The 140364-nt window shown below is 35.7% G+C and overlaps 2 protein-coding genes and 1 non-coding gene across 3 annotated transcripts in view; 1 reads left to right on the top strand and 2 right to left on the bottom strand.

Annotated features, from left to right (window-relative positions):
* Positions 1-7538: 7538 nt before the first annotated feature.
* On the bottom strand, positions 7539-120780 carry Ndc1 (Nuclear division cycle 1). Its single transcript, XM_090380447.1, has 16 exons — positions 120594-120780; positions 106479-106599; positions 99632-99730; positions 90327-90495; positions 86510-86630; positions 77940-78048; positions 68124-68172; positions 47085-47217; positions 38936-39028; positions 36786-36867; positions 32780-32902; positions 26262-26320; positions 22984-23098; positions 13177-13277; positions 11292-11452; positions 7539-7602 (listed from the first exon to the last, which is right to left on the bottom strand). The coding sequence occupies exons 1-16, from the start codon at positions 120624-120626 to the stop codon at positions 7539-7541; spliced, it is 1632 nt and encodes a 543-aa protein (XP_090236573.1). The 5' UTR covers positions 120627-120780.
* On the top strand, positions 62261-62332 carry TRNAE-UUC (transfer RNA glutamic acid (anticodon UUC)). The gene has a single exon. It is a non-coding gene; the product is annotated as a tRNA-Glu (tRNA).
* Positions 120781-135755: 14975 nt separating the features above from the next.
* omd (integrator complex subunit 5 omd) overlaps positions 135756-140364 on the bottom strand; it is a 14798-nt gene continuing 10189 nt past the window's right edge. The window contains exons 3-4 of the mRNA XM_090380448.1: positions 139021-140169; positions 135756-136289 (exon numbers count right to left, since the gene is read on the bottom strand). Coding sequence (XP_090236574.1) covers positions 135756-136289; positions 139021-140169 — 1683 coding nt within the window. The remainder of the gene's footprint in view (positions 136290-139020; positions 140170-140364) is intronic.

Here is a 140364-nt window from a genome sequence, read left to right on the forward strand (position 1 = left end):
ATTCCAGGACTAACTTGTCTTTTTTTGTTTGCAAAGTTTAAACTGGTTAGGAAAATGCTATGGTTTTATGACTTATAGTAGAACAAACACAATCTTTTTTTTTGATGATTCACCTTTATATTGCACTACTTTCAAATAAATGCCATTTATTTGAAAGGTTATTTTGCCATTTGTTTAAAAGACAAAGACAATACTATTACAGCTCGTTTCAAGGCATTTTGGTGCCTCACCAAGTAGCAGATACTTTCTAGTGATGGTCTACAGTCAAAAGTGAAAGCTGTTTTATATGAGTTGCAATGTAGTATACAAAGGAATACTACAAAAATTATAAAATAACTAATTGCATGGAAGCACATCTTGAACAACTTATTTTTGACTGTTTTGAATGTGTCACTGGTATATTTTCAAAACTGTCATATGGCATGAAACTTTGAAAATAGTATATAAATGGAGGAAGAACAGAATACATTAAAAATCAATTTTGAAATTTTAATTTTATACAAAGATAAGAAAACAGATTAATAAAACTGCTTATCTAGTCTTTCTATGTATCTGTCAACCAGTAGAATTTCAACTATCTATAATGTAAATAATAGTACTGACACTTAAGAGCAAACAGACTTCCATAACCATGAGAAACACTAATAAACAAATTAAATCACAGAACTATTCTGTTATTTGTTTAAAATGCCAAAACTTTCAATACTGCCTCATCAAATAGCAGGTAACTGTTATTAATAAATTTCTGATGGCTCATGATTTGGCATGCAGTATAAAGGTTAAAACTTTCAATATTTAATTTAGTAAAAGCTATATGGCCTATGAAATAAAACTGACATCTTGTCCTTCTACAGGTTTCTTACTTAACTTACTGGTGAGGTATCACTGTCTTCTATGAAACCAGGTATCACAGAAGTGTTTTGTATTTTAAAGCATGTTGATGTTCTGTTTGTTATAACTTGAATATTTAATATAGCAAAAGCTATATTAAATTGAGTTAATTATTCATTTAAAACATTTTATTCATCTCTTTTTTGCTGAAGTGGGCATTGCTCTGAAACTTCCATCTGCCAATAAATTAGACTTATGAATTTCTTGCTATTGAAACTTTTAAACAATAAAATTCCTTTACAGAATGGTCATGTTTTAGTTGGTTTCAAATGTACAACATGTGATCAAAGGTTTGGGTATTAAAATAAAATTTGGGAAATGATGAATATTACTGGTTATTTTGATGGATCTCTTCAAAGTAGTTTCTTAACACTGAACTATTAATGAATTAAGCATAGGTTTCAGTGCTTCTGCAACTTCTGAAAGTGCCAAAGGCTTCTTTTGAATTGCTAATAATTACTATGTCACCTGAACAATTTTCTTCAGCCATTGCACATTTCTCTTCCTTGCTTCTTTCAAAAAAAAAAAATTCTAACAGCTGTCTCTCCTCAGTTTGTGTTAGAAATGAATGTTCCAAATATGAATGTTTGTGTAATTTTATTTTGTATAAAAGCATATCTTTCTTTGGTGAAAAATGAGCATTATAATTTATAATTTTTTTTTTATATCTTGCCAGTTCCCAACTTTATATAATCCCACTTATATAAAATATCATGAAGTACTATGGAAAACAAACTATGTACAGTCAACTGAGACCAGTTCTGTATCTGTGTTTGCCTTTTGTCTTCCTTCTCCAAATGGCCCCCCCTTCATTACCATCTGTTATTACCAAACATCACTTTTGAGTCCTAAAAATAAGTGATGCGCAGTTACTAATACAAGTTCACTGAAAACGGAAAGTTAGTGGAATGAACTATAGTATGCTCAGTTACAAAGCATATACCATGCCAATAACATCAAAAACATTTCAACACATTGGTTTGATTTAGACTGAAAGTTTGTATTCAACAACAGTTTGCCAAGCCTTATTAAATAATTTGGAGAATTCAATGTGTAGTTGTAGTAGTAATGGAAACATGTGATGAAAAAAAGCAAGTGTATGAGCATCAGCCAAAAAAAAAAAAAAAAAAAATTCACACATCCATTCCCTCTAAAACTTTGTCCAGTTCCTACTTGAATTTATTTAAGCTATCAACTTCCACAATGGCTATTCTACATTTCCATCTATTCTACATGTCTTTCCTCAATTTGAATTTATGCTCCCTCAGGTTTATAATCTGAGCAAGAGGAAGAATCCCATTAGAATTCAGTGTGCTCAACCCATTCAAGGCCTTAATACACCTTGATCAGAATCATCTCGCAGGTGCCTAGTCTCCAGATGCTGCAATTTGCAGAACTTAAGCCTTTCTTGGTAAGAGGACCCCTTTGTTTCCCTCACCAATTTGTACATGCTCAAGCAACTCTACATCCTTCCTAAAATGAGGCCTCCAGACCTGTAACCAGTACTCAAGGCATGGCCTGACCATTGCCTTATACAAAGGGATAATCATCTTCTTTTCCCTACTAGAAAAATTCCTGTATATCATTGACAAGACCCCATAAACTGTTCTGGCAGTCTGTCTATATTGCTCGGAAAACTTCATATCTGACTGCACAATTACTCCCAGATCTTTTTCATTTTCTACCACCATGAGTGTAGTACCACACAGTTGGTACGTTACTCTGGGGTTACTTCTATTCTACCCATATGCTGTACTTTGCATTTGGACCTAGTCGTTTTTGCGCCAATAAAACCAAAATCACTTTGCATTTGTCAATGTTAAACTTCAGTTGCCACTTCTCAGCCATCTGTCCAAATTTTCTAGATTCTGTTGCAGTAGCACACTGTCATTAACAACCCTGCCAACCTATGTATCATCTGCAAACTTCAACATTAAGCCTGATTTAACTTTCATCAATATCATTGATAAATATACAAAACAACAGTGGGCCCAACACCAAACTCTGGGGAACTCCACTAATAACATTAGTGCATGAAGAGCAGCATCCATTGATTACCTCTGTCTTCTCCCACCCTTTTATCCATTGTAGCAACTTACCCTCAATACCATACTGCTCCAATTTGTACAGTAGGCTTCCATGCGAAACAGTATCAAAAGCAAAATTGAAGTATATGATATCAAAATTATATTTTGCATCCAGTTCCTTTGTAACCAAATCACAGTATCCAATCAAATTTGTCAGACAAGACTTTCCCTTAACAAACCCAAGCTGTGTCTAAATTATTACTGCAGTCTTGTCTAGATGCTCTCGCAATGCATCTTTGATCAGTGACTCCATTATTTTCCCCGGAACAGAAGTTCAACTAATTGGTCTAATTACTCATGTCAACCTTAGATCCCCCCTTTGTGAATTGGAGATACATTTGCACATCTCCAGTCAGTGGGGACTTCCCCTCAGTCCAAGGATGCTCTCATAATTATGGCTAAGGATTTGCTTACTTCCTTTGCCACCTCCTTTAATATAAATGGATAGATTCCATCTACCCCTGGTGCCTTTCTCATGTTTCACTTCAACAATTTCTCCTCCATTTTGCTCTCAGTTATTACAAAATCATTAAGCACCCTGTTACAGTTTGATAAACTTCTGGTATTTTCCTCCCTTAACTCCTCATGTGTGAATGTAGGTGCAAAATACTCATTCAGATTATCAGCTATCTGAGCAGGATCATCGATAGTCGAACCATCAATATGAAGTGGACCAATCGGATTCATCCTCTTCCTTCTAGAGTTTATATAAGTGAAGAAGTCCTTGCTGTTTTGCTTAGCATCCTTTGCCAAAGATTTGCTCGTAATCGTAATCTACCTTCACTTGCCTAACCTCCTTTGTGACTTGATTACAGACTAGCTTATACCTTCCATTGGCTTCTATGTCTCCTGGTAATTTATATGCATCCCATGCATTTTTCTTCTCTGTCACGAGTCTCATTAGTTCATCTGACATCCATTTAGGCCGAAACCTTGAACAATATTTCTTAGTAGGTATGAAAAGGCTAGTAGCTTCCACGATTAGTTTCTTGAATGCTTCCCCCACTTAGAATTTGCTGTTGGTAACAACGTCAGTTGATCCCACTGTATAGAATTTAAAAACTGTCTGAGACCAATGTAGTCACGTTCACGGAAGCAAAAACCCTTCCCTTTACTCCCAATGGTAATTATATCTTTAAGTAAATCCCACATCAATACACTGATCACTGCCATCTAGTGGTTCCTTTATCTGCAAGTTCTTTATACAAGAATAATCACTGCTGATAACCAGATCAAGAGTATTACCCTCTCTGGTTGCCTCTTGAACATGCTGCTGCAGAAAACAATCATCCAATAAATCCACAGAAGTCTTGCTATTGTGAGAGTGACCAATTCACTAGTTCCAATCAATATCTGGGAAGTTAAAATCCCTCATTATAACACAATCTGATTTTCTGGCCCATTCTATTTCTCTGTACGATTGTTCATTGTACTCAGTCATTAGGTCTATAACACACTCCTATTCTCATTTTTGCTTTCCCATTGGTTATGTCACACCAAACTGAGTCAGCATTGCACTGTCCGTCTATGTCCGCTGGATGAACTTCCTTAGATTTTATTTTTCTTAATTAACAGTATAACCCCTCTTTCCTTCTTATCTTGTCTCTCCTTTCTGTACACGCTGTACTCTCCAAATTCCAATTCTGCACTGCCTATATCTGTGTGACACCATGTCTCTGATATCCCAACAATATCTGCCTTTGATGTCTTGACCAGCACTTCAAATTCATCAAATTTATTTACCATACTTCTAGCATTGGTGTACATGCACCTATTCTTATTCTTAGTTACCTGAACACAGCCCAGGTATTTATTTGTTTCTTGATGACTCCCACTAGTCCCCGAACCTCCCTGCAGGCCACCGCTCATTCTAATAGAAGCAGTGCAAGAATTACTTTCACCTCTGCCTGCGGCTACTATTAACCTCCAACCCACCTAATGCTGCCTCAATAGCATCAGCAAACACTCTTGCACCTCTTCTATTTAAGTGTATCCCATCCCTGTGGAAGCAGTCTCTCCTGTTAACAAGCAAAGACCATGCTGAGAAAATCCTACTCCATGAGCCTCGCACATTCCCTCCTTTATTTATATAAATAAACATAGTTTATTTATGGCAGAACTGCAGACACCTTCAAATTGAACCCTAACTCACAACTTTTTTTCAGCATTAACCTGTACTTGTTAAGTAAATCTGCAGATCTCTTACATTAAGAGTAGGAGATCTGCAGATGTGTAAACAATATTAATCATCTTAACACATCTTGAATGGGTTGAGCACGCTGAATTCTGATGGGATCCTTCCACTTGTTCAGATTACGAACCTAAGGGGGCATAAATTAAGAAAAGACAGATGTAGAATAGATGTGCGGAAATTTGCCTTTAGCCAGCAAGTGGTTAATTGCTGGAACAAACTTCCATCTGTTGTTGTGGAAGTTGATAGGTTAAATAAATTTAAGGAGGAACTGGACAGGCATTTGGAGGGAATGGCGTTATTTTTATTTTTTTTTTTTTGGCTGATGCTGCATAAGCTCATACACTTGCTTTCTTGCATCACATGCTACTACTACATTACATTACATTACATTTTTATGATATACAATTTATGATTTACAAATTCTCTACAATGTGTAGAGAATTTGTCATAACAAAGGGGTACTACTTTCTAATACAATCCTATTATGCTGCAGAATAGCAGAAACTTCAGTTTTGGCTGAAACGTGCTTTGACTTCTTTGTGCAGTGTTTGAATTATTACGAATATATACCACTAGGTAGCAAATATGATTAACACTGATGCTTTTTTAACCAAATAACACAACAGATACGCATCATTAAATTGAGGATAGAATAACCAAGTCAGAGGTGAATGAATTAAGGTGACACAAGTGACTTCTCTTCTTATATAATGTAGCAATTGAAGTTTGAACTCTTATTACAAAATATTCAGAGTCAGGCAGGAAAAAAATATATTAACTTGTTGTTTTCTGCCTATTTTTGGGAGAGTACATACAATGCGCCATAATATTTGGAATGTTGAGAAAAAATATTCCAAAAATTCATTAATAATGGCTGAAAAGTAAAAGTCTGTAATTCATAGCTAAAAGCAAACACTTTTGGATTGAGTTGTAAATCAGAACAAACCTCAATTTTATGAAAAGTTTACTTCAACACAAACAAAGAACAAATAAAACTGTGCACAAAGTCTATAAAAAACAACCAAGAGTTACTGCAAATATCAGCACACTGATCTATTCAATCAGTGAGCTGATATCAAGTAGTTGTTAATTTCATGCTTTTACAGTACATGTTTATTAATCACTTACTAATGATCACTCATGTATTATAGTAGTAGTAGTGGCATGTGATGCAAGAAAGCAAGTTTATATGAGCAAATATGAGCTTATGCAGCATCAGCCAAAAAAAAAAATCACACCATCCCCTCCAAATGCCTGTCCAGTTCCTCCTTAAATTTATTTAACCTATCAACTTTCACAACGACAGATGGAAGTTTGTTCCAGCAATTAACCACCCGCTGGCTAAAGGCAAATTTCCGCACATCTATTCTACATCTGTCTTTTCTTAATTTGAATTTATGCCCCCTTAGGTTCGTAATCTGAACAAATGGAAGGATCCCATCAGAATTCAGCGTGCTCAACCTATTCAAGGCCTTTTCAATTCAACCAATTCAATCCATTATGGTACATTATTTCTAGTACCATTCGACAGTTATATGTATCAAAGGCAATGAATGTGTTAAAATAAAAATTAATACCATATAGTTTAGAAAGAGTAACTCTTCAAAAAAAAAAAAAAAAAAGCAGTATCATAATGTAGAAAGCAAGTCACTTTTTCTTAGTAAACATTATGAAAAGTTATCTTAGTATTTTTCTTTCCTTTTTCTACAGTACTTATCTTTGATTTTTCAAATTGTTTGCGGAATAGGTGTTTTTTTTCTCTTTATTCTTTAAATGTCAAAGATGCAATGTAACTTTTAATTACAGAAATTATTTTAGCATTTCATAAATCTATCTCTGACATTAGAATAGTTCTATATTGTGAGAAGGTGAAGGATGCCATTTTTTTTCATGGTCTTTTATACAATATTTTTATAAAGAACATTACTAGCCAAGAACATAAGCAGTATCTGTAAGGGAATTCACATATTTTTATATTTTGAGGTTAAATGTATGCAGGCGAGGGAAATCCAAAATAAACATTCTCATCTTAGCAATTATGGAACTCCATCATAATCACTTGGGATTTAATAGTGTTCTCCAAGAAATCTTGAAATGTCCAAGTTCATTGTTTACTGTGCAAAATCATTAATTCACACTTGCAAAATTAATCCATTTATGTGAGAAAATGAAATGTTTATTTATATAAATAAACAGCATTCATTTAAAATACTTTTATTGGTATACTGTACAAGAAAATGTTTACATAAGTTTGAACAAAATACTTCTCTATCTATACCAGTTTTACATATTTCTCTTGCTGCATATAAATTACTGAATATTTTAAAACAAACATATGTGTACATATCCCACCACAGGGTATTTCATCATTCTTGAAATTCCATATAATGCCTCAGATAGCGATGATGATCTTCTGACAAAGAGATGTCACTAGAAATGTGAAAAAAAAATAAAATAATAATAAAATCACTATATATTTATCTCATTATTTTATCCTTATATGAAAAATGTTTAATTAAAAATAATAAATCTCAATGTTTATTCTCTTAATGGCAAAAGAACAATATAGAACTTAGAAGGAATCTAATGGTCATACATTCACAATGTATGTATGACCATTAGATTTGTTAAAGTTCACAAAAGTATATTTCTACCTGTATTTATGTTATATTTATTTAACAAAATACTGATAAATAATATTTAATGAAATATTACTTTAACTTTGCCACTGTAAATCACAACAGTTAATACAAACCAGCAGCAAACTTGTGCAACCTATCCCAACATGCATGTCTGGCATTGCACTATCTTTAAGGTATACACATTTTTTGTTAATAGAGCAGTAACCTGACATTTTATTTGTGTAAACTTATTTATGCATTTGTTTCTTTATTAGTACCACAGTGTATTTTGAACTTTATTTTGCTCTTTAGTAGAAAAATTACTGCAGTGAAAAGCAGGTATGTAGCCCAATACATCACGTATGGATTTACTTATTATTACAGCAAGAGTGGAAGGGCTCCAATGTGTCACATGCATGGAAGTTCTCTCTACTGAAACCAAATAAATTGCAACATTATTTAAATACTAAACATCAAAAATTCAGGAAGAGTAATATGCATTTCTTTTCTTTTGATTTAATATGAAAACAGCTTCCATTTAGAAAAGAAGTTATGTAGAACAAAACATGTATGGATTTACTTATAATTACAGCAAGAGTGAAAGGGCTCCAATGTGTCACATGCATGGAAGGTCTTTCTAGTGAATAACTGAAACCAAATAAATTGCAACATTATTTAAATACTAAACATCAAAAATTCAGGAAGAGTGATATGCATTTCTTTTCCTTTGGTTTAATATGAAAACAGCTTCCATTTAGCACATTTTATATGTCAATTTTCAAAAAGCTGCTTTCATGGTGAGGACCCACTTTCCCAACTTAACCTAAGTAAATTCAACCGTGTTTGAAATTACTTGAACTTCATTCTTAAAAAAAAAAAAAAGTTGGTAACTGCAGATCTTTTTTAATATAATGACATGACAAAATGCAATTAGCTCCTGAAACTCAGAGCACACCACGTATCACAAGTTTCAATAAGTTGAAAGGAAACAAAAAGAAACATTAACATTATACTTCGATCTCCATAGGCTTTTGTTTTGTGTGAAATTCATATAAAGGAATGTTGTTTCAGAAAACAGAACCAGCCAGAATAAAACTAAGAAAAAAAGTTGATGAATTTGCAGTTGAATTGTGAATATACAGGTTAGTTGACTCCCATTTGGATTGGACTGCATTGTAAAAAAGAAAATTTCAAAATGCCAACATGGCAAAGGCATATACAAAAGAAACCAAAAATCTGTATAACAGTATACCTGTCAGCTTTCAGAATTTGGAAAACTTTTAATACAAATTCATCTTTAAGCTGGAACAAACTGGAAAGTTTATTCATATTAACAATGATAATAATAATCCACCTGATAACTTCAATTAACAAAACATATTCAACGGCAATCATTAAAAAAAATTTAAAATAAGTCAGTGATCTACGTCAAAACAGGTTAAGACAAAAAAATGAAAGTATTTGATAAAGTAAATGCTATACAACAAACTATTCCTGAATTAGACATTTTATTTTTAAAGACTTCCTTTAATGCTCTGAAATAAAAATTCATTAAATTACAGAATAATAAAACTGTATTATCAAAAATGTTCAAAACAAAAATAATAAGTTACCTAGTCTCATTATATACTCCTCAACAAAATTAACAGAACACATAGAAAAAGGTGTAACTCTTGCAGCTTGCAATCAAGCGAGACAAAATTTGGTATGGTAGCGTACCATAGAATAACAATGAAATGAGGAGACAGTGAGAAACTTCGGACAAGTATAAGGGACATTTATAGGGATTGTATAAGAATTACCAAAAAGGACACATTACAGAATGTCGATACAAGATGCTTGAAAATATGGTCACATGGCATCAGTACGGTGTATGATCCCCCTCCAGCGGCTAAACAGGCATGACAGCGGTGAAACCCATGTTTAGTCTCTAGAGCAAAGTTTCCGGCATCCCCCTCCCCCCATACTTCTCCTTCAACCCATGCACGGTACTAAGTACTATAGGTTTTGATACCTTTCGTGTTTGGGGTTTTCATAAAAAAAAAATATATATATAAGGGTGTCTATAAGATTCTTTGGCAACAAATCTCATTCTTTCACCAGCACAGACCTTAGCTCACCAAGTGACCAAGGAGTTGGCTGTCAGCGTGCAATGCAACACAAGGGGTTCCCACACATGTTCAATCAGATTTAAGCTTGGTGATTGATCATGCTGACCATGGCAATCATTGGATATCTTCAGTTTCAAGATATTCCTCCACCACTTGAGCTCTATACACAGTGGCACTGTTGTGCATGAAAAGAAAATATGGGCCAATCACACCCTTAAAAAGTTGTGCGTAGGGTTCAAGGATCTGTTCTCAGTGCTTCTGCACAGTTATGGTACCCCAATCAAAAATATGAAGGGGGGGGGGGGGGGGGGTGGCTGATGATCATTATTCTGCCCCACATGAGAACATCGCGTCCCTTTTAAGTGTCCCTTTCTCTAATGATGGAGGGATGGTTCCACATTCCTTGTTGTCTCCAGATGAAATAATGTCTAGAATCTATTTGTAGGCTAAAAAGGGACTCAGAGAACAGAACTCTACCCAATTTGTCAGGGCTCCAAGTCACATGTTCATGGAATCCGTTTCAACGAGCTCTGCGGTGGTTTGGGGTTAATGAGTAACTGGCTCCCTTGCGTAGAGTCCACTTGACTCGAGTCTTCTTAACAGTCTGGTTAAGAAGGTTAAGAAATGTTTTTGCCTGTGGCTGCATCAACCTCAAGAGACAGCTGATGACAGGATATCACACGGTTCCATCTTGTTGTTAGAGCCAGATAAGTGGTCTGTTCTGGTTGATGTAGCCCTTGGGCAACCTTGGCCAGCTCTTCTTGTAATGGTTCCTCTCTCCTGAAATTGCTTCCATAGTGCCGAGAAGACACTGCGTGACACATTAAGCCAACGTGCCACCTCCACCTGCGAGGTGGCAAGAAGCCCAGCTTGAAGTTGTCCAACAGCCTGCCATCTCAAAGAATCATCTAAATAAAGATGATCCATCCTGAGTACTGGAGATATGACTATCCTACTGAGCAAGCCAAAAAATGGGAATGAAGTGATGTGGTCGCAACCCGTGTTTTTTAAAGGCATGAATTAATTGCACAATGTGCGGCTCTGTAAGGTGGTAGGTCGATTTATATTGGATACTCAGAATTTGCATGCCAGGATGCCTATTATATAAAACATTCGCCTTCAGCAGCACTGTTCATAATAAAATATTAATGAAAAATATTTTGTTCTGTTAATTTTTTCAAGCAGTATTTTATGGAAGAAAGCCTCTCAACCTATGTAAAATTTAAAATTATGACACTAATAATTGAGTAAAAATTTAAACCTTTAAAATTTTAACTTAAAATTTTGCTCTTTTGCTATGTTTTTTTCCTTTACTAAATATATTAAATTTAAAAAAAAAAAATGTATGAAATTGCACATAAATTCTCACTTCTACAGTATTACTTACCAAATACGATCGTTAAAAGTACAAACAATATGATATAAACCACTATTTAAAGATGACCTAAGAGCTTGCCTTAACTGAAAATTTTTAAGCTGATGTTGGGTCATTATACCATCACGAACATTCTTTTTTAATAAAGCTACCTTTTGATATTTGTCAAAGGCCTATAAATATAAAAATTAAGGTTCAGCTTTTATAAATAAATTCACATTTTAATTATATATTACCAAACCTTAAAAAAAAAAAAAAAAAAAAAAAATACAGATTTGCAATGCCAATCATATGGTTCTCTAAATCCAGTGTTTCAAAATGGATAAAAATCATATAGCAATTATAAAATTTTGTTTCTGTCAGGTTTAAACTTAGGAACTACTGCCTTTACAAAATAGCCTCTAGTGGCTATTTATTACTGTCAGATTACAATTATTGATGTGTTAGGAAACTAAAAAAAAACAACAAAAAAACATGCAAATCAATATATGCCAGGCCACAATAATAAAAATGAAAAATCAAACTTACATGTTAATAAAAATTATATTTGCTAATTACACTGCACTTCTATTTTTGAAACAAACCATTTTAAATATTTCACAGATTATAATAGTTTCTTCAGTGCAAACTTGGAATGCTGGGTAAAATCAATCTTCAAGTTGATATTTCAGTTTTTAAACTTAACACAAGTCAATTTTTTATGGTCGGCCTATTTCAAAAAAGAAAGAATATAATTTCATTTAATGTGTACTTGTATGAATATTCAAGCACTATAAACCTAAGCAGCAACAGATTTTCATTTACTACTGATTAAAAAAGCATATGCAAATGTTGCTGCCATGGTCATGAAGTGGTAATTTAGGCATGTGGTAATTTGTAGTAATTTAGACATGAAACATTATGCCCTAAATTAACTGGGTTTACTTTGTACACATTTTGGCATCTCATCTTTGTAATTTAAATCATTACCAGATTCCAGGTGTTGCAATAATGGATGCTTTTCCATCAATCAATAAGGCAAGGAAAAAAAATGAAGAAAATATGGGAGGATCACATTGAAGTAGCACTGAGGCAACTTGTAGTAATAGCATAACAAACAGAGATCAAATGCACATTAAACAGATTTTTGTCATTTCCATAGCAAACTTTCATTTGCTGTGGAAATAGCAATTTACTATTCTATTGACTAATAAAAGCACACGAAGTGCTGTTATTACATAAACAGATTGAATCAAATGCTGATGGGACATATCATTGTGTTCTTATTTATTGAATGGATTATAACTAACAGAAAAAAATGGCTTTCAGTATCAGGAAACATGACGTGGAAGGTTTCTTGTAATGACCACGGAACAGTGTGTGCCTTGCATGTGCCATTCCATATTGTTAGTGCTTGATTAACCATTTTATTCTGATATTATATTGGATAACAAAAACAATATCTTTAGTAACACAGCAGTTCTTGTTATCAAAAATAATTACTTCCTGAATAGTTCATTTCCAATACACAATGCAGGAGAGTAAGTGAATGCTGTTTTCATTGCATTCTACAATAAACTTTACAAACTTGCCATTTCCTGAAAGAAAATTAAATATTATTTTCAGCAGTATATTTCATTTGTTAAAATGAAATATACTACTGGTTGTATTGGTAAATTAATCATATATTATTTGGTACAAGTGGTGTAAGATTGAAACCTAGACCAATGAGTAGTTTAGATTCTCAATTGTAAACTTTTTAAATACTTAAAAATAAGTTTAAACATAAATACAGAACATAACCAAGAACACGTTTAGTTTGAGTTTCCCTTTAATTATTAGGTTAACAATGTTTCAAGACTGACTCTCTCATTATATCAAAGTCTACTTGATAAACATAAAAATGCTTTGCACTTACCACTTGAAGATCAATAAGTGATGCAAGAATGTTTTTTAAAGATCTCTGCACAACACCATATCTGTCTTCATAATAGGACATTGATGCAAGGTAGGAGAGAGCTATAAAAAAAGTGTTTTTTTATAGTGAAACTATAAATTATTAATTATACATTATATAACGGTTATACATTCTACAATGCTTTACACATTTATGCATAACTGTTAAATCAATTTGGAATATTAAATGCAAATTATGTATTACTATTTTAAGTAAACATGTACCGATATTTAGTTAAAACATTAATTTTGTATTATTTCAACAATTAACAAATATATTTTAAAAAATACAGTTTAAACCAAAAAATGAAGGTTGCTTCCAGATGATATTTCAGATCATAGATTGCTCTGAAATGGATAAAAATAAAAATTAACTTTTTACATATATATATATATATACACACATGCACACAGATAGATATATGCAGTGGTGGACAAAAAAACTGCATCACCTTAAAAAAAAGTAACATTTGTAGTGAAACATACAAGATATTGTTTGATTACAGTAATTTTGTTTGTCGCAAAGCAAAGGTACTGCATCAGCTATTTCTATAAATAGCTATGTTGGAAGAGTATACACACCCATTAGCATCCTGTTTTGTGGAGGTGTAAGCATGGCTCCATATGTTCAGTTGACACCAAGAAAAAAAAGTGTAGCTGTTGCTCTGTCTCAGGTAGGGCTTTCTATGCATGCTCTCGCTGATAAAATAGACTGCCACCAGTCAACAGTAAATTTGGCCATAATTTGCCAAATAATATGGATTTCATTGCATATTTGCTCTACTTCCCCTTTTTTGTATTATAGTCAAATTTGCCTGCCTTTATCTGATGCCAGAGACCGTTACTTTTATTTTTCATTCTTATTTAATATTTTTTTTACAGGTCACTCCTTTTTAATCATCCTTATGATACAACCTGCATTTTTTTTCAGCTTTTGGCATTCTGTGTAACTTACACTTCCATCTTTACATTTAACTGTTATATTTCTTACTATATACATATATATACATCTGCATCCTTTGCTGCTGCTGCTGCTGCTGTTTTGAGTGTTTTGGTGCATTTATCATATTTTTATTTTTCCTCCTGATTTTAACTCACTGGTATTTTGTTTTATATTTTATATCAATTTAAGAATTAGCTATCTGCTGCTTTGCACGATGCTATTCTTTTAATTACAGCCACTTCTGTTTTATATTTTTAAATAGTCTTGTTTGTTACCCATCCTGCTATACCTCTACATACTTTTCAGTCTTAAATTTAGCATTCATTTTCTCATATTTTTGTTATCTTTTTCCTCTTGGCTTTTGTGAAACTTACACTTCGAGCTTCATATTTATACGTCTATATACATCTACATCCTTTGTTGCTCTTTGCATGCTCTGGTGCATTTCTTATATCCAACTTACTTTTATTTTTCCACTTTTTTTCCTGGTTTTTACTCACTGGTATTATATATACCCGATTATATATACTGGTATTATATATACATACCCGATATTCTTCCTGATGAGGAAGAACATGCATTGAAGAAAATGAAGAATCAGAAAGCCCCGGGGGAAGATGAAGTTACTGTAGAGTTGTTAAAATTGGGAGGAAGAGACATAACACAAAAACTGGCAAGACTCTTCACAAAGTGCATTAGAAAAGGTGTGATGCCTAAGCAGTGGAATAATGCAATCATAGTTTTGCTGCATAAGAAAGGAGATAAATCAGAAATTGGAAATTATAGACCAATTAGCTTGTTATCCCACATCTACAAGTTGTTCACAAGGGTCATTACTAACAGATTAGAAAGAATACTTGTTGAGAATCAACTGAAAGAGCAAGCTGGCTTTAGGACAGGATTCTCAACTATGGATCACCTTCACGTAATATCACAGCTAATGGAGAAAGCAAATGAATATAAAACACCATTATGCCTGGCATTTGTGGATTATGAAAAGGCATTTGACTCCATACAGCATAAGGCAATGTTTCGAGCACTGGAAAGACAAGGCATAGATACCCCACATTATGATTTTGAAGAAAATATATGAGCATGCTACCTCCTTTATTAGACTAGACAAAGACAGTAGGAAATTTAAAATCGAGAAAGGAGTTCGACAAGGAGACACAATATCTCCAAAGCTGTTTACTGCTGCCCTTGAGGAAGCTTTCAGAAGATTAGACTGGTCGCAGAAAGGAGTCGATGTGAACGGAGAGTACCTAAACCATTTACGATTTGCAGATGACATTGTGGTCAATGGACACTGCTCATCGTGGACTGATGTTATTAGTGGAGTCCCTCAGGGCTCAGTGTTGGGTCCATTATTGTTTTCTGTATTTATAAATGATATTGATGATGGTATATCGGGCTTAATGTCCAAGTTTGCAGACGATACAAAGGTTGGCAGGGTTGTCAAGGACACTACTGACACTATGCTGCTGCAACAGGATCTGGAAAGGTTGAGCAGATGGGCTGAGAGGTGGCAAATGAAGTTTAACATTGACAAATGTAAAGTACTACATATGGGAAACAGCAACCCCAGAGAAACGTATCAACTCTGTGGTACTACACTGACAGTGGTAGAGAATGAAAGGGACTTACTTGGGGGTGGTTGTGCAGGCAGATATGAAGTTCTCTGAGCAGTGCAGACGGGCTGCAAGAGTAGCTCATGGAGTATTGTCAATGATATACAGGAATTTTTCCAGCAGGGATAAGGAGGTGATTATTCCATTGTATAAGGCGATGGTCAGGCCACACCTAGAGTACTGTATACAGGTCTGGAGGCCTCATTTCAAGAAGGATGTAGAGCTGCTGGAACGAGTACAGAGAAGGGCAACAAGATTAGTGAATGGAACAAAGGGGTGCTCTTACGAAGAAAGGCTTAAGTTTTGCAAATTACAGTGTCTGGAGACTAGGCACCAGCGAGGTGATCTGATAGAGGTGTATAAAGCCTTGAATGGTTTAAGCATGCTCAATGCTGATGGGATTCTTCCTCTAGCTCAGAAAAATCACCTGAGAGGGCATAAATTCAAATTGAGGAAAGACAGATGTAGGATAGACGTGCGGAAATTTGCCTTTAGCCAGCGGGTGGTTGGTTGGTGGAACAGACTTCCATCCCTTGTGGTGGAGGTTGATAGCCTAAATAAGTTTAAGGCTCAGCTGGACAGGTATTTTGAACGAACAGAGGGGTGAAGTGGGGTTTGGAAGTGGGTTTTTTTTTTTTTTTTTTTGGCTGATGCTGCATAAGCTTGCTTTCTTGCATCAAATGCCTCTACTAATGCTAATGGTCATAAGCCACGATCCCGAAGAATTAGAGGAAAATCTTAATCAGTTATGCACAGTTAGTAAGGATTTTGGACTAAAGATGAATATGGCTAAAACAAAAGTAATGATGAACAAGTATGCCACAGAAAGGGAAATAATGATTGAAGGAGCAGTAATTGAAAAGGTGGAGTCATACTTATCTGGGGCAAGTTATTAGCTGTAATAATGATAAATGGCTGGAAGTCAAGAGAAGAATAAATTTTGGATGGATAGCATTTAGGAAATATAGTCACATACTGAAGAGCAATATCCCAGTTTGTCTGAAACGTAAAATAATGAACCAATGTATACTCCATACCATGACTTATGGAAGCGAAACTTGGGCACTCAACAAAAGAATGGAAGAGAAGCTGAGAACTACACAGCGAAGAATGGAACGAATTATATTGGGAATCAGACTGTTAGATAAGAAGAGAAACACATGGATTAGGCAGCAAACTCAAGTAAAGGACATTCTTATCAAAACTAAAGAACTAAAACGGTCTTGGGCAGGACACACAGCTTGAAGACATGATGACAGATGGACTAAGAAAATAACAGAATGGTACCCAAGAGGAGCTAGAAGAAAACCTGGAAGACAAAGGCAGAGATGGATAGATGAAATTCATGAGTTTGTGGGTAGTAAATGGATAGCCAGTGCTCAAAACAGAACGAACTGGAAAGTTGCTGGAGAGGCCTTCATCCTGCAGTGGATTGAAAATGGCTGATGATGATGATGAAAATACAAATAAAATAAAAAGTGGTACAGCTGTAATCAGATATCGGGGGGGGGGACATATTTAGATAAAGGTCGAATACAGGTAAGTCAAATGTGCAGAATCTGATGTCAGCTGAAACAAATATTGATACATGGTCAGGTATTTCATCAGGGGACTACACCTGACCATGTATCATGAACTGCGTTTCTATACTTGTGCATAGTAGTAGAAGAAAGGTGAAAGGCCAAAAAGCAACAAAAATGTAATTAGCACATTCTTATACAGTATAGACAAGGTAGTCCCAATGCAGTGTAGTCATTAAGGTAAAAATAAGGATCAAGTTAGAATAAAATATGGTTAAGTGTTTACAGAATGGAAAAAGCTGTTTTATATAAATATATGTAGAGTTTAGTTTTGTGGAAATTGGAATTCAATAATTTGAAACAAGCACATGGTATAGGGTGAGGTATTAAATTGAGGATAGGGAAGAGAAAAGAGTATTTAAATAAATAACACAAAAAACAGTGACAGAAGTAGGAACGTTTGTGTCACCCTTGTATACACTAATAGTTTTACGAATGGGAAGAAAGGTAGAAATAGATAGCAGAAAGATAAAAAGCAAAGAAATAGTTATTAAATCACACTAAGCTAGCTGGAGTTGTGAAGCCCAACCTTATAGTAAGGGCTCTTGTTTTGTAAGCATTAGTATAAAAGTGAGCTAATAGCAAATCCTTGTACTGCAAGGAAAAGGCAGGTGTAAAAATACGTAAGTTGAAACATGCCAAGAAACGAAACCGAAAGTATAATAACTCCAGGTATCGTTTCACTTTCTTATTATACTTTGGGTTTCGTTTTAGGTTTGTTTCTTGGCATGTTTCGACTTACATATTTTTACCCTGCCTTTTCCTTGCATTATAATCCCACAAGGGATGCATTATAATCCCACAAAATATATGAAGACTGGAATATATGCCAACACTGGAATAACAGCCAAGGATGGGAGTGCACCTTGCATCAATACCTTACAAAACTAACTTCTCTTTAATTAATTTTTTTGTAGTAATAAAAAATATACCTGCTGTCTTTCAGAGATTTTATACTTGATTGATTTCTTTAAGCGCATGGGTTATAACCAACAGCAAAAAGGATTTGGACATTGGGAAACATGACATGGGAGATTTCTTCTAACAATTTTGGAATGGTAGGAGCCTAGCCCTTGCATATACCATTCCACGTTGCCAGTATTAGCTTAACCATTTTCTTCTTCCTTTTTTATTTTATTTTATTTATTTTTCTGTTAAACAGTCATTCTCACAACAACTATATATCACATAAACCCTCTGCTATTTATACCACTGCAAGTCATACATTCCTTTAAGTTGATAAAGGGATACTCTACCTCAAAAGCTACTTATTATTTTATTTCAGTGCTTTTATTTATCGATGTTATCAGTTTTATCCTTACTTTATTTGTATTCTATTTAGTGTTTTATTCTTGTTTAACTATTATATTTCATTAAAATTTGTTCTTAATTCTCGTGTTTGTCAGCTGTTATAAGAAATCTTCCACAGGTTATAACCATGACAGGTGGTGCAATGTTATTTTAGCATAAATCTTATCCTCAAATATAAATAACATAATAAAGTATATTATAAAAAAAAGAATGGGACTATTTTGTACTTTTGCGTATATTTTTGGTCTTCCAGGGTTTAAGCTGCAGATTTAAAAGTATGGTCTTAACCCCTTCCAGGAACATTTTTTCCGGAAAAATTTGCCGTAACAGATCAACTTTTTTTTATTTTACAGATTAAAAGAATGCATCATGCAAATACTCATTGTATAGTTTTTTGTGTTTTTTATTAATTTCTTCGTAGAAAATACATGGGAGTAATTAACCCATTTGGGCTATCCCGAGTTATCTCGAATATGCCAAAAAGTGTGCAAATTATACAGATTTTTTTAATAAATTAGTGCTTGAGCTAAAAGAAAGGCACAAAAAAAGTATTCATTACTCATTATATAAAAAAATTTAAAAAATCAAGTGAAACGCACAAGTAGTAATCACGAACTAACTACATTCTGACACACGGCCGCCACAAGTGGACAGGCGAGGTAAGCGTCGCTTACGGGCGGCAGTTCAAGAGGGCGCTGAAATATTTTTCAATATTGTTTTTGTGAATTATTTTCGTGGGTTCAGTATTCTGCATTTAGGATGGGAAATTATATTTTGCTTATTGGCGGCACAGGAATGCACGCTACTGTTCTGACATTGCTGTACAATATAAGTAAAATGAAAGCCAGCCGTTTGCTACCAGGCATAAGAAAAACATAAGGCAACCAGAGAAAACTCGGGATTTACCTGCCTAATGCAAAATTAGCCAAATAAATGCCAGAGAAAATACGTTTCAGTCCTAAATTTGGAGGTACAGTCAGTCCTCGTATAGCACAATAGTTGTGTTCCTAGAAACCCTTGTGCAATGCAAAATCGTGCAATATAAACAACAGGCCCTATGGGAAAAATAGGGTTATGTGCCGACCACCCAAGATTGAACACACATTTGTAACCAAAACATTACCAAACACAATAAATAATCGTAATAAAATACGTAAGTATTTTATTACGACTATTACATAATAAGATATTGCTAATGCTTTTGCTTCTGTCGTAAGCAAACTTGTTTTTTGTTTGATTTTCTATCCAAACAGATGACAGCCTTTCCATCTCTTCCAATTCTTTGTGTCTTAATCTAATGGATTTTAATTACACTTTGAGTTGTTCCTGCTATAAAGTTGTTTTTATTTTCTCTGCATTCTTTGTAATTCTCGGTGTTGCCTCATTTAGGTCTGTAGTACGTGCAATATCACATGGTCTTTCATTTCGCTCAAAGCGTTTCACAATTTCATATTTTTTCCTCTATTGACAGAGGTGGACTGGCCATAAACCTTACCGGGGAAATGCCGGTGGGCTGGAGGCTGGTGTGATTTTGGCCATAAACCATAGTATGAGGCCACTACAAATTTTCCCGGGTAAGAATTTTTGACCCAGTCCGCCTCTGTTTATCGATATTGCTTTTCTTTTTCTCTCTGAATCTGCAATGTCTTCACCAGGACGGTTCCTTTTCACACCTTTTAAGTATTTTACTCATTTTTAGGGAATAAAGCACAATTACAAAACGAAGAGGCACGCTTGATATACATAAACAAAGCTGCGCATGTGTAGCAACTGAATAAACAACACCGTAAAGGAAGAGATACACTATTAATACCTCACATTTTACTAAAGCACATTTCTAGGGGTTACTACCATAAAACAATAAAAACAATTTCCAGTTGCGTTTCTGCTAGTGGAATCTGTTATAAACTCGATCTAATTGCATTTGTGATAATACCGATAGCTGGAATTGTGTGGGTTTTTACATTATTATGGTGAAATGTGTTTCCCCTTCACTGATATAAAACACAAATACATTTTCAGAATCTTCTCCTCATTCCTATCATGTTGCGTTCAGTTGGGGTGATTCCGCGTTTGACTGCCATTTCTTGAAAACACAAAGGCGAATCGTGCACAAGCGAATTCGGTTCGTGTTATATAAGATATCGCTCTCCTATTTATAAATCGTGTATGATCGAATTCGTGTAGTGTAAACACGTATTATACGAGGACTGACTGTATTAATTATTGTTTGCTTCGGGTATTACTGTATCCCGAGATATTTTGTGTAGTTCCAAATAACTTTTAAAACTAAAAACGAGATATCTCGGGATAATCCATGAAGCGGTTAATGCTCATGACAGAACAAATTTCGTGTGTCTCAGAGAATTATCTTGTTCTCTGTAACAGTACAGTGGTTTTCATCATGTGTCACTTGTCTAGAGAGGTGTTCATTAGAATTTTCTCAGAGAATGGAGGAATTTCTAAAAGCAGGTAGGAGTAGGCATCTCCCTTTCAGAGTCATTCTGGGTTTTTCAGCCACCAAATTGGTCAATAAACAAACACAACTGGTCACTAAACAAACACCATATAATTAGGAGACAAAATACCAGTTACAGTATCCTGAACAATTACCTCATTCATAATAAATAAATGAATTAACCTTGATATTGTGGTACTTTTTAAGAAATAGCACTTCCAAAGGGAGGATCTGCAATTTATTCAAATAAGATGGGCTTTCTATTTATAATCCATGAAACTATTGTGCCATTGTAGGTAAGCATTTGCTTGTCAGTTTTTATGGCATCATAAAAAGTACATATAATTTTCTATACACAGTATTATATTTTACTATAAACTTTGGCTCAACCATTAGGTCAGAGGAGTTTACATTAATTATTTTGACAATGAATACAATCAATAACTGGATACTTGACTAAATATCGTGTAGTGTACTTTGCTATGATATACTCAATAAAACACTTTATAATATGATGAAATACTTTTTAAAATATTCCTCACTATGACACTAATTTGACTTTCATGGTATAATTATTGTAGATTTTGAACTATTTCAAACTACAGTATTTAATAAAACTGAGTGAGGGCTTTATCTCCTCAGATAATAAAGATTTACATATATATTTTGTAAATTTAGTTTTAAGTTTTTAGTCATAACAATAGTTAAAGCTAAATTCACTAAAATTAGTATGACTCAAGGAGGCACAACACAAGGATGAACTGTTGTAGGCGGTTATCATGAGAGTCAAAGTTACATTGACACTGCTTACACTGACTGCGGAATGCATTTAGAGCTGTTTCTATAGAATATTATAGTGCGATTGATTACCCTTTTGTGTGTTAGGTGAAAAGAGCAGAGGAAATGAAGGGAAAATCTGTTGTTTTGATCGACAAGATTGAGAGCCTGAGAAAATGAGTCAATACCCTGAAGAAAATTAAATCATGGGACTCATCAGAAATTCAGGGTTCTCACAAAACCCCAATGCACTTGGTCGCAGGGATAGTTCACCAAGGACAGAAGACTTTAGTTCCGCAGAGAGTTGTAATTCTTGGTGATTTAAGTGTCAGAAAAACATTCTGCAACAAGTACATGTGGAATAGGACCAGGGAATTGCTGTCAAGGGCAAAAGTTATTGATACTGTTGAGTTTTTTAATGACACAAAAGGTGACACTGTTGTACGTGAAAGTACTAAAGATATTAAACATAAATAAACTGAAGTTTACTTCACAGTTCTTGGTTAAAAAAAGTTTATTAAATTGAAGTATACACAAAAAAAAAATCCAATTTTAGTGACACCACACCCATCTGATCCATCTTCATGGATCTTGCTCTCTGTGGACTAAGAACTAAAGAAAACTTTTACCTGCATTCTAAAAAAACTAGCGAATAACAAAAATATTTAGTTCTTAACATTTCATTAGATTATAAATTATAAAGGACAATCACTATATGTACTTTGCAGTTCCATGGTTGAACAACCATTGGATGCAAACTGTACGTAGTGATAATATAATATTCCATTTGGAAAAGTGAGTAGACAACCTACTCATTTTTGAAACATTAATGTGAGGTGATAGTATTCTTTAGTTTGAATCTTGAAGCTGGATTTTTGCATTTACTTTTGATGTAATGCAACTATTTGGTAAAAATATTTAACAGTGTTCCAAGTTCGGTTCATTGTCATCTTATGTGGCAGTTGATTTGATGGGTAATTGAACTTAACAAGACTTAACTGCAATAATTATAAAATTCAAAACTGATTTAGTTACTGAGCACACTTAAAGTAAATTGAGGAAAGAGTCCTACCTACAACTGCCCATATAACTGGTTGGCATATACTGAAAAGATCTGCTGCCCTGGCATCAGGAATCTCATCCAAAAAGTAACATACAATGGGTTTTTTCCTCAAATAATCAAAAATCTATAATGAAGAAATTAAAACTAAATCAAAATGCAAAAACTCCTAGAGTATTTTTATATAGTTTACTAAAAAAATATTAACAAATTTCTGTACGAACTGAAGTAGTAGTAGTAGTAGTGGCACATGATGCAAGAAAGCAAGTGTAGGAGCTTATGCAACATCAGCCAAAAAAAAAAAAAAAATCACACCATTCCCTCCAAATGCCTGTCCAGTTCCTCCTTAAATTTATTTAACCTATCAACTTCCACAACGACAGATGGAAGTTTGTTCCAGCAATTAACCACCCGCTGGCTAAAGCAAATTTCCGCACATCTATTCTACATCTGTCCTTTCTTAATTTGAACTTATGTCCCCGTAGGTTGGTAATCTGAACAAGTGGAAGGATCCCATCAGAATTCAGCGTGCTCAACCCATTCAAGGCCTTATAGACCTCAATCAGATCACCGCGCAGGTGCCTAGTCTCCAGCCACTGCAATTTGCAGAACTTAAGCCTCTCTTGGTAAGAGAATCCCTTCATTCCCCTCACCAATCGTGTTGCTCTTCTCTGTACACACTCAAGCAAATCTACATCCTTCCTAAAATGAGGCCTCCAGACCTGTACGCAGTACTCAAGGCGTGGCCTGACCATTGCCTTATACAGAGGGACAATCACCTCCTTTTCCCTGCTAGCAAAATTCCTATATATCATTGACAAAACCCCATGACCCACCCTAGCAGCCTGTCTGCACTGCTCAGAAAACTTCATATCTGACTGCACAATTACTCCCAGGTCTTTTTCATTTTCTACCACCTTAAGTGTAGTACCACACAGTTGGTACGTTTCTCTGGGGTTACTTCTACCCATATGCAGTACTTTGCATTTGTCAAGGTTGAACTTCAGTTGCCACTTCTTAGCCCATCTGCCCAAATTATCTAGATCTGTTGCAGTAGCACACTGCCATTACTGTCATTAACAACCCTGCCAACCTTTGTGTCATCTGCAAACTTCGACATTAAGCTTGATATACCTTCATCAATATCATTGATAAATACACAAAACAGTTTGAACAGAGTATTTATGTTATCCGGAATTCCTGAAAATGACTAACACATTGGAGAAACAAACTGACGGCCAAGTTTTTTTAAAGTATTAAGTCTCACTCACTCACACACAAACCAAATTGTTTTGATCTTACTTTAAAACCTCAAAGTACAAGTCTTATGTGCATCTCCTTTTCATGTTTTACAAGCACAGAAAATGTATAATTTATTTATTTTCTTATAAATATGTTGTGATGTAAATCTCCATAGTTTCACACATCCAATTTGCTGACAACAGTCTTTCAAAATTGCTCTTTCATGGCCTTTTAAATAATATTTATTAAATTCTAGTAACTTACGTTAGCTCTGTTAAACAGACAGCAAATAATTACTGTCCTTTTAAATGTTTATAAAATTACTGCTCTTAAAAATGCTTACTTTGCATTATGCAAAATAATGCAATTTTAAAAGGGCAGTAATCATAAATATTATTAAAAACAAACGTTTACTAAATATACAGCATCTCTTGGACTGTTGGTCAATATTTGCCTGTTCTCAGCCTTGTCTTTTTCAATTTCAGGCATTTTGTGCATAGTGGGAACAACAAGGTTGTTGAAGCAGCTGCTGGCATTGCATTTCAGGTTTCATCCAATGCTGAATAACCATGTGTAAATGAAAGATACAGCATATTCTTGTTAATTGGATAATGGATTAATTGAAATGTAATGTATTTCGAAGTGACTACCATTCTCTGACTGTTTTATATGCATATATATGAATTTTATATGAATGCTGTTTTATATGCATATAATATGGGTAACTTAAAATACATCTGCAACGAAATTTAAAGTGTCAATTAGGTCTCATGACTTGTGAATGACTTGTCTAATTCAAAAAGACTTCTGAAACCAACTACAGTCGCACATCTTTATAAAGAAATTGAAATTTTGGTATCATTATTCACTTCCCCAAGAATTGTGTGCAGATTCACAAGAATTCACATACGTCTAACCAGTGCTATGAATGTACAATATAATCCACTTGCTCACACCACTGAAACCAAAATACACTGATCACTAACAATGCAAAATATGTGATTCCCCCAACCTATATGCTGTACATCTTCCTCTAAGCCACTGCAACATATATATGTTCAATGAGAGAGAGAGAGAGAGAGAGAGAGAAAAAGAGAGACAGACAGAGAGAGAATGAATGTGCTTCAGAGAAAAAATAATTTTGCATTGAGGATTAAATAAAATTTTGTATATTGAGGTATGCAGTTACTCACATGTAATAACAAAGCTTGCCAGTTTAGTTTTTGCTGCCATAATGCAGCTCAATGTATACAAGCTGTACATACCTTCTGGGGGGGGGGGGGAAGAAAAAGAAAGAGAGAGAGAGAGAGAGAGAGAGAGAGAGAGAGAGAGAGAGAGAGAGAGAGAAAATACTTTAATTTGGGATATTATTTACAATTTAATATTTTTAACCCATGGGAAATAAAAAATGATGTTCCTCTCTTTTAGCATTGTCATTTACACAAAGTTCTTCATAACTTAACATGGACTGCTTTTCAAATTATAGTTATGTAAGCTGGTGACCAGTTTGACATAAGCAAACAGCCAAGACTGAAAAGAAAGAGAGAGAGAGAAAATGCCCAGCTTGTGGGTACAGATGGAAAATGTATATTTGATTACAGTTGTGATATTTTACCTTGTTTGTATAATGTATTGTATAATCATGTTTTTTCACTGAATTACTTTTCTTGTCTGAGCCTTAACCTGATCTTGATATTTGGAGGACAAGTATCTTTCAAGTTCTGTACAATAACTTTTAACCTTCTAGAACAACTAAAAATGACAAGGAGTAGAGTAGTAAAGGAATACCAAAAACAGATGACAACTGAAAATAATAATATGCTGGTGCCATATGGTATACACCAAATTTATACTTCCTCAGATGACTAATAGTCACAATAGCCTTAAAAAAATTCAAAATATATAAATTTAACAAAGAAAATCATAAATGTGTCCAGCCATTATCTGAACAAAAACTTAAATCAACATATTACAGTTTGTGGCAATGAAAAATAATCTTAAAGAAATCAATATATGTAATTAAAAAAAAAAAAAAGTGAGGTAATTACTTTTTTAAATGGCACTAGTAATATGTGGACTCCCTCTTCCTCTAAACCTTCTACTTCGCCTACAAAAGAAAGTACATATGAATATTCATAAACTAAATTGGAAATGAAAATGCTTCATACACACATAAAGAGTATAAAAAAACTACTGAGTAATGGATGGGGGGGGGGGGGATATAAAGGCTGCAGATTAGGCATTATTCCAAGCAAGTAGTTCAGCATTAAAATAATAAACAATAAATAAAACCTAGTAACCATAAAATTATAATTAAAAAAATAATTAATTTTAATTAATAGTAATTAAAATATGTGCACATGTTTTAAGTATTAAATAACTGTTGTGTTCTCTTTTGAATTTCAGAACAGAAATAATATATACAGGTCGACCATCACTAATCCAGTTCCGCCGCTAATTCGGACATAATTTCCGCGAACGTAATCTCAAATTTCCCGGGTCAGTGCACCGACCTGCTGCTACTGTTTTGGTGGCGTTGGTTGCAGCATTAGCTGTTGGTGCGAACTCATAAACATTGGCAAGCCATTCCCACTTGTTTTTCTGCATTTATTATTATAACCTGCTCACATTTAGCCCCAGCCATGGTTCCAATGTATAAAGGAAGTGCCTCTCGTGGTGTAAAGCGCAAACACCGTACATAACAGATAAAGTTGAACTTCTGAAAAAACTCGACAGCGGTGTGTCTGTGAGAAGTTTAACTCTGCTTAATTGTAAATTCCAGCAATTTCTCTCAGTTCCTCTTATCTTAGTAAGAAAATTATTATTATTAATAATAATAATTTTCTTTTAGCCATTCCTTTTTAGATTTTTTTTTTTTTTTTACAACACACATACAAACTTGTGGAAAAACACAACACAATATGATGGATAATACAGCACGCTAACGAACTTGTTTTCACAAAATCTCTAACAATACTGACAAACTTACTGCGATGTTTGAGAGTTTATTTTATCGTAATTAGTTTTATTTCAGCGCTCGCCGTGCAATAAACTATTCACAAACGACCTTCATATGTATGCCGTAAGAGCATCACATGTATGTGGCTGACACGGCTTCACAAGAAGTAAAGTAACTACATATGTGGCCACATATACGCGACATAAAAAAAGACTTTTTTTTTATATTTTAAACGAAAAAACGAAACGCTGACATTGCAATATTTATTTTAGAATTACTAATCGAATTATTTCCTAAATATTTTTGGCCCCTGGGGAATTTTTTTCTTAAACTAACTTGGCAGTCAACGTGTTAAAGGTAGAAGGAGGTGGTTAGCTGTTGGGTAAAATGTATGTGCTAAAATAACCACCGGTGATCCAGCAAACTCACTAATCCGGCACCCCATAGGTCCCAACGCTGCCAGATTAGTGATGGTCGACCTGTATTATGATTTATAATTTTCATGTTGGAATCCAATAAATATTCAGCAAGGATTATTTCCAGTTTGTTCCCTATTAACATAGTTTTTCAAAAAAAAAAAAAAAAAAAAAAAAAAGTGAAAGTTTTCAAAAACAAATATTTACATACATGCCAGTGCAAAAGCACCACTTGAGGTAGCAAAAGAGCAAAGTAAATATGGTATAAATCTATTAAATATCTAACATATAGGTGAAGTCCACGTGTTGCACTGGAGATGTATATTACAAATGCCCATCTGGATAATGATATGCATTACATATCATTAAAAATGTCAATATACTTTTGCTCTGGGAGCTAGTGCTGGTATTTTATTTTATTATTATTTTTTTTTAATGGCATTAGTTTTTCTTTCTTTCTTTCTCCCTCTCTCTCTCTCTCTCTCTCTCTCTTTTTTTTTTTTTTATGTAAGACAAGGCAAACCAAATGGAAATTTTTTTCCAATAATCAATTACTCGGGGTTCTGAGCTGGATATCATCATCCTTCTCTTTCTTGGTAATTCCTCTCTCTCTCATGGTAACTCAGGAAATTTTTTTTTGACTGTTGCAGCATAAGCCTCAGGCTTCCTTGTATCTTATGGCTAATAATAATAATACTCTTTGGCTGAAAGACCTTACTTTCAATCAAAGTAACTGATTGCTGGAATAAATTGGTGTTGTAAAAGTGGATAGTTTTAATAAATTTTAGGAAGAAATGCACAAATTATTACAGGAGATAAACAACTGATGTGGGTAGCTTTTTTTCTTTTCTTTTCTTTTTTTTTTTTTTTTTTTTTTGGCTGATTCTGTACAAGCTTGCTTCCTTGCATTATTTGCCACCACTACTATAGTACTAATTCAAGGCAATGCTTTGCAATACAAGATGTTAGATGCATTTGTGCCATATTTAGTTTTGCTATACTGCTATGTACAAAATGCTTTTGTGTATATAGGTTATTATGTAACTTCCATAGCTTGAAGCTTAACTCTAAATTAAGAAAAGCATTTAGTGCACTCACATGTGTGTAAATCCAAATTCATCTAATTCAAAATCATACATGTGCGATCAAATAATGAATTCATTCATTGCCACATTAAGTTTCAAAATTCACCTGTTTTGGTTCCTATTTTTTTTTTTTTTTTTTTTTTAGAATTCAGAATAACTATTTTATATTTTGGTATTAGAGGTTCATATCTAAGCAGTACATATCACCACTATGTTCTAACACAGACTTCATTACAGAGAGCTTATTCATCATATACAGGGTGTTTCAGTTAAACGTTTCAGAACTTCTAAGAGGGGTAGGGTACATCCTGACAACTCGAAATCATATAGCAATGTGGGGTCGGAAATGCTTTCCTGAAGCGGTGTTGTACACAGAAGCACCATAAAGAAAAGAGACCGTAAGTGAGAAATCGTTTTAATAATACATGAAAAGAAGCAAAAGGTACATGGATTAAAGTAAGTGTTCGAAGTTTCTTCAACCTCGTATTGCTTTCGCACAGTGGTACCTTGGAAAATGTGCTACAAATCCCCTTTTTCCTGCTGAAGTGTTGTTTTCCGATAAGGCATCCTTCACAAGGGAAGGAATTTTCAACACGCATAACGACCATATCTGGGCGGTCGAGAACCCGCATGCAATACGACGTCGTGCAGCACAGATTCGATTTTCGGTCAATGTATGGGCCGGTATTATGGGAGATCACCTCATCGGACCTTACCTGTTACCGTGTCGTCTAACCGGACCTATCTACTTGAGCTTTCTGCAGCAAGTATTGCCACAACTTTTGAGAGATGAACAGATTTCTGCATCGACGCAACAGACAATGTGGTTCCAACACGATGGAGCCCCTGCCCATTATAGCGGAGATGTTCGTAACTACCTGGATGTCACATTTGGTCAACAGTGGATCGGACGTGGTGGTCCCGTGCGTTGGCCTGCTCGGTCACCCGACCTATCATGTCTTGATTTTTATTTCTGGGGTCATATGAAATCGCTAGTTTATGACACCCCTGTTGACAATGCTGAGGAGCTGGTTGCAAGAATCGCAGTAGCTGCCGAAGAAATTCGAAATTCGCCTGGAGTATTCCAGAATGTTCGGATGTCCATGCGTCGGAGATGTGAGGCGTGCATTGTAGCCCGTGGAAGAAACTTCGAACACTTACTTTAATCCATGTACCTTTTGCTTCTTTTCATGTATTATTAAAACGATTTCTCACTTACGGTCTCTTTTCTTTATGGTGCTTCTGTGTACAACACCGCTTCAGGAAAGCATTTCCGACCCCACATTGCTATATGATTTCGAGTTGTCAGGATGTACCCTACCCCTCTTAGAAGTTCTGAAACGTTTAACTGAAACACCCTGTATACTTATATCATTGGGGTGGGGGTTTCCATGATCACTTCTATGCTTGCATGGTTTATTTAAAAAATATTTTATGCTATTTATAAAAGATTGCCACTGCAAAATCTTTCAATTTCAATTTTTGAAAATTCATGGACTGCTTTTCAAATTATAGTTATGTAAGCTGGTGACCAGTTTGACTTAATCAAACTGGCCGAGATTGAAGAGAGACAGATAGAAAATGCCCAGTGTGGGGGGGGGGGTACAGATAACTTTATGCAGGTATTTTCATAGAGAATAATATATAAAGAAAACACTAAGTAGTCTGTGTGTGTGTTTAGTAAAAATTTTGTTTATTTCATGGCTAACCTAGTAATACAATATATTCCTCAAAAACATATAACACTAAATTTGATTCTAGCTATACTTCTGGATCTGCCAAATCCTATCCCCAGTCCAGCTGGAGATATTACAATGTTTTACAGCCATAAAAGATCCACAAGGGACTAATTTTCAATCTTTCAAGTGGATATCATAATGTTATAAGTGCTGTAGTCCTTTACAGCTAAATTTTCACATTATTATCAGTCTCCTTGGAGACTGAGTTCTTTTTTTTTTTTTTTTTTTTTTTTTTAGTAGTTGTTGGCGCATCGGCTTCTGTGGCCATAATGCACCTCCCAAGGTTTTTGCAGTACTTTGATCCAAGCCAGAGGCGGGATTCGAACCCACGACCTTTGGGTTGCCAGTTACCCACCTGGCTAGCCCGGTCGGCAACTGAGTTCTAAATATATAAACTACAGTGGATTCCGGTTATTTGGGCCACCGGTTAATCGGGGCAGCCGTTTATTTGGGGCAAATCTTAAAAAACAAAAACCAATCGAGAAAATAGCCAGGGTTTACTTCGCTTAATTGGGACAAAATGCCGTTTAATCGGGGCAGGAGACCTCAGCACTGGAGATTACCCTACGATTGTCTCCGACCGTACCACGTAGTTCGGTCGGATTTTTGGAGGTCACAACCATAAAACAATAAAAACAATTAGCAGTCACCTGTTTATTGGGCTTTTCTGTTAGTGCAATCTGTCATAAACGGACAGTAAACTCGATCTTATTGAATTTGCGATAATACCGGCAGCTGGAATTCTGTGGGTTATTATGGTAAAATGTGTTTACACTTCCATGGAATCTTCAATCATATAAAAAAAATAATTTTCAGAATCTTCTCTTCATTCCTATTTTTAAAGCTTCCTAATTTGTTACTCCGTTCTCACTTGCGCGTGTTCTGTTACTTGCAATTTGTGTATGCCCTCTTCTTTGTTATTGATTGCTTATCTTTTTACTGTTTTAAATTTCAGCCCCCACCAACAAATGTCAGTGAACAGAAATGTCAACTAGTTTAGTTAGTATGTACATATTACAGTACGTATTAATTATTCCGATTATCACGTATATTCTTCCGATTTTCACGTATCATTTAATTTTTTAATTGGTAAAGTAATAAAGGGTAAATGTGTGCTTAATATATCTTTACTTTTATAGCCTGTGGATAATATTCCTCCTATTTTCGCTAATTAGAATCGCTGTTTAATAGAATTAAAATTCAATTCACAAACGTGATCATAATGACCGGCGCTTACTGCACATCGTATAGTGAATGGTACTTTACTATTTTGAGTTCGTCGTAACGTGATTTGATTGTACAGTGAACTAATTGTAAAGGGGGGGGGGGTAAATTGTATTTTTAACTATTTACGTGAAACTTCGGATAATTGGGGCAGCTGCTTAATCGGGCCAAAATGCACTAGTCCCGATGTGTCCCAAATAACTGGAATCGACTGTATATAGACAATAATTGCAAATACTGGCCCACAGTTTACAGAAGTTATAGCCTAGCAGGCAGTCCATGTGGCTTAATTTTCTCATGCAATATTATGATCTTGGACATTTGGGAACAGTAGGTATTGTATTACCACAATTATATTCTATATTGTATTTGTTGTATTGTATTACCACAAGGTAACAAAATTAAGGTAACAGGATGATGAACAAGACACCACAAGGATGCAGGGAATTTACTGACAGGTACAAAGTGATCACTGTTCCATTACTGGAGACCCCATTTCAGGAGGGATATGTATTCTGACAGACAGGCAAAGAAAAACAGGTTAGTTATAGGCATAAAGGAAGGGGGGAAAGGGATTTCAGTTTTGTGAGTTGCAAAACCTCAAGAGCAGATGTCTGCATGGCAATGTGATGAAATATTTAAGGTTGTGAGTAAACTAAATAATAAGGATATTTTTCTTCTGATTCTAGGTGTCGTAGATTAGAGGATATAAGAAAATTTTCTTTCCGCCAAGGAGCTATTAAATGATGGAACAACCCACCACCTAATTTTGTAAAACTGGAGCCACTATAAATTAAAGAAAGGTTGGATAGATACCTGGATGGGAAAAAAAAAAAAAAAAAAACTCAGACGATTTATCCAACTTCTTTTTTTTAAAGGCTAATAAGCCCATCTTCCTTGCATTACTTTTCCTTTATTAATACTAATAGTAAGAAAATTATTTTATGAATTTTTAAAGGATAAGAGAAAATAATGATTTCTATTATATTATACTCATTCAGCTCAGAGAATGATCATTAGACCATTCTCTGAGCTGAATCTCAACTCTATACCCTATCACATTACAAATAGCAGTTCTGAAGTGAAATATTTCTGAATAATTAATAATAAACAATAAGATTATGTTCATAATATATGTCTTACCATTTCTCTGTAATCTTTGCATATTCATAACAGCAGCATAAACATCATTCAATTTTGAGGTGAAGGTGTTCAGCAAAGACAAACAATGTGTACAAATTTCATCCCAGTTGTATGGGTGACCACCTAGAGTTAAACAGATAATTATAAAAGTACTCACAAGTTTCAGATTCATTAATTATATTTGAGATGTACTGCTGTCTTTCAAATTATCAAAAAAAGTATAAAAATCAAATTTCTAGTGAGATACTTTTATTAAGACTATAGAATTTTCACAGTTCTTTCATTTAAAATGTACAGGATATTTTAGTTTCATTGAAGCACAGTGCAGACAAAAAAACTGCATCACTTGTGAATTTTGCAAATAATGTGTTTTGTGTGGCATTGTGGGTTGCAGAAATGTTCGAAATGCATTTGTTAAATGGGATATATATCTCTGTGAATGAAATCCAATAAAAAGACTCCACCTGATATACTAATTGCCATAAATATCTTCCCAAAGAATAAAATGCGTAATTAATGGAAATATGAGAAATCATGCAAATGGCAATCATGACAACCAAACATTATTGCATATACATATACAAACTGAAATGACAAGTTAACGCAATAGTATTATGTACTGTAAATCAGCAAAATAAGTCCTTGATATTTTGTTGTTCCTCCTCGAGCTGCAATTACAGCCTTGCAATGATCTGACACAGAGTTAATCAACTTCTGGATATATGGTTGCCCAATTTCGTGGTACCACACCCTTACAGTGCAGCTGAATCTTATTTGTTGGCTTCTTCTGAGCAATTTTAGACATTATGTACCAGCAATTTTCAATAGGGTTCAAATCCGCACTGTTGCCTGGCCAGTCTAACACTGTAATGCCAGCATTTCTGAGGTATGACTGCACCTTAAGGGAGAAAAACATTGTTGTAAACATTGGTTTTAAGACTTGTGAGACAAGAAGACAAACTCATCATTAAATCTAAACAGCATAAAACTTACCAATTTTGCTGTATGGCAAGGTGCTGAGTCCCACTGAAAATGCAGTTTTAAACATCTGTGTGGTGATCCCTAATAACAGGTTTCAGACACTCCTTCAAGATAGCAGTGTGGGTTTCTGCATTCACCATTCCATTAATAAACTTGATTCGCCCACCCCTTTGTTTGTTATGCATCCCCAGGCCATCTGACTAGCAGGGAACTTTACAGTCGGTGTTATGCAATCAGGATGGTATGCCTCTGATTTTCGCCTTCTGACATATCGCTTCCCATCTGAGCCATGCAAGTTGAATTTCGATTAGTCAGAAAAGATGGTGTCCCGTTGCTCTTTTGTCCGCAGAGTTGGGAGAAATCCGAGGTGCCGTTTGACACGAACATGCTCTTTTGTCCATGAAACGCATTTTAACCCAAGCAAGTTGCTTCTTCCTCATTTGTTGGGTCAACAAAGGCTTTTGGGCCGAAAGGTATGCAGACCACATTCCGAAAGCAGTCTTTGGATAGTTCATGCACTTGTTTCAACACCAGAGGCCATCTCAAAGTTCAGTTTTAGATCAGGAGCACTAGCATGGTGATTATGAAGGCATAGTCATTTCAAATATAGATCTTAGGAAGGCGTAGTCACGGCCTGATCCAGGTTTTCTCTTCACATCACCGGTTTCATGCTTTAATTTCATCACCCGGGATACTTTCGATTGGTGACAGCCTATTTTATCAGCAATAGCGCACATAGAACGCCCTTCCTGGGACAGAACAACAGCCACACTTTTTTTTCTTGGTGTCAACTGAACATATGGAGCCATACTTACATCTCTACAAAACAGGATACTAATGAGCGTGTATAGCCTTTCAACACCATATTTATAAAAACGGCTGATGCAGTACCTTGCAATTACTGTCTGATGCAATACAAGCATTATCTGATGCAATACCTTTGCTTTGTGACAAACAAAATTACTGTAATCAAACAATATCTTGTATGTTTCACTACAAATGTTTACTTTTTTTAAGGTGATGCAGTTTATTTGTCTGCCACCGTAGATGCTTGAATGATTAATGTATTCATTTAGCCAACATGAGAAAAATAACAATTGCTATCTTTCTCACATTGACTGAAAGGACACGCACGCACGCACGCGCGCGCGCGCACACACACACACATTAGAATTGTCCAGTTGAAACACGGAGGTATATGATAAGATTTTTAATCTCTTTCATTTTAACTTGGTCTGGCAAAAAAAAAAAAAAAAAAGGGAGAACTCTCCTGAAGCAGCTTCCATGGTTAATTTCTGTGCACAAAAAACAGATTTAATTCCACACAACCAAAGTAAAGTTTTGCAAGCATAATCAAAGGCACATTTTTCAGCTTTACCCTTCACTCACAGCTGTTTTAAAGTAATGGCAAACTGCTTACCAGTCCACATGACCATGCTACATAACTATTTATCTGCACTAGCACAAACTGCTCGTGCAGATAAAGTTTACTGAATAAGCTATAGTGTGAAAAGAGAGGAATGTCATCCATTTTTTGAATGGATTACAAGTACTAAACAGCAAATAATATTCCAAAGTATGGATACTCTCTCTTTAGTAGGTATATACAAATGTAAATAATAAAAAGCAGCACTTGTTTTAATGCATCATGCTGCATGTCCGTTATAGCATGCAAAAATGAAAGAAATCTTTGTTATTACATGTGAGAAAGGCTGCATATAACTTGTTGTGAATTCCTAAATTAAAAAGAATAGTTATTATTTTTATCCTACAATGCAAAGGTGTTTTTTTCTCTGAAGCACATTCACTGCCTGCCTCTCTCTCTCTCTCTGTGTCTCTCTCTCATATTAAACACATACATATGATGACTTAAAGAAAGATGTATAGCACCTGCAACATAAATAAATGAATTTTCTGTTTATACTCCAGGATAACTAAACAGTCAGAGGAGTTCAACAAGTAGAGAGTGAATACAAGAAATGGCACCTTTGCACCTGACCACAACAGCCTGTCAGAGTATTTTGGTTTCAGTAGTTTGAACGAAATGGATTACAGGTGCACTCATAGTGTGAGTTATGGGTACCATATGCAATTCTGGAGAAAGTGAATAGAGATGTGAAATTAAAGGGGCATATATTGTATAATGATGCTATATTGCATATAGTAGTAAATTTTTGTTATAGTTGCATTCAATTTTGTTTTTCAAAATTCCAAATTCAGGCTTTGAATTTCAGCGCAGATATTCTGAATTATCCATACTAAAATTTGTATAACATTCCATTTCATTAATTAGAGAATGGTAGACTTTGTAATACTTCATATTCCAAATAATCTGATACTGAATTAATAAGAATACAATGTATGTGAAATTTTTTGATTGACTATTAAACACTTTCACTGCTGGCTTTGTCAAACCTTTATGACTGGGATTGAAAATTACAGGTTTGAGTTAATCTGGATTGGGGAGAACAGAGACATTTTTGGGATTCTAACATGTTCTTGTGATCAATTACTCTGAGAAAACCATAAAATCACTCCAAAAACTATATTCATAATTCATATTCTATATACCAAGAAAAAATTTGTCTATATTTAGGAGTTAGATTTCAGATTTTTAATCATTGATTAACACATGCACGATTGTTATTTTGGAGGGGCACCTGCCAGGTTAAATATTGTGTCTCTGTTTGTCTATTTCTCAAAGTAAAAGTTTTTTTTTTTTTTTAAAGCTTTATAAAAGTGACAGTGATAGGAGAATATTGCTAATAATTGTTTTATGTTATGATGAAAAACAAGGTTTTCAATTTTAATAATTCATTATCATCATAGGAATTACTGGAAATAATGGCACTAACGAGTTCACAAATGACAAATCTTATATATTAAATAAAAAATACAAAGGCATTTCAATTTATAATGAGCTAATGAAGCAAATTAAATTTCAAAACATTTTATAAAATGTATTTACAGGTGCATAAAAAAACCCAAAAATTTATAATAAAAAAAAATGTATAAATGTTCTGACCTGGATAGCTGATGCTGTATATTAGTAATCTTCTGAATTTAGAATGTTGGCTCAGCAATTTCAAATCCAAGTAACCTAAATGCTAAAATCAATTTTTACAAAAGGAATCAAAACTGTAACCGAAGTTAACAAGTTAAGTTGAGCACACTTGTAAAAGAAATTCCTTTCAAATATTTAATACATAATTCTAAACTCTAAAACATTTTAACTTAGCAGTGGGCAGCTGAGAGCAATTCCATCATGGCCATGGTAATATTTCATATTATACCTGTCATTCCAAATCACTTATAGCTCATTTTGATAATTTTAACTTCTAATCCTTAAAATGATCAAAATGAATTTTAAGTGATTTGGAATGACTTTTTTCCCCTCTCCCATCATAATGGGGGGGGGGGAAGTAGCTCTAAGTAAACATAAACTAGCTACTGCTGCTTCAACTAAATACTTTTAAGTTTTATTTGTTTCATTAAAATCCCACACAGAAAGATACGGCATAAGTGCAATGCCTTAAAGAAGCTTTGTGGTGGTAGAAAATAATTAAAAGGAAAACAAAGCAGACGAGAAATAGTTAAACTTTTGAGGAACTGATTGCTATAGTATGCAAGATCTTTATAAGTATATGATAATAAGCCATTATAGTAAGTCAGCTAATGGAATGGCATAAATTTCATAAGGGTTATTCATAACCTACCTTGAGAAGAAGAGGGAATAAGCAATAGCCATCATTATAGGGGTATTCTTGAATTCAGGGAAGGTTCCCTATAGATTGGATATGTGCAAAGGTCTCCCCTATTCGCAGGGAGGGGGGGAATCATAGGGTAAAGCGAGTAATTACAGATGTGTAAGCTTAACTTCTGTTCCAGAGAAAAATAATGGAGTCAATGGACAAAGATGTAGTGTAGGATCATCTTGAGAGGAAAGCAGTTATACAGCAATCACTGCACGGATTTGCTAAGTGGAAGCCTTGTCTGACCAATCTGATTAGCTATTATGATGCATGAAAGCCTGCTCTAAAACTGAACAGTGTAGCATTAGGGGAAAGTTACTGTTACTGTGGATAAAGGAATGACTGAGTGGCAGAAGACAAAGAGTAGTTATTAATGGGCACTGCTCTTCTTTGACTTATCAGTGGAGTTCCTCCATGGTTTAGTGCTGTCACTCTTAATATTTTCAATATTTATTAATGATACTGATGAAGGCATATCAGGTTTAATGTCAGAGTGTGCTGTGATTCAAAGGTTGGTAGGGTGGTTAATAACAAGAAGCTACTGTAAAAAGACCTAGAGAAATTAAGCAGATGGGCTGAGAAGTGAGGTTTAACACTGATAAATGTAAGGTATTGCTCCAAATAATATACCAATTTGGTGGTACCACATTCAAAGTGGTGGAGAATGAAAGAAACTTGGGGTAATTGTATAGTCCAACATGACATTATCTGAGAAGCACAGATAGGATGTTAGAACAGTTCATGGAGTTCTGTCAATGTGCCTAGGAATACCGTACTCGATCTTTACTGCAATGCTAGGCACATTGACTACTTTGATCATAATGTGCTAGTTTGTACAGTACTAGACATGATCTTTATTGTGCACTGTCTGTAAAAATGTGTGCTCGTGGGCAAATATGCATGTTGTGTTGGCTAAAAACCTGGAATAACTCAATGGGGCAGGAGAGAGAATTCACTCTACCCAAGATTGCTTAGTCATTATAGCTCTAACCGAAAAGAGACCCTTACAATTATGGCAAGATTCAAAATGAAATATTTCCAAAACAAGTGGTAAACCAGTTATACTGTTATCCTTAGATTTACAAAAGAATATAGAGGAAAATTCCATAAACTTTTTATCACGTTTCTTATGTGATAATTAAAGAGAAAACAAAAGATCAAGAATATTAGGAGAGAGTCATTTATTTAATTTGAATATATTTGAGAACAATATCTGATACATCTAGAAACACAGCCAAAGTGCTGTCAACAGACAGCAATGAATGAAAATATTAAGTCTTCAGTGTTTCATGTTCTGTAATCATACCATCCAAAGTACATTTAATTAAATTGGTGACTTCCCAATGGGTTACATTTTAGATAAAAGGAGTCGTTTCTTTAATTTTATTATTAGGAGTCATTAGGAAACACAAAAACTAAGTACCTGAAGAAGTGGCCAATTTCCAGAAGATAATGCAAAAGGCAAGGTATAGTCTTTTTTTTCTTTCATTGGTTCTTCAAGTGGAAAAACAAAACTCTGAAATAAAGGCAAATAATCGGCATGAAAATTCTGATAAATATAGACATTAATGTAATATTTTCATAATAGTCACCATAACACATTTAATTAAACCTTACACAAAAATTTTATTCAAAATATACCAGTATCTAGATGTTTGTTTGTTTGTTATTTGGTTTTTAGGAGCATTAGCAAATAAGGCCATATTGCTCCGTGGATATGTGGTGGTCATTCCGTGACCTTTCCGCATCCTCCATATTTGGTGGTCATGGGCTCGAACCCTGGTCTAATAAAGAAGCATGTGCTACGCACTGCTGCTCCTGCCTACCTGGCTACAGAGGCACCGTATCTAGATGTGCAAAAGAAAAGTGAATAATCAATTTTACATTATAAAACCATTTTTATAATGTAAACACTGTCAAAACTATATTTTAAAACAATCATTTTAATGGTATAGGTGACTCCCGCTTAATGCTGATAATTCGTTCCAGAAAAACAGAGCGCTAAGTGAATCAGCGCTAAGCGAGTGCCATATTCCCGTAATGTAACATGTATTTGTGAGTCTATACCACCCCGACTCACAAATAATAAGTGGTATTGAAAAGATGCTAAATGTCGGTCAAAATATTTAATATTAAAAATCTGTACATATAAAATATTTTTGGTTACATACATATATAATTATGTGGTAAGTAACTACATTACGTATCAAAATTAAACTTAAAATCATGAATCTATTAATCCGATGGCCCTGGGCTGTCGAGTTTTCATATCTTTGGTCGATTTTGGGTTGTACTTTGTCTCTCTTCCTAGTAAACTAAAAGGGATTTTACTTTAAATTCCCTGCAGCGTTACCACTCAACAATAAAGTCAACCGATCCTTCGCCACTTCGAAGCCTGGCATGTTTTTTTCTTCTTTCGATATGATGAAACTTCTTTTAGGCATTCGCCTCCAAAAAAAGTCCTATTTCGTTTACGTTAAAAACTTGTTAAGAAGTATAACACCTCTCTTCGATAATTTTAAGTTCTCTTTTGAAAGTTTCAGCTCCTTCTTGATCTGCACTTCTCCCAGAATTTTAAATCTATCAAGCCAGCCCCTACTAGCTTTAAATGGTTCCACGTTTTTTTTTTTTTTTTTTTTTTAAGGTGAGCTTTCTTCAGATCATCATATAGGCTAATCACTTTTTATTTAATAATATTTAACTTAACAAAATTGTGCATTGGATATTATCTTCAATAAAATTATTTAGAAGTCTCTCCATTTCAATTATAATAGCTGGCCTAGCCATAACCAATTTAGTTGAATGTAGTGAAACAGCTGTCTTTCCCACTGCTAAAATTAATTCTTTTTTTTTTATAATTGTTCTTACAGTTGAATCTGCCAGTCCTAAATGATTGCACACATCCACTTGTCGTTGAATGGAATCGATTCGCTTCAAAACGTATAATTTTATTTTCAAATTCAGTCTTTTTCTTACCTTAGTAGACTTCATACTGCATCCAGATGTTGCTTTTTAATTCTTATCTGCCATTATTCATCTTCAAAAATGTAACTGTGTTGCATTAATTATTATACAATGTTCGAGTAAACTGTCCATTACCTAACACTGTACTGAGTGATGACTAGCCTTCGGATAAATGCATATAATGCAAATATTACAAGCAATATACTTGATCATTTTTTAAAATGTTGATTTCGGAACTACGTAACAAACTACCATACTGCAATTAAATTAGTGTGGAAGAAAATTTCACTGAGTGTGGGAAGAAGAACTTTGTTTGATTGCACTAAAGGAATATATTTTACATTACAATGTCCTAGTATGAACTCGACCCGCTTGCCCCAATGTTGCACAGCTGTCCCACAAACACAAAAAACAAAAATATTTTGTGAAATCCCCCTGCAAACCAACAAGCATTGACATCATGTGACGTGGAGGCTTCCGAGGAATCCTCAACTTGATCGCTATTATCGTCCCTACTACTGTTATCCCAAGTTTTGGGTGGCACTGGTATTGGCAAATCGTCACTGTGTGGATTGGGCTAAATTGCAGAAGGTATATTTGGATATATTATAGCGTATTTACTTTTTTTAGACATACAAGATATATTTGTCATACAGAAGTAGTAATCATTAATGCGGTTAGATGGTTCTTGCCAAACGACAGGAGTGCAAAAAGTAATGCTTTGAGTTTGCCATGTAACCACTTCCTAAGGTTTGTCTTGGTCATCAATTTTACATCCGAAATAAAAAGAATATGAAGGTTTTGTAATGCCATAGATATTTTTCCTTTGTGTCTTTGGGGTAAACCGTCCACAAACATAACAAAACTTGTCTGGATGATTGATACACTTCGTATGTGTCTGCTTATTCATTGTAGCACTAAATGAATTTGTGAAAATGTAAATTCAGTTTTGAACACTACAATATAAAAACAACACAAATTAAATTTTTATCATTACACAGTAACAGATATGGCAACTTACTAGTTCTACTCGTGTGAAAATACTGAAAGGAAAAGTATCTGTGAATCAGCAGGTAGAGACAGAAATTATTTTACTGCTACCGCAAGGGTTGCAGGCTGCACCATCCTACTCTCGAGAGGCTGTTTGTGTTTGGAGGATAGATTTATAACCCTGAGAACATGTCATGATCAGTTAATACAGTAAGCGCCGGTTATAGAACTGGTTATTAGAATCAGCCGCTTTGTAGAATCAAATTTCGAAAAACTGATTGAAATCAATAAAATGCACTACACTTTCATCATTTATTAGAATCACATTTTCAGTTATAAGAATCAATTTTCTAAAGCACATTTCTGGAGGTCACAACCATAAAACAATAAAAACAATTTGCAGTTTCCGATTTATTGGGCTTTTCTGTTAATGCAATTCTATTAGTTCAAAAAACAGATAGTAAACTCGATCTTATTACATTTGTGATAATACCGATAACTAGAATTCTGTGTTTTCACATTATTACGGTGAAATGTTTCCCCTTCACTGAAATCTGCTCTTCATTTCTATATTAAACTTTGTCTCACTTGTGTGTGCCATGTGCTTTGTTATCGATTGATGCTTATCTTTTTTAGTGTTTTAAATGTTATATTTTATAGAAAATTGTATAGAAACACATGATAAATTAAACTTAGGCAATACGTCTCAAAAGGAAGCATCAGTAAAATTAGTAGTGTCTCAGTCATCTTTATTAAATTACTAAAATCACATCGCACATTAAACTTAATGTTATTAATGAAACCAGAAAAGGGAAGTGAACTACTAAACAGTAGTGAAACTGTTCAGTTGGTTCAAACAGGCCAGCTCATTTAATGCACCAATCAATTGTAGTATTCTTCTTCAAAAAGCTAATGATTTTGCTGAAAAACTACATGTAGAGTTTAAGGCAATGGACAGATGGCTGACAAGATGGAAGGAGAGGCATGATATTGTTTACAAAAAACTTCACAGAGAAAAACAGGATTCCGATGGTTCTGCAGCTGACTCGTGGTTGAAAACCCTCTTGGCAAACTGTGTTAAGCACTTAAAAAATCCTGAAGACATTTTTAATACAGATGAAACAGGATTGTACTACAGGGCTACCCCAGACCACTGCATGATTTTTAAAAAATCCTCTGCATCTGCAGGAAAGAAGATAAAGGATAGGATTACAGTTCTTTTAACATGCAAATATGATCAGAACAATCAAGATGAAGCCATTACTTACAGGCAAGAGTAAATTGCCTAGATGTTTTAAAGGAGTAAAACAGCTGCCTGTTGAATATGCCAATAATGCCAACACTTGGATGACAGCTTCTTTATTTGAAGATTATCTTCGTAAATGGGATATGCAATTGGATAAGAAAAACAAAAAAAATTGCATTAGTTTTGGACAACTGCCAGCTCATCCAAAGTTAACTTTCAAAAACATTGAATTAATTTTTCTACCTTCGAATACCACACCACTGATTCAACCTCTAGGACCAGGGAATAATAAAAACCTTTTAAGACTTTTTATAGATCGGATGAGGTGAAGAATCATCCAGTCTATAGATGAAGGTTTGGGAACATCCAATATCGCAACGCAGATAACTGTTCTAGATGCACTTCATATGACAATGAGTGCCTGAAATGAAGTTTCCGAAACCTGCATTAGCAACTGTTTCAAAAAATGTGGATTAATTATTCATGATGGTCAACTAAGTCATAATACTAATCATACTGCAAAGCCTTAAGACATGGGTGAACAGGATTGGGTGGACATAGGTAATCTACAAGTTACTACAGCTTTAACAAATAAAGAAATTGCCCAGTCTGCTACTGATTTCACCAAGGAGGAGAATGAAAATGAAGATGAACCTGAATGAATTCCAGTTACAAAATGGCAAACTCATGAAGCTATAGCCATTCTGAGGAGAGCGTTGAAAGAAACCGGTGCAAGTGATCATGAATATAGACTTATACAATATTGAAAAATCTATAAATAGGCTTTCTAGTGATAATTTAAAGCAATCTAAAATAAGTGACTATTTTAAATTATACATATAACAAAGTGTTATGTTTAATTAATATGTATATTAATTAAGCCATGTATATAAGTATAAATTCATTTTATTTTGCTAACCTGTGGATAATATTCTTCTGATTTTCATGTATCATTTAATTGGTAATAAAACGTAAATCTGTGCTTTCTATCTTTATTTTTATAGCCTCTGGATAATATTTGCCGATTTTTGCTTATTAGAATCAAAATTCAATTTGCAAACATGATCACTATAACTGGCGGGCATTTACTGTGCTTGGAAAACTTTAGCACAGCCTACAAAAATCCTCACCAAAAATGCTAAGTGATTAATTGTAAATTGTTGCATCAGAATTTGAACCTAAGAACCATAGGTAGAAGTCTGATTATGTTTATCACAAGAAAACAGAGGGCAGAATCAACTGCTAAAATTAAGAGAATTAACTTATACAGTAGACTCTCGATTTTCCAGGATAGATGGTAAAAAACAAATCCCGGATAATCAATTTCCCGGTTAATCCAAAAATACAGAAGTCCCCGACATACATAAGAGATACGTTCCAGGACTTCTTACGCAATATATTATTAGTTAGTAATGACTAATAATATATTGCTACTAATTATTATTGATAAATCTGAATTCGGCACGATACTTGTTTATGTTTGACCATTTTCATACACCCTTATTATTTTAATTTTCTGATCCAAATTGATCGCTTTCCTTTTGTTGGTAGATTTACTTGTAGTGCTGTCACTTCTCTTAGTCGGCACCACGATAATGGTAAAAATGAAATTTTCTGTAAAGAACTTCACAGGGTTAAGACGAAAACTCACTATTATCACCCCACATGAGCTCACATTTTACTAAAGCACACTTCTGGAGGTCACTAACATAAAACAATAAAAACAATTTACACTTTCCCGGTTACTGGGCTTTTCTGTTAGTGCATCTAATTATAAACATGTAGTAAACTCGATCTTATTACATTTTTGATAATACCAATAGCTGGAATTCTGTGGGTTTTATGTTATTATAGTAAAATATGCCTCCTTCACTGAAATCTTCACTCATAAAAAAACATAAATAAATTTTAAAAATTTCTTCTCTTTCCTATTTTTTTTCCTTGTTACTCTGTATCTCACTTGTGGAATTTGTGAATGCCGTGATCATCGTTATTGATTCCTTATTATTATTATTTTTTTGTTTGTTTTAAATTTTACAATCCTGAAAAAAAAAAAAAAAAAAAAAAAGGGGTGGGAAAAAAGTTACGTAAGTCTGAGGTTGTGTAAGTCAGGGACTTACTGATCGAAAAATGTTTAGCAACTTAGGTAAAAAGTATGACAATACATAAAAAACGAAAAACTTACCACGCACTGCTCGCGTGTCCAATATGATGCTTCCCTTTACTTTTTACGATGTCGATTTTAAATCTAATAGCTTCCCTTTATTTTTTACAATGTCACATATGGTTTGGTCACCAACATTATAATGGTTCTTTAGAGATTCAATGGATGCACCATTTTCAAACTTTTGAATAATTTCAAGGTTTGTTTAACTGAAAGCACAACTCTTTTGTGTTTACCCATCATTTTCGCGATTTATAAACAAAAAAATATTTACTATAAAAAAAATTTTCGACTCCCTGACATAAATAACGAAACAAAATTTGTCTTTTTGCTGTGCAACGGAACACAAGAATCAACGTGATGCACTAAAACAAACTAAACATTTCTTCTCTCTCTCTTTTTTTTTTTTTTTTTCTTTTGAGAGGCGGGTGTGAAGACAGCGGGGGTTTCAAGATAATAGGTACATTATCTCTCAATGACGACTTATAATGCCGCTTCTTGTCACGTATTTACGACTTGCAAAACTTCTGTTTATAGCTATTCTAGTTATTACTTGAATTTTATGATTTCTGGTTGATTTTTTTAAATTTTGAGTCTTGAACTGTCCTGGTTAATCCGATCCCAGTAAATCAAGAGTCTGCTGTATCTGTTAAAATAAATCAGTATGTCATACATTACTGGCTAGATTATGCGAAACTGGTATATTTTGGTAAAACATAACTCCCTCTATATTTAATAACTGTGATGCGATGTGAAACTATCATGGTGACTTTCGAAATCTACACATAAAAATTGGCTAAAAACAGCATTTAAGTTCTTGGAGGTAAAAATCATGTTGGCTAGTGTTATTGTATGACTTAACAACAATAATTAACCAGACTTATTTATTAGGTTTTATCAATTCACTTCCCTTTCAAAAACTCATGCTGTATTTCTTTTATGATCTCCCTTCTTATTAAAGTAGTTGTCTTGCATTGTGTCCTGAACCACTACATGACCTTGCACACAAAAGAAGGCCAATTCAATGGTTCAGTCTAATAACGTAATGCTACAAAAGTGAAATCACTGCATTTTGACATTTTGTTTTCTTTGTTTCAAAGTTGTGTTGTTTCTGACAATACCAGGAGTAGACAAATGCAAATTCCCATATGGAGACTTCCAGAAATAATATGTATTAATGAATAAACATCAATATATAACAGTTCCATTTTATTTTTCTTTTCGGGGGGGAGGAGCTATATTAAACTGAGGGGAGCAAGTTGTTACACACTATTTTGCTTCAAATTACGTTATTTGAAAATTGAAAAGGAATTGAATAAAAGCACAAATATTAATGTTGCTTGCCATGTTTCTGATACTTAAATGAAATACTGCATGCCAAGTTCCCATGTCAACAAAACTTTCCATCTTGTAATAAAACAATGACAACAGAATTCTGAACACGTGACAGAAACTTTTAGAAATGAAACGGATTGGAAAAATTTTCAATACAAATCTACATTTCACTTGGAATTTCCTGGAATAGTATTATTAAATATTTCTTCCAAATTAATAATAAGAAATTAATGTTTGATATGAAGCAATGCTTGACATCAAGGAAATTTAATTCTACACTGAAAATACTGTCTATCAAGAAGTTTTATAAACTGTGTTTCTTTTATTGATTAATAATAATTACTCATATCTTTAATTTATCAAATTAAATATTTTAAAATTTTCATTTTTTTGAAAGATATTTGAGAATGTGTGCTGGTAAATGTACTATACTTGTAAATTTAGTATTATTAAATGAATTAAAACAAAATAAAACACATGCCATATGCAAGGCAGTACTTTAAATCTTACTCAGTGGCAAACTGGGTTAAATAAACTTGTTAATTATAATATTTCATTCATATATAAATCTTTCATTTTCTTTCCCTTGAAATAGAAAATTTCGAGCACTAAAAAAAAATTTTCAATACAGATAAAAGCATAGAAATTTTTAAAGCTCAGATTTACATTCAGCATATTCAAATTTAATAGATTTTTTTTTTCTTTTTTACTTTCCTCTTTAAAGGAAGGTAAAAAACAAACTTTTGTTTTGCTGATCAGTTATTAATCACTAATGAAGAAGAAAAAATTATCATCTTTAACATTAATATAATTTTGTGTTATAAAAGAATGCTTGCTAAAATTATATAAATTACATTTATCTACACAACTCACCTCAGTCATGCATATTTCAAAAATAGAAAGAAACAAGTTCCATGTAAAATTTAACACAGTTCCAGTACTCATGGTTAATAAGAAAAGTTGTATGCTGCAGATATTCCAACTGTTTATCAGTGTTGACTCGGCCCTGAATATATATATAAAAAAAAAGTCTACATGTGTATATATACATATATATATTATTATTAAACATTTTATAGTTTCAGACTCAAACACAGGGTCTATTCTCCAATTCTTGCTTTTAAGCCTAATTCAGCATCACAGACTAAGCTGGCCTTTACCAGTCTAATCTACTTTTTTTAGTAGCACATCTAGGCCCAACTTGGATTGATAATGCTTAAAAGATTCACGAATGTTGTTCAGAAGAACAGCAGTTCACAGCAAAAATATATAAATTGCACACTTGCTACAAAATGCAGTTCTGAACAGTGATATCTGTAATATCATTTATACATAATTTTAAATGCTAACTGAAAACACCTGCAAATTTCAAACATGACATTAAAATTATGTGAACCAAGTCTCCAACAAAGGAAATAATAATTTAATAACTGATTTATGAATAGATAGATAATATCAAAAATGCAATAACAATAAGATACAAATAGTTTCATATCCAAATTTCCTGGAAACAATAGTACACACTGATTTGAAAAGCTCAGAGAATAGCCTTGATGTATTAATTTGGATAAGCTTTAATTTTGTATAGGTTGCTGATATTTATATGATGCATTAAAATCAAGGGCCACATTATACTTTCTTTTTGTATTATTAGCATAGGCATATAATGCAAGATAACAAGCTTATACAGAATCAGGCAAAAATAAAAATCTTCCCATTTCACCCTACCATTCACTCCAAAAGTTTGTCCACTTCTTCCTTGAATTTATTTAAGCTATCAACTTCCACAATGACAGATGGAAGTTTGTTCCAGCAGTCAACTACCTGCTGACTAAAGGCAAATTTCCGCACAACTATTCGCCAACTGTCGTTCCTCAATTTCAGTTTATGGCCCCCTTAGGTTTGTAATCTGAGCAAGAGGAAGGATCCCATCAGCATTGAGCCTGCTCAATCCATTCAAGACCTTATACATCTAAATCAGATCACCTTGCAGGTGCCGAGTCACCAGATGTTGCAATTTGCAGAACTTAAGATTTTCTTCATAAGAGCACCCCTTTGTTCCCCTCACCAGTCTTGTTGCGATTCTTTCTACTCGTTCTAAGCAACTCTACATCCTTCCTAAAATGAGGCCTCCAGACAAGTATGTAGCACTCAAGGTGTGGCCTGACCATTGCCTTATACAAGGGGATAATCCCCTCCTTATCCCTACTAGCAAAATTTCTATATATCATTGACATTGACAAGACTCTGTGCAGCCTGTTTGCACTGCTCAGAAAACTTCATATCTGACTGCACAATTACCCCTAGGTCTTTTTCATTCTCCACTACCCCCGAGTATGGTACTGCACAGTTGGTATGTTACCCTGGGGTTATCCTGCTACCCATATGCAGCACTTTGCATTTGTCAATTTTAAACTTCAGTTGTCACTTCTCAGCCCATCTGCCCAACTTTTTCAAATCCTGTTGCAGCAGCATACTGTTATATACCCAGCCAATCTCTGTATCATCTATATTAAAAGGCTCAAGCTAATGGGAGTGCTGTGGCTCAGGGAAGAACTGAGGGGGGGCAGTTGCCCTCTGAATCACAGCCTTTTAAAATGCACTGCTTGTTTGATGTTTGTGGAGCAATCAGGTACGGGATATGATATTGCCAAAGGGAATGTCTTTGTGTGTGGGCGATGTAAGGAGTGTGAGGAAATCGGGCGACAACTCAGCATTGTTATGGGCCTATATGAGAGCTTGAAGGACAGGGTGGATGCCCTCGAAGGATCTAAATTGAGGGGCCCATCAAGCCCTCAGCTGCCCATATCAACGCCAGAGTTTGCACTAGATCATCACGCAAAACAGCAGCAACCCCCAAGGCAGAATATGCTGGTCCCACAAGAACTAGTAGTTGTTGGTGACTCTATTGTCAGGGAAACAGGGAACAATGTGTAAAAAGGATAGGTGGAACAGGACCAGGGTATGTCTGCCAGGGGCAAAGGTTGATGCGATGTAGAGCAGATATCATCTTTTAAGGGCACAAAAGGTGATATTGTTGTACACGTTGGCAGTAATGATATTAAGAGTAGGAGACCGGCGGAATTACTTAACAAGTACAGGTCACTGCTGAATAAAAGCCATGAATTAGGGTTGAATTTGAAAGTGTCTGCAATTCTGCATAGACACGATAGAAGGGAGTATATGATGAGAGCCTTGTCAATCAATTTGGCTTGGAAAGATTGTGCAAGACTCAAGGGGTAAATTTTTTTCCAGCCTGGTCGTTGTGCTTGTTAACAGGAGAGACTGCTTCTACAGGGATGGGATACACTTAAATAGAAAAGGTGCAATAATATTTGCTGATGCTATCAAGACAGTGTTAGGTGGATTGGAAAACTGCTAGCTTGGGGGACTACACAGACTAATAGATTAACAGTAGCCACTGGCAGAGGTGAAAGTGATTCTTGTGCTGCTTCTATTGGAATGAGCAGCAGAATGGAAAACAAGATGAAGGGTATTTCAGAGACTGCTGGGAGTCATTGCGGTACAAGTAAACACATGGGTTGTGTTAGGGTAGCTAAGAATAGGAACAGGTGCATATCTACTTGTGTATGCACCAATGCTAGGAGCTTAGTAAATAAATTTGATGAATTTGAGGTGCGGGTCAAAACATCAAAGGCAGATATTGTTGGGATATCAGAGAGGTGGTGTCACACAGATATAAGGAATGCAGAACTGGAATTTGGGGAGTACAATGTGTACAGGAAGGATAGACAGGATAGGAAGGGAGCAGGGTTATGCTATTAGTTAAGAAACACAAAATCCAAGGAAGTGCAGCCAGCCGACATTACTGGAAAATGCAGTGTCGAGTCAATTTGGTGTGACATAACTACTGGGAGATCAAAATTGAGAGTAGGAGTGTGTTATAAGCCTAATGACTCTGATGAGTATAATAAAAAACTGTACAGGGAAATAGAGTAGGCCAGTAAATCAGAGAGTCTTGTAATGGGGGATTTTAATTTCCCGGATATTGACTGGAATTTGTGGGTTGGTCACTCACACACTAGCAAAGCTTTTGTGGATAATCGTTTTCTACATCAGCATGTTCGGCAGGCAACTAGAGGGAGTAATACTCTTGATTTGATTATCAGTAGTGATTCTTCATGCATTAAGAATCTGCAGATAAAGGAATCACTGGGTGGCAGCGATCATAGTGTGCTGAAGTGGGATTTACTCAAAAAGGTAACTACCATCAGAGGTAAAGGGAAGGGTTTTTGCTTTCGTAAAGGCGACTACGTTGGTCTGAAACAGTATTTAAATTCCATATGGTGGGATCAACTGATGAAGTTACCAACAGCAAATTCAAAATGGAAGGTATTCAAAGAATTAATCTTGGGAGCTACTAATCTTTACATATTAACTAAGAAACATTGTTCACGGTTTAGTCCTAAATGGATGTCAGATGAACTAATGAGACATGTGGCAGAGAAAAAAAATGCATGTGATACATATGAATTAATGGGTGACATGGAAGTCTATGATAGATATAAGCTGGACTGTAACCAAGTCACAAAGAAGATTAGGCAGGCAAAGCCAGATTATGAGATATCTTTGGCAAAGGATGCAAAGAAAAACAGCAAAGAGTTCTTTACCTACGTAAACTGTAGAAGGAAAGGGATAAATCAGATTGGTACACTGGATATTGATGGCTCAACTGTTGATGATCCTGCTCAGGTGGCTAACAGACTAAATGAGTATTTGCATCTACATTTACACATGAGGAGTTATTCAGGGAGCGGAATGCCAGAGGTGAATTAAACTCTGATAGTGAGCTAGATGATTTTGTAATACCTGAGAGGAAAGTGGAGGAGAAATCATTGAAGATAAACATAAAAAAGGCACCCGTGGTGGATGAGATCTATCCAGTTATATTAAGGGAGGAAGCATAGGAAGTAAGCAAACCCTTAGCCATAATTATGAGAGCTTCCTTGGACTCAGAGGAGGTACTCTTGGACTGGAGATGTGCAAATGTAACCCCAATTCACAAAGGAGAATCAAAGGGTGACACAAGTAATTATAGACCTGTTAATTTAACTTCTGTTCCAGGGAAATTAATTGAGGCACTGGTTAAAGCAGCACTGCAGGATCTTTTAGACAGGACTTTAGTTATAGCTCGGACACAGCATGGTTTTGTTAGGGGGAAGTCTTGTCTGACCAATTTGATTGGATACTATGATGTGGTCATACAGGAACTGGATGCAGGGAATAACTTTGATATATATTTGAATCTTAGAAAGGCTTTTAATACTGTTGCATAAATTGGAGCAGTGTGGCATTAGATGCAAATTGCGTCTATGGATAAAGGGATGGTTGAGTGGGAGAAGACAGAGAGTGGTAATCAATGGACACTGCTCTTTGAGGACTAATATTATTAGTGAAGTCCCTCGGGGTTCAGTGTTGGGTCCACTGTTGTTTTCTGTATTTATAAATGATACTGATGATGGTATATCAGGCTTAATGTAAAAGTTTGCAGACGATACGAAGGTTGGCAGGGTTGTTAAGGACACTAATGACAGTACGCTGTTGCAACAGGATCTAGAAAAGTTGAGCAGATGGGCTGAGAGGTGGCAAATGAAGTTTAACATTGACAAATGTAACGCACTACATATGGGAAGCAGTAACCCCAGAGTAATGTATCAACTCTGTGGTACTACACTGACAGTGGTAGAGAATGAAAAGGACCTGGGGGTAATTGTGCAGGCAGATATGCAGTTTTCGGAGCAGTGCAGACAATCTGCAAGAGTAGCTCATGGTGTCTAGTCAATGATATACAGGAATGAATTTTTCTAGCAGGGATAAGGAGGTGATTATCCCCTTGTATAAGGCAATGGTCAGGCCACACCTTGAATACTGTATGCAGGTCTGGAGGTCTCATTTTAAGAAGGATGTAGAGCTGTTGGAATGAGTACAGAGAAAGGCAACAAGATTAGTGAATGGGATGAAGGGTTGCTCTTACAAAGAAAGGCTTAAGTTTTGCAGATTAGTGTCTGGAGACTAGGCACCTGCGAGGTGATCTGATTGAGGTGTATAAAGCCTTGAAAGGTTTGAGCATGCTCAATGCTGATGGGATTCTTCCTCTTGCTCAGAATAATCACCTGAGAGGGCATAAATTCAAATTGAGAAAGGACAGTTGTAGGATAGATCTGCAGAAGTTTGCCTATAGCCAGCGGGTGGTTGATTGGTGGAACAGACATTCATCTTTTGTTGTGGAAGTTGATAGCCTAAATAAATTTAAGGCTGAGCTGGACAGGTATTTGGAACGAACAGAGGGTTGAAATGGGAGCGGTTTTTTTTTTTGTTTTTGGCTGATGCTGCATAAGCTTGCTTTCCTGCATCACATGCCTCTACTGATGCTAATCTGCAAACTTTGACATTAAGCTTGATATACTTTTATCAATATCATTGAAAAATATACAAAACAACAACGGGTGGAATACCGAACTTTGGGGGACACCACATTGGTCCATAAAGAGCAGTGTCCATTGATAACCAATCTCTGTCTTCTCCTACCTAACCATTCTTTTATCCATTGTAGCAACTTGCCCATAATGATATAATGCTCCAATTTGTACAGTACTCTTCCATATGTATTTCAGGAAAGTATTCCTTGGATTTCAGGAAAGTATCAAAAGCTTTCCTGAAATCCAAGTACAGTGGATTCCAATTATTTGGGCCACCGGTTAATTGGGGCAGCCGTTTATTTGGGGCAAATCTTAAAAAACAGAAACCAATCGAGAAAATAGCCAGGGTTCACTTCGCTTAATTGGGACAGCATGCCGTTTAATCAGGGCGGGAGACTGCAGCACTGGAGATTACCCTACGATTGTCTCCGACCGTACCACATGGTTTGGTCAAAATTCTGGAGGTCACAACCATAAAACAATAAAAACAATTAGCAGTCACCTGTTTATTGGGCTTTTCTGTTAGTTGAAATCTATCATAAACGGACAGTAAACTTGATCTTACTGAATTTGCGATAATACCGACAGCTGGAATTCTGTGGGTTATTATGGTGAAATGTGTTTACACTTCCATGAAATCTTCAATCATATAAAAAAAATTAATTTTTAGATCTTCTCTTCATTCCTATTTTTAAAGCTTTGTAACTCGTTACTCCAGTCTCACTTGCGCGTATTGTGTTACTTGCAATTTGTGTGTGCCGTGTTCTTTGTTATTGATTGCTTATCCTTTTACTGTTTTAAAAGGATTTTAACCCCCACCCACAAATGTCAGTGAACAGAAATGTCACCTAGTTCGTATGTACATATTACAGTATGCATTAATTATTCCGATTTTCACGTATCATTTATTTTTTTAATTGGTAAGGTAATAAAGGGTAAATTTGTGCTTAATATATCTTTACTTTTATAGCCTGTGGATAATATTCCTCCTATTTTCTCTAATTAGAATCACTGTTTAATAGAATTAAAATTCAATTCACAAACGTGATCACAATGACCGGCACTTACTACACATCGTATAGTGAACGGTTCTTAACTATGGTGAGTTCGTCGTAACGTGATTTGATTGTAACATGAACTAATTGTAAAGGTGGGGGTGCATTGTATTTTTGACTATTTACGTGAGACTTCGGATAATTGGGGCAGCCGCTTAATCGGGCCATAATGCACTAGTCCTGATGTGTCCCAAATAACCGGAATGGACTGCATATATCAAAATTGTTTTTTGCATCTAGTTCCTTTGTGACCACATCATAGTATCCAATCAATTTGGTCAGACAAAACTTCCCCTTAACAAACCTATGCTGTCTGAATTATTGCTGCAGTCTTGTCTAGATGATCCTGCAATGCTTCTTTAACCAGTCGACTCCATTATTTTCCCTGGAAAAGAAGTCAAACTAACAGATCTGTAATTACTTATGTCACCTTTTGATCCCCCTTTGCGAATTGGAGATACATTTGCAAATCTCCAGTCCATGGAGACTTCCCCACGAGTCCAAGGATGCTCTCATAATTATGGCTTAGGGTTTGCTTATTTTCTTTGCTGCCGCCTCTAATATAACTGAATAGATCCCATCCACCCTAGGTACCTCTTTTATGTTTAACTTCAACAATTTCTCCTCCACATTGCTCTCAGTTATTACAAAATCATTTCATTACCTGTTAAGAGTTTGATACACACCTAGCCTTCTACTTGAATAACTCCTCATGTGTGAATGTAGAAACAAAATACTCATTTAGTTTGGCAGCTATCTGAGAATGATCATCTACAGTGAAACCATTGATATCAAGTGGTTCAATCTGATTCATCCCCTTCCTTTTAGAGGTTATATAAGTAAAGAAGTCTTTGCTGTTTTTCTTTCCATTTTTTCCCAAAGATTTCTCATAATCTGCTTTCCTTTGTGACCTGATTACAGACTAGCCTATACTAGGCTTCTGTATTGCCTGATAACTTATATGCATCCCATGCATTTTTCTTCTCTGCCATGAGTCTCATTAGTTCATCTGACATCCATTTGGGCCTAGAAACAGTATATCTTAGTTGGAACAAAAGCCTAGTAGCTTCCAAGATTACTTCCTTGAATGCGTGCCATTTAGAATTTGCTGTTGCTAACATCATCAGTTGGTCCCACTGTATAGAATTTAAAAAATCTCCGTGACCAATGAAAGCAAAACCTCTCCCTTTACCCCTGATAGTAGTTACATCTCTAAGTAAATTCCATATCTGTACACTGTGATCATTGCCACCTAGTCTTTCCTTTATCAGCAAATTCTTAATGCATGAATAATCACTGCTGACAATCAGATCGAGAGTGTTACTCCCTCTGGTTGCCTCTCTAATGTGGTGTTATAGAAAACAATCATCCAGTAAATTCACAAAAGCCTTGCTAGTGTGCGGGTGACTAACCCACACATTGCAGTCAATATCTGAGAATTTAATTTACTAGCCTACTCTATTTCTCTGTACTCTTTTCAATGACTCTGATGAGTACAATGAACAATTGTACTCATCAGAGTCATTAGGCCTATAACAAACTCCTACCCTCATTTTTGCTTTACCAATGCTTATGTCATACCAAATTGACTCAACATTGTACTGTCCATCTATGTCAACTGGATGCACTTCCTTAGATTTTATGTGTTTCTTAACTAACATATGCGACTACGCATGCATATGTTATGACTACACATGTATATTTTCATAGGCTGATATACATCTTAAAAACCCGGAATAACTCACTTGGAGTGGGGGTGAACACCGTCTGCCTAAGATCAGCTATAGGCCTGACTGAAAAGGCCTTTAAGAATTCTTCGAGTCTCCAATAGGATTAAAACTAAGACCTCTTGAACCAAATGTCACAATTATTACAATTACACTGTCATAAAGCAGTGTTTCCTAACCTTTTTGGTCTACTATTATATTTGAAACAGAAGCACATGGAAAAATATATCAATAACTATTTTTTAAATACAATAATATGCAGCTCTAATTAACATATGTAGTATACAGTAGGTTGCTATAGATGTATCTGTATTTCTCATCACAGTTAATATGATTGTTATGTGGACCACAGGTTGGGAAATGCTATCATAGGAAATTTGAGAAGTATCTATCAACCAACAGGTGCCCCCTTGTGTAATGGTATCACAGTACTTACTTAACGAGTACAAGTCAATGTTGAAAAAAAGTTGCGAGTTTGGGTTAAATTTGAAGGTGTCTCCAATTCTGCCAAGACATGATCGGGGAAGTATATGATGAGAGCCTTGTCAATCAATTCAGCCCTGGAGAGATTGTGCAGGGCTCGTGGGGTAGAATTTTTCTCAGTGAGGTCTGTGCTTGTTAACAGGAGAGACTGTTTCTACAGGGATGGGATACATTTAAATAAAAAGAGTGCAAGAATATTTGCTGATGCTATACAGGCAGTGTTAAGTGGGTCGGAAAACTGCTAGCTTGGGTGATTCATAGACTAATAGATTAACAGTAGCCATGGGCAGAGGTCAAAGTGATCCTTGCACATCTATTGGAATCAGCAGCAGCCCAGAAAGCAAGGTATTGGGGTTTTCAAGGACTGCTGGGAGTCTTCATGGAACAAGTAAATACATGGGTTGTGTTAGGGTAACTAAGAGTAAGAACAAGTGCATGTATGCTTGCTGTATGTACACCAATGCTAGCTAGAGGTGTAGTAAATAAATTTGATGAATTTGAAATGCTGGTGAAGATATCAAATGTTGGGATATCAGAGACATGGTGTCACACAGAGATGAGGAATGCAGAATTGGAATTTGGGCAGTACAATGTGTACAGAAAGGATAGACAGGATAGAAGTGGAGGAGGGGTGCTGCTGTTAGTTAAGAAACACATAAAATCTAAGTAAATGCATCCAGTTGGCATGGGTGGACAGTGCAGTGTTGAATCAGTTTGGTGTGACATAAGTACTGGGAAAACCAATTTGAGAGTAGGAGTGTGTTATAGGCCTAATGACTGTAATGAGCACAACGAACAACTGTACAGAGAAATAGAATTGGCCAGTAAATCAGATTGTCTTATAGCTAAGTCACACACTAGCAAGACTTTTGTGGATTTATTGGATGATTGTTTTCTAGAGCAGCACACTTGAGAGGCAACCAGAGGGAGTAATAATACTCTTGACCTGATTATCAGCAGTGATTCTTCATGCATTATGAATCTGCAGATAAAGGAATCACTAGGTGGCAGTGATCGCAGTGTACTCTTATGAGATTTACTTAAAGATGTAACTACCATCAAGGTTAAAGGGAAGAGTTTTTGATTTCGTAAAGGTGACTACAGTGGCCTCTGAGATTTTTTTATTCAATGGGACCGACTGATATTACCATCAGCAAATTCCAAATGGGAAGCATTCAAGGAATTAATCTTGGAAGCTACCAGGCTTTTCATACCAACTAAGCAGTGGTGTCCGACCTACAGGGCGCCTCTGTACCCAGGTGGGAAGGAGCAGCAGTGCGTAGCACACGCTTCTTGATTAGACCGGGGTTCGAGCCCATCACAACCAAATATGGAGGATGCGGAAAAGTCAGGGAATGACCACCGCATATCCTGGAGCAATATGGCCTTAGTTGCTAATGCTCCTAAAAACCAAATAACAAAAAAAAAAAAAAAAAAAACCGACCTACAGCCCGCGGGCGAGATAAGTCCTGCGAATAATTTTTATATGGCCCAAGCAGCCATGAAAAATGGCTATTTTGTTCAGATCAACATGCTTGCAAGCAAATATTTTCACTCATGAAATCAAATAAATATTTAAAAAGAAACAGAATAGCAGATGAGCATCTTCATTCCATATTGAGAATTTCAAAATTTCAAACAAACTTTGAACAATTATCTAAAAATATCCCACCTCAATCATCTCATTAAATGTTAAGTTTTGTTCAGTAAATGTTATTATGTATTGTACTCACTTAAAAAAATTTTGAATATTTTCAATTTTAGGTGTATCATATTTATTTATTCACCTTAATATTGGAAGTTAGCGAACCTTTTCTGGTTGTAAATTTTCTAAAGTGAGCATTTAAAAGCAAAAGTAAGGTATTTTTTTAAAAAACAAAAGTAAGTCATATTTTTATAATTTTTTATAAAATCTAAAAAAATAAATCACAGAAATAAATTTTTTGCATATAAAAGTGTTGGGAATTTTCATTTTATATATAGCCTGGAAAAAAAAATTGTGTGTGTGCCGAGCACGCATAGCGGAAGTTAAGCGAAACTTCTTCAGAATCTTTTGAAATGTTTATTATTTCAATGTTACAGTGGTTTAATATTTTACAACTTTATTACAAAGTTTTTACAGATCTCTCCTTTGTACTCAATCGAGGTGGTTTCCGTGGTCGCATATACGTGCTCTATACACCTTACAATGCTCACTATTAGTTTTCAGCATGTTGAATTATAAATTCTTTCCTGTCGAAATGTTTTATTAAATACGGTGGAGAATGGCGAAAGAAATATTTTGGTTTTTAAATTTTTAAAATCAGACTGCTAGAAACTGAGATATAGCGATTTAAAACATAAACACGACAAGCTGCGAGTTACACTGCGGCTGCGCTGTAGGGGTACTGATTGTGTCATGCATCGCTAATATATACAGTCCCACATCGCTCGTGCCTGGTGCAATGTGTGCACCAGGTACAATGACAGGGGGTAATGAATCATTTCGTGTTGCATTTTGTGGCAATTTTTGTCAATCCACAGATGCACTTAACTCCCATGTGAAAACTTGCTAAAAAACTAAGCCGATAAGGAATACATGACCCTCTACTTTCCTGGTTGTTAAGTTATATTTCGAATAGAAAACAAAGGGTTATCATCGGACAGGAAATTTCAAGGGAATTTATTCCATCTAAATGAGTGTCACGAGTATCATCTCTTGGGCCTCTTTTATTCACCATCTTTGTCAATGACCTACCGCAATTTGCAGAGGAAGGTAGTATTAAGATTTTAATGTTTGATGATGATGTGAAACTTTACTCATGGATCAACAGTCAAGGGATGCAGATAACCTTCAAGGTGTTCTCAACTCTTTTACTAATTGGGTTGCTTTAAACAGTTTGGAGGTTAATTACAGGAAATGTAGCTCAATTTCATTTGCTGGCTCGAGGAAAACTATGATTTTAGTAAATCACACTAAGTAAAGTACAGGTTTACTAAAATCATATTATGATTTTAGTATGATTTTAGATCATACTATGATTTTCAGATCATATTCATAATCTGCCACATTCAGATCATGAACAAATATGATCTGAATATGGCAACTATGGACAAGAAAAAAGTTTCACAGAACTATCTGTAGCAGGTTGGCTGGTTGAGGGATGTGTACAAGGTGGAAGTTTTAATTGTTTGCTTGTTTGTTATTTGGTTTTTAGGAGCATTAGCAACTAAGGCCATATTGCTCCGGGATATGGGGTGGTCATTCCCTGACCTTTCCCCATCCTCCGTATTTGGTGGGCACGGGCTCGAACCCCAGTCTAATCAAGAAGTGTGTGCTACGCACCTTCCTGCCCACCTGGCCACGGAGGCGCCTATTTTAATTGTGTGTGTGTGTGTTGATGTCTTCCTGCTACTGCCTGCTTTCTGAGATTCTCTTCAGGATACTGGACTAATGATGTAATGAATTCCTTTGATTTCCTTGAATTGGACTTTCCCATCTGAATAAAACTATCATTGCAACTGTGTGTTATTGTTTTATTTATTTATTTGTATCTACAATCTCTGTATCTTCACGTATTTTACTCTTCTGTTATATACTTTGACTAGGCACTTGCCTGTTGTGTATATTTTATGTTAATAATAAATAAACAAACTGACTGGGGCACCTAAAAAAGTTTCACTTCAAAAATGGTAACATGGAAATGGAAACTGTCCTTTAAATGTAACAAAATATGGAAAATGTAAGACACTAATTTTTCTCGAATCACTCAGTGCAGCCCGCAAAACAAATCTAAATTTGAATATGGCCCCTGTACAGGAAAAGGTTGGAAACCATTAAACAAAGAAATACTGTTCGAGGTTTAGGCCTAAATTGATATCAGATGAACTAATGAGACTCCTGGCAGAGAAGAATAATGCATGGGATGAATATAAATTATTAGGAGACACAGATGCCTATAGTAGATATAAGATAGTCTAATCAAGTCACAGAGCACATCAAGCAAGCAAGGATGGATTACGAGAAATCTTTGGCAAAGGTTGCAGAGAAAAACGGAAAAAACTTCTTTATTTATGTAAACTCTAGAAAGAAGGTGATGAATCTGATTGGTCCACTTGACATCAATGGTTCAATTGTTGATGAACCTGCTGAGGTAGCTGACAAACTGAATGAGTATTTTGCATCTACATTCACACAACAGGAAGTCTGTAGGGAAGTGGAGGCCAGAAGCTTATCAAACTCTGGCAGGGAGCTAAATGATTTTGTAATAAGTGAGAGCAAAGTGGAGGAGAAATTTCAGAAAATGAACATAAGCAATGTACCTAGGGTGGATGGTATCTATCCAGTTATATTAAAGGAAGCAGCAAAGGAAGTAAGCAAACCCTTAGCCATAATTATGAAAGCTTCCTTGGACTCAGGGGAGATCCCCATGGACTGGAGATGTACAATTGTGTCCTCAATTCAGAAAGGGGGATCAAAGAGTGACAAGTAATTACAGACCTGTTAGTTTAACTTCTGTTCTGGAAAATAATGGAATCACTGGTTAAAGAAGCAATGCAGGATCATCTAGATAAGACTGCAGATATAGTTCAGACACAGGATGGGCTTGTAAAGGGGAAGTCTTGTCTGACCAATTTGATTGGATACTATGATGTGGTCACAAAGGAACTGTATGCAAAAAATAATTTTGATATCATATACTTGGATTTTTGGAAATCTTTTGATACTGTTGCACATGGAAGACTACTGTACAAATTAGGGGAAAGTTGCTACAATGGATAAAAGGATGGTTGAGTGGGAGTAGACAGACAGTGATAATCAATGGACATTGCTCTTCGTGGACTAATGTTATTAGTTGAGTCCTCCAGGGTTTGGTGTTGGGCCCATTTTTGTTTTCTGTATTTTTTTTTTTTTTTTTTATGTAAACCCCAAACACGAGAGGTATTAGAACCTATAGTACTTAGTACCGTGCTTGGGTTGGAGGTTGAAAAGACGAAAGGTGATATTTGTTGACATTGGACTTGAACTTCTGTAGACTGTAATTTTCAGGAAATACATATGAAGGAAGGTTGTTCCAGAAAACGGCAGTTGAATGAATAAACAAAGAAAATGAAAAGTTGGTTCTGTGAGTTTGAAGTTGGACAGTAAATGGATGTTGGCTGGTGGCAGCACGTGTTCAGACTGTTTTGAAAGAGAGAATGGGAATTATAGAAGCCAATTCAGAAGAACAGTGTCCGTGGAAGTATCTGTAGAAGAGGCATGCAGCAGAAACAATACTTCTATGAGACAGCGAGTGGAGAGACTCTGTTAGAGATGAGTCATTAATTAACCTAACTGCCCTCTTCTGAATGGAATCAAGAAGCCTGAGAGAGGTTTTGGGGGCACCACCCCAGATGTGGGAACAATATTCCATGGCAGGGCGGATTTGCGATTTATACAGAGTGAGCAGCTGTTTGGAAGAAAAGTAACGCCGAGAGCGAAAGAGAAAACCAAGTTTTTTAGATGCAGAGGAAGCAATATTTGTAATGTGCTTGTGCCAAGAGCGATTAGAAGTCAGGGTAATCCCCAAAAGAGATATATAATTTTGCCTAGAAATAGGAGTGTCACTAAAGATAAGCATAGGAGCAGAAGAATCCTTTTTGCGAGATATAAGACAAGACTGAGTTTTAGAAGGGTTGAAATCAACTAAGTTGTCTTTGCCCCACTGGAGAATTACCTGAAGATCGGCATTTAAGGAATTAGTAGCAGATTTTCGAGAAGTTGAAGCTGATTGAGCAAGGCAAGGTTTCTCAAAATGGAAAGTAGAATGCATTAGCATTAGTAGAGGCATTTGATGCAAGAAAGCAAGCTTATGCAGCATCAGCCAAAAAAAAAAAAAAAAAAACCACTTCCACTTCACCCCTCTGTTCGTTCAAAATACCTGTCCAGCTGAGCCTTAAACTTATTTAGGCTATCAACTTCCACTACAAGGGTTGGAAGTCTGTTCCACCAACCAACCACCCGCTGGCTAAAGGCAAATTTCCGCACGTCTATCCTACATTTGTCTTTCCTCAATTTGAATTTATGCCCTCTCAGGTGATTATTCTGAGCTAGAGGAAGAATCCCATCAGCATTGTGCATGCTCAAACCATTCAATGTGCTATCATCAGCAAAATTATGGATAGGATTTCCACTCAATGGAAGAAGGTCATTAATATACAAGAGGAAAAGAGTGGGGGAAAGAACTGAACCTTGGGGGACACCAGCATTACTGGAGAAGTTAGAAGACAGAGAGCCATCTACCATCACCCTCAGTGAGCGATCAGAGAGAAAACTGGATAATCAATTACTAAAAATCACTAGACAACATGGGAAATTACTAATTTCCCATGTTGTCTAGTGGTTAGGATACCTGGCTTTCACCCAGGAGGCCCGGGTTCGATTCCCGGCATGGGAATTATATATTTTCAGGGAAATAGAGTGGGCCAGTAAATCAGAGAGTCTTACAATGGGAGATTTTAATTTCCTAGATATTGACTGGAATTTGGGGGCTGGTCACTCACACACTAGCAAGGCTTTTGTGGATTTATTGGATGATTGTTTTCTACATCAGCATGTTCGGGAGGCAACTAGAGGGAGGAATACTCTTGATTTGATTATCAGCAGTGATTCTTCATGCATTAATAATCTGCAGATAAATGAACCACTAGGTGGCAGTGATCACAGTTTGCTGAAGTGGGATTTACTCAGAGGTAACTACCTTTAGGGGTAAAGGGAAGGGTTATTGCTTTCGTAAAGGCAACTACGATGGACTGAGACAGTATTTAAATTCTATACAGTGGGACCAACTGATGATGTTACCAATAGCAAATGCAAAATGGGAAGCATTCAAAGAACTTATCTTGGAAGCTACTAGGCTTTACATACCAACGAAGAAATATTGATCAAGGTTTAGGCCTAAATGGATGTCAGATGAACTAATGAGGCATATGGCAGAGAAGAAACATGCATGGGATACATACAAATTAACACATGACACAGAAGCCTATGATAGATACAAGTTGATCTGTAACCAAGTTACCGAGGAGGTTAGGCAGGCGAAGGCAGATTACGAGAAATCTTTGGCAAGGGATGCAAAGAAAAACAGCAAAGAGTTCTTTACTTATGTAAACTCTAGAAGGAAGGGGTTGAATCAGATTGGTCCACTTGATATCGATGGGTCAACTGTTGATGATCCTGCTCAGGTAGCTAACAAACTAAATTAATATTTTGCAGCGACATTCACACATGAGGAGTTATTTAGCGAGGGGAAAGCCAGAGGTGTATTCAACTCTAGCAGTAAGCTAGAGAATCTTGTAATAACTGAGAGTAAAGTGGAGGAGAAATTGTTGAAGATAAACACAAGAAAGGCACCTGGGGTGGATGGGATCTATCCAGTTATATTAAAGGAGGCAGGAAAGAAAGTAAGCAAACCCTTAGCCATAATTACGAGAGCTTCCTTGGACTCAGGGGAGGTACCCATAGACTGGAGATGTGCAAATGTGACCCCAATTCACAAAGGAGGATCAAAGGCTGACACAAGTAATTATAGACCTGTGAGCTTAACTTCTGTTCCAGGAAAATTAATGGAGGTACTTGTTAAAGAAGCACTGCAGGATCATCTAGACAAGACTTCAGTTATAGCTCGGACACAGCATGGTTTTGTTAAGGGGAAGTCTTGCCTGACCAATTTGATTGGATACTATGATGCAGTCACAAAAGAACTGGATGCAGGGAATAACTTTGATATTATATACTTGGATCTTAGAAAGGCTTTTGATACTGTTGCACATGGAAGACTGCTGCACAAATTGGAGCAGTGTGGCATTGGAGGCAAATTGGTGCTATGGATAAAGGGGTGGTTGAGAGGGAGAAGACAGAGAGTGGTAATCAATGGACACTGCTCATCATGGACTAATGTTATTAGTGGAGTCCCTCAGGGTTGGGTCCATTATTGTTGTCTGTATTTATAAATAATATTGATGATGGTATATCAAGCTTAATGTCCAAGTTTGCAGACGATACAAAGGTAGGCAGGGTTGTCAAGGACACTACTGACACTATGCTGCTGCAACAGGATCTGGAAAAGTTGAGCAGATGGGCTGAGAGGTGGCAAATGAAGTTTAACATTGACAAATGTAAAGTACTACACATGGGAAACAGCAACCCCAGAGCAACGTATCAACTCTGTGGTACTACACTGACAGTGGTAGAGAATGAAAGGGATCTGGGGGTGGTTGTGCAGGCAGATATGAAATTCTCTGAGCAGTGCAGACGGGCTGCAAGAGTAGCTCATGGTGTATTGTCAATGATATATAGGAATTTTTCTAGCAGGGATAAGGAGGTGATTATTCCCTTGTATAAGACAATCGTTAGGCCACACCTAGAGTACTGTATACAGGTGTGGAGGCCTCATTTCAAGAAGGATGTAGAGCTGCTGGAACAAGTACAGAGAAGGGCAACAAGATTAGTGAATGGAACAAAGGGGTGCTCTTATGAAGAAAGGCTTAAGTTTTGCAAATTACAGTGTCTGGAGACTAGGCACCAGCGAGGTGATCTGATAGATGTGTATAAAGCCTTGAATGGTTTGAGCATGCTCAATGCTGATGGGATTCTTCCTCTCGCTCAGAATAATCACCTGAGAGGGCATAAATTCAAATTGAGGAAAGACAGATGTGCAGAAATTTGACTTTAGCCAGCGGGTGGTTGGTTGGTGGAACAGACTTCCATCCCTTGTCGTGGAAGTTGATAGGCTAAATAAGTTTAAGGCTCAGCTGGACAGGTATTTTGAACGAACAGAAGGGTGAAGTGGAAGTGGTTTTTTTTTTTTTTTTTTTTTGGCTGATGTGGCATAAGCTTGCTTTCTTGCATCAAATGCCTCTACTAATGCTAATGCTAAAAACAGTTGCCAAACAATAAGATGGAAGCTTGTTCAGAAGACCTTTATGCCAAACACGATCGAAAGCCTTTGAGATGTCAAGAGCAACTACTTGTGTTTCACTGAACCATTCCATTGAATTAGTCCAAAAATGGGTAACATAAGCCAGAATATCACCAGTGGATTGACACTGACGGAATCCATACTGGCGATCGTTGATCAGACTGAAGGTTTCTAGGTAGTTTAAGAGTTGGCGGTTAATTGATTTCTCCATTACTTTAGAAAGAGTGAAGTAATTGCAATGGGACGATAATTAGATGGGAGGGATTTGTCACCCTTTTTAGGAACTGGCCGGATATGAGCAAATTTCCAAGCAGAAGGAAAAACACCTTTGGAATAAGAAAGTGAAAAAAAAGCGGCAAAGAATAGGAGTAAGTTCAGGAGCACAGGTTTTGAGAACAAGTGGAGAAATATCATCGGGACCTGGAGCTTTCTTAGCATCAAGATTCATCAAAATCCTTCTAACATCCTTTCGACGGAAGACCACAGAGGCATTGAATGGAGTGTGTTGGGAACGGTGGGAGGTGTTTTACCAAGATCATTAATACATGAGTTGGGAAAAAATGGGATGCTAGCAGGTCAGCTTTATCCTTGGCTGAAGTGACAACAGAACCATCTGGTTTGGACAGAGGTGGGAGCAGAGATGAGCAAAGGTTGTGGCCGGCAAGAAGCAAGTTTTCTACTCTTAGCCTGTTCAAACTCTAGTTTGGACTGATTAATAACTGCTTTACAATTGTTGCAAGCTTTGGTGTAGGCAGAAAATGAAACTGAAGAATTGGAAACAAGCCAATTACGATATGCGACATTCTTCTCTTGAACAGGCTTAGCACATTTATTGGGAAACCAAGGTTTAGATAAAGGACGAGATTTTAAAGTGGAGTGTGGGATAAAGGATTCCATTCCTGCAAGAATAATTTCACTGACAAAATCTGAGCAAACGTTGACATCAGAAGTTTTAAAACAGTAATCCGACCAAGGAAAAGAAGAAAATAAATCTCGCAGGTCATCCCATTTTGCATTCTTGTAATGCCAAACAACAGGAGGTTGGGAATAGCCATGAGATAAAGGCTCCATTGGAGAAGAGACAATCACCAAGTTGTGATCTGAAGTGCCTAAAGGAACTCACACTTCGAACGTGTACTTAGAAGGGTTGTTTGTGAGAAAATGATCAAGCGTGTTGGCTGTATGATTAGGATTGTCCGGTATTCTTGTAGGTAAATGAACAATCTGTGCAAGGTCATTAGTAATTGCAAAAGCCTCAGCAACTCGACTAGCTGGGTCGGTGTGACTAGAAAACAGAAGCCAGCTGGAGTTGTGAACATTAAAATCACTAAGGAAAATTAACTCACTGTTAGGAAAGTTGGACTGGAGAAAGTCAAGTTGAAAAGAGAGGAAGTCAAAGAGCACCAAGTGATTAGTGGAGTTGGGAGAACGGTAGAGACAACAGATGAATTTGACACAATGAGGTAGAGAGATTTTTGGCCAGAGAAGATCAAAGAGAGGAGATTCCAAATTGCCAAGTCTCTGACAGGGAATATCAGAATGAACATATGCACAAGTACCACCTTTGAGGCGAAAGGAATCACAAAGCGAATAATTTGGGCATTTGAGATGAGCAGTAGTTGAATCAACCGATAACTGAGATTCTGTCAGAAAAAGTACATGGGGTCTGGCAGACTGAAGTGGAAATGGACATCGTTGAGATTAGAATTAAGACCACATATATTTGTGAAATAAATTAGGAAGTGCTTTTATCAAAGCACTTTATCAAAGGAATTTATCAATGATATTGATGAAGGTATATCAGGGTTAATGTCTAAGTTTTCAGACGATATGAAGGTTGGCAGGGTTGTTAATGACAGTAATGATAATACACTAGTGTAAGAGGATCTGGAAACGTTGAGCAGATGGGCTGAGAGATGGTAACCGAAGTTGAACATTGACAAATGTAAAGTACTGCATATGGGTAGCAGTAACCTCAGAGTAATGTAACAACTGGGTGGTACTATACTCAGTGCAGTGGAGAATGAGAAGAATCTGGGGTAACTGTGCAGTCAGGTATGAAGTTTTCTGAGCAGTGCGGACAGACTGCAAGAGTAGCTCATGGTGTCTTGTCAGTGATATACAGGAATATTGCTAGCAGGGATAAGGAGATGATTGTCCCCTTGTATAAGGCAATGGTCAGGCCACACCTTGGGTATTGCATACGGGTCTGGAGGCCTCATTTTAGGAAGGATGTAAAGCTGCTGGAAGGAGTACAGGAAAGGGCAGCGAGATTGGTGAGGGGAACAAAGGGTTGCTGTTACCAAGAAAGGCTTAAGTTCTGAAAATTGCAATATCTGGAGACTAGGCACCTTCAAGGTGATCGAGGTGTACAAAGCCTTGAATGGTTTGAGCAATCTCAATACTGATGGGATTCTTCCTCTTGTTCAGATTACTCACCTGAGGGGACATAAATTCAAAGTGGGGAAAGAAAATTGTATAAGAGATGTGCAAAAATGTGCCTTTAGTCAGTGGGTGGTTGATAGTTGGAACAAACTTCCATCTGTTGTAGTGGAGGCCAAAACTTAAATAAGTTCAAGACAGAACTAGGCAAACATTTGGAGTGAATGGATGGGTGAAATGGGAAGATTTTTTTTTTTTTTTTTTGGTTGATGCTATATAAGCTTGCTTTCTTGCATCATATGCCTCTACTAATGCTAACGCTACTAATAACTTCCGAAGTTATGTGAACCACAGGTTGGGAAATGCTGTCATAGGGAATTTGGGAAGTAACTATCAACCAACATGTGCACCCTTGTGTAATGGTATCACAGTATTAATAGCAGGTATTCCCCCCAGGTACTTTTGAAAGCTATGTCAACTGAAAATACCAAAACAGAGAAATACAAACTTTGCACTATCAAGTATCAGCATTTGAAAAGCTATCTAGAATGGGGGTTCATGGTAATATGGTGCCAATACCAAGGGACACTGCTCCTGCATATTCTGTTATCTTCAGGTGGTATGGAAATTATCCCCTTGGACTTACAAATATTCCCTAATTTTGTTTCCTGGCACCTTTAACTTTGATTCACTATATGTCTGCTTTCATGTAGATAAACTTAATTCTAGAAAGCCACTATTATATGATTTTATTTTGGCCTTTTTTTTTTTTTTTTTTTTTTTTTTACACCATGGTTAAGTTTGTGTTATATATTTCAAAAAAATTAAAACAGTAATGCAGTAACCATTAAACATCTATGTATTTAATATAATTTAAATTCAATACCTCACATTTAAATCAAAGATATCACAAGTCCACTGCCTTGAATGTCTACCTATAAAACAGGAGGAAATAATTAATGTACCAGCAACAAAATACTGTAGTAGCAAAATTTAAGCACATTTGTCAATTTATTATCTGAAAAATGGAAGTGCAGAAAAGCTGTAATTGCAATTTACTACATTTTAAAAATATAGCTTAGAAAATAAAAATTTATTCAATTAATATAAAACTTTTATATTAATTGAATAAGCTTTTATTATTTGAACTGTGAAGCATTTGGCACTGAAAGTATTCTCACTGAAGATGTGAGAGTATCATAATTTATCTCAAGTGATACACTACAAATAAGTAACACTTCTCTAACAAGAAGTACATTACTTATTTGTAATGTAGAAACCCCCTCCTAACAGCTGTTTCAGTGCTTATTGGAGGTGACTCCACATTACATTACACTTTGCTTTAGAGAAGTATAACTTAACTTCCCTTAATAGTGGGGCACTGAAGTAACTCATTGTGACAGCCATATATAAGATTTCAATGATGATATATACAGTGTATATATATACATCAATAAATTGTCTTAATTACAAGCTTTTGTTTGTTCTCATCAATCTTTTTAACACTTTTGCTGCTGGCTTTTCCAAAGACCTGAATTGAAAATCTTCAAAAAATATGGGATTGAGTTAATCTGAATTGGGTAGGGTAGAGATATTTTTGGGCTTTCTGCTCACAATGAGTCACTGGTGAAGGTTGCTTGACAAAAATATCTGGTTTTGATTCCATCAAATCAGAAGAAAATGGTTCTTAAAGTCAGGTGGTTTTCCATCCAAGTGGGTTAAAAACATGTGATGATGCACATGTATGTCATGAAATGACATAATTTTGGCTCATTCATTAATGAGCCAAAAAACTGTATGCAAATATTATCTCTTTATTTTGTGTGCTATTTATAGATATAGGTATGAGGCTTATGATCTAAGTGCTTGTTTATGTTATATAATCTGGTATAATTGGATTAGAATTGACATGCTTTCCAGGCTGTGGTCCTGGATTAATATATATGGATGCAAATTCACAGTGAGAGACTGAGCCCTTATACTTCCACAAAAAAGTCCTTGAGACTGTCACAGACATTCTCTCAGGTATGCCAAGCTAGGGCTTGCTATTTGGGAGTCTAAAATGCTGCTAGAACTGATAATCAGGTGAGAGTTGAGTCAAGTGGACTGAATTTTGACAAAGTCTGGTCATTCTACGACAACAAAATCCTCTGCTTGCACCTTCATAATGGTGAAACTGTTAGTAACCATGGGTATAACCGCCAGTGCAAGTTCTAAAATACAGCACCTAATATATTGGAGGTGACCACCCAGGTGTAAGCCAACATAAGCAGGGACCGAAGTGTGGCATCCAACACCACACAAAGCAATACCACCCCTTCGTGTTACCAGGCAATACTAGTTGGGAGGTGACTCACATCAACCAGTGCAATACCACCACTTTGCTTACTGGAGATGAAGTGGTAAAAAGCATGTTTAGTCTTCAGGGCAAAGCTCTGGAGATCTCTACCATCATACAGTAAGAATGATGTCTTTTGAGGTTACGATAGGCATCGTAGCAAGATCCAACCTTCCTTACATTTCGAGGGTACAGCTCTAAAACAGTGTTCACAGGCTGGCCTCTAGATAGTCCACCAGACCAAACCTATTGGTAACTCTCTAAGAGGCATCAAAATCAGCTAGACTTCCTCATTCACTTCACAAATATACAGTCTCAGTTCCAATCTTAATGATGTTCATTTCCACTTACAGCTCTGCCAATCCCCACTTATTTTTTGACAGAATCCCAATTATCAGTTGATTCAACCACTGCTCATACCAGTTGTCCTAGTTATTTGCTGTCTAATTCCTTTAACATCAAATATGATACCTGTGCATATGTTCAATCTGATATTCCTTAGTCAGAGACTTAGTAATTTGGAATCTCCTCTTCTCCATTATCTCTGGCTTAAAATCTCTCTTCTCCTTTCTGTCAAATTCATCTGTTGCTTCTATCATTCTCCCAACTCCACTTGGAACTCCTTGACTTCATCTAGTCCAACTTTCCTAACAGTGAAGTAATTTTCCTTGGTGATTTTAATGTTCACAACCCCAGCTGGCTTCTATTTTCTAGTCACACAGAGCCAGTTGGTTGAAATGATGAGGCTTTTGCATTTACTAATGACCTTGCATAGACTGTTCATTTACCTACCAGAATATCACACAGCCAATGCTATCTTTTCTCACAGACAACCCTTCCAAATAACTGGTCAAATTGTGATCTGAGGTGCCCAGAGGACCACTCTTTCTCTTGTGGCCATTCTCAACCTCTTCTTGTTTGGCATTACTAGAATGCAAAATGGGATGACTGTTTTAAACCTTCTGATGTCGATGTATGATCAGATTGTGTCAGTGAAATTATTCTTGTAGGGATGAAATCCTTTATTCCACACTTACCTTAAAATCTTGTCTTTTATCTAAACTTTGGTTTTCCAATAAATGTGCTAAGGCTGTTTCAATCCTTCTAAAACTCAGTCCTCAGATTTCTAGACAAGGTCACATGTCTATTAAGGATTACCCTATCTCTCCTGACATAAGCAAATCACAAATATTGTTTCCTCTGCATCCAAACAACTAGGTTTTCTCTCTTGTTCTTGGCATTACTTTTCTTCTGAACAGCCATTTACTCTGTACAAAACTCAAATCTACCCTACCATGGAATATTGTTTCCTCATCTCGGGCAGTGCCTCCATAACCCAGGCTTCTAGACTCCATTCAAAAGAAGGCAGTTAGGTTAATTAATGATCCATTTCTTACAAAGTCCCTCCACTCTCTGTCTTATAGACATTCTGTTTCTTTTGCATGCCTTTACTATAGATACTTCCATGGGCACTGTTCTTCTGAATTGACTTCTATAATTCCCCTTCTCTCTTCAAAAAATCAGTGCAAACAGATGCTGCAACCAGTCAAAATCCATTTACTGTCCAAATTCAAATTCAAACCAACTTTTCTTCTTCCTCATTTATCCCTTCAACTTCCATTTTCTGGAACAACCTCCCTTTACACACATTTCCTGAAAATTACAATCTACCGAAATTCAAGTCTAATGTCAACATGTCTTTCTATCATCTTTTCAACCCATGCACAGTACTAAATACTGTAGGTTCTAATTCCTTTCATTAATTAATGAAAGGTATTAGAACCTATAAGGTTTTCTTAAAAAAAATTAAAATAAAAAGTCACAACAAAAGCATAAACTCCTCTGGCCACCAAGGGGCTGTATCAGAGTATAGGATGATATGTTTAGAGCTAACTGTGGGCCTTGAGTAATGTTTGCAGAGAGCATTGTGCAAATAGGAAGATTAAACCCACACAATACCACAAAAAATTTATACACAGCCCACTGTTAGCTGTTGTGCTGATAAACTGGCTGCAAGAATAACCAGTTAATTCTTCCAGCCTCGGCAATTCAAAGTACAAATTTATTTTTACTTTGGACAGTGAAGGAAAGCCAGAAATTTATTTATGACCACATAGAACACATGTGTTCTATGAGATAATCCAGAAGAACCTGGATATAAAAATTAGTGACCTGAGAGTGTAGATAAAATTTATATTTTTAACACGTTCACTGCTTCCTCACACTGAATTGATCAACCTTCACTGGAGGATGATTAAATCAGTCATAGTGAGAAGAAAGCCCAAATGTCTCTGCCATTCTCAATCCAGACTGACTCAATTCTGTGTTTTTAAAGTAGGCAGCAAAAGTGTTCACAGAGAAAAGAACTGAAACAATCATTTCAAAATGTTGCTTTTTTAACCAAATTATAAAAGTATAAATGATATAAATTTCATTTATATCATTTATTAAACAAATACCTTAGTCATGCATACTTCAAATTGTATACATTGTTCTATGTATCTACCTTGTTTATCAATACAATTTTGCCACTGTTCTTTACAACTCACATATGCAGTGTGGTAAAAGGATAGACACCACTGTTGAAGTCAGTCTTTTTCAGCTCCCCATGACTCAATGTGTTTTCCACAAAATATCTCTTCATATACCCAAACAGAAAAAAAAAATAAGATGGAGCCAAATCCAAGTTATATGCAGGATGATGCAAAATTCTCCACCCTTGGTCTGCAATTTTTATCTGAGTCATATGAGTTGTGTGTGGCCAGGTATTATCATGGCACAATGCAATTTGGTGTCCTGTTAGGGCCTTCTTTTTTTTGTTTTATAGCCTTATTAAAGCTTGTCAAGTGTTTGGCAATATTTTTCGTTATTTATAGCCTGACCTCTTAAAAAAAAAAAAAAAAAAAAACACGTGTGTACCCTGTACACACAAAAGATGTTTTATGTGTAAACATCTTTGATGAAAATTGGAACTGTTTTAAAATCTAACAGCTAGAACCGAAATCATGAACAATGTAATGTTTTATGCTCACACCCGCTACTTACTCTACCGAATCAATGTTAGTGACATTAATGTCGTACTTCAGTCCGAAATATTTAGTATGAACGATGCAATGTTTTATGCACACGACCACTGTTTACTCTACCAAATCAACATTTGGAAGAGGTTAGGCCAATAGCCTAATTACCCATCTGTTGAATAGTATGATTGCAACAATACAAGTATTTGTATTGTTAACAATCTGCATTTTCATTACATTCCATTGTTAGGTGCCTAGATGTTTTTGCATCAATAATTTTCTGAGTAGTGAAAGGGACTGAATGTTACACTGTTATAACTTTTGTGTGCGGTGATACCATCTCACGCTTGAGAATGTCATTGAGTACGTGAATAAGACGAACTGAGGGATCAGCAATTTGCAGCAACAGATCATTACAATCATGAACGAGCACCCACTGTTGAAATCACGATAAAACTATCCATCAACATGCTCAACAGAGTTGAAATCACAAGTCAAGAAGCCAACTGGTACCTGCTAGGTCAGCCCATGTTGGGGAGCTCAGTTGTGGTAGTTTACATTCCCACTGTTTGGCTGATCGAGTGAAAGAGATTGAGGAAGTCCAATGAAGAGAACCTTCCAGAGGATTCGTGTGACATATGGAAAGAGAATTGGTTTTACAAATACGAGAAGAGACCATACCACTCGGATCATATTACTCTGTCATAATTTGTCACAAATTACACATGCAGCGATAATGAGATCTGGAAGAAACAATAGTATCCACGCATAATATGCTATTGAAACTATGACTTGGCTCAGGATCTCAATGAGTACAAGATGGTAACTCTGCACATTCCATTTCGCAATGAAGAAACAGAGATACTGTTAGGGATGACATATGTCTAGATCTACAACGACAATAAGGGTTCATACTAAAACAGCGTAAATTGTATGAATCGGACTTGGACATTTGCAAAACGATTTAAATATATAAGATGTGGCAAAACAACATCGGTGATCCTGACGAAGTATGCGGTAATGACCTGCATAACGTTGTAACGCGACTGCGAGAAGAAGACCCCTTTCAAAACTTTTACAATCATCCAAAGAGATAGATGAATGAGGATCTAAAGCTCGCCACGCTCAACCAACTTGGCGCAATTGCAAAGAAATGTGAAAGCTTGATGACCAACAAGGACTTCTGCAACTTAATGAGAACGGCCAATGACAAGCAAACGATTCTACTCGTGCACGTAATTTGGAGTCTGTTATCTCCCAATTACAAACCAATTCAAATATTCTTGACCGGCCCAGCTGGTTGCGAAAAAAAAATTTATGATTTGCCTCTTGATGGAAATATACAACCACTTCAGTAACACAGACAGGTACTGTAATGCCTACATTACACGTGCTTCAACTGGTAAGGCTGCCGTTGCTATTTAAGTACGTCAAAGCACTAATAATCGACGAGGTCAGTATGATCGGTGTTGAGCTGTTATCGCAAATGGATGCAAGGTTAAAACAGATAACTGGAAATGTCGAAAAGAGCTTTGGTGGACAGGACATGTTCCTAATCGGGGACTTACATCAGCTACCTCCAGTTTGAGCGACCCTGGTCTATAAACATATAACACAGCATATCGCCGGCCCCACTCTCTGGCGCAGCCTCATTTTACTACGAAAAAATATTGGGTTCTGGTTATATGTAATATGACAGTATCTTAAATAACTAAATGCACAATGCATAATACATTAAGAGTTTAATATCTATATAATATCGGTGTGTAGATACACCATAGACAACTCTTAAGAAACTACAAAGTAGTTGTTGTAGGCACCATTTGCTCTTTCTCATATTGTGCTCTGCCTTCACGACGAGTTGCCATGATATTGCACTACCTCGAATAAGTAACGCTTCACTAATAAAGAAGACTATTGTTACTTATTCTCAGTGAGTACCACCACCCAGACATGTTTCAAGGCTATTGGACTATCATCAGTGGGTGGGCAGGTACCCTGGTATTGCAGACATGACAACCCAGTTGTGAAGATAATCACACAATATGAGAGATGCCAAAAGGTGTATATGACAATATTTAAAATAACTAAATGCACAAGGTACAAGAAATAGTCTTCTCTATTAGTGAAGCATTACTTATTCAATGTAGTGCAATATCATGGCAACTTATCATGAAGGCATAGCACAATATGAGAAAGAGCAAATGATGCCTACAACAACTACTTTGTAGTTTCTTAAGAGTTGTCTATGGTGTATCTACACACCGATATTATATAGATATTAAACTTTTAATGTATTATGCCTTGGTACTCTTAATGTATTATGCCTTGAAACATGTCTGGGTGGTGGTACTCACTGAGAATAAGTAACAATAGTCTTCTCTAGTAGTGAAGCGTTACTTATTCGAGGTAGTGCAATATCATGGCAACTCATCGTGAAGGCAGAGCACAATATGAGAAAGAGCAAATGATACCTACAAAAACTACTTTGTAGTTTCTTAAGAGTTGTCTATGGTGTATCTACACACCGATATTATATAGTAATATGACAGGTACTGATAAAAAAAGAAATTAGTTAAAAGAAAGTCAAAATCTCATACTGATTTCAAGGTACATCACTAACCAATAAAATACACGAGCAAAAGAAATGTGTGGATGATTAACAAAATATTTTTGGAATTTTTAATTAATACAATAAGGGGCTGATTTCAAAAAAAGAGAAAAATTGCTTTGCTTTTGTATAATTTCACAGCTTATACAAAAGTATGCACAAGCAACATAAATTTCATTTTTTTTCTCTGCAAATACATCTATCATTCAACCCTTAGATTAAGGAATAACAAAAACATTAAAAAACTCTTGACAGAAAAGGTATACAGAGAATGATCATATGCATAATTGGAAGGAAATAAAAGCAGTAGAAAAACTGTTAAAACATGATCAATCATGCTGTTTTGGAGCAGCTAACAATTAATAACTGTTCCAAAACAGCATGATTTATCCAGATTGACCAAAATTATGAGACAGAAATGGAAGAGAAAGATTTTGTAGAAACTGATGAATTAAACAGGTGTAATTTAATAGATAAAGATAATGGAGTATCTTCTATTTTAACAAAATATGATATTGTAGTTGATATTTAAAAAAAACACAAATAATGATGAAAATGAGGAAGAAGACTGAAAGTAACACTGCTGCCAGCACCATCTTCAAAAGAAGTTCGGCTTTGGCTATTTTAAGAAACTAGTTGTACCTGGCATAACATAAGCCATTCTTTCTGATTATGGCATAAATAGTTTAATCTAGATCCTTCAGTCTTCACCATTCTTGTTTAGCAGTGATATAATTCTACAGCAGTCACCTGTATGATATATGCATATGTCTCTATTTGCAGGTGGTTTATCATCTTCTTTAACAAATATTGCAGCAACTTCCATTTTGGATGTAGGTGCATTATATCGTCTCACATCTAAGTCCGGGTCTTCTATAAATGCCATGCGCAGATTCATTGTTGGATTGGACTGGGTTATTTAATGCATTTGTTTGCTACAACAAGTTAACCTATTTGCTGAGTCATATAATATGACTCAGCAAATGGGTTAACTTGTTGCAGCATCTTGTCCAATTGTTGCGTTACTTTGGCCATACACCCTTGGTTTGATTGTTTTTCAAGCCGCTTTGGTGTTGCTTCAGCAGAATCGAAAATATAAAGTTGTCCATATCCTGGCTTATTTGCCTCGTTTGGATATAGTGGTGAGACCAAATGGTAAATCTAGGTGTGTATTCTAAAACAGTATGGCCTATTTCCAGGCAGTGATTTAATCTCTGCACCCATTGATGCGAACACCATTGCTGAGTTGTACTCTCGTATATGTTCTCTGTAGTTATTTGCTTCACGTGTATCCCCTGTAAGCAGCTCTCGTAATAGGTTTCTCAGACAGTGGGTCAAGTGAAACCTTTCCATCATGACAGCATTTAGTGTATTTATTCAATGTGTTTAGCTCATGTCCTCAATATCTTGCATTGCAATGCTCACAGTTGTAACACATATTTCCTATGTCATGCTCTTCCGCTTAATTACAGCTTGTTGATTATTTGAATCTGGTACTTCTATTTGATTAGTCCTACGGCGCTTTGCTCATCTTCTCATTTCCAATCTTGCTTCTCTTCAATGTTTTCTGTCTGTCTTCGTAGTCATAGAGTCTCATTTCAGTCTCTTAGTTTATTACATCTCTCCTCTAATGTTTCATTAGCATTTCTTCTACATTTTCTCAAAGTTCTTACACATTGTTCAGCCATAATTTTTACACTTCTTAAAACTTAGAACAGTTTATTAAAATTGAAGACAGATAAAATAAACATACATCGATAGCTTTCAGGCATAGGTTGCCTTTCTTCAGTCGAAAAACATTAGTACAAAAATTAATAAAGAATGCCTGGTATGGTGGTCGTGCGAGGCGAACTGCATGAACGGGTGATGGCAACAATTCAAAATTGGAAAATATATAGACAGCTAGTTAAGAGATGCATGGCCAAAAGAGTTCAGTGATTTAATTTATATAAGGTAGAAAATGATACAATTTCTCATCTTAAAGAAAACATGATTCAACTGTAAACTGCTTAATTAAACAATTTTTTTTATTTTAAATGTTACATGCTATATTATAATTATCCACTTTATATACCAACATACTATATACACTTTTTTTATTATTTTATTATATGTACTTGTATCAAGTATATTCAAGTTAATTTGTTTTATGTTCATTTGTAATATTTATAATTACTGTAAATAAAAAAATATGTTTTTTTTAACTTTATTCTTCCTGATAATTGAATCAAATTTTGATTTCTGTATACGATTCTAAAAAAGTGGAACCAACTTATCTATTAGAATCATGCATGGGGTGAATTCTAGCCACCAGCATGGTTTTTAATCTACATTAAATTTTTTTAAGTGAAGTATAAGAGTAAAAATTCTGTGTTGCTCAACAAAATAGGTCACATTCCTGATTGTGTGTTATCTATGTTTAGAATTTTGGTTTTCGTTTTGACTTCTTTCTCACACTCACACAGAGTGTCAGGAAAAATTTTTTATGGAAACTTTACTAAAGATATTATTTGTTTTTGTTATCCAAAACAGCGAAAGAATAAAGAACAGAATTATAAAGTACACCATTTTAAACTATACACCTTTTTTTTTTTTTTTTTTTTCAAAACTATTAAGTTGGATGCAATACAACAGAATCGCCACTTGCATGAATTTTTTGGGAGGCCTCTATTAGAGGGCTAACAAAAATCAAGAAACTTAGAAAATGTCAAGTGAACTAAAAAAAATACTTACCAAATATAAGAAATAAGATATAGAACCATTTAACATTATTCCACACTTCAGACAGAGAGTGATATATCACATTATGTATTTGTGATTTTAATGTAAAGACCTTTGCTTGCTGTAAGTAAATATATATTTAAATTACAAAATAATCACAATTATTTTAACTGGAAACTAATACTAAACAAAATATAAAGTAAAAAAATTAACAGTTATTATTTTAAAAAATTGACTTTTTGTATAATATTATTATAAAGTTTCTCCAGAAGCTCATAACTGTATAGAAGGTGATGTATGGTCCATAACCTATTGGCCACACTTTCAGGATCAATTCAGAACCTGAAAACAATGATAACAATTCACACAAACATGTGTCATGGAGCTATGGCTGTTTAAATTTTAAAAATTAGTTGTGGAGTTTTTAATGGTAAAAAGTAAGAATAAGCAAACATGTATCTACTATTAATAAACATTTTACTAGCTATGTGTCTGCTTATTCTTATTTATTATTTTTTACCACCAAAATTCCATAACCAATTTTTAAAATTCAAAGAGACATGATCTGTAACTATACAGAATCAGACATGCAAACTTTTTTCAGTTTTCAGGTCCTGAATCAATTCTGAAAATATGGTACACATGTTATTAAACATAAAACGTTTACCTGTATATTATATATAATTTGTACACATCCTTCGATGTATACAACAAATTGTGTGTGTGTGTGTGTGTGTGTGTGTGTGTGTGTGTGTGTGTGTGTGTGTGTGTGTGTGTGTGTGTGTGTGTGTGTGTGTGTGTGTGTGTGTGTACATATTTTTTGTACGTATATTTGTTTGAGAATGTGTATGTACATGCACATTCTCAAATTAAACATACACATCATGGCTCTCTACAGCTTAATCTTATATTATAACTCAGATCAAGGAATATGTATACCTTGTGAAACCATTGGTTTATTCCCCATTAAATCAGGTTCTGACATATGTAAATAAATATCTTCAAAAGTATAACTGAATTTATTAATCCTAAAATGAGAAACTTTTTAAAGATGATTTTAATATTTTCTTTAGGCTTTATCTATTCAAGACAGAACAGTCAAAATAGCAGAATCACAGGAAGAACTTGACACTCTAGACAATTATAATGATAAACCAACATAACAATATGCATCAAGCACAGCTACTAAAGAACATAGACCCTCAACAAGCATCGATTCTGCAAACAAAAGAATTGCCAAATATCCAGGAACTTTCAATAATCACTTGCAAGACGTTAGCATTAGCAAAGGCACATGATGCAAGAAAGCAAGCTTATATAGCATCAGCCAAAAAAAAAAAAAAAAAAAACACACACACACCCTTCTCATTTCACCCATCCACTCGCTCCAAATGTTTGTCTAGTTCTGCCTTGAATCTGTTTAAGCTATCAACTTCTACAACAATAGATGGAAGTTTGGTCCAGCAATCAACCACCTGCTAGCTAAAGGCAAACTTCCGCACAGCTATCCTACAACTGTCTTTCCTCAATTTGAATTTATGCCCTCTCAGGTGATTATTCTGAGCAAGAGGAAGAATCCCATCAGCATTGAGCATGCTCAAACCATTCAAGCTTTATACACCTCAATCAGATCACCTTGCAGGTGCCTAGTCTCCAGACACTATAATTTGCAAAACTTAAGCCTTTCTTCGTAAGAGCAACCCTTTGTTCCATTCACTAATCTTGTTGCCCTTCTCTGCACTCGCTCCAGCAGCTCTGGACATAACTCTCACACAGATTAACCTTAGTCAAGTTCAATTCCTTTTCTACTTTTATCTGACCAATGACTTTGATAATCATCTTACAAGAACTCATTTGAAGAATAGCAAAACATTAACAAAATAAAGTTTACATATCTTTTCTCTTAATTTTTCATTCTTTCATATGAAAGTATGTGTATAAATGGTATAGATCAATATTTTATTGAGTAGTATTTAACTTTACAGAATTTTGAGGAGAGCTCATGGGGATTTTTTCAAACGATTTAGAGGAATTTTGTCAGCGGGGATAAGGAGGTGATTATCCTTTTGTATAAGGCAATGGTTAGGCCACACCCTGAGTACTGCATACAGGTCTGGAAGCTTCATTTTAGGAAAGGTAGTGAAGTGAGATGTTGGAACTGGTGCAGAGAAGAGAAATGAAATTAGTGAGGGGAACAAAAGGGTGCTCTTACCAAGAAAGGATTCAATTTTGCAAATTGCAGCATCTGGAAACTAGGCACCTGCAAGATCTGACTGAGGTGTTTAAAGCCTTCAGTCAGCAGGCAGTTGACTGCTAAACTTCCATCTGATGAATAAATTCAAGGAAGAACTAGACAAACTGTTAAAAGGGAATGGATTGGTGATATGAGAAGGGTTTTTTTTTTTTTTTTTTTGCTGATGCTGTATAAGTTTGCTTTCTTGCATCATTAGCTGAATGATGCAAATTACTTCAAATATTTGCATTATTCATCGAAGGAAATTACACTACAGATCCTCATCAAAAACAAAATGTTAATGTTGCACTAAATAATTAAATATCAAAATTTGGTCAAACAATGTGTTTTACAAAGATCACAGTTGTTCTGTTCTACTTCATAGTTAACATTCATCTCCTTTTCTACATTGTGATGTTCCATTATATCACCAAGTGAATGACGGTGTTGCCAAATTGTCCATTCATACTTCTGATCAGCACACTGCAACAAATATAATATCCTGTGCTGCAGCTTCAATATATGGTACATTGTTAGCCTATGTGACATATATAAAAAGAAATAATTGCTGAATTTCCATTGGTTCAATTTTAGTGGAATTTGGGACGGCGACAAATCTTTCTAGAAGAGCAAAATATAAAATTTCATAAAAATCCATCCACTGAGAGTTTAGTTATGATGTGTGAATGAACAGACAAGGAAATAATTGCCAGATCTGTATTGGTCTAATTTGAATGAAATTTGAGGTGGCTTTACAAGTTTATCTAACAGAGCTAAATAAAAATTTCATCAAAATCCATCCAATGAGAGTTCAGTTTATACATGCAGATGGACAGACAAAGAATAGCAATCTCTAGATTTCTATTGGTTCAATTTTAATTAAATTTGGAATGGCCTGACAAAATTTTTCTAAACAAGCCAAAATTAAAATTTTATGAAAATCTATTCATTAGGAGCCAAGTTATTACATACATATGGACATAGTGAAGACAATAGGTGCTTTATGCATACATGCTAGCATGCCTAAAAATGGCATATAAGTAAAATTTTCTTAAAAATTTCATTTTTTAAAAACAAAAAACTGCATGTATTAACAAGGATAATAAAAAAAAGTATACTACAAAGCATTTCAGGATTGCGAAGAAGTTAACTGACATACAAGTTAGTGTAAATACATAATTTCTGTTCGCAGCCAACTACTAAGTAGTTAAGAATTGGCATCATTTTGGTATATCTCATATTGTGAATACCTTCACGAGTTACCATGATACTGCACTACCTCGAATAAGTAACACTTCACCAATGGAGAAGACTATTGTTACTTAATCTCAGTGGATACCACCACCGTGTACTGATTTTACAGTTAACAGATTTATGTCAAATGATGTATGTCAGTTAACAACCTTCAGTTAACTTGTCACTTGTCAGTTAACTTCTTCACAACCTGAGGCATTTAGCCCTAAAATGCTTTGTAATCGAAATTACCTGCACACCTTCAGACATCGCTCATGCTTATACTTCATAACTGGGTTGTCATTAATGTAACACCAGGGTACCTGCCCACCCACCAATGAGAAGCCAACAAGCTTTGAAATGGTGCTGTCTGGGTGGTGGTATCCACCAAGATTAAGTAACAATAGTCTTCTCTGTTGGTGAAGTGTTACTTATTCGAGGTAGTGCAATATCATGGTAACTCATTGTGAAGGCATTCACAATATGAGATATACCAAAATTAGGCCAATTCTTAACTACTTAATAGTTTAGTTGGCTGTGTACAGAAGTGATGTATTTACACTAACTCGTACATCAAAAAAAAAAGTATACAGTTGGACCTCTCTTTAACGAACTTCCATATAGCAAATTTTTCTATATAGTGAACTTTTTTGATTTCCCCTTGGTCATTACATTGAAAATAGTTTCTGTATAACAAAGAAAATATCCATATAACGAACTAATTTTCAGAGACCTGGGTATGCATTTTTCGCACCTCTGGCCTTTAGGCAATAAAGCTGACGCTGTAGAAAGCACGAATTAAGAGCTAAAAGGATTAAGAATTAATCACTTGAGCTTTTAATAGCTCAAGGGTTTAATTCTTAAGAGCATTCCAAAATTTAGTGTTGCCCATAAAGCATTTATAGCCCAGTGGTCAGGAGCGAGAGTGCATAGCACGCATTCCTTGAGTGGACCGGGGTTCAAGCCCGTGACTACTAAATACGATAAATATTTGTATTGACGATTTATTGTAAACTCTACTGACTTGGTTGTCGTGCCGGAGTATAAACAGAAAATTTATTTTATTTTATTTACTGTACCGAGAAGTCGCACTGGGAAACTGCTCTCTATATGTCCACAGCCGTTGGCAAATATTAAGGCATATTCCAGACATGGACATTAGCTCTAGTCAACCTGTTTTCTATTGGAACCACCCTATTAGAGAATTAGGAAAGAATGATTTTCCTTTATCCCGGAAATTCATCTGTTGTTTTGCAGAAATGAGTCATCCATACTTTCACAAAATTTCACCTGTCGCTGTATGGTAGATACAAGTGGTCTGTAAATCAGTTTTGTTTGCTGCTGTGCGGGTAACTTTACAATGTCTAAGAGGAAATTCTTGAATGTAGTGGAAAAAGTGGAAGTGCTTAATAGTGTAGATTGGGGTGTTAAAAAAAAAGAAATAGCTTTAAAATTTGGTATCCCTGCCACCAGTGTGTTAGCCATTTTGAAAAACCGTATTTCGATTCTCAAACTGTTTGAGGAAAAGGGACCCAGTCGGAAGCGTGCGAAATTATGCCTGTATGAAGCAGTTTTTAAGTGGGTGAAGTTGATTTGAGACCAAAACATGCCGATATCAGAGCCATTAATAAAAGAAAAGGCTACGGAGTATGCATCTTTTCTGGGGCATAAAACTTTCCAAGCCAGTTCTGGTTTTGGCTGGACAAATTTAAAAAGTGCCATGGCTTACTCAAAAAAGTTATTTCTGGTGAAAGTGGGGTTATAATTGAAGAAGACTGAACCCACTGGAAAGAAAGTTTTGAAAAAATTATGGAGGACTACGAGCCCAAAGACATATTCAACGTTGATGAAACAGGTCTATTTTTTAAATGTTTGCCAAACAGCACACTGACTTTTAAAGGTGACAAATGTGTAGGTGGTAAAAATAGTAAGGAAAGAATTACAGTCTTGATTGGTGTAAATATGGCTTGTAATGAAAAACTGAAGCTTTTGGTAATAGGCAAAAGTAAACAACCCCGATGTTTCAAAGGAGTAAAGTCGTTAGAGTTGGACTACAACTACAACAAAAAAGCTTGGATGACAAGTGAACTTTTTGAAAAGTGGTTTTAAATTTCGATAGAAAGATGACAAAAGAAAATAGAAAAATCACTTTGATCGTTGACAACTGCCCTGCCCACCTTCACTCGGTAATTTTGAAACTTACAAGTGTGAAGCTTGTTTTCTTCCCTCCGAATACTTCGTCTAAACTGCAGTCAATGGACCAAGGCATTATCAAGAATTTGAAAATACCCTACCAAAGGCGCATACTGAAAAAAATTATACTGAGAATAGAAACCAACCAACCCATAGATTTGCAGATATGAATATCAGAGTTAGCGAAAGTGTGGAGTCAAGATGTGACAGAAACAACAATTGAAATTGTTTCGCAAAAGTGGGTTTTGCTAAAACGCCAATTAACAGCGATGAGAGGGATGAACTGCTACAAGACATTGAGCAATCTTGGGATGAACTCCAAGCAAGAGGTTTGATCAGTGCAGAAATTGTTCTTGAATTTTTAGGAGTTGATAATGATGTCATAGTAGCTGAATATCCAAGTGACTCCAACATTTTGGAGAGTATTCAAAGAACTAGTGACAATATCGACAATGAGTTGGATGAAAATGAGGGCAATAAATGCAATATTAAACCTTCCAAACATGAAATCTTGGCAGCATTTGAAACTTTGCGTGCCAGAAAATATATTTGAGTGCTTAAACAAATGCGAACATTTTTATGAACGATGTACAGTAAAATCCAGTGTACAACAAAAAATAACCAAATATTTTACATGATTCTTAAAAGTGTACTAATATATTGGGCACATCATTTAATTAGTCATTTCTTAATACGTGTGCATTAATAAATTAATTCTTTTAAAATGTTAGAAAATGTATTTATTCTCAATTATTTCTGATTTATTTTCCATATTTCTGAGTTGAATTACAGTATTTTTCATTGTTGAAAAGGTCATATTTCTTTATAACGAAATTTCTGTATAATGAATTTTTTCAAGTGAACGATTGATTTCGTTATGTGAAGTCCGACTGTATTTAATAGTTGACAAGAAAATCTGTCAGGTGGGCTACAGGAAAAGTTACAATTTTAATGCTACTACTGAATAAAAATTTAGCTAGACTTCTCGACAACAATATTACATAAAAATATCAAAGAGCAAGATAATAAAATATATCACAATCGTGCATGGAGTATTCTTACAGGAATGCTTTTATTTTGATATAGCATCCTATTTCAAATTATAATCATAACACATTTAGAACATATATGTTTACATTCCAAAACAAACCAAATTTACAAAACATGCAGGGGAAGTCCTAGGATATTTTGTTGGGGTGATTCTATTCTTAAGCAACTTGTTAATACAGTAGTTAATGAGGAATGAGGGCTTGATTGTTGGTTGGAGGGAGGGAGGGTCCTTAACAAACTGATTATTTTGGTTACAGTGCAATGCACTGGTTCATACAATACTAGGTGTAATCATTTATTATTTTGATAGTATGTAACAGAGCTATAATGCTCAATACATTCTATGTTGATATCAATATTTGTAGAAGAATAAGAGAAATTTACCTCAATATGATATGTAGAACACTTCCGTATGATACTCTCCAGAAATTAAAACGAATAAAAGATTAACACAAAATGATTACAGTAAAAAAAATCAATTGAATTTTGTGTTAATCTTTTATTCATTTTAATTTCTGGAGAGTATCATAGTCTATGTATCATACTGAGGTAAATTTTTTTCTCTTATTTTTCTACAAATCATTTATTATATATGTACAAACAAGTGCATGCTTACTGACCAATCTATATATTGCATGGACTGAAAAATCTAGAATAACTTTAACTTAGAAGGATGGCTGCTTCCTTCACCTGAGGTTTGCTAATTACAGTTCCAACCGAAGGTCGGCCTTTAATTGACTGACTAGCGAAATAATGATCAACTGAAGTTATTCTATAAAGATACTAGAGATAGTGTAAATAAATATTTATACGTCTGGCTTTCACCTTATTTCTTCATAGTCCAATATCATTAGTATGCCAAGATTGATACTCCTGCAGTGAATCTTGAAGTTTCTTTGAAAAAGTTTGTTAGATTACCTAAGAATCAAAATGTTAAGAATAATAATATTAAAATTACTTCTTTACATTGTTGTGAACTCAAACCTTGTATTATCCCAGTTATATTTGTTTCAAATGGTATCCTGTACAGTATAACTGTTTTATGCAATTACATGTTAATATCACTGTTCTTTTGCTCATTTTCAGATTCCAAACTTTGATGTGGTATTCTAGTCTACTTTTACTTAATTTTAGCAGCCTCCTAACCTCTTGTGTGTGTGGGTGGGTGGGCAGGGGGAATGAAATGGTGGAATACCATATCATTGCATATACACAAGGTGGGAGAGCTTGATTTGACCACAATCATTCAGGAATGTGGAAAACATTGAGGTAGTAACACGGATTTCTTCTGCTACATCTTTTCAAACTGATTTTTCCCCTCCACATAAATTTGTTACATTTCTTCATTCCTTCTTTAGCCATATTTACAACATATGGGGTCCACTCAACACAGCATTCCAGGTAATGAGTTTCAGACAAAACTGAATGAAATCAAGAAACTACTGTTTCTTCATTCCTGCACTAAAACATTCAAAATTTTCAGTTTTTCTTTGTAAACCAATAGATTTTATGGATAGGTGGAAAAAATAATTCATTGCACTAAATTTTTCATGAAACCATTTTAATTCAAATAAGACTAACACAGCACTAAAAATATGGGATTTTCTCAGGACCTGAAAATATTTTTGTTACAAGGAAATTTTCATTAAACCAGTATTTGATATAATAGGATTTTAGTGATTATTTCTCAATATCACTGTCTATTATGTAAACTGTTGGCATTTTGATTGCCAGTGTTTAGTTCAAAACTCCCAATGCGCAGCTGTGGCAGAATTAAAATGCTATGAAATTAAGTATTTTCTAGTAAAACTACTGTAATTCCAAAATTTTCTCTTTTATTTCTGAAATATTTATAACTTACAAGAGCACACACCTGAATAACTGGAAAATGAATGCAATATTTCTTTGTTCGGAAATAGCTGATACTGAAGACTGCTCCAACAAATATTCCATGCAGGGTGATGAATAAGTTCTTTTCGTTTATATAAGGAACACTGTTAAGAAAATGAATTTCATTAATAGTATTCCTAGTAACAGATCATACTTTTTGTTGTAGTTATCATCTGAGAACAAATTATGAAAAAAAAAAAAAAAAAAAAAAAAGAGCTAATTATCAATACAAATAAGTAAACTAGACACATTTATTCAAAGTGAAGAACCTTTGATCTTACAGGTAAATATACATAAAAAGTAATCGAAATGATGGCACTTCCAAGCCTGATAGAAAGAAACTTATTTTCATTAGTTACAAAATAAGTTTCTCTCTACAAGGTTTGGTAGCATTATTTGTTTCTTAAACTAGACATTATTTTCAATGACAGAAAACTATTTTTGATTTATTGCTAGAATGTTTGGGAGACAAACAAGTTAGGTAGCATAGGTTCAAATGTCATACAATTTCCCATAGGGGCTAAAAACTTATATACTGTAGTCAAGAAGTGTAATGTGATGTAATGATCCCATCCCTGCCCATCATATGAGCAGCACCATGTGATGTATCCTTGACTCTAGTTACAGGATGTGCAGTAATTCTGCTGCTGCTGTTGAAAGCATTTTCACATTCTCTTGTTATAGTATATCTGTAACAAGGTACTTGGAGCTTTGATGCAGAGTCCAGTAATTCTATCCTGTTAGGAAGCATTAAATGACCTCTGTTTTGTGATCTTCAGCAATAAATGTATCAAAACCGAGGGGTTGGCTCAAGTAGATTCTGTATAGTTTTAAATGATCAAGAAAACCTTCCCCACCAATTTCTGGATCCCTGGAAGGTCAAAGCAATCTCTGACCTTTGGAAATTTGTGCAAAAGTCTGATTTTTGAAGAATCACAAATAGAGAGGGTGGGGAGGAGGAACACCTGTCTCATGTTACTCTTTTTCAGAAACTGTCACATAAGCAGGCTGGCTTGAGCTGAGTTGTGATGGAGTAACAAATCTGCAATATGCCACTTTACTGATATTTTTGCAGTAGAACATACTTTTAGAAATGCTGATTAACAGTCTGGCTCAGTGAAGCAGATTCTCCCTGCACAAACCAATAAATGTCAAGAAGCCATGATTCAACAGCTCTTGATATTTCAGTGGACTTACTCGTGTCAAGCCTGAATGCACAACAATTTCTGACTAAAAACATTATGGCTGCTCTCTTTCTCCATGTTCTTCAGATTTAGATTCATGTGATTTCTGTTCTCTAAACTAAAATTTACACTCAAAGGGCAGAAATTAAGTCACATTTTGGAGAGAAAAAAACAGCAAGATATACCAAAGGTGATCAAAAAACAGGGGCACCAGAAATGTCCCCATCAGTGAATAACTCATTGTATCAGTGGAATTACTTTAGAGATGACAGTACTGGAATACTAGGTAAGTGACATTTTTTAAAAAATACAATCCAGGAACTTTCTGATCACTATATATTGAACATTTGCAGTTGAGATGAGAAAAAAAAAATATATATCCAATACACTGGTGTTCAAAGAAAGTGCATCACCTAGGAATTTCACATTTCTAACCCTTTTTCGCGATGGTATGTTACATTAATGATCCATAAACAAAAGATATTTATTAATAGTTAAGGTAAAACTAAGAAATATGTGACAGGTGCTCTCAATATTCCAAAATGAGCATTAGCAACCTTTATACAACAGTTTTGGTAAACACGACAATTATGGCTTAAATGTTAACAGAAGCCCTCAGTTTGCTTCAGTGTATCATTTTAAATGGAAAACAAGATGAAAAGTTCACCAAGTGCAAACTAATATTTAGTTTAACTGCCTCTGGCCCTGATGACAGCAGCACACCGTCGAGGCATTGACAAGATCAATTTCTGAAGATAATTAACTGATAGTTTGTGGTTCCAAACAAGAATTATGGCTTCCTGAAGTTCGCAAAGGTCTTTGGTTTCTTTCTGGCAACTGAAAATTCCACAAGATGCCAACAGTTCTCTATAGAATTCAGGTCCAGGCTGTTTCCTGGCCAGCTAAGAGTTGTAATGGACCGTTCTTCCAACCTGTAACAAATGTAAACACATTACTGTCGAACCTCTAATGCAGAAATGAAGCTAAAGTAACTACAGAAGTGCCTACTTATACTTTTTGCCCGATGACAAGGAGCAGAGTCGTCCTGAAAGGTTGAAATGGTCTCTAATGGTTGGCAGCAAATTGCCTTCCAATATAGCCAGGTATCCATTGGCATTTACGGAACCTTTTATAAACTGCAGGATACAAAATGCACCCCCATATCATTTGGCTAGTAGGGAATTTCACTGTAGACACTATACAGTCTGTATGGTATTCACCACGTCTACAGCGAATCGTTTGTCTCCCATCAGAGCCATGCAAGTTGAATTTCTTCTCATTCGAGAAAATAACTGACTTCCACTGCTCGAGGGTCCATTTGACATGTTCCTTGCACCAAATTAATCGGGCCTTTTTAATTTTTTGTCCATTTTTGAAGAGGCATCTTCTGACTGTTACTGCACTTGCTGCCACTCCTGTATGTTCTTCCCATTCTCTTTTCAGCTCAGACGAAGAAGCTTAACAATTTTTAAGGCATAAGTGCTTCAAAACGCGGTCCTGTTTTGGTGTAGAGACACATTTGCGTCTGGTTCCTTTTTTCCTATCAGCAGAACCAGTATTCTTGAGTTTGGAAAGAAATCTACTCACTGTCAACTGATTACAAGACACTCTATAAGCAATATGACGGGAAGAACATCCTTCCTCACGTAAAGGAACAATAGCACTCTTTCTTCATGGCGTCAACTGCACATAACTCACCATCCTGACACAAGCAAGGAATGACTGCAACTCTTTCAGAGCATGTTTATATAGCTGAAAGTAACAGCTGATGCAATATTACATCATCACATATGCGTGTCAATCTTATCTGATGCAATCTGTAAGAAATATTGCCATATACTTACGTTATTTGAACAACAATTACAATTTTAAGGGGTGATGCACTTTCTTTGAACACCAGTGTATAGACATGCACTTGGTAAAAAGACACTGTGCACATAAATCTGCAGATTTATGTGCACAGATTTATACCGCACTTCAGCTTTATACATAATTATAAAGCTTCAGTGCAATACCAAGTAACAAAGGTATTGAACCACTTTTCAACAATTGATGTTTCTTTTATAATAAACATTAAGGCCATTGCATTTCTGGACAATTTTAAATCCTGCTAGGCACAAATAAATAAAAGAGGATGAAGTCCATTACTGTAAACAGAGTATTCACATGAAGGAAATCCTTAGAAATGGGCAATTTTTCTAGAAAATCCACTCATGTGGAATGAACTTGGTCTTGACCTATTCAATATTAAAAAAAAAAAAAAAAAAACATTGTATATAAAATTTAAGAGAACTATTCACTTTTAAGTATAGTGGAACAGATTTCTGAGTATTTCTTTGAACACTCAAAAATAGGATTTACTAAATTTTTAAAATTTAATATGCTTTATAGTACAATATTTGGAGAAAATGGATTTTTAATATTTCTACCTCTTTCAAAATTGTTTCTATTTAATTTTTTTTATGCTAACCAAACTAAATATAATAGAAATGATTATTCTGAAGAAGGCTTCGTCCTTGATTACTTTTAATTAAAACTTTTACAACCAACAGGGTATTATTAGTTTCAACAGTAAATCATTAAAGATACCACCATTAACTTCAATTCTGCACTCACCAGCTGTCACATGACTGGTACAAATATGCTGCATCTCCTCCAATGAGACCTAACAAGGAGTAAACTGTAACGCCTCCTGCTAGTGAATGGATTATCAAGTGAGTAATTATCTGGGGACGGATGGACCTTTTTATTATCTTTAACCTGGTTATATGAACCTTTACTCTGACTATAAAAAATAATTAAAAAATTACTCTGATATAGTCATTAAAGGGCAAAATTTAATGCAGATATGAAATACACAAAATTTAATTTCATTCATTTGACTTCATTTCAAAACTTTACAAAAATTTGAAAGTATACATTTTCAGGCCAAGGGTCACAGAATAGAATACTAAAACTTTTTTAATAGCTGGTGAAATCTCACACAAATTTTAATTCATCACGTTTTAATTTTATCAAATTTTAATTCATCATATACAATGCTAACATGGTAAAAAACAGTTTACCAAATTTATTGTGAATATACTCTAGTTTATTTTTAACATACAGAGTAAGCCATGTGTCAATTTAATAAGAAATAATTTGCATAATTTAAATCTTGAAACTAATTTCACCACAATTAATTTATTAATATTATATTTACATAATGTTATTTATGACATTTAAATGAACTGTTCAAACTAATTTCAGTAATGTACTTAGTAAATTTCATCTCTACTCGGTAGGCTAACATATAGCTCACTCCGAACCTATAGATTCTGGAAAAAGAATGAGAATCTGAGAAGTATCCACCAGAATTACCTTCACTTCACAGCTCAGAAACAGTCAACAGGGGACAGTGAACAAACTTGTTCTTTGCCCCATGCCTGCAAAGATGCCTGGAGCCAGCAAATAACACTCAACAGAACAAACACACCACTCCACACCCACACTTACTACTGCCGGCATTGGCACATGCCTCATACAGATGCTACAGCAGCTAATTCATGCCATAAAACAAACACATTTTGTACCATTCCTTAACACAGGCCCACAGTTTAAGCCATGAAAACTGCCTACAGATATAAGTGTACAGAGAGATTAAATTTTACTCAAAAGCACTGCTGTATGTAGAACAAGAATAACAGCCATTATAACAATAAATATCAGAATGGTTAAATATATGTATTTCAGAAACAGATCACTTCATGACTATCAACCACAGCAACAGCACATGCTCCTATGATCAATTCCCCACAACCAATTCTGCTTTAACCCTTTCAGAAGTGACGTGCCGAAATAAAAATATAGTCGGAACAGGCGATCCGCCTGTTCCAATCTCAAAGAGGTCTGCCCATCTTTTCTTCGGTCTTCCTCTGTCTCTATATGTTTAAGCTAATTTAGGAAATTATTATCTTCCATTCTTTCTACATGTTCTTTCCATCTTTGTCTATATTTCTATAATTTTTTCATTAATTGAGTAAATCTTTAATTCCTTTCTAATATTTATGTTTGGTATTTTATCTAATTTTATACATCCTTTAAACATATCTTAAAAATTTCATTTCTGCAGCTTGTATTCTATTAATGTCTTTTTGTTTCGGTATCCATGTTTCAGAACTGTAAAGAAGTGTTGGTGTTACCCTTACTTTGTAAAATTTCAATTGTGTTTCTTTCCTTGTTTTCTTAGTCAGAGTTCTTTTTATTGTTCCATATATATTTTGAAATTTCACCAATTTCTGGTTCATACCTTCTTCAACATCATATGTTATATCACATCCTAGATATTTAAAATGTTTTACTTGTTCTAATATTTTATTGTCTATAACTATTTTTGTTCTCACCATATTTTTTTCCCTTAAAAGCCATTGTTCTAGTTTTCATTGTCAATATTTTAACTTTATATTCTTCTGTTATTTGGTTTAATTTAAATACTGCTCTTTGTAAATTATCTTCACTATCTTGAATAATTACTTGATCATCTGCAAATAACAGTGTATCAATCCTATTCTTTGTATTTAAATATATCCCTATATTAATTTCCTCTTTCCATTTACATATCATATCCTCGATCGTTGGTGACAAACTACATCCCTGTCTAACTCCTTGGTTTATTATACTTTCTTCTGTTAATTTATTACCTAAATTAATATTTACGTAATAAATTAACAGAAGAAAGTATAATAAATTCCATTTCATTTTTGTAATATGTTTTGGGTATCCTTTATTACTCAATATGTCCCATAGTTTTCGTCTGTTTACTCGATCAAATGCTTTTTCATAATCTATAAATGCTAAATGCTTTTCTAAATTAAACTCTTTTCATTTTTCTATTATTTGTTTTAATACAAATATATTATCTGTACATGATCTTCCTTTTCTGAATCCCACCTGTTCTTCTATTAATATTTCATCACAGATAATTTTAATTCTATTATTTGTTATTTTGCTATACATTTTATATACTATATTTAATATGCTAATCCCTCTATAATTCTTTGTATCATTTCTATTTCCTTTTTTAAATATTGAAATAATTTTTGCTATCTTCCATTCCTCAGGTATTTTATATTGTTCTCAACATTTATTAAATAAATTTAGTATCCTCTTTAAAAAACTTCCTCCATACTTGATCAGTTCTGCATTTATGCCATTCATTTCCACTGCTTTCCTATTTTTTGTAGTTTTCAATGCCTTTTCCAATTCTTCCTTCATTATCGGATCTATGTCACTAACTGGGTCTAACTGTATCTCTTCTGTTTGATATGTTGGGTCTTTCCACAATTCTTCATAATGTTTTTTTCATTGTTCTTCCTTTATTATATTTATTCTTGAAGTGTCTTTCTCTGTGCTATTCAAGTGTTTCATCATTTTATATGCCAAATTTTGTCTTCCATGAACATTATGTTCTATTGTACTTATAAATCTATCCCATGACTTTAGCCTTCCTTATTATATCTTTAGTTTTATTACGTTCTTGTTTGTTTGTTATTTGGCTTTTAGGAGCATTAGCAACTAAGGCCATATTGCTCCGGGGATATGCGGCGGTCATTCCCTGACCTTTCCGCATCATCCGTATTTGGTGGTCACGGGCTCGAACCCCGGTCTAATCAAGAAGTGTGTGCTACGCACTGCTGCTCTTGCCCACCTGGCTAAGGAGACGCCTCATTCTTGTTTATATATTTCTTCATTCTCCCTTGTCTTGTTTGTCTTGTACTGCTTTAGTTATTTCTTCATTCCATATCTTTACCCCCCCCCTCTTCTTATAGTTTTTCCTGAATTGTCCTAGTGTCTCTTTTGCTATCTTTTGAATTATATTTCGTATATTATTCCACTCTTCTTCTATTTGTTCTCTCTCCGTTTTACTTATTTCGTCTTTAAGCCTTTTTTCATATAAATTTTGTATACTTTCTTCTTAAAGTAGATATACTCTGTAACTTAACTCCTCCTTCCTCTGTTTAATAGCTTTTCTCTTCTTCCATTTAGCCCATAACTCTATTTTTGAAGCCACTAAAAAATGATCTGAATTAATATCATATCCTCTAAACACCTTAGTATCTCAACATTGTTTTGCTAATTTTTGATTTATTATTACATAGAACAAGCACTCAAGAGCACTGCTGTAGGTAGCACAAGAATAACAGCCATTATAACATTAAATATCAGAATGGTTAAATATATGTATTTCAGAAACAGATCACTTCATGACTATCAACTACAGCAACAGCACATGCTCCTATGAGCAATTCCCCACAACCAATTCTGCTTTAACTCTTTCAGGAGTGATGTGCCGAAATAAAAATATAGTTAAAAAATAAACTCATTATCACTTTTTTTTTTAGAAACAATATCCCTTGCATTTATATGTGTATCACTTAATTTCATTCATATCTTCTAGATATTATTCCAAAGAATTTCTTAAATTTGGCTTTTGTAAGCAAAACTAGACAACAACAATAGCCAACTGGTGGTACATCCGCCTCCAATTTTCAAAGCTATTTTCATGCTACCATATTAAAACTGTCTATCAGTTGGAAACAGATAAGAGATGGCAGCACATAAAATTCAAGGCATTTCATATGAAAACAGACATATTATCTGAAATGTACTTGAAATGACCTTGGAAAAAACATGGCTCTATGGCCACCATAACTGAGTGGTCAAATGCGAGGATACAGTAGTATGCACTTTTGAGTTAATCGTGGTTTAAGCCCACATGACTTTCAAATATGGTGCCTTCCTTACATTCTCTTTGTGTTGTAAAATCCAGTGAAACCTATTGGCTATCCTGGAATATAAACACTTATTTTTTATTTACTCATGAAAAGGTTAACCACCTCATTTCAGTGTTTGTTTTCGTAATACCAAAACAAACACTGAATCACATAAGCTAATACCTATTTTGACACCGCATGCCATCCTCTAGACTAGCATATGAACAAGAACCATTCCAATTTCTGCCAACTTTGATGGTACCTATACTAGATCATATAGTCCTAGACCAGAAACCACTGATATTACAGCAGCTGCCTGGAGATTATTAGGATAACCATCTATCAGCCTTACCAAGAAAGGCTTAAGTTCTGCAAGTTGCAGCATCTCGAGAGTAGGCACTTGCGAAGTGATCTGATTGAGGTTTATAAGGCCTTGAATGGCTTGAGCAAGCTGAATGCTGATGGGATTCTTCCTCTTGCTCAGATTAAGAATGAGGGGACACAGATATAAATTGAGGAAAGACAGTTGTAGAATAGATGTGCGAAACTTTGCTTTTAGCCAGCGGGTAGTTAATTGGTGGAACAGACTTCCATCTTTTGTTGTGGAAGTTGATAGCCTAAATAAATTTAAGGCTGAGCTGGACAGGCATTTGAAACAAATGGAGTGGTGAAATGGGAAGGGTTTTTTTTTTTTTTTTTTTTTTTGGATGATGCTGCATAAGATTGCATCATATGCCTCTACTAATGCTAATCAGTAACTTTCCAATCAGTCCAGACTAGAGAATGTACCACCTTTCCTCTACAATCAGAGAAGTTCCCTCCAAAATCTCAGCAATCCAAGAAGAGCAGAAACTTTCTGGAAACTTTAGTCATCTCCCATAACCAGCTTTCTTAGCCACTGCAGTGTTTAGTACAAGTCCACAATCCCTTATTCAAAACCCTTGGAGTGAGATCAGTTTTGGAATTTAGATTTCAGAACAGTAGTACAGTACATGTACCAAATATTATCATAACACCCTAGCAGGGTCTGTGGCAGCACTACATAAGCAAACATATTTTTGCAGCAATACTTATGAATATTCACAATAAATAAAGACTATAAACAGTATCACAGTTCATTTGTGTGGTAATAATTTGGTAAATGAAACAGTGGGATAAATATAGATGTAAATATTCTAGTACAGTTTATCCATACTAGAATATTTTTAATTAATTATTTAATTTATTAATCTTATTAATTTTCATTGTTAATCAATTGTATTCAAAAGGAAATCATGCCCAAGACTAGAGCAACAAAGCAATGGGCACAAAGTAACAGGAGTGCTGTAGCTTGGGGGAAAACAAAAGGGGGCGATTCTCCAATGCACCACAGCCTAAAAAAATGTGCAACTTGCAAAATGTTTGCGGATCTTTTTGGAACAGGATATGATCTAGCCAAGGAGGATGTCTTTGTATGCGCAAGGTGCAGAGAGAGTATCAAGAAATTATTGAGCACCAGATAAGAATTTGAAGGGTTGGGCAGATGCCCACGAAGGAATTAAAATGGGGGACCCATCAAGCTCTCAGCTGCCCAACTCACCTCCAGAGCTCACTCTTGTGCATTAGGCAAATCTTCAAGACAATGCACTGTTCAACAGGAGATAGTTACTGTCAGGGAGATGGGTAATATATTGTGAAAAAAAAGGATAGGTGGAACAGGATCAGGGTATATCTGCCAGGGGAAAAAGTTGATGACATTGTAGAGCAGATATCTTTTAAGAGCACAACAGGTGATATGTTGTACACGTTGGCATTAATAACATTGAGTAGGAGATCTGCAGATTTACTTAACAAGTACAAGTCAATGTTGAAAAAAAGTCGCAAGTCAGGGTTAAATTTGAAGGTGTCTGCAATTCTGCCCAGACATGATAGGAGGGAGTATATGATGAGAGCCTTGTCAATCGATTCAGCCCTGAAGAGACTGTGCAAGGCTCATGGGGTAGAATTTTTTAAGTGTGGTCCGTGCTTGTTAACAGGAGAGACTGCTTCTACATGGATGGGATTCACTGTGTTACGGTAACTAATAGTAAGAACAGGTGCATGTATACTTGCAAGTACACCAATGTTAGGAGTATAGTAAATCAATTTGATGAATCTGAAGTGCTGGTCAAGACATCAAAGGTAGATATTGTTGGGATATCAGAGACGTGGTGTTACAGATATAAACAGTGCAGAATTTGAATTTGGAGAGTACAATGTGTACAGAAAAGATAAGACAGGATCGGGAGGGAGGCAGGGTTATGCTCTTAGTTAAAAAAAACAAAATCTAAAGAAGTGCATCCAGTTGATACATTAGCATTAGTAGAGGCATATGATGCAAGAAAGCAAGCTTATGCAGCATCAGCCAAAAAAAAAAAAACACTCCCATTTCATTCCTCCGTTCATCAGAAACACCTGTCCAGCTGAGCCTTAAATATATTTATGCTATCAACTTCCACAACAAGGGATGGAAGTCTGTTCCATCAACCAACTACCCGTTGGCTAAAGGCACATTTCCACACATCTATCCTACATCTATCTTTCCTCAATTTGAATTTATGCCCTCTCAGGTGATTATTCTGAGCAAGAGGAAGAATCCATTCAAGGCTATATACACCTCTATCAAATCACCTCGCCGGTGCCAAGTCTCCAGACACTGAAATTTGCAAAACTTAAGCCTTTCTTCATAAGAGCAACCCTTTGTTCCATTCACTAATCTTGTTGCCCTACTCTGTACTCGTTCCAGCAGCTCTACATCCTTCTTGAAATAAGGCCTCCAAACCTATATACAGTACTCAAGGTATGGCCTAACCATTGCCTTATACAAGGGAATAATCACCTCCTTATCCCTGCTAGAAAAATTCCTGTATATCATTGACAAGACACCATGAGCTACTCTTGCAGCCCGTCTGCACTGCTCAGAGAACTTCATATCTGCCTGCACAATTACCCCCCGGTTCTTTTCATTCTCTACCACTGACAGTGGTACTACACTGATGATCTGAAGCAATAGCTGGAATTCACAGAATTCCAGCTATTGCTATTATCGCAAATGCAATAAGATCGAGTTTACTACTCATTTATAATTAGATGCACTAACAGAAAAGCCCAATAAACCAGAAAGTGCAAAATGTTTTTATTGTTTAATGGCAGTGACCTCCAGAAATGTGCTTTAGTAAAATGTGAGCTCGCGTAGGGTGATAATAGTGAGTTTTTGGATCAACTATGTGAAGTTATTTTCAGAAAATTTAATTTTGACTGTCATCATGGTGTCGAACAAGAGAATAAGTGAGAGCACTATTAGTAAATCTATCAAGAAAAGGAAAGCAATAAAGTTGGATCAGAAAAGTAAAATAATAAGGATGTATGAAAATGGCCAAACATTAACAAGTATCATGCAGAATTCAGATGTCAGTGGCAACGGTGAACACAATAAAGGAGAAAGACAGAATACAAGAAGCGGCAAAGTGATCGGCACCAATGAGGTCAACTATAATAACCAAGGCTACGAAATACAAATCAGTTTTTTACAGTACAATAATGCGTGTTTTCTTTTCTTATGTGCCACTCCCGCTACTTCACCACTGTCTCCAGATAAAGTTTTTAATTGAACTAATTAAAAATATAACTATTTTCCTTCATTCTTCTGAGAATATTATGTGGTTTTTGTAATTTTAGCATATCAGGGATATAGTAGCAATATTTTTTTAGTCATTCCCGAGTTATGTAAAACTCGACTTACGTAAGAAGCCGGGAACGTATCTCTTACGTATGTTGGGAACTTAACTGTATTTTTGGATTGACCAAGAAATCGATTATCCATCTAACCCGGAAAACTGAGAGTCTACTGTGTGTGTGTGTGTGTGTGTGTATATATATATATATATATATATATATATATATTCAAGTGGTTTGTTAGCTATTATTTTATATTAATTCTAATTGTAATTGTTCGCACATACTTGCCTATCTTGCGCAGGCTGCAAAGACAAAGCAGTAAGTAAATATTTTATTGTATTGACATTTCTAAGTGTAGGTAGTTTCCACCCGCAGTCCACGTCTGGCAATAAAACTAGCTTTATAGCCAGACCTGGACTGCAGGTGAAAACTACCCACACTAAGAAATGTCAATACAATAAAAAAGAAATACATATATATAGAGGGGTCTGCAAACACGTTTTGATTTTTGAAGGGGTCTGCAAACTTGTTTTGATTTTTTAAAGGGGTCCGTAAATCTCAGCAGTTTGGGAACTGCTGAACTATATTAATTTCACATGGTATAAGAGTGGTATTAGTAATAATCTTAAAGAATAACTTTTTTTTTTTATATTCGTGATCTGCCATATGAAATAATTTTAATATGTATTAATCCTATTTATGGATAATCTGTGACTTCTGACTGAAGTCACAGATTATCCATGCATTATTATTGTGCATTTTTCTACATAAGGAATTTCCTCTATTATAAATGAATTTAGATCAGGTATTATTTATTGAAAGAATAAAATGTTAAGCCACTTCTGTATTTGTTACTTTTAAGATTTCAAAGAATAGCTTCAAGAAAGAAGACACTGCTAATCCTTTAATCCCTTAATTACCCAAGATACAGTTCCAAAACGTGGTCCTATGATAATCCCTAAGACTACAACCAGGTCCTCATACTGGCTCTGACATATAACTGGCTGCAGGAAACCTTGTCCTTATTTTTAGAGTAACCATAGGGTAACATTCGTTGTTGTTAAATTTGTTGGTGCATCAGCAGCTTAGGCTATAATGCACTGGGTAACATTCATTCAGCTTAATAATCATTCCATGTTTTAGTGTGTGAAATTGGTGCCACAAGAGCAATTCAGACAATGAAGTAGTAGAGAAAGTACTACAAAACATCTGAGAATTATCTATATTTCTTTAATAAATTAAAGACAGATTTCACTCGAACAGGTTGAAGTGCTTAGATTTTCACTATTCTTCATTTTTATTTACCTGCACACCATGACACTAAAAGAGCAACTGAGATCCACATATAAAGCATAACAATAATCCATTACAAAAAAATAGCAGACAATTTTTATATAATGATCTACATCCTGTACTACTTTAAATATACTTAAAATTTTCATTCAAAATCAAATTATCAATATATATTCATACCTGAATAATGATGAATGTGCAAAAGACCAACACAGAAAGTAGAAAGACATATCAGTACTTGATATCCCACTGTTAATGATGAAAATGTAGTCAGGTAACCTTCAAGAAAAATTTTCTTAAATATTTGAATGTTAACATACATAGTTCTATATAACTAATTCCAATGCCTAATAAAAAACACCATTAAAAACCATTACATCTAATGCTAATAGGGCTAACAGAAATTGAGAATGACCAGTTCCACTACAGTATGTATAATGTATTTAGGAAAGATTAAGAAGACAGAAGGGGTGGAGGGGTAATGCTTCTCATCAAAAGCAGCCTGAGCGTGAAAAGAACTTTTGCCGAGTCTAAAGATGTCTTTTTTTTTTTTTTTTTTTTTTTAGGAGCATTAGCAACTAAGGCCATATTGCTCCGGGGATATGCGGTAGTCATTCCCTGACCTTTCTGCATCCTCCATATTTGGTGGTCACGGGCTCGAATCCCGGTCTAATCAAGAAGCGTGCGCTATGCACTGCTGCTCCTGCCCACCTGGCTACGGAGGCACCCTAAAGATGTTTGCCAACGTAGAATCTGTATGGTGTGAATTAGCTGGAAGCAAAGGAATAATGAGAGTGGGAGTAATCTCAGACCAAAAGATTGTGAAGAATATGATGAGTCTTTACATGCATATGAAATGAGCAAGCGAGTGTGAATGTCTTATCGTGGTTAACTTTAATCTGCCCCAGATTGATTGGAATAAGTGGGAGGGAAACTCACCATTGGAAAAAACCTTTCTTAAATAAACTAGATTATTATTATTTGTATCAACATGCCAGAAAAAGTACTAGGGTTGAGATTATTCCTGACCTCATCATTACTAACGAATCAGATGACATCACAGGGCTTAAAGTACAGAACCATTGTTAGGAAGTGATTGAGCAATCGTCAGTTGGAAGATGAAGAATGGTGTGGCAGTAGTTAAAGGTAAAGGCATGGTTAACTTCAGAAGAGGGGACTTTGACAGTTTAAGGGATTATATGGCATCTATGAATTGGGCAAATTGGCAAGGGATGGCAAATACATCAGAATTATGAAATACCTTTAAAACAAAAATCATATACATAAATACATACCATTACGAAAATTTTGCAGGAGGAGGATTCTGAAACGGATGACAGTAGAGCTGGCTGGTCAAATAGAGCAGAAAAAGTTAGTATGGGACAGTTACAAAGCGATGAAAAGTACTGAAGCCTACAACATGCACAAGTTGATCATTAATAGTACCCACAAATAAGGTTAGGAAGGCCAAGAGTGTGTATGAGAAAGCAATGGCTAAAAGAGCAAAGAATGGGAACAAGGAATTTTTCATGTATCTGAATACAATGAAGAAGAAAGTTAATCAGATTGGACCCTTGTGCACCGAGTGTGGGAAGTGTTAGATAACACAGCTGACATTTCAGATGAATTGAACAGGTACTTTGAATCAGTCTTTACTAACAAATGACCCTTCATGCTGAGACAAGGCTGTGCGAGTGAGACCAAGTCGTATGAAATTAGTGATGTCGTAATTGCAGATGACTGTTTATTAGAAAAACTTTTGAGCATAAAGGAAAGTAAGGCTCCCAAAGTTGATGGCAAATACCACATAGTTTTGAGGGAAAGTGCGAGGGAGCATAATGAACCACTGAGCTTAGTTATGAGAACATCTTTGGACTCGTGGGAAGACTACTTTGGATTCGAAAAGTGCCAATGTATTGCCAATACAGGTGACCCCCACTTAACACTGATAATTCGTTCCGGAAAAACAGAGCGCTAAGTGAATCTGCGCTAAGCGAGCTCCGCATTCCCATAAGGTAACATATGTATTTGTAAGTTGCCGTCGGTACCATAGGATATTTCCTAATCAATAATAAATGGCAGTGAAAAGATGCACAAATATCAGTCAAAGTACTTAATATTCAAATATTTGTATATATAAAATATTCTACATTACATACGTATATAATTATGTGGTAACTACTTACGCATCAAAATTAAACTTAAAATTCCCATTAAAATCATGAATTTAATTGATCTAAATTGATTTTAATTGATTTAATTTAATTAATGAATTTAATCATGAAAAATGTGTCAATTTTGGGTTGAACTTTGGCCCTCTTCTAAATAAACTAAAAGGGGTATTAATTTTAAATCCCCGCAGCGTTACCACCCAACAATAAAGTCACCCGATCCTTCGCCGCTTTGAAACCTGGCATGTTTTTTGCTTCTTTCAATATGAAACTTCTTTTAAGCATTCGTTTCCACAAAAGTCCTGCTTCATCTATGTTATAAATTTGTTAAGAAGTATAACACACAATACCCCTCTTCAATAATTTTAACAAGTTCTTTTTTGAAAGTTTCGGCTCCTTGATCTGCACTTGCGGCTTCTCCCTAGATGTTAAATCTATTCAACCAGCCCTTACCAATTTTAAATGGTTCCACATTTTTTTTTTTTTTTTTTTTTTAGGTGAGTTTTCTTCAGATCATCATATTGGCTAATCTCTCTCTCTCTCTCTCTTTTTATAATATTTAACTTAACTGAATTCTGCATTGGACATTTCTTCAATAAAATTAGTTAGTTTTTCCATTTCAATCCTAATAGCCAGCCTAGCCCTAGTTGCTTGCAGTGGAACAGCTATCTTTCCCGCTGCTAAAATTAATTCTTTATTTTTTTATAATTGTTCTTATAGTTAAACTTGCAAGTCCTAAATTATGGCCCACATCTGCTTGTCGTTGACAGGAATCGATTCACTTCAAAACGTCTAATTTAATTTTCAAATTCAGTCTTTTTCTTACATTTATAATCTTCGTACTGCACCCAGACGTTGCTTTTTCATTCTTATCGGCCATTATTAACTCTTTGAAAATGTAACTGCGTTTGTTGCATTAATTACGATACAATGTTCGAGTAAACTGTCCGTTACGCACGATGTCTAATACTGTACTGAGTGGTGACTAGACAAATATTACAAGCAATATACTTGATCATTTTTTAAAATGCTGATCTCGAAACTATGTAACAAGTCACTGTACTGCAATTAAATTAGCATGCGAGAAAATTTCACTGAGCGTGGGAAAATTTCTCAAGTCGGCGTGGGAGACGTTTTAATGTTGTTTTGGTATTCATTTTCAAGCTATCGACTCCATTAAATGAAAGATTTCGTTAAATATGTCAAAAATGCAATCTGTAAAAGAGCGTTATAGTGATCTGTGACAGCATTCTAGTCAGATACGGGTTATAATATAAGAACAGCGTTATAGCGAATCAGTGTAAAGCGAGCCGCGTTATAACGGGGGCCTGCTGTACATGAAGGCAGTTCTAAGAATGAATCTGGCAACTACAGACCACTTAGTGTGACTTCAGTAGTACAATAAATCTTAGAGGCAATGATTAAGAGTGCAATCCAGGGACATTTAGACATATATGGCATTCTGAAGGATCCACATCATGGCTTTGTTAAGGAAAAATCATGTTTAACTAACTTAGTAAGGTATGTTGACACAGTTACTCATGAGCTGGATTTAAGGAAAATTTTGACAGTTTATTTGGATTTTAGCAAGACATTTGACTCGGTCCCTCATGAAACCCTTAGTCATAATTATGAGAGCATTGTTGGACTCAGGGGAGGTCCCCATAGACTGGAGATTTGCAAATGTATCTCCAATTCACAAAAGGGGGATCAAAGGGTGACACGAGTAATTACAGACCTGTTAGTTTAACTTCTGCTCCAGGGAAAATAATGGAGTCACTGGTTAAAAGAAGCATTGCAGAATCATCTAGACAAGACTGCAGTAATAGTTTAGACACAGCATTGGTTTGTTAAGGGGAGGTCTTGTCTGACCAATTTGATTGAATACTATGATGTGGTTACAAAGGAACTGGAGGCAAAAAATAATTTTGATATCACATACTTGGATTTCAGAAAAGCTTTTGATACTGTTGCACATGGAAGACTACTGTACAAATTGGAGCAGTGTGGCATTAAGGGTATGTTGCTACAATGGACAAAAATAATGGGTGAGTGGGAGAAGACAGAGTGGTAATCAGCCCTTGAAGTCCCCAACACCTTGCTATCCAGGCTGCTGCTCAATCAAATAGAAGCAGTGCAAGAATCACTTTCACCACCGCCTGTGGCTAATGTTAGCTATTAGTCTCTGAATCTCTCCAAGCTAGCAGTTTCCCAACAAACTTAACACTGCCTCGATAGCATCAGCAAATATTCTTGCATCCTTTCTATTTAAGCATATCCCATCCATGTAGAAACAGTCTCTCCTGTTAACAAACACAGACTAGCTGAGAAAAATTCTATCCCATGAGCTTTGCACAGTCTTTCCAGGGCCAAATTGATTGACAAGGCTCTCGTCATATCCTTCCTCCTATCATGTCTGAGCAGAATTGCAGATACTTTCAAATTTAACTCTAACTTGCGACTTTTTTTCAACATTGTCCTGTACTTGTTAAGTCCGCAGATTTCCTACTCTTAATATCATTAGTGCCAACGTGTACAATATCATCCTTTGTGCCTGCAAAAGATATCTGCTCTACAACGTCATCAACTTTTTCCCCTGGCAGACACATCCTGTTCCTATTCCATCTATCCTTTTTGCACAATATATTTCTCGTCTCCCTGACAATAGTCACCAACAATAACTAGCTCCTGTGGGACCAGCACATTCTGCTCTGAAGATTGCTGCTGTGTTGCCTGATGCACAAGAGTGAGCTCTAGTGTTGAGTTGGGCAGCTGAGAGCTTTAATGGGTCTCCTATTTTAAATCTTTCAAGGGCATCTACCCTACTCTTCAAATTCTCATAGATACCCATCAGAATGCTAAGTTGGCACCTAATTTCTTCACACTCACTACACCTAGCACATACACAAAGACATTCTCCTTGGCTAGATCATGTCCTGTTCCAGAAAAGTCCGCAAACATTTCACGAGTTGCACATTTTTTTAGGCTGTGATGTGCTGGAGAATCACCCCCTTCGGTTCTCCCCCAGCATTGGGGGAGAACCGAAGGGGGTGATTCTCCAGCCACATGCACAAAGTAGTGGGAGTCCCACAGTACTCCCACTACTTTGTGCATGTTGCTTTGCTGCTTTTGTCTGGGGCATGATTTCCATTTCAAGATGATGTAATAAATTAACAATGAAAATTAATAAGATTAATAAATTTAATTGATTAATTGACTATACCATACTTGACTGTACAATGCTATACTAAGCTAATGCAGCGATAGGTATTTCACTATATAGTTTTCCGTTATACCTTAGCTATCAAGTTCGAGATATACGCTATCAAGTTACGCTATACCGTAATGATCGCAATGTTAAATCCTTAGCTAAATACAAAAGATATATGCCCAAAAAGTGATTAAAACCTTCAAAATACTCGTTTATTACAATTAAAACCCTACTATTCTTCTGTACCACTGGTTATGTGCTACGATATTCCCGCCAAAACTCCGATACAATAAAGGTATGAGTAGCTAGTTGTAACTTGCAAAATCACTAGCTAAATTCAAAAAATAAGCTAACAAACACTATTAAGCCTATTTAATCTATTTGTAAAACACAAATTAATATGTTAACTAATCAAAATACTATAAAATTTCTAAGAAAACTTATCTGTTTGCAGCAGATCCAGATGTCTACGTCTTCACACCTATAGTCTCATTCCCAAAATGAGTTGCTTGATGAGTTTCTATCAAACTTATTATATGTTGACTTTACACTATTTTTTGATGTAGTCTCCTTGTAACCCTCACTTTTTCCAGCTATACTCCAAATTCATGATCACAGTTTTGTAGTTGCCTTCTTGAAGGTCCTGATGAGGTCCAGATGATGAAGTGCGGCTGCTATCACTTCATCATCTGACCCATATTCCTCTTCCTTCTCCATTTCCTTCAAGACAAGTTGGTTTTTAATTTGCAGACTATGAGGAAATCGGTCAGGACTAGTTCTGGTGACTATGGTGATCAGGATAAACAATTCATATCCAGCCTGATGAACTACATCTATGGCAATAGATGTATGAACAAGTGCACTGTCTGATTAAACAAAACACCTTTAGTCAGCTTTCCTGGATCTCTGACTTGATTGCATCTTGTAATTTAGTATATATTTATATAGTAAAAAACTGTCCTTAAAACTGATTGCTGGGATCTGCAGACATGAAATCTCCAATCTCCACAAATGTCCTGTCACCTTGGATTTCTTGATAATTTAACTATCACTATTTTTTATGTTGTTTTATTTTTTTTTCTGCAAATATGCAATTAGTTTGGTATGCTTCACAAATTATCCTTTTTGCTCATGGATGTTTAAAGAAATTCATGAAAATATAAATGAATAAAAATAAAAAACACAAAAACCAGAAAGTGGGAAATATTCAGAAATACATATACTAAAAACCAATGCACTACTGATGCTTCCCCTCCACCACTATACTCAAAGAAAAAGAATGCAGAATGATCAACTGGTATGACAAACATCAAATATATAACTGATGGTCCTGTCCCATACATGACCATAGAAAAGGTGGCAGTTGCAGCGGTTTTCGTCTACTATATATAAAACTGATATAAAACAGAATGTGCACCATATAAAATGGAATGTGGTGGCAGGAAGCCAGTTAACTTTATTATGCTTTAAGCATGAGGATGGTCAGCATACACATTGTGCATGGCATTGCTAGTAACAACAGAAAAGAAATCTCTTTATGTGTTAGTTAAATTCAGTGTGTGGAGTAGAGTGGGGGTGTATACTGTTTATGAATAGCCACAATGATTTAGTAAGAATACATGTATCAAAATGAAAACTTTCTTACCTTGCAAAGTATAAAGAGGAGGCCAAGTGACAATATGAGTAATAAGCACAAATAATTGGCAGCACGAGATTTGGCACAGCAATGTCCACAATATACCGATTACACATCTTGGGATAAACACCTATTAAATTGTCCTTTTATTAACATGATTTATAAAAATACAATAATTTTCACATTATAAATATTACTTTTTTCAATAATTAAAATATAATGCAAGAACAAAGTTTATTACTCAACTTATGCAAGATTAAATTAAAAAATATGAAAAACAGTATGAAAAATCACACAAATCTTAAAAGTAGTTCACAAAATGAGTCAGCAATATGCAGCAGTAGTCTGGTCAAAAAACTCCAACTGAAAAATGCATAACAGGATACATAGCCAGGATGACCAGGTTCCAATTTCCCAAAATGCATGCAATCATACTGGCATGCTTGTGCAAGGTGAGTTAATCCCTGACTTAGGAATAGTAATATTACATAGAAAATATAAATTTAGCAAGTTCATCAACAGGTTTTATATTACATTCAAATAACAAACTATAATACTCATCACACATTGCATCCCTTGCTCCGCTCTCCCAGAGGACAGCTTAGTTTTAGGAGGGGCAAAAGGAAAACAAAGGATTCAATAGACATAACAATGATGTTAACAGAAAGGATGTGAACAAATAATGTATGTATGTCTATAATTTATAGGTTTAGAGAAAGCTTTTGATAAGGTTGGGTTAAATTCCTGAATATACTGGAAAAGATAGGAGTGGACTAGGACAGAAGAATGATTCATAGGCCAAGGTAACACCGAACATGTAGCGATAGGAAAAGGTGTAGAACAGGGGAGTTATCTGTCCCTGACTTTATTTAATATATATATAAAATAATTGGTTAAAGAGACATTTCATAAAGGAAATACAGATGAGAGAGAATTGTATGGGATGAAGATGGGAGGAAGGTTACAGTGCGTGTTAGATTTGCAAATATGGTATCAGTGGCTGATTCTGCTGAAAGTTTACAGAAATTGGTTAATGGTTAATAGGTCAAAGAAAAGTTCATAGATTTGCAGTGAGAATAAATAGAAATTCGTGAAATAATGAGCACTTCAATCTGCTTTAATTTCTTACAAAAGAATTAGATTTATTCTCAGATATTTCATGGTACTTCCAGTACCACTTCTTCGGTGATAGCATCACTAGTAAATTATGACTTCATTTCATTACAATCACTGAAGAAATAGTACAGGAAGTACCATGATCTGAGAATAATCTGATTATACTCCATGCAGGTTGAAGTGCTCATTACATCATCAATTTCCATTTCTTAATATACCTGCACAGAACATTTAAGTGAGAATAAACATTGAGACATCAGAGATTACAAAAGTTGGAAAAGAAAAGTGAGAGTTAAATATTGAAATAGTAGTAATAGTAGTAACAAGGGCAAATGATGCAAGAAAGCAAGCTTATATAGCATCAGCCAAAAAAAACGTTCACCGATCCGTTGAGGATCCATCCTTCCTCAACTTGAATTTATGCCCTCATGTATGTAGTCTCAGTAAGTAGAGGAATACCATTAACATTCAGCTTACTCAATCAATTCAAGGCTTTAAACACCTCAATCAGTGCCTACTCTCAAGATGCTGCAATAAACTTGAGGTGCTTTAAACACCTCAACCGATGCCTACTCTCAAGATGCTGCAATTTGCAGAACTGAAGCCTTTCTAGGTAAGAGCACCCTTTTTGTTCCCTTCACCAATCTGATTCCCCTTCTCTGCACCCATTCCAGCAGATCTACATCCTTGTGTATGCATGTGTCAATGTTAAACTTCAACTGCCATTTCACAGCCCAACGACCCAATTTTCCTAGATCTTGTTTAGCATTTAGCATTAGTAGAGGCATCTGACGCAAGAAAGCAAGCTTATGCAGCATCAGCCAAAAAAAAAAAAAAAAACCGCTTCCACTTCACCCCTCTGTTCATTCGAAATACCTGTCCAGCTGAGCCTTAAACTTATTTAGGCTATCAACTTCCACGACAAGGGATGGAAGTCTGTTCCACGAACCAACCACCCACTGCCTAAAGGCAAATTTCCGCATGTCTATCCTACATCTGTCTTTCCTCAATTTGAATTTATGCCCTCTCAGGTGATTTTTCTGAGCAAGAGGAAGAATCCCATCAGCATTGAGCATGCTCAAACCATTCAAGGCTTTATACACCTCTATCAGATCACCTCGCCGGTGCCTAGTCTCCAGACACTGTAATTTGCAAAACTTAAGCCTTTTTTTGTAAGAGCACCCCTTGGTTCCATTCACTAATCTTGTTGCCTTTCTCTGTACTCGTTCCAGCAGCTCTACATCCTTCTTGAAATGAGGCCTCCAGACCTGTATACAGTACTCTAGGTGTGGTCTGACCATTGCCTTATACAAGGGAATAATCACCTCCTTATCCCTGCTAGAAAAATTCCTATATATCATTGACAATACACCATGAGTTACTCTTGCAGCCCGTCTGCACTGCTCAGAGAACTTCATATCTGCCTGCAAAACCACCCCCAGGTCCCTTTCATTCTCTACCACTGTCAGTGTAGTACCACAGAGTTGATACGTTGCTCTGGGGTTGCTGTTTCCCATATGTAGTACTAAACATTTGTCAATGTTAAACTTCATTTGCCACCTCTCAGTCCATCTGCTCAACCTTTCCGGATCCTGTTGCAGCAGCATAGTGTCAGTAGTGTCCTTGACAACCCTGCCAACCTTCGTATCGTCGGCAAACTTGGACATTAAGCTTGATATACCATCATCAATATCATTTATAAATACAGAAAACAATAATGGACCCAACACTGAACCCTGAGGGACTCCACTGGTAACATTAGTCCATGATGAGCAGTGTCCATTGATTACCACTCTGTCTTCTCCCCCTCGACCACCCCTTTATCCATAGCAGCAATTTGCCTCCAATGCCACACTGCTCCAATTTGTGCAGCAGTCTTCCATGTGCAACATGGAAGACTGCTGCACAAATTGCTATCAAACACCTTTCTAAGATCCACCTTTCTAATATCAAACACCTTTCTAAGATCCAAGTATATAATATCAAAGTTATTCCCTGCATCCAGTTCTTTTGTGACTGCATCATAGTATCCAATCAAATTGGTCAGGCAAGACTTCCCCTTAACAAAACCATGCTGTGTCCGAGCTATAACTGAAGTCTTGTCTAGATGATCCTGCAGTGCTTCTTTAATCAGTGCCTCCATTACTTTTCCTGGAACAGAAGTTAAACTCACAGGTCTATAATTACTTGTGTCAGCCTTTGATCCTCCTTTGTGAATTGGGGTCACATTTGCACATCTCCAGTCTATGGGTACCTCCCCTGAGTCCAAGGAAGCTCTCATAATTATGGCTAAGGGTTTGCTTACTTCCTTTGCTGCCTCCTTTAATATAACTGGATAGATCCCATCCACCCCAGGTGCCTTTCTTGTGTTTATCTTCAACAATTTCACCTCCACTTTACTCTCAGTTATTACAAGATTCTCTAGCTTACTGCCAGAGTTGAATACACCTCTGGCATTCCCCTTGCTGAATAACTCCTCATGTGTGAATGTCAATGCAAAATATTCATTTAGTTTGTTAGCTACCTGAGCAGGATCATCAACAGTTGACCCATCGATATCAAGTGGACCGATCTGATTCATCCCCTTCCTTCTAGAGTTTACATAAGTAAAGAACTCTTTGCTGTTTTTCTTTGCATCCCTTGCCAAAGATTTCTCGTAATCTGCCTTCGCCTGCCTAACCTCCTTTGTAACTTGGTTACAGATCAAACTGTATCTATCATAGGCTTCTGTGTCACGTGTTAATTTGTATGTATCCCATGCATTTTTCTTCTCTGCCATATGTCTCATTAGTTCATCGACATCCATTTGTTTGCAGTAGCTCACTCTGACTGTCATTAACCACCCTGCCAACCTTTGTATCATCTGCAAACTTAGACATTAAGCTTGATATACCTTCATCAATATCATTGATAAATATTGAAAACAGCAGAAGAGAGAATAGAACAGGTGAGTGAGTACAGGTAATTAAGAAGAAAACAACAGTAAAGAAATAATAATAGCAAAGGGTAAAAATACTTCTGAGAAATGAAGGAGAATATGTGGGGGATTAGGAATTTATGTAAGAAAATCTGGTACAGGTGTGGTAACCTCTATTGAGTAAAAACAGCTATTTTGAGTATGGAAGATATCAGAAGATCAGAACGTTTTGAAATGTGGGTAAAGAAAAGATAAAGTGGGTTGATAAAGTGAAAAATCAGATTTTTAGAGAGGCAGCTGAACTGTAGGACTCAAATAATCAGAATGCAGAAGAGAGACCAGATTAGACACATGATGCAAAGTGAAAGGATGTAATGGAGAGAAAAGTTGAAGGGAAGGGACCCAGAGGGAGACTGAAGAAAAGTATGATAGAAGAATTGAAAGGGGATGGTAAATTTGGAAATATGAAAAGGAGGATAGGGAGATATGGAGAAATAGTTGTTGACTGTGTGGGGTGGCCCTTTCTTTTAAAGAACAGCAATACTGATTTCTGAAAATCATACTACTCTTTGAAAAAAGAACGTAATTAAATGAAAGTCTGAAGAAAAAGATGTAATTTTTATATTTTCTATCAAAAATATTATGCTTTAATCGTCTTTAAATGAAATATTTTCTTTTTGTGGGAAATATCCAAAAAAGAAATTAACTATTACAACTATCCAATGGTAGATAACTAAAATTTTGCAATAGTTCATTTCTTGGAGGAAAAAAATGTGAAATTAATATTTGCATGTAGTCTATCATCATAAATATTGACTTTTTTTTGGCAAAAGTTGTGGAAGACAAGATCACTTTGACCAATGGTATGCAAAATAAATATTTGCATATCCTCATGTACACACACACTTTCTCGCTCAAAAATAATGACAAATATAATGGTCGAAATACAGGGTTAGTCAAAATGTTGTTGACAACTGACAGTTCATTTGAAAGTACAGTAACTACATATTTTTCTGTAAAAAAAAAAAAAAAAAAAGCTATCAAATGAAAGCATAAATATCAAAGTTTTAACTGTAACCTTACAGTCCTTCAATATGAGCCCATGTGACCCTTGCAGTGATATGTCCTCGCAATTCTTGCAAAGTGACGGGGGCGGGCACAAATGCCAAATCTTTTACAAAACTCTATAGATAAAAATCTAAAGGAGTGAGGTGATCTTGGTGGCCAATGAAGTAAAGGTTTATCATCATGGGAAGCACAGCCAATCCAGTGACAGGGATAACTGTCATTCAGAAACTTTTGCACCCTCTCCATATGGAAATGTGGTGGAGCCACATTCTGCTACAAAATGAAGTTTACATCTTTTGTCAGCTGTGGCAGCAACCTCTCGATCAGCATGTCATGGGGGTAACTATGCAGTCAGATTGAAGTTGTCTGAGCAGTGCAGACAAGCCACTAGGACAGCCCAAAAGGGTTTTGTCAGTAATATATAGAAATTTTGCTAGCAGGGATAAAGAGATGACTATCCCATTGTTCCATTTTAGGAAGGATATAGATCTGCTGGAACAAGTGCAGCAGAGAAGAATAATGAGACTGTTTAGGGGAACAAAAGAGTAGCCTTACAAAGAAAGGCTTCAGTGTGGAATCTGGTGACTCAGCACTTAAAGGTGATTGGACTGAGGTGTTTAAGGATTTGAACGTGAGCAAGCTCAATGTTAATAGTGTCTCCTCTTGTTCGGACTACATACAAGGGGGGCATAAATTCAAATTGAGGAAGGACAGTTGCAGGAGAGATGTGCAGAAGTTTGCCTTCAGCTAGCGGGTGGTTGATTGTAGGAACAAATTTCCAGCTGTTGTTGTGAAAGCTGGTAGTTTGAATAAATTCAAGGAAGAATTAGGCAAACTATTGGAGGGAAATGGAGAGATCATGTGGAAAGGATTCTTTTTTTTTTTTTTCTTTTTTTTTTGGCTGATGCCTTTTTAAGCTTGATTTCTTGCATCATACACTACTAATAGTAATACTAATTCCAGAACCTGCCCACTTGCAGGCAAACATTAAACATTGGGCTACAAGTTAAAAATGGTCTGGGACATTATCTAGTAAAAGGTTGAAGAGATCTAATTTTCCCTGACCCCCAACTAAATTCTTAAAATAATACTTGTATCCAGCATTTCAGCTGATAGCAGCAAGATTAGTAGACAATATACTCTCCTACTCCAGACTACAATAGGATACTTCTGTAATGGTGATGTGTACCATGTCTATAGAAAGATGTGTTCCCAGGCTGTTTTACAGGATAAAAACCTAGAATACCTTTGACTAGAAATTCTGCACCTCTGCTTGAGATTGAATAACTATAACCCCCAAGTAAAGAAGCCTTTAAGAAATTTCTCCACTCAAGCCAGACCTCCAAACAGATAACAAGCAGTGAAACCAGAGCCATAGACAGATATAAATTTCAGGTTACTGCACGTTTAAGGAAGTCGTTTTAAAAGAAAAATTTCTATTTTTTTATTAACCATTATTTATTTAATCATAAAATACAACAAAAATATAATCAAGATTACTGCTGCCAATGCAGTAATAAAATATTATTTATTATACAAACAAAATGCTTCACAATAATAAATATACATATGCAAGCTACAGGACTGGTCATTAGGCAATGATACAAATTACAAAAAAAAAAAATTTCGAAATAGCTGACACCACACCTGTTTCTCTAATCCTTCAATTTCTTTAAAAGATGTTCATATCAATGGTTTTTGTATGTTCCTTCTCATATGCAAGTAGAACTAATTTAGCAATTCATTGGCAGCACATTAATAGCCTTCACGGTTAATTTATTCTAGTTAACACTGAGAATATGGATTCGCATGTAGCAATATTGCAGTCAAATGTTCTTGAGGGTTTTCAACCCACCTCAAAATTATTTTATTTTGAATTATCCCGAATCTGAACATGACCACAGAAACACGAAATGTTTATAAACAGAATTAAGAACAATGAATGACTAGACTATAACAAAGTTTACAGAACAGGCTACCTGAAACATGCTAGATAAATATCAATTAAAAAGAAACATCGATTCCATTAAAAGAAAAACAACAGGCAAAGATGTTTATGAAACAAAGGCCAATGATACCTGTCTTTTTCAGGTACCACAGGAGTCTGAGCCCCCTCTAATACACCTCCCCCAGGACTACAGCCCTGGGTGAAATGACTGTACTGTCCATAAAAACATTTCAACTTTGCTAGACGCACATATAAAAAGGTATAAGTGGACAGAAAGAAAACTTTAATATCAAGCAATATAAAATACTTTAATTTGATGGTCTACTATTTTCTTTGATAAAGTCATCAATAAAAGTGAAATGGTCAATGTTTCTAAAAATCCATACAAACCATTAAAAATAAAGAAAGAAAATATTAAAATGAAGAATTAAAATTGGTAGAACAGAATGACTACCCCACACCATTTTTTTAACAATGGCTATCTCAAATTTTAACAAATACTGCCTGCAAGATAAAATGTCATGCCCTAGCCAAAAGCAATATACAAATGGAAGCAAAAAATTTCCATTCCTCCTGTGATCTACAGAGTCCCCAATGCAAATACTATGGAATACCTGGAAACAGATGGACAATGAAATATACAACTGTAGTTTTACACCATCAAATATGAATGATTTGAAACAATGACTCATATAGCTTTTGGTAATAATTAGATTACAGAGAGAACCAAAATCTAAAACACTCAATGGCAGTACGAGTTAAAGCATTTAATGATATAAAAGGACATGCTACCACATACTAAAATATATGAGCACTTTTGGATTAACCTTTTGAAATATACAGGGTGTCCCAAATGTCATGCATCAAGAAAGGTAGAAAATAACATTTATGTGTGGTTCAGTTTACGTTCTTATACTAAATTACAACTGATTTTTTAAATATTCAACAATTTAATTTCGAACACTGATTCCAAGGGCACACAACAAATGACCCCTCATCAGTTGTTGTGTGCTTAATAGAACATCTTCATTGAATTTTGCACATTCAGATAAGATTTTCTACTGTAGTTCATCAATTGTTCTTGAACAATCCTAATACAAAACAGATTTCAACTGCTCCAGAGGGAGAAAAGAATGATTGCCAGATTTGATAATCAAGATGACCATTCAACTGACTTATACCTTCCAATTCCTTTACAGCAACACCACTTATTGTGATCACTTCAGGACGCAGCTTAATTGATAACAATAACTAGTGAAACAAGAATACAGCTGTTCTGTGTCTTGTTTATTGTTGCAGAGTGGAAATATGCACAAAAAAAGGTGGAAGTAAACAGAAAGAAAACTTTAGTATCAAGCAGTATAAAATACTTTAATTTGATCACCTACTATTTTCTTTGAGAAAGTCATCAATAAAAGTGAAACTGTCATAATGTTCCTAGAAATCCAAACAAACCACTAAAAATAAAGAAAATATTAAAATAAAGGATGAGAAAGTTGGTAGGGGCAGAGACATCGACAACCATATGAACTGTACACAGCAACAGCAGTAACTAGACATGCAATGTGTCTGAGTTCAAGAACAAATTGGGATGTTACGTAATCACTTCCTCTACACATGCATAAAGGGCAATAAAGCAAAAAAAAAAAAAAAAAAGATAACAAAAACCAAAGTATTGATTATGATAAAAGTAATTTTTTTTCTATTTATTAGTATATGCCTGATCGGGACTTCAGAAAAATGATAACATTACATGAATGATAATATTATTTATGATTACAGTAAGTGGCTTACACCCTATTAGGAAACTTTCCATCAAGGAGAACCATCGGATGGAAGTGAACAGTGTGGCAGTGCACAATCCTAGCCATGGGTTTCGTTAATTCAATATCATCATGGAAAGGAAAATGGAATTTCTGCAACATAGCCATATATGGTTTGCCTGTCACAGCACTCAAAAAATAGGTTGCCAGTAGCTGCCGCTCCAATATCCTTGTTCACACCATTACTCACGAATCATGTTGAATACATGTCATGTCAGACCAAAATGGTGAACAACTATTTGGTCTACTGATATGACCATTAAGATAAAACAAGACCTTGTCACTAAAATATACTGAACAATGTTTATCTTGTGAAAGAAACCATTCACAGAACTGTGAATATGGTCCACATCACCATGATGCTCTTGTATAAAGTCATACAAATGGAATTTATTACTTATTACAGACTGATACAGATGTCAATGATACATCATTAAGACAACTTCCTTAGAGAATTATATGGACACTCCACAATATTATTTTTTTTTTATTATTATTATTATCATTAGCCATATGATGCAAGGAAGCCTGAAGGTTTTGCTGCACCAGCCAAAAAAAAAAAAAAAAAAATTTGTGAGTTACCCTGAGTGAGAGTGAGAGAGAGAGAGAGAGAGAGAAGCAGAATGGAATCACCAAGAAAGAGAAGAATGATGATATCCAGCTCAGGACCCTGGGTGTGCAAAGCCCATACTCAAATCTGGGGTTGTGTCCAAACACAACTATTGCACTTTCAATGGTAGTAACACTTCTTGGTCTACCACTGGGGGAGGCAATGATAGACACAGTTTTCATGAAACTGTCATCTAAGCATACAGGGCTCAGAGTGGACTGGAATATGCTAGAATGCCAGTCAGTTCATTACCTGCATCAGTAATGTCACATATGCACCTAATCGTTAAAATTAAGATTTTTATTAATGAACATTCTGTTTCAGAAAATTTTTCACGTCTACCCCCATTCACTGGGTGTATCAGATTAAATTTCTTTGAACATATATATTATGGCAATTCTTTCCATCTTTTCAAAATTAAACCTGGAACAATGAAGAGGAACAATAAAAAGCACTATATTATTTTTCTCTATGGCGTGCAACTTTTTGGGACTATATTTCATAATTATTGGTGTTCATTTTACCACTGCCAAACACTATATACAGTCAATTGTACAATATGATTCAGTATTAATTAATTATAAGCAAGGCATTTCAGTTTGGGGCTTAACTCCAGATTATGGGTAAACCTTGTCACCACGTAGCGGGCATCTCCAAATTTGGGACAGATTCAAACAAAAGAGGTGCGGGTTTTTTTTAACAGACTTTCATTTTTGGCTAGTGTACAGTGCTGGACCATGGTATTTTTGCACCACAGGCAGAAAGATTTTTTAGTGCCTCCTTTTCTATGGATATATATATTTTTTAATTCATGATTTGTAAAATTTGGCACCCTGGGCAAGGGCCCTGCTAGCCCATGCCTTAATCCGGCACTGCTAGTGAAAATAGGGTAGTTAGTTTACACCAGTAATTCAGGATGGATTCAAGCTAAAGAAGCCACTTCCTGTGGAGGAGTACCCATAATCTGGAGGCAGATGGGCTGAGAAGTGACAACTGAAGTTTAATATTGACAAATGCAAAGTACTACATATGAGTAGCAGTAATCCAAGAGAAACATACCAACTCTGTGGTACTACACTCAGGGAGGTAGAGAATTAAAGACCTGGACATAATTTTGCAGTCACATATCAAGTTCTCTGAGCAGTTCAGACGAACTGCTAGAGGGGGTCATGGAGTTTTGTCAATGATATATAGAAATTTTGCTAGCAGAGACAAGGTGATTATCCTTCTGTATAAAGCAATGGTCACACCACACCTTGAGTACTGTATACAGGTCTGGAGGCCTCATTTTAGGAAGGATGTAGAGTTGCTAGAACAAGTACAGAGAAGTGTAACAAAATTGGTGAGAGGAACAGAGGGGTGTGCTTATAAAGAAAGGCTTAAGTTCTGCAAGTTGCAGCATCTAGATACTGGGCACCTGCAAGGCGATCTGATTGAGGTGTATAAGGCCTTGAATGGTTTGAGCAGGCTCAATGCTGATGGGATACTTCTGCTTGCTCAGACTAAAAACCTGAGGGAGTACAGATTCAAATTGAGAAAAAACAGTTGGAGAATAGATGTGCGGAAGTTTCCCTTTAACCAATGGGTAGTTGATTGCTGGAACAGACTTCCATCTGCTGTTGTGGAAGTTGATAGCTTAAATAAATTTAAGGCTGAACTAGACAAACATTTGGAGTGACAGGATGGGTGAAATGGGAAGGGTTTTTTTTTGCTGATGCTGTATAAGCTTGCTTTCTTGCATCACATGCCTCAACTAATGATAATGCTAATTCTGTACTTAACCAGAACAGCTGCACTGGATAAAGGATTCTTTCCTGATAGGTGTTAATACACTCAAAGCTGTAACATCTCCATAGTAAACATGAAATGAATCAAAAATAACAATCTCACTCTGTCTCTGATGGTAAAGTAAGTGATACATGGTATATTTTAGTTTTTAATTTTATACGCACACAAACAAGGGCAGTTCCAGAATTTTCTAAAAGGAACTAAAGCAGTTTACTGGGAATCATTAAGCTTTAATCATGTAACAGTAAAAATTTTATATATTTTTTAGCCCTGCTGTGATCCCTCCCTTGAACACAAGAAACTAGGGTCCTCATAATTGAGTGGCATAAATTCAAATTGAGGAAAGACAGTTGCAGAATACAAAGGGTACTAGGAAAGTTTTGCAATACAGCTTTGTTTATTTAATTTTTTCAAAGTAATTTCCTCTACATTCAATACACCTCTCCATCCTCCGAAACCAATCTTTAAACCAGTTCTGCCAAGTTTCACTAGGGAGTAAAGCACACTCGTTGTCCCAAGCCCGTAGAAGGTCCTCATCACTGGAAAACCGCCTCCCTTTTAGCTTCATTTTCATATGCGGGAACAGTGCAAAGTCGCAGGGAGCAAGGTCTGGACTGTAGGGAGGGTGCTCGAGAAGTTTCAGTCCTGTCGTGGTCAAATATTCGGTGCAGGCTTTGGCGCGGTGAGCTGCAGCATTATCGTGATGGAGGTACCAGGTGTCCATTCTTGACTTTGGCCGCAGGTTCTTCATAGATCCAATGACTTTAGGCAGGCATTGTTCAGTATACCACTTAGTTGTGACTATCTTCTGCGTGTCCAAAACGACACATTCCACAATTCCACTCGATTTGAAAAATACAGCTATCATTTTCTTCTTTACAGATCGGGATTTTCTGACAATTACGGGTGTGTCGTCATCATCAAAGACCCAAACTTTGTTTTGAGCCTTGGTCGGCAGATCGTAATAGTACAGCCAAGTCTCGTCACCTGTCACGATGTTGTTCACATACCGAGATTGTCCCTTATCAAACTTTTTTAACATCTCCCGGCACCAAGTCACACGTCGTGTCATCTGTTCTTCAGTCAGTTGATGCGGCACCCAGAGAGAACAAAGTTTCTTCACGTGCAAATGATCTTGCAGAATCAAACGAATTGCTGGTGCATTTAGGCCCAAAGTATCCTCTATCTGTTGGTAGGTCACTCGCCTGTTTTCGTCAAGCATTTTCCTCACAGCAGTAACGTTTTCCTCCGTAACTGACGTTCGTGGCCTTCCCGGCCTCTCAGAATCCTCCAGAGTGAAATTTCCCCTTTGGAATTCTCTATACCACCTGAATATCGTTGTACGATGTGGACAATCATCATCTAGTGCAAGAGTCATTTCTTCTAAGCACTGGTCTATGGTTAAACCACGCACGAAATTATACCGCAAAACTGTCCTTATCTCATTTCGTGACCACGATGCCATCGCAAGCACTTTACACTCTCACTACTAATGAATAACTGAGCCCATCGACTTGGCGCGGCGGCTACTATGCACGTATGAACATGTCTCAACATGCAGCAACAAGCAGCTTCCTGTGATTCATTGTTGCATCATATTGCAAAACTTTCCTAGTACCCTTTGTATATGTGCAGAAATTTGCCTTTAGCCAGTGAGTGGTTGATTGCTGGAACAAACTTCCATCTGTTGTGGAAGTTGATGTCTTAAATATATTCAAGGAAGAACAGAGCAAATTTTTGGAGTGAATGGATAAGGTGAAATGGGAATTTTTTTTTTTTTTTTTTTGCTGATTGATGCTGTATAAGCTTGCTTTCTTGCATCATATGTAACTACTAATGCTAATATAACACTTACAGAGTTCTTGTTGATTGTGAGAGAAGAAAAGTACTCTTTGTGACTGTGCTAAGATGGAAAATAACTCAATTTAATAGCATCCAATTAATGCTTTGCATTTCATAAAGTATACTTATTACTTCAACTGAAAATTCTCATTTATTGGTGCCACTCAGTCTGCCAAATTTTGCGCCAGTTACGATGCTGTATAAAACAACGCCCATTTTTATGACAAGTTAAACTACGTAGATAAACAGTCAAACAGGTACATATCTAGAAACACAGTACCACAAATCATACCTCACAATCCACTTTACTTTATTCATTTTCTTTTTGAGCTGATGCACGTATATTTATTGTAATATGGTCAAGTCTGAGCTTTCATTTTCTACACAATTTTCTCGTCTATTCGTGAAGCGTCCAATTATTCATCACCAAGTGAAACACTAAATAAAAATAGGCTAAAATTATTATTTGGGAACCACTTGTCCCCGGCAGTGGGTGTGATCGTAGAACGGAGTGTACTGTCGAGTTCTGTGATTGAGTGATTATTGTGAATGTGTTTTCTTTGTGATTGTTTTGTGGCGTCGAGGGGCTTAGCTTTGGTAGGGTGTTTATCCCCCTCATCCCGCTGTTTTAAAATCGGAAAACGAGTTTCCGATTTTAAAACATCGGCAAGTGGGGGGGTTAAACACCCTAGGCATGTCAACCTAGGAATGCAGGGGGGGGAAGTGAGTGGCCCTTGCCAATCACTGCCTTCTTCCTAACTTTTAGTCAAAGTTTAGAGGGGTACCCAAGATCTGAATTTTTACCGAAAAATTTTTCCGTCAACGATATTTGGCCAATGCCACATAAGGCAACGATTTCTGTGAGTGTGTGTGTGCGCGCACGTGACAGAGAGAGAGTTCCAGTGGAAAACATCAACGACGGAACTAAATACGGTTAAATAGGCTCTATCTAAGCAAGTTAAAGCGGTCTCCACAAGCCAGAAAGTTTTCACCAAACAAATAAACGGCTTACCTCTTTTTTAAACCATGTGTTTAAATAATTCATTGCTAATTCAAAAAACGCATACAGATTCTATTTATGTGAGGCAATCCAAAGTGATAAATAAGTAAAACAAAAACTTTATAACTGATAATCTCAAAAACACCATTAAATATTATTTTTGTTAACCAACAGATAAGAATAAAATTTCAACCATTACCGCCACTCAACGCATGGTCAAACATTAGCTCCACCTGATGTCAATAACTAAAATATATCGGTGTAAAGTAGACTGCTATTTTTTGCCTTGAATACATCATGCATTCGCTATCTAATCTGTGGTATAATCCAGCTCTCTCTCTCTCTCCCCTGTTTTTAAATAGTTGTTATTCGAATATGCGATAGTGGTGTATTACAGTTAGTGGTTATACCCAATGGCAAAACTATCATGCCACTTGCTGCATCATCGCGGAAGGTGGGGGACTACGGTTGATTTTGTCACAGATTAGCAGGACATGTTGGACAGACAACTGGTGTAATCGAAACCCGCTAATAATATTAGATTACGCAAGAGTCTCGATTACACAAGTTGTCTGTCCAACATTATTATTATTTTATTTTTATTTTTAGCCATATGGTGCAGGGAAGCATGAGGCTTATGCTGCACCGGCCAAAAAAAAAAAAAAAAAAATTCCCTATTACCTTGAAAGAGAGAAGTACAAAGGAATCACTAAGAAGGAAAGAATGATGATATACAGCTCAGGATCCTGGGTGTGCCAAGCCCATACTCACCAGACATGAGCCCCTGGGAGTAAATTTGTCTAGTATCAAGTTCCGAGACAATATGATTCCCATAATGTTTTATACAATTAAACAGGAATGATGGGATTAGCCATTGTTACGATCGCAAGTGCTCATTGTCTCCATTATGTCTGTTCACATGTAAAAACTCGACTTCTAGTAGAATTTTCATAAAATTTTATATTAGGCTCTTTTAGAAAGATTTATCCATCATCCTACTTTAGCTTTGTTAAAATCCACAGATAAAATTATCTGTACTTACTAGTACAGTTAGTCAATTTCTACAAAGTGTTTGCAAAGCCTCATATACCAATTTGCTGAATGCTCATTTCTTTTGCGAGTACTTAAGGGACGATCGTATATATTGCGAATAAGAATAAATTGCACTGAGTATTTCAGAAAGAAGAGAGTAATAATTCTGGAACAGCTAGCCGATTGATGTGGTGGGAGTAAAAGACAGGCTAAGTACAAAAAGAAGAAAACAATCTGCGCCGTGGCAGTCTGTAGCTCACTGCCGATACATTCACCGGTAGTCACCGCAAACCGAACTGCGGAAAATCCGTAGTGCGCTGCAGCACTGTCTGCGGCATGATGCGATGTCTACATTATGAATTTCTGAATTGCAAGCTTCTACTTATACAAATTTCGGTAATCAAGCCTTAATATACACTGAACGGAGATAATTCATGGGATACCTGGTTCCTGGGCAACGCGACGCTGACACGTCTCTCGCTAGTGGACAAACCCACCGCTTGACAAGTATACAGGTACAATATATCACTGCATTTATGTTAGATAGTAATTCGATGTCAGTGTGGATAAAAGTCGTGAGTTAACCGACTTTAAAAGAGGGATGATAGTGGGTGCACGACGCATCGCGGCGGTAGTACAGAAATTGCACTATCCCCCTTCAACAGTATCAAAAGTGTATCGGGAATATGCCATTTCCTGAATAACTTCTCATCGTGGACAGCGCTGTAGACATAGAAAGGTGGTGGATGAACGTGGCAGTCGACGTCTGTCTCGCATTGTTTCAGCCAACCGGAGAGCGATAGTGGCAAATCACCGCCGACTTCGACGAGGGAGGTGAACGTCTCCACCAAGACCATCATTAGCCACGATAGGTTATGGGAGCCAGCAAACCATCAGAGTCCCATTGCTAACACCAGGATACAGGCTTCTACGCCTCATCTGGGCTAAAGAACATCGGCACTGGACCTTTGATGATTCGAAACGGGTATCCTAGTCCGATGGGTCTCGCTTATAGTTATTTCAAGCGGACAGGAAATGGCGTATCTGGCGGAAACCGCGCGAAACTATGCACCCATCATGTCAACAAGGAAATGTTCAGGCAGATAGACGGTCGGTAATGGTGTGGGGCGTGTTGAATTGACACACGTTGGAACTTCTGGTACGTCTAGACACATCTCTGAACGGTCCAGATTACGTGTCCATTCTTTGAATAAATTCCCTCTGTACCGTTTTGTTTCCGTTGTTGTGTCGGTGTTGTTTCTTCATCATTTCTGTACCTCACGAGGTTCCTTTGGTATGCTTTTCTCATATCTAGGCCACTCCTATGAGAAGATACGGGTGAAAATCTGACTAGTCCTTAAATTTTGCACACCAGTGTATTTGTCCATCCTATGTTCAGTCTGTGATTAATTTGGTCAATATTATTAGGTTTTCAGTTATTAAAGAGCACAGTATGCGAATTTTTATACTTGTTCTATCTGTTGATTTTGGATGTTTATATTTGTCCTTTGTGGTTCTTCCGATTTGCATTACTTTGGTTTTATTTATATTGACATTTATTCCATTATTGTTGCTTATGTTATTGATGTTTGTTAAAATTTCTTTGAGTTATTCTTCGTTTTTTGTTAATATCACATCATCATCTGCATATTTTATGTGGTTTATATTTTTACCTTTTATTATTGTGCCTCTTTTTAATTCAATTGATTTCATTAGTTCCTCTAAGTAGATATTAAATATGGGGATAAAAGGCATCCTGCATAACTCCTTTCTCTATTTAAAATTTCTCTGTTTTAAGGTTGTTGAATTTTACAATTGCTTTTGTATTTTTGCAGTAATTATTTATAAACATGAGTATTTCTTGATCCACTGGTATTTCTTTAGTTGTTTCATTAAATATTCTGTTTACAGAGTCAAATGCCTGCTTAAAATCAATTAAGCACAGATAAAGAGGCTTCTTCCGGTTTTAATATTTTTCTACAATGATGTTTAGTGTGAATATTTGATCTATCGTTGATCTGTCTTTTCTAAATCCTGCTTATTCCCTTATTCTCTATTCATATATTTTAACTATCGTATTTTGTAAGATCCTTATGAATATTTTATACATATGATTTAAACCCAAGGGGCTCACATCTGGTGAGTATGGGCTTGGCACACCCAGGGTCCTGAGTTGGATATCACCATTCTTCTCTTTCTTTGTGATTTCCTTCTCTCTCTCTCTCTCTCTCTCTCTCTCTCTCTCTCTCTCTCTCTCTCTCTCTCTCTCTCGCTCTCTCTCTCTCACATACAGAGTAACTTGGGAATTTTTTTTGGCTGGTGCAGCATAAGTCTCAGGCTTCCTTGCACTATATGGCTAATATAATAATAATAATAATAAAAGGTTAATAGGTCTACAATTCTGACATTCTTTTTCTCCTTTTTAATGTATAGGTACTATTATTCTTCTGGTATATCCCCCGTAAATAGAATTAGATAAAATAATTGTGCGAGATGTTATGTACAGTTAGGATGTGGAAATTGGCTAAACTATGAAATTAGCATTAGCCGAGGAATACGAGGTAAGAAAGCAAGCTTATGCAGCATCAGCTAAAAAAAAAAACAAAAACAAAAAAACTTCCATATCACTCCAAATGCTTGTCCAGCTCAGCCTTAAATTTATTTAAGCTATCAACTTCCACAACAAGAGATGGAAGTCTGTTCCAGCAATCAACTACCCGCTGGCTAAAGGCAAATTTCCGCACCTCTAAATGAAAATAAACCAAAGTTGGCTAAATACGTATAGCTCAAAATCTCCTATTATAAGACATTCTGCTTTACTGGCCCAGTCTATTTCCCTGTATAGTTGTTTATTATACTCATCACGGCAATTAGACCTTCAACACACTCCTACTCTCAATTTTGTTTTCCCAGTGTTTATGTCACACCGAACTAACTCAACATTGCATTTACAGACAGTATATATGCAGCAATATGGCCTCAACATTGCATTTACAGACAGTATATAAGGAGCAATAGTCGCTGATGCTCCTGCATTGTGCCTGCAGGTTGTTGATAGTTGGAAAAAACGTTCATCTGGTGTTGTGGAAGTGGGTGGTTTGAATAAATTCAAAGAAAAAGTAGACAAATCATTAGATGTGACGGATATGGGATGGTCTTTATTTTTTTATTTTTTGGCTGATGAGTTATACTTGGTGTGGTTGAATTAAAAACAAGAGATTTAAAAGTTCCTATGGGGTTGAACATGAAGTTCTACAAGCATTAAGAAAACCACGATGTTCTACCGATGATTTTTCGGACATTTTTTTTTTTAGATATAGGGAAAGGATACAGAGGATAATACCTCGGTATAAAGCATTTATAAGACCAGACTTAATAAGTACCATGTCCAAGTAAGGAGTTATTTTTGTTTTGGATTTCATTGGTGCAACAACAACCCATATGGTCCATATGATGAAATTCTTGGAATGTGGCTACAGAGCTTGGCAAATCGGCACATTAGAGACACAATTAAGGTGTGTATAGCTCTGAGTGGAGAAAGTACAATGAATGTGGGTGAAACTTTCTCTACTATAACCTTTCCAGCTACTGAACTATAAATTCAGAGTACAAGGGAAGAAGTTTACCCTGCATTATAGGAAGTTTCTTTTTGGCTTGTGAGTTGTTAATTACTAGAATAAAATATTTTCGTGGGTGGTGGATGAGTTCCAGTCCTGTCATCGATAGGACTCGAACTCAGGTCTTTCCCACCCAGTGTTGGGAGGACAGCAATTTACCAACTGTGCCACCTACAATGGCTGGAGGTGTGCAAATGTACCCTAATTCACAAAGGGTGGCACAGGTAACTACAGACCTGCTGTTTAACTTCTGCTCCATGGGAAATAATGGAGTCACTGGTAAAAGAAGTAATGCAATATCATATAGACGTCAAAATTATACTTCAAACAGCATGGGTTTAAAGGGAAATCATGTTCGACTGATTTGATTAAACACTATGATGTGGTCACAAAGGATCTGAATGCAAAAATAATTTTGATATCATACAGGAAAGCTTTTGATACTGTTGCAGTTGCACATAAAAGACTGCTGTTCAAATTGGATCAGTGTGGTATTAAGGGCAAGTCGTTGCTAGGGACAGCGAGCAGCTGAGTGCAAGAAGACAGTGGTAACCAATGGACATTGCCTTTCGTGCAGTTATTAGTAGTTCCCCAGGGTGTTTGGCATTGGGCCCATTGTTGTTCTGTATTTATTAATGATATTAGTGAAAGCATACTGGCTTAATGTTCAAATCTGCAGATAATACGGGGTGGTTTATGACAGATGCTACTGTAATGGGATCTATAAAAGTTAGGCAGATGGGCTGAGAAATGGCAATTGATGTTTAACTTTGATAACTGCAAAGTATCACATGTATGGTACTATAGTGCAATGGAAAATGAAAAGGCTTGGGGGTAACTGTGCACTCAGATATGAAGTTCTCTGAGCAGTTTAGACAGGTTGCCATTACAGCTTATGCTGTTTTGTTAGTGACATACAGGAATATTGCAAGCAAGGATAAGGTGATTATCCAGTTGTATAAGGCAATGGTCAGCCCACATCTTGAGTACTTCATGCAGGTGTGGAAGGCTCCTTTAAGGATGTGGAGCTGTTGGAACAAGTACAGAGTTAGTAATGGAACAGAGGGATGCTCTTACCAAGAAAGGCTTCAGTTCTTGAAATTGTTGCATCTATACAGAAGGCACCTACAAGGTGAACTGATTGAGGTATTTAAGGCTTTGAATGGATTGAGCAAGCTCAATGCTGATGAGATTCTTACTCTTGCTCAGACCACACACACGAAGAGGCACAAAATTGTGGAAGGCTGCAAAATAGATGTGTCGAAGTTTGCCTTTAGCCAGTGGATGGTTGATTGCTGGAACAAACTTCCATCTGTTGTTGTGGAAATTGATAGCTTAAATAAATTCAAGGAAGAACTAGACAAACTATTGGAGGGAATGAATAGGTAAAATGGGAGGTGCTTTTTTTTTGATGGTGTATAGGGTCAGAGTGTAGAGTGTGTTTAGTGTCGGTACCAGGAGTTTCCCCCATCTCTGTGTAGTATACATTGTGGGTGTTAAACAGAACACTGTCAATGCCAGAGGTTTAAAGGTGTATGAAATTTGTATATGTGTGGAGTCAGTGGTATTAGCATTAGTAGAGGCACATGATGCAAGAAACCAAGCTTATACAGCATCAGCCAAAAAAAAACATTCCTATTTCACTGATCCATTCATTCCATATGTTTGTCCAGTTCTGCCTTGAATTTATTATTATTATTAGCATATGGTGCAAGGAAGCCTGAGGCTTATGCTGCACCAGCCAAAAAAAAATTCTGAATTACCCTGAGAGAGAGAGAATCAGAAATAGAAAGGGAATCACCAAGAAAGAGAAGAATAATGATTTCCAGCTCAGGATCCTGGGTGTGCCAAGCCCATACTTACCAGATGTGAACCCCTGGGATAAATCAACCTCCACAATAACAGATGGAAATTTGTTCCAGCAATCAACTACCCACTGGCTAAAGGTAAACTTCTGCACATCTGTTCTACAACTGTCTTTCCTCAGTTTGAATCAATGGCCCCTCAGGTTTGTAATCTGAGCAATAGAAAGAATCCCATCAGCATTGAGCCTGCACAATCCATTCAACGCCATATACACCTCAATCAGATTGCCTTGAAGGTGCCTAGTCTCCAGAAGCTGCAATTTGCAAGACTTTGTTCATAAGAGCATCCTTTTGTTCCCTTCACCAGTCTTGTTGCCCTTCTCTGTACTCATTCTATCAACTCTATATCCTTCCTAAAATGAGGCTTCTAGACCTGTACACAGTCAATGGGGATAATCACCTCCTTATCCCTGCTCACAAAATTCCTGTATATCATTGACAGAACCCCATGACCTACTCTGGCGGCCTGTCTGCACTGCTCTGAAAACTTCATATCTGACTGCACAATTACCCCAAGGTCTCTTTCATTCTCCACTACCCTGAGTGTAACACCACATAGTTGGTACATTCCTCTGGGGTTACTGCTACCCATATGCAGTACTTTGCATTTCTCAATGTTAAGCTTCGGTTGACACTTCTCAGCCCATGTATCCAACTTTTCCAGATCCTGTTGCAGCAGCATACTATCATTACTGTTATTAACAACCCTGCCAACCTTTGTATCATCTGCAAACTTTGACATTAAGCTTGACATACCTTAATCGATATCTTTGATAAATATACAAAACAACAATGGGTCCAACACCGAACCCTGAGGGACACCACTACCCAGTACCCATTGATCACCACTCTCTGTCATCTCCCACTGAACCATCCTTTTATCCATTGTAGCAACTTGCCCTTAATGCCATACTGCTCCAATTTGTAGAGTTCATGTGCAACAGTATCAAAAGTTTTCCTGAAATCCAAGTATATGATAAATAAAAATTATTTTTTGCATCCAGTTTCTTTGTGACATCATAAGTATCCAATCAAATTGGTCAGACAAGACTTCCCCTTAACAAACCCATGCTGTGTCTGAATTATTACTTGTCTTTTCTAGATGATCCTGCAATGACCCTTCTTTAAACAGTGACTCCATTATTTTCCCTGGAACAGAAGTCAAACTAACAGGTCTGTAATTACCCGCAGCACCCTTTGATCCCCCTTTGTGAATTGGAGATACAGTTGCACATCTCCAGTCTGTGGGGACTTCCTCTGAGTCCAATGATGCTCTCATAATTAAGGCTAAGGGTTTGCTTACTTCCTTTGCTGCCTCCCGTAATATAACTGGATAGATCCCATCCACCCGAGGTGCTTTTCTTATGTTTAACTTCAACAATTTCTTTTCCACTCTGCTCTCAGCTATTACAAAATAATTTAACTCCCTGTTAGAGTGTTTTCCTGATTGTGGGATAGTGGGTGTGGTTATAAGGCTGGAGGCAAGGACTGTAATTAAATGTTACTTGTCAGAATGAGCTGAGTTGAGATGTAGGGTCCCCCAAAGATTGATACCAGAACTAATCCCTCACTACTTTTTTTTTTAAAATTGGCATTTTGGAGTGGCTGTCAATATGAAGATGGGATGTTTGCCAACCACTTACTCAATCCTAATCATCTTCAAATTTGGATGCCAAAAATTGCAAATGATGTAAATATGTTTAGAGTTTTGGTTCAGCAATTGGGAACCAATGCAACAAGGAGAAAGTAAAATGAATGCAGGTGAAATCTGCAAGGTATTAAATGCTATAAAATAGGTTTTGCAGTTAGGAAGTAACCACAAAATAACTTATACACTTGAAGTGGTTTGAATTAAATACAGCTCAAGAAGGGACTGGTACTATAATTTAGGCAGATAGCTAACTCTGAAATGCAATGTACTTGGTGAGATTGGCAGGAGATATCCATACAAGGCCTTTAAATATGAACTACAATGCTTGGTAACTACATACGTCAGAGGAGATATGTTCGAGGTTTATAAGACTTTGGGAGACAGGCATGCACCTAAAATTTTATTTATGGAAGGGCCAAGGCTGCTGAGACCCTTGTGCTGCCAGTAAGCAAAATCAAATTTGCCACCCCAAAATGCTTCGATTAAAAAATAAAATAAGGCATAATTATTATTAATTTACTGAAAAAGAAAATAATTATAACAAATCTCACATAAAATATAATGAAGCAGCAAATAAAATAACAAAATCATTCTGAAATTCTGGAAATAAACTTTAAATTCTAAATCACAGTAATCATATTCTATCACAATAATAAAATAAAAGGAAAATTATAATGTTAAAAAAATTATACAAATTCATGTTTCCTTGCTTTAAGAGATGCAAATTTATTACTTCATTTATGTTTATTTGTTAAAAATAATCATTTTCTATTGAAATTATTGCCAAATTAGAGTCATTGTTGAGACATTATCGGTTGTAAATAATTTTTGATTAATTTTGAAAAACTCTGTTCACCTGAGGCAACCTGAAATTGGTAAAGTCAGAAAAATTGGCATTAGCATTAGTAGTGGCATATGATGCAAGAAAGCAAGCTTATACAGAGAAGCATCAGCCAATAAATGGGAAAAAACTCATTTCCCATTCACCTCTCCATCTGCTCCAAAAGTTTGTCCAGTTTTTTTTTTTTTATGAAAACCCCAAACACGAAAGGCATCAAAACCTATAGTACTTAGTACCGTGCATGGATTGAAGGAGAAGTATGGGGGGGAGGGGGATGCCGGAAACTTTGCTCTAGAGACTAAACATGGGTTTCACCACTTCAAGCCTCCAATAAGCAAAGTGGTGGTATTTCACCGGTTGATGAAAGTCATCTACCACCTCCTTGAATTTATTTAAGCTATCAACTTCCACAATGACAGATGGAAGTTTGTTCCAGCATTCAATCACTCATTGGCTAAATGCAAATTTTGAACATCTATTTTGCAACTTCTTTCCTTAATTTGAATGTATGCTCTCAAGTGCATAATCTGAGCAAGCAGAAGAATCCCATCAACATTGAGCCTGCCAGCCCATTCAAGGCCTTATACACCTGTCAGATCACCTCGCAGGTGCCTTGCCTCCAGATGCTGCAATTTGCAGAACTTAAGCCTTTCTTGGTAAGAGGATCCCCTTTGTTCCTCTCATTTGCATGAATTCTTAATGCAACTGCTACATATGGAAAGTATCTTTAAAATTGTTTTTTAAAAATATATTGTAACACTTCAGATGGAGTAATATTGTCTTTAAAATAAATTTGAAGTACTCTGTAAGTTCTTCAAATTAAGCTAAACCATCAATATCAGACTCATTATGACCAATGTCACTTAATTTGATATGTAAATCTCTGCAAAGATTTAAGAAATCGTTATATGACCATTTCTTTTTTAATTCAGAAATATTGAAAATATTTTAAATATTTCTACACGTTCTTTCATATTTTTAAACCTTTCCGTAAACGAGAAAATTGTGTCCATAATTTGAAAGAAAAAAAATTAATTTTGAAATTTTGTTGCGGATCCTGAATAGCTTCCTCTCTACTTTCAAAATCGAAATGACGTATTTTCAATCTTTTCCTTACAGTACTTACTTCTGTAAACTAAGTGGCAATGTCAATGATAGTAGCCATATTATGTCGAATCAAGAATTTTTTGGAATGCTTCCTCTGTTCTATTTTCTTGAAAATATTCTGTGATTTCCCATTGGTAGGGGTGTAAGGCAAGGATGATCCATGTCCCCCATACTATTTGATTCATACGCAGAAGCATTGATGAAATAATTCAAAGAGCTGAAAGGAGGTGTAACAGTAGGAGGAGAGAAGAAAAAACAATAAGATTTGCAGATGACTAGATATTGACTGCTAATAATGAAGAATTACAGAACTCTTTGGACATCTTGAACAGCACAATAAAGGAGTAAAATATGAAGATTATCAACAATAAAACCAAGGTGATGTTAGTTTCAAAGAGGCCAGAAAGAAGAATCAATACAACATTAGATGGAATATTGGAACAGGTCAACAGATACAGGTACTTGGGAAGCATGACAGAAAATGGAAAAAATAAAAACAAGAATTGCAATTGGCAAAGGGGCATTTAGTAATAGAAAAGAACTATTTAGAAGAAATTTCAAGGAATTAAGAAAGCAAATGGTGAAAATATTAATATGGACTGTTGTACTATATGGCTCTGAGACATGGATGCTGGGAAAAGGAGATTAGAAGGCTAGAAGCATTCGAGATGTGGGTGTGGAAAAGAATGGAAAGGGTGAAATGAATGGACAGAGTAATGAGATTTTGAGGAAAGTAGAAGAGAGAACATTAATAAAGAATTAATGAGACAAAATGACTTTATAGGACATGTATTGAGAAGAGAAAGCATGTAGAGGAGAGAGATTGAGGGGTAAATGTGTGGGAAGAGAACTGTTGGGAGGAGAATTGGAATGATGGATTGAATGGTAAGAGGAATTAAAAAGTATAGCAAAAGATAGAGAGGCACCAATGGAGCCCTGAACATGCCTCCTGAGGGTAGAGAATCTGAAGAAAAAGATTTTATCACTACAAAATATAAACATGAAACACAGATCCAGATAAGCAACTTAATGTGTCTGCAATTTCATGTCCTGTATTTATTTCAAATGAATTATTTGCCTGCCATATTGAATACTAGTAAACGATAGAAGTCGCGTTAATCATCTGGTTGTATAAAACCAATCAGATGACCAGCAGGACTTCTGGGTATGTGGGACAGGCAGTTGGTTTGGCAGTTTTAAGAATAATGCTAAGTTGCAGAATGGTAATCGCTTTGGCTCTTAATTCATGGTTAGCAGCAGCACTAATTGACTCAATTGCCTGAAGGGCAGAGGTGCGAACAATGCTTTCCCAGTAAAGTCTCTCGTAATCAGTTCGTTATATGGTTGGCACCTCCGTAGCCAGGTAGGCAGGAACAACAGTGCATAGCACACGCTTCTTGATTAGACCAGGGTTCGAGCCCGTGACCACCAAATACGGAGGATGCAGAAAGGTCAGGGAATGACCACCGCATATCCCCGGAGAAATATGGCCTTAGTTGCTAATGCTCCTAAAAACCAAATAACAAACAACAACGTTATATGGAAATTTTCTTCGTTATACTGAAACTATTATAAATGTAATTACCCAGGGGAATTTTAAAAACATCACTAAAAAGAAAATTTCTATATAAAGAAGTTCATTTAAACAGTGGTCTGACTTGTATATGTCAAAATTTTTTTTGGCGCCCTTCTGAACTGCTGCCTATAAGTGACGCTTACCTCGCCTACCCGCTTGCAATGGCCCTGGGAAGGGCAGTAACATTTAGCACCATTGGCAGCCCTCCTCCTGGGTATGCCACTGCTGAGAAAATAGTAAAACAAATACAATTTTCATGGTATTAGATGTCAGGATAAGTGTTTCAGACTCAATTGTAGGAAGTTCTTCAGCCAATGAGATATTAATCACTGAAATAAGTTACCTCAGTAGGTATCTGAAGCTGATAGCTTGGCTCATAAAATTCAAATCAACTAAAATGATACCTCTGGGAAGAGAAAACTTTTTTTAAGGATGGTGCAGTCAATTAAAAAGTTGTAATGGTAAATGCAACATTATAACAAAAAAAATACCTTATCATGAAAATATTAAATAGTAATATGGCTCAGCTGTGAAATATTACTATAATGGATAAACCTATTTAATTTTCTATTATGCCTGAAGGCCAAGTGATTCAGGATATATAGATTGAGTTTGAGTCATGCAGTAATTTTTTATCTAAGTTTATGCAAGACCTTGTGATTCTGTTCATACTTTCAATAGCTGTTCCTACTTAGTTTTTCTAATAGAATTTCTGAATTAAAGTAGTTTTTAGAAAAATATTATGGAAATTGCATCTCTTTAGGAAAGAAAGTTAAATCCAACTTTTCTTTCAAACTTCAAAATTATTTCAGTGTGTGGGTGAAAGGATTTAGATGCAACTGATAAAATCTTTGAACATGGTGGGCATCACATATAAAATTACCCCTCCAATATAAAATAAATATTTTATTAATTACTTACTATAATTTCTAATGTGATGATCTAATCACCTGACCTGTCAATGAAACATTTCAACTCTGAGGGCAGATGTGTGGAAAATTTCTTCAGTCATGCAAAATTCTTTAAATTTCCTTAACAAAAAAATGCAGCTACTTTACTTATGAAATGCTAATGTTCATTTTTTTTCCCCCAGGGGTGATCAAAATAGTAAGGATTTAAAGCAGTAAGCCCCAAAAAAAAAGACATGAGATGTATTTTAATCTAGAATTTTGATTCATTTTGCATAGTATGCAATGCTACTCAACAATCTATTCAAAATCTCCCAAAATGTCTTTTGATGAGGAACTGTAAGTCTACTTCAAAGGAGAAAGTCTATTTTTGCTTCTTTACCTATCTGATTTACAAAATATAATTCTAACATCTCTTTCGACAGCCTACTTGCCATTTAAAAATATGGCATTCAGTTTGACTTGTTTACACATATTTTACATTTTGCAGTAATTTTTCTGAAGCCTATTTTTGAAGGTAGAATTCCTTTCTTTAAGAAAGGTATAATAAATTTTTCTCTGCAGTAATAAGAGGTAACTGCCATCCTTTTTTCGAAAATGTTATTATTCTCAAAATGAGTATAACTGGGCATGTCACAGGACAGAGAAAGTCATGTGGTTATCAGTAAAGAATAAAGTAGCAATAACTGGACTTTAGAAATGGATCATGGTTAACACTAACTACAGCAACACAGTCAGGTTTTTTGTTTACAGTTTAACATAGCTTGAGATCTGCCTGCTGGTTCGTGCTGTTTATACATTTCAGCTGTGATATAGCAGATGCTTCACATTGTCCATGTATGGACATTTCGAGTAAGTGCCCTGGGAAATCTGAATATGATTTTATCCTGTAGATAAACTGGCTGCTGTACTGAAAACTCCTTTTTGTTTCCTTCATTATATTTAGAATATCATTAGAGAAGACAGAATTATATGATAGTTTAAATGGAGTAATACAATTATAATTAAGCATAATATTCTGAAGTGACAATAAAAATGAACTAAGATGACAAAGAGAAATTTTTAAAATTAATATAATCTTTATATGCCCAACTAAATAGTCATACTATTGTTGTATTCATGTAAATTTTTGAAATAAAAGCCTTTAAACACTTGAAAACCATTCTTCCCATATTCCTGCTTTTTTGAGTTTGTTTGTCATAAAAGCTCAAACAGAACTTCACTTGCTGTTTTATTGGTTTATGCTCTGAGATCTGGTTACATCTCTCACTGACCGAACTGTATATGGACATTTTGTGTAGGTGGCTTGAGAAGATGAAGTATTATCTCACACTGCAGTTATGTTTTTCTTTATAAGTAAACAAAATTACTATTTTCATTACAACACGCTATTTTAACCCTTTACTGGGCCTGTGAAAAATATAACATTAGCAGGCACACGGTGGACTTTTTCCACCATTGCCATGCTTGAAATAGTTCAAAATTGTTCACTTTTATGACTGCATCATAATTTTCAATCTTTTATGAGCACACCTGTGAAAAACCCATTTTTTAATTTTAATTTTTGAAAATACTTTGTTTCTGATGTGTTTCATACAAGCACTTTTTCGTAATGTTTTTTAACTCCCGCATTCTGGCATTATCTTTACTGTCAGTGAGAAAAGGTTGAAAAAAAAATATATATCAAAAAAACCATGCTCTGTGTTGATTGACACTTTTGTAGACACAGACAGCCTCCAATGCTAGCAAGCATTTCTGTCTGTTTGCTTCAGACCAAAAGTTTTGATACTGCCTATCTTTTATTGGGCCTACAGACACTGATAATTTTAAATTCTTGCTTTGGAGAATTTGATAATTATATGCAAGAATTGGCTTCACAAAGCATAATAAAAATCTTTCCTTTTATTTTTTATGGCAAAACTTCTTATGATACACATTAAAAGTCAAACCAATAATGAATACTAAAATCCACAATGACATCACTTTAATATTTTTATTTTCAAATTTGTCATTTTGCTGGACATTTACCACCAATGCTCCTGGTAAAGAGTTACACTCATTATCAACAGGAGAAATTAGTGGCTTAAATATAAACAAGCGGTACATATTTCATAACCAGAAGTGGTAGACTTGTGCAGCAGGTCTCAAAAAAAGAAAAAAAATAAAAATTTGTTCAACTGCTAACTGCAGTGCTGTTTCTTGTATTCTATCTTATGAACTCCCCTGACCATGTAGTCGTCCCCAAGTATAAATGTAAAATTTATTTTATTTTTATTTTAAACACATAAGTTAGACACCATAATAGCAATAACTGCAAAAAAAAAAAAAAAATGGTGACACTGCACATATATTTTTTTATGTCTATAACACAGAGCCTTTTAATGTATACACAGCAAAAGAAAATGCCAGAGGTAGAAATAAAATTTTTGATTAAAACATTTAATGATGAAATGTGTGATTTTACAAATGACCTTCCATGTAGTACCTCAGATAGAAACATTCCACCGGAATTAAAAATTACTTTTGGAAGCTTCAACAAATGGAATGACTGTTCAACAACTTCAACAAATGGATTTTTCAGTGAATAGGAAAGAACTTCGCATACACCAGTCCAAATTTTTCAATATTAGATAATAAAATAAGATGCAGACGATTGATATATTTAGGGTCACAGATATTTTTGTTTTCTCCATTATTTGATTCAAAATTCCTCCATATTCTTCCATTATTTAAGTCTCTAAGTGTGAAAAGGGCTGGACTAGGAACATTGTCTTTCATGTACTGCCACATATCTAAAAGCAAGCAGAAAGCTTCAAATGGGGTGATGTGTGGCAATATTTCACCTATATATGAAAGTGGAGGTGGCAATATTTGACCTATGGCCATAATATCAATTAGAAGCTGAGTAACTTCTAGTTGTTTAGGAGAATTCCGTGTTGACTTTTCTTGGCAACTACTCCAGTGAGTTAAAAGTACTGCCATAATAGCCCGTAATAATACACTACAATAGCATAATGTAGGATGCACAGTGGCTACAAGTAATAAAGCATCCCACAAAAATGGATAATCCTCAAACATTCGTTTGATTCGAAGATCCCTTTCGACAGTAACCTACAAAAGAGCAAAAATAAAATTAGGCATATTTGATAAAAACTAAAAATTAGCATAATTCTGAAATTAACAATAAAGCTATAGTAATTAAACATAAACCACTTTAACTTCATTAGTTGTGATGGGCCACAACTAAAATAATGGTAGTTGAAATACTGCAAAACCTGGACATTAAAAAAACTCAATTTAAAAATTTCCAAACAATATGTACCAGCCTATTTCTCTGTAAAAGCTTCTATTTGGCATAAGGCATAATGTGCCAAATTTTGGAAGTACACGATGCAAGATACAGCAATATTCAGTCATGGTTCTTGATATTTAACATATTAAGAAGGCATCAAAACAAAAAAAAATTACAGCATAATCAAAGTTGTGAAACATGAACACAAAAATTGTCTTGGAAAAATATGGAAATGCATACAGCTGACCTGAGTTCATGAAAGTCAGAGTCACACACAATACCTATTTAAAAAGAATACAATGATATAAACCCGTAAAACGTATTTAATAGATAACACAATAAAATACAATAGAAGCTTTCAAGGCAGTTGCATCTCTTTATCAACTAATTTGACTAAATTTTGAATACAACGGATATAGCCATGCATGCAGTGAGGTGCGTTATTCATTCAAGCTGGTTTCTTATTGTTGTTACATGGACATGCGCTGTTCTACTCCACCGCTTGTCAAGTTGTAAAATGGTTGTCTCTAGTATGGGGTGCAATCTCATGCCTTTGCAGTGGTTTATGGCCTTCGGATTGTTCAATATGGCAAGTGACTCTAGCCACAGGCGGTGGCGAAAGTGTCATGAGTGGTCTACTATTTCACAGTCACGTTTGGGATTGAGATCGTGGTGGGTGGCCCAAAAATGCTCCGTGACTGTGGACTGGTCCGTCTCAGCAAGGCGGATTGCTCTCTCATGCTCTGTAAGACGATTTTGAAGATGTCTTGATGTCTCACCGATGTAGCAGCTGTCACAGTCTCTGCAGGTGATGCGGTATATTACATTGCTGCGTAAGAGAGGTGTGACAGGGGTCTTCACACTGGAGATAAGAGAACGTAGGTTTCTGCAGGGTAACTGTACGCATTTGATTATATCATTGTATTCTTTTTAACCATGGACCCCAGTACACCAGGCCCATATATCACAATACTACTGTTTTGAATAACATCATAAGCAAGTACTTCGTGACATGAGATACTCTTTGAATATACAATGACATCATATTTAAACTGTGACAAGGCAGCATGAGAATGTTAGTTTTCCCATTGTTGTAAACAGTTATCGCTGTACCATTGTGATATACAAAAATATTTTGAACTTTGATGGTAATAATAAACAAGGATGTAGAAAATGCAAAATATCAATCCTAGAAAGACAGGTACAGCAGAATCTCTCACTGAATTTTTAAAACTAATACTGCACAGAACTGTTGGTAGAAAAGTGAACAGTTCATCAAATATTGCAGAAAGATTAAATGGTGTTCTAATAGTGTGGCATATTCATTACAATTATTGAGAATTTGTTATCTGGGGAAAGTTTTTCTAGCTTCATAATCTATGCATTAAATAAATAATAATATAAAAAAAGGTATAATGACATTTGCAAATTAAATATAATCACAGGAACCTTTGCGGTAACTTCCTAAACCAATCCATTTCTCAATGTTAAAAATATAGAAAAATTACAAATTGCCTAGCTTGCAATTCATCAATTTGTGCATAATGAAGTTCAGAAAGTGATTTCAAGCATGTCTATACTTTAAGTACCATCACAAAACATGATATATCTTTCTAAGGCAGCAAGTAAGTTTGCCAATGTCATTAAAACTCATGCTAGAACATGATTGTATGGGTCCTCTGACATTCAAATTTCATGATGCATGTCTCTCATTAGTTGTTCCTAACGAAAGCTAATAGCCTACCATCATTCAAACTCTCCATCACAAGAACTTTAAAAGAAACCAGTTTTTTTTTTATTTTTGTTTTTTTGCTGGTAATCATTTCAGCAACTTTGTTGTGCTTGTTTACTTGTCAGTTGCAAACTTTTCATTTCCAAAATTTCATCTATGAACCTACATGCCACTACTACTACTATGTATAACCAGGGGCTCACATCTGGTGAGTATGGGCTTGGCAAACCCAGGATCCTGAGCTGGATATCATCATTCTTCTCTTCTTGCTTTCTTGGTGATTCCCTTCTACTTCTGACACACTCTCTCTTTTTCTTTTTCTCTCTCTCTCTCTCTCTGGCATAAGCATAAGCCTCAGGCTTCCTTGCACCATATGGCTAATAATAATAAGAGCTAACTGCATAAAGAAATTTAAAGCCTTCAATTTTCGTTCTGTTGTGCCTGAATTTCTCAACTGTGAGCTTCTCATGTCTCATTTATATGACACAGTCTGAATAGTAGCAGTCAGTGTTCATTAAGAGCAATCAATGAAAGACACAGCATGGAGTGATTATTAACAAAGCATCCAGTTGTATCACACTGAGTTTGATATTAAGAAATGTATTGCTTCAGGAAGCAACAGCCAAGTTGCTTCCTGATGCAGTTTTTCCATGGTCATATATAATTTACAATGACCAACACAAAAACAATCAATAGAGGTATGAGCCTGTGGAGTAAAATCTTCAAAGTGCCAGACTTCTAATGCTGAATTTATGAAATTTTGATGCATGAAATTTAACTATTACAATTGAACAGATGCAAAAAAAAGATACCTGTACCTTTAGAAATTCTTCTTCTGGCCAAGGTAATCCATTAAACATCACATCTGGCGATATTAGTTCTACAAGAAGAAGTGCAACGATTTTCATTCCTGTAATCAAAGTTGGTGGTCCTACAGTTGCTAATTTATCCATTGGAAATCTCCATGAAGGAAGACAGCAAACTTGAATGGTATCTAAAAGCATTTGTTTATTAAAAGAGATATCTTCCTTTAGTATTAAAGGAAGCTTTTGTGGTATTCTTAGTCCTGCTCCGATTACTCCTGCATGAAATACAGATGAATGGCTTTGTGGAAGAGTGATTGAAGACGAATATTTCTTATTTTTTTGTACTAAGAGAGAATTATATTTGCTTGAGGTTGTAAAGGATATTATTTTCGACTCAAATAATTTAGAAATTCTGTGATCTAGCACTCCCTCAAGTAGCATACGAAGAACCAAGTGCTGTGCAGAGGACTGTTGACACAAATTACCTAGAAGAGTTTGGATAATTATAAGCATTCTTACTTTGGATTCAGAATTTAAATGAGTACTACTTAATAAATCAAAATAATAACATACTGCAGAAGAACACACTTGAAAAATGGCAGACATTGTCATTTTTTCTGGAAATGCTGAGAGAGAAAGCAGTTCCACTAGCGCATTTGAATATTCTAAGTCTTTGTTTGTAATTTGTTCAGCAACTACTTCAAGATGGAATTCAAGTGCTTCACAAGTTTGTTTACAATAATTTTCTGACTGCAGAAGATTGATTAGATTTTTAATTAGTCTTACTGGATTTTGAATTCTTGAAGATTTAAGGTCTGCTAACTGTTGGTCTACAGCATGCAAAATAATTTCCTTCTGGGAATATTCAATATGTTCAATCATATGCTTAATAAGAAGCGCAACTTCTTTACCATCCATGTTACATAAAAGATGACCAATGATGCTAATACTAGTTTTTTCTCCTCCGTAAAAACATACTAATTTCAAGAGTTTAAGAACCCAACTACGTCTACTCCAATTTGTTTCTTTTAAGTACACACTTAATTCTGAGATATGAAGTTTAAGAAAACAAAGAAGTGGAATTTCAGTAACTCCTCCATGTACTCGACGTTGGAGTTCCAAAAGAACACTGTCTAGAACCAAGCCAGCAGCATCATATATCTGTAACAAAAATGTTTTAAAAATAATAAGTATACAATAATACAAGAAACTAACAATACTAGTTTTTAGAGTAATTAAAAATAAATGAATCTGTATAATATTTGAATAAAAGAAATTTTCAGAAATAGGCATATGCATGCACACACACACACGATCCTCCAACATGTATTAAAATACTAAACTGAAAAACATCTT

This window comes from Mastigoproctus giganteus, chromosome 8 (genome assembly GCF_048544385.1).
Source record: "Mastigoproctus giganteus isolate SK-2022 chromosome 8, ASM4854438v1, whole genome shotgun sequence".
Classification (NCBI taxonomy): domain Eukaryota; kingdom Metazoa; phylum Arthropoda; class Arachnida; order Uropygi; family Thelyphonidae; genus Mastigoproctus; species Mastigoproctus giganteus.

Coding starts and splice junctions, on each gene's coding strand:
- Ndc1 (XM_090380447.1), bottom strand. CDS start 120,626: ATGAATTATTTAAACACATGGTTTAAAAAAGAG. Junction 68,173..77,939: donor TATCTTATTTCTTATATTTG/GTAAGTATTTTT, acceptor CCTGTTTTATAG/GTAGACATTCAAGGCAGTGG. Junction 36,868..38,935: donor GAAATTGGCCACTTCTTCAG/GTACTTAGTTTT, acceptor AATTGATTTTAG/CATTTAGGTTACTTGGATTT.